At 42.2% G+C, this 122,797-nt stretch overlaps 21 protein-coding genes across 47 annotated transcripts; 8 read left to right on the top strand and 13 right to left on the bottom strand.

Moving 5' to 3' along the window:
- The first annotated feature begins 462 nt into the window (after positions 1-462).
- LOC105701471 (COP9 signalosome complex subunit 9) lies at positions 463-2,197 on the top strand. Its single transcript, XM_012428238.2, has 3 exons — positions 463-691; positions 821-893; positions 1,036-2,197. The coding sequence occupies exons 1-3, from the start codon at positions 623-625 to the stop codon at positions 1,071-1,073; spliced, it is 180 nt and encodes a 59-aa protein (XP_012283661.1). The 5' UTR covers positions 463-622; the 3' UTR covers positions 1,074-2,197.
- LOC105701440 (transcription factor Dp-1) lies at positions 1,342-15,840 on the bottom strand. 6 transcript variants are annotated; one of them, XM_012428183.2, is made up of 13 exons: positions 15,683-15,840; positions 12,008-12,296; positions 10,923-11,102; positions 10,495-10,596; positions 6,062-6,177; positions 5,647-5,713; positions 5,414-5,511; positions 5,183-5,343; positions 4,945-5,125; positions 4,477-4,838; positions 4,321-4,403; positions 4,158-4,241; positions 1,342-4,022 (listed from the first exon to the last, which is right to left on the bottom strand). In XM_012428183.2, exons 3-13 carry the CDS (start codon positions 10,996-10,998, stop codon positions 3,787-3,789), a joined length of 1,566 nt encoding a protein of 521 aa, XP_012283606.1. In that variant the 5' UTR covers positions 10,999-11,102; positions 12,008-12,296; positions 15,683-15,840; the 3' UTR covers positions 1,342-3,786. The 6 variants fall into 6 exon arrangements, with proteins under 6 accessions (XP_012283606.1, XP_012283621.1, XP_012283613.1 ...); XM_012428198.2 differs by having other exon boundaries at positions 4,945-5,107; positions 15,683-15,838; XM_012428190.2 differs by lacking the exon at positions 15,683-15,840 and adding an exon at positions 13,255-13,311.
- A 266-nt stretch (positions 15,841-16,106) lies between these two features.
- LOC105701848 lies at positions 16,107-27,501 on the top strand. The gene is made up of 3 exons (XM_012428971.2): positions 16,107-16,358; positions 24,582-24,965; positions 26,042-27,501. Exons 1-3 carry the CDS (start codon positions 16,324-16,326, stop codon positions 26,331-26,333), a joined length of 711 nt encoding a protein of 236 aa, XP_012284394.1. The 5' UTR covers positions 16,107-16,323; the 3' UTR covers positions 26,334-27,501.
- Positions 27,502-30,401: 2,900 nt separating this feature from the next.
- LOC105701572 (tyrosine-protein kinase shark) lies at positions 30,402-35,549 on the bottom strand. Its single transcript, XM_012428425.2, has 14 exons — positions 35,157-35,549; positions 34,923-35,060; positions 34,676-34,839; positions 34,390-34,575; positions 34,074-34,158; positions 33,848-34,006; positions 33,562-33,767; positions 33,306-33,470; positions 33,035-33,233; positions 32,709-32,956; positions 32,386-32,494; positions 32,146-32,314; positions 31,953-32,079; positions 30,402-31,769 (listed from the first exon to the last, which is right to left on the bottom strand). The coding sequence occupies exons 1-14, from the start codon at positions 35,230-35,232 to the stop codon at positions 31,572-31,574; spliced, it is 2,229 nt and encodes a 742-aa protein (XP_012283848.1). The 5' UTR covers positions 35,233-35,549; the 3' UTR covers positions 30,402-31,571.
- Positions 35,550-35,748: 199 nt separating this feature from the next.
- LOC105702274 (probable low affinity copper uptake protein 2) lies at positions 35,749-37,474 on the top strand. Of its 4 annotated transcripts, none has more exons than XM_012429738.1 (4): positions 35,749-36,383; positions 36,462-36,724; positions 36,803-37,029; positions 37,098-37,474. In XM_012429738.1, the coding sequence occupies exons 2-4, from the start codon at positions 36,462-36,464 to the stop codon at positions 37,196-37,198; spliced, it is 591 nt and encodes a 196-aa protein (XP_012285161.1). In that variant the 5' UTR covers positions 35,749-36,383; the 3' UTR covers positions 37,199-37,474. The 4 variants fall into 4 exon arrangements, with proteins under 4 accessions (XP_012285161.1, XP_023289560.1, XP_012285169.1 ...); XM_023433792.1 differs by having other exon boundaries at positions 36,806-37,029; XM_012429746.1 differs by having other exon boundaries at positions 36,462-36,721.
- On the bottom strand, positions 37,343-39,343 carry LOC105702269 (E3 ubiquitin-protein ligase RNF14). The gene is made up of 4 exons (XM_012429727.1): positions 39,163-39,343; positions 38,044-39,021; positions 37,752-37,919; positions 37,343-37,675 (listed from the first exon to the last, which is right to left on the bottom strand). The coding sequence occupies exons 1-4, from the start codon at positions 39,163-39,165 to the stop codon at positions 37,487-37,489; spliced, it is 1,338 nt and encodes a 445-aa protein (XP_012285150.1). The 5' UTR covers positions 39,166-39,343; the 3' UTR covers positions 37,343-37,486.
- A 193-nt stretch (positions 39,344-39,536) lies between these two features.
- Positions 39,537-49,022, top strand: LOC105701418 (mediator of RNA polymerase II transcription subunit 12). Of its 2 annotated transcripts, none has more exons than XM_012428159.1 (11): positions 39,537-41,296; positions 41,953-42,751; positions 42,967-43,292; positions 43,442-43,973; positions 44,197-44,790; positions 44,962-46,655; positions 46,742-47,125; positions 47,299-47,776; positions 47,839-48,110; positions 48,197-48,349; positions 48,615-49,022. In XM_012428159.1, exons 1-11 carry the CDS (start codon positions 40,088-40,090, stop codon positions 48,801-48,803), a joined length of 6,630 nt encoding a protein of 2,209 aa, XP_012283582.1. In that variant the 5' UTR covers positions 39,537-40,087; the 3' UTR covers positions 48,804-49,022. The 2 variants fall into 2 exon arrangements, with proteins under 2 accessions (XP_012283582.1, XP_012283575.1); XM_012428152.1 differs by having other exon boundaries at positions 40,088-41,296; positions 47,287-47,776.
- Positions 49,023-49,167: 145 nt separating this feature from the next.
- LOC105701432 (replication factor C subunit 4) lies at positions 49,168-52,231 on the bottom strand. Its single transcript, XM_023433806.1, has 7 exons — positions 52,046-52,231; positions 51,183-51,326; positions 50,804-51,079; positions 49,965-50,358; positions 49,781-49,894; positions 49,615-49,698; positions 49,168-49,509 (listed from the first exon to the last, which is right to left on the bottom strand). The coding sequence occupies exons 2-7, from the start codon at positions 51,296-51,298 to the stop codon at positions 49,417-49,419; spliced, it is 1,077 nt and encodes a 358-aa protein (XP_023289574.1). The 5' UTR covers positions 51,299-51,326; positions 52,046-52,231; the 3' UTR covers positions 49,168-49,416.
- A 374-nt stretch (positions 52,232-52,605) lies between these two features.
- Positions 52,606-54,721, top strand: LOC105701814 (alpha-methylacyl-CoA racemase). Its single transcript, XM_023433807.1, has 5 exons — positions 52,606-53,165; positions 53,235-53,376; positions 53,445-53,588; positions 53,684-53,930; positions 54,027-54,721. The coding sequence occupies exons 1-5, from the start codon at positions 53,058-53,060 to the stop codon at positions 54,532-54,534; spliced, it is 1,149 nt and encodes a 382-aa protein (XP_023289575.1). The 5' UTR covers positions 52,606-53,057; the 3' UTR covers positions 54,535-54,721.
- Positions 54,722-55,112: 391 nt separating this feature from the next.
- On the bottom strand, positions 55,113-57,745 carry LOC105701824. The gene is made up of 3 exons (XM_012428928.2): positions 57,086-57,745; positions 56,756-56,872; positions 55,113-56,453 (listed from the first exon to the last, which is right to left on the bottom strand). The coding sequence occupies exons 2-3, from the start codon at positions 56,855-56,857 to the stop codon at positions 55,665-55,667; spliced, it is 891 nt and encodes a 296-aa protein (XP_012284351.1). The 5' UTR covers positions 56,858-56,872; positions 57,086-57,745; the 3' UTR covers positions 55,113-55,664.
- A 1,565-nt stretch (positions 57,746-59,310) lies between these two features.
- Positions 59,311-60,862, bottom strand: LOC105702212 (ragulator complex protein LAMTOR3-A). Its single transcript, XM_012429599.2, has 3 exons — positions 60,590-60,862; positions 60,088-60,315; positions 59,311-59,991 (listed from the first exon to the last, which is right to left on the bottom strand). Exons 1-3 carry the CDS (start codon positions 60,596-60,598, stop codon positions 59,854-59,856), a joined length of 375 nt encoding a protein of 124 aa, XP_012285022.1. The 5' UTR covers positions 60,599-60,862; the 3' UTR covers positions 59,311-59,853.
- Positions 60,863-61,024: 162 nt separating this feature from the next.
- LOC105702219 (erlin-2-B) lies at positions 61,025-63,183 on the bottom strand. Of its 2 annotated transcripts, none has more exons than XM_012429611.2 (5): positions 62,989-63,183; positions 62,603-62,712; positions 62,295-62,484; positions 61,948-62,206; positions 61,025-61,861 (listed from the first exon to the last, which is right to left on the bottom strand). In XM_012429611.2, exons 1-5 carry the CDS (start codon positions 63,011-63,013, stop codon positions 61,396-61,398), a joined length of 1,050 nt encoding a protein of 349 aa, XP_012285034.1. In that variant the 5' UTR covers positions 63,014-63,183; the 3' UTR covers positions 61,025-61,395. The 2 variants fall into 2 exon arrangements, with proteins under 2 accessions (XP_012285034.1, XP_012285043.1); XM_012429620.2 differs by having other exon boundaries at positions 62,603-62,728; positions 62,989-63,181.
- Positions 63,184-63,550: 367 nt separating this feature from the next.
- On the bottom strand, positions 63,551-65,167 carry LOC105699164 (THAP domain-containing protein 6). Of its 2 annotated transcripts, XM_012423970.2 has the most exons (5): positions 65,107-65,167; positions 64,861-64,965; positions 64,641-64,803; positions 64,372-64,545; positions 63,551-64,285 (listed from the first exon to the last, which is right to left on the bottom strand). In XM_012423970.2, the coding sequence occupies exons 2-5, from the start codon at positions 64,962-64,964 to the stop codon at positions 63,863-63,865; spliced, it is 864 nt and encodes a 287-aa protein (XP_012279393.1). In that variant the 5' UTR covers position 64,965; positions 65,107-65,167; the 3' UTR covers positions 63,551-63,862. The 2 variants fall into 2 exon arrangements, with proteins under 2 accessions (XP_012279393.1, XP_012279385.1); XM_012423962.2 differs by lacking the exon at positions 65,107-65,167 and having other exon boundaries at positions 64,861-65,063.
- A 68-nt stretch (positions 65,168-65,235) lies between these two features.
- LOC105700265 (probable phospholipid-transporting ATPase VD) lies at positions 65,236-75,175 on the top strand. Of its 5 annotated transcripts, none has more exons than XM_012425972.2 (19): positions 65,236-65,826; positions 66,136-66,198; positions 66,265-66,621; positions 66,805-66,984; positions 67,068-67,328; positions 67,441-67,716; positions 67,836-68,004; positions 68,100-68,456; positions 68,539-68,834; positions 68,950-69,129; positions 69,367-69,562; positions 69,890-70,322; positions 70,707-71,089; positions 71,437-71,724; positions 71,812-72,063; positions 72,141-72,245; positions 72,318-72,505; positions 72,592-72,768; positions 72,933-72,984. In XM_012425972.2, the coding sequence occupies exons 2-19, from the start codon at positions 66,146-66,148 to the stop codon at positions 72,982-72,984; spliced, it is 4,203 nt and encodes a 1,400-aa protein (XP_012281395.1). In that variant the 5' UTR covers positions 65,236-65,826; positions 66,136-66,145. The 5 variants fall into 5 exon arrangements, with proteins under 5 accessions (XP_012281395.1, XP_012281376.1, XP_012281386.1 ...); XM_012425981.1 differs by having other exon boundaries at positions 65,811-65,923; XM_012425953.2 differs by having other exon boundaries at positions 65,237-65,826; positions 66,136-66,621; positions 72,933-75,175.
- A 98-nt stretch (positions 75,176-75,273) lies between these two features.
- Positions 75,274-79,520, bottom strand: LOC105700287 (acyl-CoA synthetase family member 4 homolog). 2 transcript variants are annotated; one of them, XM_012426004.1, is made up of 9 exons: positions 79,423-79,520; positions 78,871-79,129; positions 77,956-78,794; positions 77,742-77,830; positions 76,640-77,652; positions 76,379-76,551; positions 76,122-76,285; positions 75,798-76,061; positions 75,274-75,699 (listed from the first exon to the last, which is right to left on the bottom strand). In XM_012426004.1, the coding sequence occupies exons 2-9, from the start codon at positions 79,122-79,124 to the stop codon at positions 75,304-75,306; spliced, it is 3,192 nt and encodes a 1,063-aa protein (XP_012281427.1). In that variant the 5' UTR covers positions 79,125-79,129; positions 79,423-79,520; the 3' UTR covers positions 75,274-75,303. The 2 variants fall into 2 exon arrangements, with proteins under 2 accessions (XP_012281427.1, XP_012281418.1); XM_012425995.1 differs by having other exon boundaries at positions 79,305-79,432.
- LOC105700299 (probable ATP-dependent RNA helicase DDX49) lies at positions 79,473-83,521 on the bottom strand. Its single transcript, XM_012426016.2, has 6 exons — positions 81,430-83,521; positions 81,157-81,350; positions 80,733-81,077; positions 80,438-80,610; positions 80,004-80,359; positions 79,473-79,920 (listed from the first exon to the last, which is right to left on the bottom strand). Exons 1-6 carry the CDS (start codon positions 81,500-81,502, stop codon positions 79,703-79,705), a joined length of 1,359 nt encoding a protein of 452 aa, XP_012281439.1. The 5' UTR covers positions 81,503-83,521; the 3' UTR covers positions 79,473-79,702.
- A 2,830-nt stretch (positions 83,522-86,351) lies between these two features.
- On the bottom strand, positions 86,352-91,278 carry LOC105700308 (serine/threonine-protein phosphatase alpha-2 isoform). Its single transcript, XM_012426029.2, has 5 exons — positions 90,988-91,278; positions 89,369-89,500; positions 89,004-89,234; positions 88,532-88,860; positions 86,352-88,311 (listed from the first exon to the last, which is right to left on the bottom strand). Exons 1-5 carry the CDS (start codon positions 91,040-91,042, stop codon positions 88,072-88,074), a joined length of 987 nt encoding a protein of 328 aa, XP_012281452.1. The 5' UTR covers positions 91,043-91,278; the 3' UTR covers positions 86,352-88,071.
- A 417-nt stretch (positions 91,279-91,695) lies between these two features.
- LOC105702004 (Krueppel homolog 2) lies at positions 91,696-94,878 on the top strand. Of its 3 annotated transcripts, none has more exons than XM_012429206.2 (6): positions 91,696-91,907; positions 92,289-92,473; positions 92,592-92,773; positions 92,852-92,919; positions 93,200-93,333; positions 93,401-94,878. In XM_012429206.2, exons 2-6 carry the CDS (start codon positions 92,313-92,315, stop codon positions 93,621-93,623), a joined length of 768 nt encoding a protein of 255 aa, XP_012284629.1. In that variant the 5' UTR covers positions 91,696-91,907; positions 92,289-92,312; the 3' UTR covers positions 93,624-94,878. The 3 variants fall into 3 exon arrangements, with proteins under 3 accessions (XP_012284629.1, XP_012284621.1, XP_012284612.1); XM_012429198.2 differs by having other exon boundaries at positions 91,697-91,888; positions 92,283-92,473; XM_012429189.2 differs by having other exon boundaries at positions 91,698-91,907; positions 92,283-92,473.
- Positions 94,879-95,098: 220 nt separating this feature from the next.
- LOC105702016 (40S ribosomal protein S3) lies at positions 95,099-96,545 on the bottom strand. Its single transcript, XM_012429219.2, has 4 exons — positions 96,467-96,545; positions 95,655-95,974; positions 95,391-95,578; positions 95,099-95,318 (listed from the first exon to the last, which is right to left on the bottom strand). The coding sequence occupies exons 1-4, from the start codon at positions 96,497-96,499 to the stop codon at positions 95,134-95,136; spliced, it is 726 nt and encodes a 241-aa protein (XP_012284642.1). The 5' UTR covers positions 96,500-96,545; the 3' UTR covers positions 95,099-95,133.
- A 562-nt stretch (positions 96,546-97,107) lies between these two features.
- LOC105702184 (cathepsin O) lies at positions 97,108-100,909 on the top strand. Of its 3 annotated transcripts, none has more exons than XM_012429574.2 (7): positions 97,108-97,131; positions 97,290-97,575; positions 97,805-98,185; positions 98,377-98,525; positions 99,304-99,354; positions 99,747-100,015; positions 100,088-100,909. In XM_012429574.2, exons 2-7 carry the CDS (start codon positions 97,528-97,530, stop codon positions 100,123-100,125), a joined length of 936 nt encoding a protein of 311 aa, XP_012284997.1. In that variant the 5' UTR covers positions 97,108-97,131; positions 97,290-97,527; the 3' UTR covers positions 100,126-100,909. The 3 variants fall into 3 exon arrangements, 2 of the variants coding, with proteins under 2 accessions (XP_012284997.1, XP_012284985.1); XR_001104279.2 differs by lacking the exon at positions 97,108-97,131 and having other exon boundaries at positions 97,156-97,407; positions 100,088-100,209; positions 100,409-100,909; XM_012429562.2 differs by lacking the exon at positions 97,108-97,131 and having other exon boundaries at positions 97,156-97,407.
- A 729-nt stretch (positions 100,910-101,638) lies between these two features.
- Positions 101,639-109,678, bottom strand: LOC105702303 (tryptophan 2,3-dioxygenase). Of its 7 annotated transcripts, none has more exons than XM_012429817.1 (9): positions 109,540-109,678; positions 108,049-108,211; positions 106,639-106,802; positions 106,409-106,476; positions 106,230-106,295; positions 103,567-103,926; positions 102,549-102,798; positions 102,202-102,295; positions 101,639-101,960 (listed from the first exon to the last, which is right to left on the bottom strand). In XM_012429817.1, the coding sequence occupies exons 2-9, from the start codon at positions 108,072-108,074 to the stop codon at positions 101,786-101,788; spliced, it is 1,203 nt and encodes a 400-aa protein (XP_012285240.1). In that variant the 5' UTR covers positions 108,075-108,211; positions 109,540-109,678; the 3' UTR covers positions 101,639-101,785. The 7 variants fall into 7 exon arrangements, with proteins under 7 accessions (XP_012285240.1, XP_012285215.1, XP_012285232.1 ...); XM_012429792.1 differs by having other exon boundaries at positions 108,049-108,546; positions 109,540-109,615; XM_012429809.1 differs by having other exon boundaries at positions 108,049-108,392; positions 109,540-109,606.
- Between the last annotated feature and the right edge of the window lie 13,119 nt (positions 109,679-122,797).

The raw sequence follows: 122,797 nt of genomic DNA on the forward strand, positions 1-122,797 counted from the left end.
GACTCTACGGGACTCTACGGGACTCTACGGGACTCTACGGGACTCTACGGGACTCTACGGGACTCTACGGGACTCTACGGGACTCTACGGGACTCTACTGCACTTAACAACACTCAACGGCCTGCGATAAGGCTCGGAAACATTTGAAAAACGCGCGAAATCGTTTGAAAAAGCTTGACAAATGCTCGATAACGCTCGGAAACGCGCTGAAAACGCTTGATAACGCTCCAAAACACTCTAAAAACGCTCGAATACACTCTAAAAACATTCGAAAACGGTAGAAAAACGCTCGGTAACGCTCAAAAATGGTCGAAAAACGCTCGATAACGCTTGAAAACGCTCGAAAACGGTCGAAAAACGCTCGAAAACACTCGAAAACGTTCGAAAACTGTCGAAAAACGCTCGATAATGCTTGACAACACTCGAAAAACGCTCGAGAGAAAAACATTGCAAGCCGTTTAGCGAGTTCTCTACTTCATGCGTTGGCAACACTGGTTGTCCAAACTGCAGTTCACTCAGTTGACCATCTTTCGACCGTTTGACGCTTATAAGCATTATAAGTGATAAACGTTTCGCTCGTTAGCACAGTTTTGAAAAATCATTTACTACGGACGCGACCACGATGAAACCTACCCCGGTGGCGGACGAAATGTTCCCCGAAGGTGCAGGTCCGTTTACGGACCTCGAAGAGGTAACGATAACACTACTGTTTAGCAATAATAAGTGAGGTTAACCTCCCACTTTATGTTAGACAATTGTAGATCTCTGACGCTACATGACGTTCATTTGCATACTTTTAATTAAATCCAAATTATAATAGGCAGGTGGATCGAGTGGATTATTAGTGGACCTCCCTTCGACCGAGAAGGCGGTTCATGCTGACTTTTTCAATGGTAATACAAAACATACGTATTCAAAGCTTATTAGAACTTTAAGAATGTTTATTTATTAATATACGTTATCTAGGGCAGTTCTCAACTAGTCCTCTGACAAAGATAGATATTGATTATTACTTGCGTAATTTTTTTTTTCCAGATTTCGATGACTTATTTAACGATGACGATTTCAGCTAATACCTCAGAAGTGTCGTGATCGTTTTCTAAGATCAACGGAGCAGTTGATATTTTTAAGATGTAGTCAGTTATTAGGTATAGTATATACGTTCTTTTTTTTCCATAAAACGTTCCAAGAAATTTGTAGTACACGTGTACTTTCAATAATCATGAAAATCAGAAGAGCATAAGTTTAGTTCCATTACTAATAAGCATGTTTGTAAGTAAATTTAATCGAGTATGTATCATCGCTTTCCCTAATACGTGAATCAGTAACAATCGGACATTATTTCAATGATTAAAAAGTACTTTATTTCATTGGCATTGTAAACTATGTACACTTTGCCACATATCTTATCTAGTTGTAAAAGGTTGAATTTGACTTAAACGTAAATCATGATAAAATCAAAACTCAAGGTTTAAGATAGCGGTATAATGAATTTCATAGGATCGAGCTAAAATAAGCAACCTCGCTAAACAATTATTCCAAATTACAATTAGCGCATTACGTACTAAGTTAAACAAACTGCACTCACCGTGCAGATTGTCACGATAACAGTTCCATTCTTTTACAATCATAATCAAAACAAGGATATTATATCTATAACCGTCTCGTAGAACAGTTTTACAACGTATGCCATGATTAAACGAACCAAAATTACAGATTTCAAATTAAAATCACTACCCGCGTATACATAAAGTAGTTAATTAATTTCAACTTTATATAACAATGCATACAAAAAGAAAATGAATACCATTCAATAAGTCAGTTACGCATCTGCACGATGCACTGCCTAAAACGATTTGTACATGTAAATTTGACGTTAATCGTTAGAAAATCTTTCCGACTTTTAACAGAATACTACCAGTTCCATCGATTACTCTTTAACGCACTTCAACAAATGTTATTAATATCAAGAATCGGGGTGATGTTACAACAAAAATTGCAATTTACATTGGACAGATCGGAGGAATACTTCCGGACGTTTACAAAGCTTTCGCGGTTGGTTTCATTTTCGTGCCTTTGATACAAAGGCAATCCATGTAAAAGGATAATATCCGTATAAAGGATCTCGGTATCATTGCAATGGAGAGTTGCTTTTAAACGTGCGTGATACAGGAGCTCCGGACCAAAAAAAAAAAAAGACAACCAGTGCGTAAACCTCCATCGAAGGAGAAACAAAATGATTTTGTAAACTGTTCGCTAGGTTATCTAGAATCCAGAGAAATCTATATTACCCGGCGACGTGGTTTCCTCTAATGCAATGATTAAAAAAAAGAAAAGAAAAAGAAAACGGAGCGAGCTCGACTTTTCCGACTCCCGCCTCGAGTGTATACATATGTATAAACGAAAACTTTGCAAAGCGTGTTGGGATGGCAAAAGATCTCGGATATCAGGCGTGCCTCTAACAGTCAACTAACAAGCGTTCGTAATAGTATTACAATTTATTTATACTTCCAAATCGAGAGCCGGACCACGAGTCCGTGTCTGCACTTGCTATATCGTATTCCATTGCGTACCAGAGATACAATTATTATAAACGTGCCATAAGAAAATGAGTACTAGTTGTTATATTTTTTTGTTTTTTCTTTTTATACATGTACTGTAGGTAATATTGTAAGATTATAATTTATAATACATACATACTAGGCATTATAAATCGGTGAGACGATGCACGATTAAAATAGCACCGAGTTTCAGTCACTCTACACGATTGCGGGACGAGGTTTGTATACCGTTTCTTGAGCTTCTCAACCAATACTCGATGCAGAAAGAACCGACCTAACTCAAATGACTCATTTCTTATTTTTCTCTCTCTCTCTCTTCTACCCCGTTCGAAGAAATGTCTGCATTTCTCGTTGGCCCCGATCGATGCGGCACCCCCCCGGAAGAAAAAAAAAAAGAAGAAGTAATTACACAAATTAATCCGCCATGGCGCCTCTTCCGGCGTTTCGCCGTATAAAAGTTATCCTCCTCTCTTTTTGTACGCGCGCAGAGGGTCATTCTTTGATAGGCGAGAAGTACGTAATCGACGAGTGGTGGATCAAAATAGAGACGGGAGACTTTAGGGTGACTCTTACTTACCCTAGGCAAAGGTTTTCTTTTTGCGATTTTTCTTCCCGCTACCCCCCAATTTGGTTCCACTTTGTCTCGAAAGTAATTCCCGTAAATTTCAGCTTAATCGGGAGAACGCGAATAAGCATGCCATGACTTGCTTCCCGGAATTCACATTTTTCTCGGAAACAATCAGTCATACGAGAAAAAGTCGTAGGTAATAACATGCGCATCCCTAATAGATCTACAACTTTTGTATAAAGCTTTTTTGCATATAATTAATATTTTGCATGATAAACAAATGTAATTGATTTTCTCCTATATCAGGGGCTTAGAGGTACCCTTTCCTCTTTGTCCGATTAAGCTCTGATTTTGCACGAATTACTTTTTACATAAAATGGAATCGAATTGGGAGGGTAGTGGGAAAAGAAATCGCAAAGAGATTTTTGCCAAGAGTAAATAAGAACCTAGGGAAGCACCCTAGGGAGACTTCCAACTGGTTCAGATTATCGAGAGAGCGTGGAGATGATATACCGAGAAACTCGACCGGACGAGCCAACCCGTTACGACCGTACCGAGTGATCCTTCATTTTTAGGGAATTCATTGCATACCGAGAGACCGGATTCGCATAGAGCGAACGAACCCTGAGTCCAGCCTTGAAGAGGTCCATCGAGGTGCTAGTTAAGCTCGAGATCACTGTCGGCTTGGTCGTCTTGGTCGCTCTCCTCCTCTTCGTCCTCGTCTTCCGAAAAGTATGGCGGCGGTGACAACGCGTCCTCCGACAGAGACGTGTGAGAAGAGGACGGGGGTCTTGAGCCTGTGCTTTCGAGCTTTATCTCCAGCTCGTCCATCGACGTACTGGGACCAGGAATGGTTACGGGGATGAATTTTTCCAAGTCGCCCGTTGCCAGCTCTGCAAAGAGATTAGATTAACGCTTTGCATAGAGACGAGCCTAAGTATTCCTGGAAAGTGGCTGCTGTTATCGAGCACTGTTAAGAACAATGCCTTTTCATTCTTATTTTTCTATGCAGCGTAGGCGACACGTACGTTCAACGTATTTCTCGAGAGACTTGGGGACCATTGTCTTGGCTTTCTGCAGATCCTCCTCGGTGCACTCTCCTTTTTCTAATCCTGGAAAAAGGACCCCGTTGTTTCAGTTGGATCTTTCGAGTTGGTCGATCGAGCAGTAATTGGAAATTTAATTACGTACCAAAGGCTAGTCCCATTCGCTTTAGAACTTCGATGTCGTCGTGAATTTCAAACTTATCATTAAAATTAAACAGGTACTCGGTTCTGAAAGAGATGGAATGTGATAATAGGCACACTTGGAACGACGTTTATAACCTAAAAAGTGATTGGGTCGTACTTGTCGTTTGAAATGCTGCAGTCTATGACAGTCTTTTTACTGGTGTTGACTATGATGAATGGCAGCTGTATGGCAGAATTAGGTTTCGGCGGTCCATTGAAACTCTCGTTGTACCGATTGCGTTCAACTAAATTTTTAAAAGAGATGTGTTGTAGTATCAACTGATGCAATTGCTGTGTCTTCGCCTTGATTCTCTCTATTCTCTTCTTTTTATCCTTCTCCAATGCCATGCACTCTTGCAACGAATTCGTTGGCAAACCTAACCACCTGATTTCCTTCTTTTCCTTAGAAATAATGTTCATAGCCATCAACACGTTCAGTGCATCATAAACGCGTCTCCTTATATTCTTTTGATCATATTGCTGGAAAGGGAAAAGCGTATCAGGAAATATTTTTAAAAATCTACGCTTTGGTTACTTAAGAGACGAGACTGACTTGTTAAGAAAAATGGAGAGCTGCGGTACAAACCTGATCTGTTAACGAGTTTACATGGGCCGGATTTGTGAACTCCCCTACTAACTCATCCGCTACTTCATTGTACGACGTGGTCCCTTTCTTTTTCACTTTCTCACAAACTTTCATAGAGAAGTGTCTCAAACCCTTCCCAACCTTTTCCGTTTTTCTTCTTTTGCTGAAACGAGAAGACGATCTGGTGAAGTCAAATAATGCCACACATTTCCCATGCCGAAAGAGTTGGATATATTACTCTGGGACAAAGTCTCCATTGTCCGGGTCTTGCCGCTTTCGAGATCCACTGTGGTCCAAAATTGAACTTATAAATGTTTTCCCCGATGAATCCTTAACGACTTGTTGCCCACTGCCCTGCTGCTGTACTTGCTGCGACACTATGGCCTGCTTAATGTCGCTCTAAAAATGAAAATTACAATGTGCACTTACATCCTCTCGTTAAATTAATGATCTTCCAATAAAAGATTACCATTTGAGCAGATGTGAGCTGTATTGTTTTCGTCATTACTGATTCACCAGGTTTCACTGTCGACATTTTTGCATTTTGCAAAGGTATGGTTACTAACCCTATAAAAAGTAAATATTTTTCAGTGGAGAAATATACACATATGGCTAATTTCCAAAACTTAATTGGAATTCTATCGGAATCGATTAAACTTAACGTTCATAAAGCATTATCCTATCTTAAATAAGTATGCTTACTTTGACCTGGAGTCGACGGACTTTGCAGACTGATGGTTCTAAGAACTTGCGTTCCGGATGTCAAAACCTAATTACAAAAAATATGTGTCACAGATGATAATGCAAACGGTATATAGCCAATAACGAAGTGAAGAAATATTTAATCAAATCAATAATGCTTAGGCTCGTTATTGTTCAACAATATTATTTTGAAAGCATCATGTGTCAACTCGGACAAGGATTTTCAATTTCATTCAAAACAACGACACTGTATCTTACCAATGAGATTAAAACACTGAATAAACCAAATCTTACTAATACCCTCACGGCATACTGCTTTTCAAACATAATAAACATTAATTTTATTGCCAAATATTGTTGAACAATTTCTTCTATATTTTATAAAATAATTGAAGAAACTTGTTGAAATATGTACCTGTGAATCTTGTCCAGGTGCCTTATAAACTTTAAGGCCACCTGTATTGGTCCCAACAATACCACTTAGTGTTTTGTTGGGAGTACTTTGTACTACCTTAATTACTTGTGGATGTCCTGCAACAAAAAATTCCAAATTTAATCGTTAGTCTATCATCGATTCGGGAATATATTTCTTTACAGGTTAGCTAATTAAAATTAATATTGTAATTATTTATCAAAGAATAAACTAAATCCCCTAAAATAATTATGCTACCGAGAAGAGTACACAAAATGACAATCCTTACATTAAATCACATAACCTCTAGGAAAACACAGGACAAGATTAGTAATAAATTGCCCAAGAATAAAAACACCGATTGCCAATAAAGCGAGAAGAAATAAGTCATTAAACAACCATAATGAACACAATAATGGAAAGACATTCGTTTTCACTTATTGATCACAATTCTGCATTACCAAGTAACCGCCATAACATGTGCTCACATAAAATAAAATGATTTAATGAACAAATAAAAAAAAACTATAACAGAACGTTTATAAATAACACTTTATGCACTTTTCAACAGAGGATGCAGTTTCAATTACATTGAATTGTTTTTTAACTTAATGATCCCAATCATTATACATGATATACAAGTATATATATGATAAAGGTTTATCACATTACTTAAGAACTATTACGTTTATTAAAAAACAAAACAGATGCACTCCATGCATTGGAACATCCTTAGATCCGTTTCAATAACACTAGTGGAAAAGTAGAACTACTTTGCGATCTATGATACTTTACAACGTTCTATGGAAAATTGCTAAATGAAGCGTTTTTAAGTCGGTTGACTTTAAACCAACATGTAAGAATAAAAACTACAAAGTAACTTTCAGGAAAGCAAAGTTTTAACGCATTTCTAAAGAGTACCACGAAAAGGCAGGAAACTCCCTCGAAGCACGGTGTGCCAATTCATCGAACGAACATAGGAACGAAGCGAAAGCCCATGCCCCAGAGGAGTAGAATCTTTCTATCTCATTGCCAGGCTGAAATATTACACCCCCGCGGTACAATGCAAGAAGTATTGTCATTTTTTCCACGATTATGCGAGATCGAATAAAAGCCATGCACGTTTTCACAGGGTCCGATTTGGCGAGGAGTAGGAGGCGTCGCCGGGCAAGTAGAAATAAACCAAGGCAGCCGAATATCTAGAAAAATGAGGCGCTAATTGTAAACCCGATTTCGGGCCGGGAGAAAGCGTGGATGATATTTAATTTAGGGTCTAACATTACGACACGACAGCCATACATGCCGACTATTGGCGCGCACTTGGGCGACTTACCGTTCGCGTCGTGTATCAGGAAATTCATCGTTTTATTTTGTTGAGTCATCACTGATACCGGCCGGCCGTCGGAGCCTTAAAAACGACCCGAAAGATCGTGTTAAATTCCCGGAAAAATAAAAAGATCATAAGTGCGGTCGCTCCTCCGGACCCAACGTATCACCAAAATGGCGACTTCGATAGAGCACCATTTGCGAGGGTATTTCCCGAGTTTGCCGGGGCGCGAATTCGCCCTTAACCGCGGATTATCAAAATTAACCGATCGCACTTTCGGGGATATCAAGGGATACTTTCACAGGGCCTGGTACGGCATGCTAGCACGGCAGGAAAGTGCAGCTTTTTCGTGCAAATACAGGGGAGATGAGCTTGGCGGCAGGACAAAGCTAAACAGCTGATTGGTCGAGCGAAATCACGTGGTCTCTTCCATTCCTTGGCCGAGGGAGTGCGTCGCGAACTTATCAACGGATTCCTCTCGCGGAGTCGACCATGGGGCTACTAACTTTGAGAACGACAAACTCCCCTACTCAACAGCATCCCCTAATCCAGATTGCCAACACGGCGAGGGAATATTTCTAGGGAAAAATTGTCCAAAAGTAAAAACCTCGAATCAGAGTCGCCAAAATGGCGGCGGAATATCTCTAGCCACGAGTTGCCCAAAAATGAAGCTCTTCGCGTGAAAATCTCACGATCGTGATTGGCTTCTTTCCAAAAGAATTTAACAAAACTTCTAGGTTTTTTATTTCGACTAATTAGATATCACCGAGTGACGAGCGTTGCAGTGCGAGCGATACTTGTTGTTTGACTCGTTGCTGTCGTTTTCATGTGGACGACAGAAATTATTTTGAGATCTTGAATTGATGTACATATAAAATATTTAGCCACTAGCATGCCTGGTTCTAACGGAATGTTGAATATCCATAGTTTTTAAATTCTCGATAAATTCGAGTAATGCAACCGGGAATGTTACGGGAATTTAAGAATCCCTAGTATCAGATCTGTTTACCACCAGAGGTCCCCTATTTTTCTAGAAATTTCCCGAAAAGCCTACAGATGGCGCACACAGTTCTCCGCTTAGAAAATTCCCCAGGACAAATTTCCCAACCGGGGACAACGTACCAAAGTATAAACAGTTCTTTAAGTCTCGCATTATACATATTTGAGAAACGAAAACCCATCCTTAAATATGCAAATACCGGCCACGAAATTGGCGACACCGATTCCAAAAGAGCTATAGTCTTAAAAACTATCAGGTAAAATTATATGTATATTTGAGTTCTCACAACGCGCCAAATATATTGCGACCACTGATTTCATATAACGCGATTCTTTGTGCAACGCGCAAAATAACAATACCCATTATGCGCGTACAAGAGAAAAATTCCTGCAGTGCTTAACGTATTAACCGCGTTATACGGAAGTCTCCTGTGTACTAATTTTAAACAAGTATTATCTCCTGAAGAAATTACTTTACCACCTATCAGTAGCAATAACAAATACCGATTAAAATCTTTTCATGTCTGCAGGTAAACCGTCAAGTATCTCCCAGGTATCGCAGTGGACGCGGCGATTACATCCGTTTTGTTGCTCGTTTACCGAGAGGAAAGAAAACCGGAGATTCGTCCGATTAGGAAGCTGGCGGAGCCACGGGTCGAAGGAAACGATTAACGGTGCAAATCTGACGAAATTCGGCGACTCGCTGCGTCATCCCGACCTCTGGGATATCGGCGGCGCGTGCACCGAGGTCTCGCACTTTGTACCTCGAGGCTCGAAATCCTATTAAGTGACTTCCGTCATCGGGAGTCAATGGTATTCAGTCCGAGACCGAAGTGCAAGTTCTTTGACTTTATCCACGGTCGCCGTGTCCCCGGAACCAGTCGTTTCCTTTCCCAAAGGATGCGCACGTGGATGCACCGAGAGACGCAATTCGACGTAACGCATTCTTCATCCCCGGAGTAGGAGATATTTCGCATTCTCAGCCTGTACTCTCGACTTTTTCCGCTTAACGTACGATACTTCTGGACATTTTGGCATGCCTAAAAATACCCTAAGAGTGTGTATCAGGATGATCGAGATGCAACTATCTTGGTACTCGCTCTTATAAAAATAGCCCTTAACCGCGGACTACGCTTCATCCTCTTTTTATACATATACTTGATGTGAATACAACCTCTTCGTCCGCTTAACTCATTTTACTTACAAGGAATGTACTTGAGGTGTCCCCCTCCGATTTTGTTCATTTTTAAATATGTTACAGAGGACTAAAATCTAAGGGACCCGTGTTTTTTTTTTTATCGGCGGATAAACACTTTTAGGGGGTAAAATCAGACTTCAAAGTTGGCCGTGCAAGGGGGTGAGTTGGCTGTTTCATATAGAGGCACTCGACCGATTTTCATGAAACAACCGTCAAAATGTAGGGAATGAAGAATTATGAAACATGCATTTGGAATTCTTCGAAAAAATTCATTTTTAAGGGGTGAGCCACCCCTTTGAATACTTCTTTTACCCCTTGCGCGAGCAGTAATTGCTCTATCCAAATGAAAGTTGGTTAATTTATAGACCAGAACAATACAAAAAAAGTTTCATTAGGATAGAACTATTACTGCTCGCGTAGGGGGTAAAGGAAGTATTCAAAGGGGTGGCTCACCCCTTAAAAATGAATTTTTTCGAAAAATTCCAAATGCATGTTTCATAATTCTTCATTCCCTACATTTTGACGGTTATTTCATGAAAATCGGTCGAGTGCTTCTATATGAAACAGCCAACTCACCTCCTTGCACGGCCAACTTTGTAGACTGATTTAACCCCCTAAAAGTGTTTATCCGCCGATAAAAAAAAAAAAACACGGGTCCTTTAGATTTTAGTCCTCTATAACATATTTAAAAATGAACAAAATCGGAGGGGGACACCTCAGGTACCTTCCTTGTTAGTNTATATATAATATATATAACGACCTTTTCATACGACTTTAACGACTCGCCGCTTCTAGAATTTCCGAGCGTAATGCAACGCTCGTTACGCACGTTCATTCTTCTCCCCCCGACTTTTTCTCCTCTTAGCGGAAGACTTACGTACGTTATCTTCTGGAGCCTAACTTTTTACATACCGACAAGACGCGCGACAGTTGCACAACGTGCCTCGCCTTTTTTCCGGGTCACTGCTTCCGACTTTGCCGAAGACGAAGCCGCTCGACCTGTAACTCCGTCACCTGTAAAAAGTCAAAGATCAGTCGGAAAGTTACGAGAGAGCGATCGCGCCTCTAGGCCCAGAAAGGGGCGAAAATTCTCGAAGACTCGTTGAGAAAAGTAATTCCGCCGTTGCGACTGCGTCAACCGTGCGTCGCCGGTTATTCGGAAAAGTACTTTATTACGCAAGGCCGGAGAACCTGCGGCCGTGAAATAATGCCATGCAAATTCCCACGGGCCCCTCGATCGACGCAGTCGACGTCGCCGTCGGATATTCCGCCGATATCGACCTACGACCTTGCGAGACGCCGCGACGCAGCCGGACGATTTACCTCTTTCGCCTTTTTACCTTCCTCGACATCCACTGCGATGTTCCGGGTTTCCAGAGAGTTCGGACCCCTGGCGAGAAGAAAAAGGATGATCATTCGCTGACCAATGGCGATCCGTTTCGCATCTACGTTCGCCGTGTGACGTCAACCCATGTCCTTCCATAAAATGAGAACTCATTCCAGCGCCGAAATGTTTTATCCTGTGGAAAAGACCGTGGATTAAATTTCTCCCTTCAATCGGGAATTGTAATTTCCTATTTTAAGATCTTTTATTTCTGCTGGGAATTAACATTTCTTAGCCCTTTGGCTACTAAGAGCGCCTAAAGGCGCCTGACGTTTGGTCCAATATTGCCTGCACGGTCATACGAATCTCGCCCTTATGTCGAAAGAGCATTGCATATAAAATCAAATAGTTTACCATATTCCCACGTAGGTAGTTGCAATTAATAATAGTTGGAAAGATAAAGGAAGAACAATACGAGTCCGTTTTTAAAAAATCCTCACATTACATAAACGGATAATTAATATTACACTTTGCTATTCCTTATCTACCTAGCAGTGTAACATTATGCGCCCTGATATCATGAATTTTTCCATAAATCCTGAATTAAAATTTAAGTTAACATTCCTTCTCGTGATTATAAATCAAATTCTCAAGCGACCGAATATTAGATATCTTTATTTGTATATCTCTCTCCGGTTTCTGTCCATTTCTGGTTACACAGTAAATCCGGTTTGGGAGTTAACGGTTAAACGTAGTTTTTAATCCGTTATTCGTAAATCCGCAAGAAAGGAATCACAGCTTAAAGGAGCACTATTTTCTAATAAGTACCTTGACTTTACGAATACAGCATATTAAAAGTAACAAATTATTTTCAGAAATCAATTTAACTACAAATCCTCGGTTCTCTTAAATCCCTTTAAATTCTCCAGGGTATTTGAAGTAACCGTATCATTCTATATTCATCGACCATAAATTATCGATAATTTGGAAGCACTAGTTATGCTTATTATTTAGAAGTCCTTCCTACCTGAAAGCTCATAAAAGATCATAAAATGGCACCGTTAAGCATAAGCTCTTTAGAACCGATTGTAAAATATTTACCTGATTAAGATTTGCGGACGGGGCGGTTAAACGTTTCCAGAAAATCCGGTTAGAAGTTATATGGACTATGGAAAGTACGGGGACAACTTCCACCCGAAATTTCCACTTTGGACGAGCGTCGTTCCCAGGACGATGACGTCGGCGTCCTCTTCTTTCCGTCATTATTCCGCGATAAATATTCCCGTTCGCTGTCGTTGATAATGGCAGTCGCAAAGGTCAACCCGGGACAATGATGATTTCCCATGCGGCATTGAATATCGAAAAGCGTTTCGCCATTTTCCGCCGCTAACTGAAAGAAAGAAAAGAAAGAAAACAAAAAATGAGAAAAGAGATCTTGCAACTTTACCGCGTGACATTTTGCAATGTACTCTCAATTGCTGGATTTCTTCGCCGGAGAGAAATTCCCAGCCGGATAAGATTTCAAACACCAATGTATCGAGTAAAGTTTATAAGGTGATATGAAAGGGTCATTCAATATATGAAACGTCAAATTATTTATAACATTCTTCTCGAAACTGGATGCACAGAATCTGTGAAAACATTAGCATGTGATTATGGAGGCCCTAAGGAAGAATGTGGTGCTCATGAAATTTCATTAAAGAGAAAAAAAACACGTTTTCTTGATTATAGTCTGGGCTAAATAAAAAAATTCTTATGAAAAATGAAATGTCACGAGCACCAGGTTCTTCTATATGGCTTTTATGATAATAAGCTTTAGTTTCCAATGATAGGGTGCATCCAGTTTGGGGAAAAGTTTCATAAATCTTTTGACGTTTCGTATGTAGAATGACCCTTTCTTATCGCCTTAAATTACCGTAATGTGCTCGGTTATATTACCCGAGCTTAAACTCTTGAGCATTTAAAAACATTAGTAAGCCGTCCAATGCGAAGCCGTTTTACCGATTTATTTAACGGTTCATATTGAATAACCTGTATATATAATTGCATTGATAATTGAAAGAACGACGATAAGCAAATGCAATCCGTGCCATCGATCATGCGAGCGTGTTTGCACATTCGGTAACAGATACCGCAGAGATACGCGAGTTAATTCGGGATAAATGCAAGACTTTGTAACGATTCCAAGGCAATAAATATTTTTTACCCGAGCGATAGCATTGGACGCACATCTCTCGTTTGGCAATCTCTTCGGGCCAAATAAAAACACGGCAGATAAAATATTCGAATATTGCGCTAATACAATTGAGTAAACTTACGAGTACTTAGGTAACAATCTAATTACTTACTAATAAGCAGAAACGAGGATACCCCGAAATGACGAAATCTTATCGAAAAAGAAACCAATTTCATTATCCCCACTATTGCTATATGTGCCCATAATTATGAAAGTGGTCTAAGTCATATATTTTTTGTTTCGAAATTACATTGAATTAATTTCGTTTGAAATAATATGGCGTGAAATAACTGATAAACTCATTTTTTTTTAATTTTGACTTAGACCACTTTCATAATTATGGGCACATATATCGCTTAAGTCTATAACTTCCGATAAAAAAATCTCGTAAAATGATAACGGCCTGTATTCTTGGTCCACAGATTTTCCACGCGAGTTTGCAATATTTCCGCTGGATTTTACCCTCTCGAGGCGTGAAGTAACACGCTACGAATTAATATAAAAATTCGTATAAAAAAAAAACTAAAATGAATTTCGTATAAAAAAAAACTAAAATGGGAACCGAAAGAAATTTTCCACTCGAGTTAACGACATTTCCCCTCGAGTTCACACGAGGAGTGAGGTAGGAATTTCCCGAGCCGCCAATTTCTATCTGGGCCGCATCTCCCCCGATCCCCCTTGAAGCGAGTCTCAATCGGTTATCGGCCCGCTGCCGTTACCTTGACCTTCGCAACGCGATTCCCGGTGTCGCGCATTATCTCCAGCGTGGGACTCGCGATCGGGATGAGCGACAACACCTAAATAGACTCGCGAGTGACTCACGTGGTTCTCCGGATGCACGTGAGCGGCCCTCGATCCTTCCATTTGCCTTAAAACATTAAGGTGAACTGAAACACGTCGAGGAACTTGATCGACGTCGATAAAGAAGATTTTTCTAAATGCCTACGTTGCCGACGTTGGTTTTTATATTGACAGCTGGGTCGAATTATATTGTGTATTGTACCAAATGGCATATTCCACCTGTCGTTTTCGTACAATAATTATAAAGAAATCGAAGTAAAACTCCAGAAATCCTCTGGATTCGTGCCTTCTGGGGCCCTAATTGACTGCGGAGGGACCCCCTGCGCCATCTGTGATTTCCAGGTCAATTAAATTTTCACTCCGAGACCTCGTATTCCCATCGTTTTAGCATAGAAGCGCATACAACACTTTTTTTGCCTTTATCCCGTTCAAATGCGAGTTTATCGATTACTAGAGTGTTCTAAATTGTCGTAAAATTGTCCTGACCCTTTCGATTATCATATCAGAGCCTTCGATAATTGTATATTGATCGAAATATGAGAGCGCGACGCCATTTTGGTTCTGGTCTGGAATGAGTTAAAAAATTTGTTTGAAAAAATCCAAATTTTGAATGTGTCAGGACAATTCTTAGATGATCAGGAGTGATGTGTCAAAGTTTCGGACAGTTTGGTCTAATACCCTTAAAAAGAAGTGTTGCATTCGAATCGACTGATTTGAAGGGGGTTTCACTTCACCTTAAAAAATGCAAAGAGGAGCGACAACACCTAAAAAGACTCGCGAGTGACCCACGTGACTCTCCGGATGCACGTGAGCGGCCCTCGATCCTTTCATTTGACTTAAACATTAAAAAATGCAGCGATAACGACTTTAAAATACCCAAGAAATAATATATGACAAAACTGGAATTTTTTTTTTTCCGCGTTATATTACCCTGATAATGCAACACACCCTGCGCTACGATCTCATTTGCTTATGCATCTGTCATTCGTAAATCCCCATGTCTTATCAATCGAGGTATAATTTATGATAACACTAGCACTAATCAGTCATAATAATTGGCAACTCATCGACACGCAGTCGAAGGCGGAAATAAAAACGCTCGTTCCACGTTAGTTTATTCTCCGGGAATATGCGCGTGGATAATTTATTGTAATGGAAAATTAAGTCCCCTTGTTTCCTCGTGAAGTATGCATAGTAATGAGCGTATCGGCGATAAGCTGGCTGTCAAGAGCAAATCGGCATAATCGGTCTTTTTCGATAGTTTATATAACACCGATATGACAATCTTCCTATAATTTCTCCCGATAACAGCAAAAAGAGGGTATATCTCCGTCTTTCTCTAACTTTCTCTATCCAATGGCAAAAGAAACAGCTCCTCAGTTCTCTCTTGCCTTCCTCTCTCTCTCCCTCCTTCTTCACGAGAAGTCAAAGAACTGATCGACTTCATAAAATGTTACGAAAGGGTAACTCTGTATATTAAAATATAAAAATATTCATAAAACACCGTGATGGTCGCGAAATGACATTTTTGGAATATTTTTTATTCTTTCTTTTTCCTTGTAGCCTGCATAATCACGTACTGACATTTCGACCGCTTCGATGCCCCCAGTTAAATTCTCATAAATTTTCAATATCCTCGATAACTTACGGAACGTTTCAGTTATCTTCTCCGATTTAGTTATCGAGAATTTTCGAATTCTACCCTAGACTCGACGCGGGTAGCTAGCGCTCTGCCGTACCTGGTGACCCCAGGGGGCGGGTCGGGGGGTAACGGAAATCGACGGTAGCGGCCTGGCGTGTTCGGGCTCGACCAATGGGCGTCGCGGATTGTGGTCCGATGCGCGCGTGGCCGGCGCACGGCGCAGGACGGGGGGTGCGGCTGCGGCACCACGCGCAGCGATGCGGCGCAAGACGCGACGCCGGCGAGCACGCCGCGTGCTCTGTGCATGTCGCGTCCAATCTGGGCTAATCGCGCCTTATGTCGCGAATCCCGAGGAAAGGGGGGAAAATATTCGCCCGATAGCCGGACCAGGGGAGTTCGACGGTCGGCGCGACGGCCAGATAGAGTTTTTCCTGGCGCCGCCGGTTCGCGCACGCGCCGCGAGGCGGCGCGGCGCGCGCACGCCCCCCACCCCGCGGACAGCGCGGCGCGTTGATATAAGTCAGCCGAGCAGTGGCGCGGCACCTTTCCACGGTTGAGGTAGTCGTGTGTCCGTGTCGCTCGCGCTAGGCCCAGGTCCGTTGTCGTACCCGCCCGTGACTTCGCTCGTTCTAGCGAAATCCGAGCCTCGATCTGCGAGTCTTCTCCTGTCTTCGTCGAGCAGAGTGGACCGAAACGCCCGAATCTCGTTCCTTCGACCTCGGGAGTGTGTCCGCAGCCATGAATTACGGAGATCTAGATGTGGACAGTAGCAGGTTAGTCTCGACCCTGGCGTTTCTCCTACTCTTCCTATGATGGGAAATGGTCGTTAGTCATTAAACGTCCCAACCTGGGAGGAATCGTCTGGCGATGTTTCGGACAACCGAGTCGTAGGAAGCGTTTCTCCTGCCGCGCGTAATGGCCGCGTTCTCACGGCGGGCACCTCCCGGTACTCGGACTTTCCCTTGGACCCTTTTCCCCCATTGGTAGGCGTAGGAGCGTTGACTCGGCCGCCTGGGTACGCTAATCCCGAGTACCGCCGAGTACCTCCGAGTCCTCCCGAACGCGGCTCCCTGCGACTGGGCGTGGGATGTCGGCTCTCCTTCTCGCTCTCCCGCGCGCCCGCATAATTGGCTCTCTCTCTCTCTCGCTCCCTCTCGTTGCCAGGTTGTGTAATGAAAAAAAGAAGACTCCTACTCGAAGCCGTGTATCACTTGCAATTAACGTTAACCCGGGAATTACGACTTTGTTTACGGATATATAAACAATAAACACGCGCGATTACAAGTAATGAGAAATAGACTGCGAGGTTTTTTCAGGCCCCTTCAAGAATCCCTTAAAAAATGTTGAGTACCGGTCGAAGTGCGTTGACATGAACTTCATTTTTAGAGCCTCCTACTTAAACCTTACTTTTTATACTGTAAACAGACGTGTTTTAACGAGTAAAACCGCGGTATGTAAATTCCATTATGAAATGTATCAGCGTATGAGTTAACATTTTACTAAGTCAAAAATGTAGATAATTAGAGGAACACTTCGGTCGATGGGAAACGCGACGTTTCAAGGGACCCTGGCCTAGATACGAAACGGGTATACGGCTTATCGTCGATTCACGTTTTGGGATCGTCTCTTGGAACGAGGTGACAAATCGCTCGACGATTTCTGTCTCCGGAAAATCGACGCACGTTAACGCGAAGACCGCGGGACCTCGGCGAGTCGTAATGGGGGAAGAAATTACATTGGAGTCGATCACCTCGGTTCCCCCGAACGTTCTATGCCTTACGTCAACCAGATGAGGCGACTGCCGAGATAGAGTCGACACGTAATAGGATTTCGCACCGCGTTACTTGGAAAGGCCTCTGACTACTCTACAGTTATTCCGACGCATGACATAACCTGCAAATGCGACCCCTCGGCCGAAGAAAATGCACCGAAAAAACTGCGCAAACTACGCGAGATGCGTAACTGCATTCTCCGATTTCCCCGCGATATTTGAAAATGGGGGATTTTTTAAAGGGGAATGTACTTTAATGTTAACCTCCCTGGGAATTAATTGCCAGATGCCCATCTCGAACGCCTCTTTTCTGGAAAAGATAAAAAATATTTCACGGGGAAATGCAGAGCTTCGTGACCGTCGTTTGGAGTTCCATAATCTGGTATTAGATTTCGGGAAAAGTTTTATAAATATATATCCACGCTTTGGTATGTATGGAAGACACTTTCGTAACACGAGCCTGGAAATATCTCGGAGGAAAATTTGTCGCTGATAGAAATTATCCATGAGGTTCGGGGAAATTAATAGACGGTTCGTCGAAGCCGGAAATCGTGCGAGATATTTCGTCGAGAGTCGCGCCTCGGAAATTCCTCGGCCGCGTAAACATTGCCAAGGTGTGTCGTATATTTACTCGAAACCGGGGATTCGTCGGTTTCCCAATGTAAATCCGTGGAAAAATTAGCCGAATCGGGGGATACGTCTTCGCCGTCCGGGGAAAACGGGGTCGGTGCTGAGGGTAAAGGAGAGAAGAAATCGAACGCGCTCGACGAAGAGGTTCGGGTAGGTCCGCACGCTTTCTAAGCGGCCGCCGAAATAAGCGCGCACTACTTCTACCGGGTGCTCTTAATTGATGAGGAGAGATCTAGTCAGATTTCCCTCTCCCTACTCTAAGAGAAAATTCCAAAATAATTGGGATATTCAGTGACGAGAGATAACAATTCATTTTATCCATGGAATTTTTTTTTTTTCATGAATTCCTGGATTTTTCATTTCTTGTCGTAGATTTGTATGTGGTAGGGAATTTTTTCGTAGATTCTTTTTTTTATTGGATATAATTCCAGGCCGTAAAAGCCGTGAAAAGGAAAGAGAGCGAACAAGACCATCCTTTCTTTGTCGCGTAATGAGAGGAAATACTAGAGTACAAACCCTTTGTTTCCTCTCTTTCATCTCTGCTGTCTCCATGGTCGTGTATACATATATCTCACGTTTGGGTACGGGCGCGTCTAGATCGCGCCGTTTCGCTGTTTCCGATGGATCCCGCGGAGCATTTCCCATGGAGCGCACCTGTGTCCCGTTTTCTCTCGGTCATCCGCACACGTGACCCCCCCGCATACTTCCGACGCGCGCGCAACTCTCGCTTTCTCCGTCTCTCCGGTCGAGCCGGTGCGCGCGCACGCTGTCACGTGACCGACCGATCGGCGGCCGACCAATCAGCGGCCACGGCGCAGTTTCCAGTCGAGCGGGCGACACAGGCCCGCGCGTGAGATGCGGATCTGGGTCGATCGGAGGTTAGGGTGCTTTTCCGCAGGAAAAAAACGGGTTGGGTAATTTCACGGTTTTTTTTTGACGTTTTTGACGTATATTATGTATAGCAGTTTATCGTAGAAGATTTATGATACACATTTATGATACACGGCATCTAGGTTGAACTCTACAAAATCCTGATTGTACTTTGCAGTATACAGGTATAAAGTCACGTATATTGCATGACGAGTATACCTAACTCCGATTCCGCGTGACCTCCGCGCCGGTTCGGCCGCTTCCCCCCTGGACCTTAATTCGCGGCCTCTTTGTCGGAAGTCGACCGTAAGAGGTAGACGTGAGCCACTTTTCCGTCTCACAGGTGGCTCTCCTTTTTTTTTTTCCTTTCTTGCCCCTCTCGGCCATGAAATAGGCCATGGGAGTCGTCAAAGAAACCGATCGGATGATGTCTCGAGATATCCCGTTAGACGCCGACGTCGCTTCATAGGCCAGGCCAGCTTCCGGACTTGCGCGGCCTCGAGGTTATATATACTTTTTTTTATCTCTCTTTTTATCCTTCCACGTGGCGAACCCGTGCCGAATTCCGCAAGGCGCCACGGAATAGGATACGCCCAGGGTTTATAGAGACGAAATGGCGGTCGTTAACAGAACGTGGAACTGGGAACAAGGAGTTAATCTGTTCTTTTTATTTTTTATTGTAACTATCGGTAGTTTTAATTTTTACGAGAAACGGCAAATAGATTCGGAATTATCCGTGCGACCGTGTAGAACAAGGACTAAATATCGAACGTCACGAGGCCTGGCTGTTAAGCCATTCGAGTTAATTCGATGATTGGGACTCTTAACGACTCGAATAAACCGGGGGCAATTAGGTCGCGATGGTCCTAACAAGTAGTTCATAGCTCATGCTCGAATCGATCGATAATGCTGCAAGAATGGTCTAGGCGTTCTCTCCTATTCATAGTTCGCGATGCAAGGGAGACAAGTGCTCTCGTGGAGAAATCCTTTTTTTTTTTCTCTCCTTCGTTCCGTACCTTAAATTTGCCTCATTTTTTTTTAATGTTTCTTTTTTCTCAGTGCAACCTTTTCTTCATTTTATGGCTGGAATTTATTTGGAACGCGGCGCTGCGTTCCCATTGGTCGGTTAACAAACATGGCGGCGGGTTGGTGCGCCGTGATTGGTCCGTCAGAATGGCCAGTGGCACGCCTTGCGTACTCGCGCGTCATGGGCTTTCGCCGCGCGCGAGACCGCGCGGCGCTTCTATCGGCGCGCTTCTTAGTGATTATGGTAATCTCGGGCGGGTAGCGAGTTAAGAAAAAAAATCGGGGAAAAACAAAAGGAAGGGGGGAAAAAGATGGCGCGATTAGCGGCGTCCACGCGCCGACCTTGATCTCCGGAACGGCGAATGCAGCATAGTCGGGGACGGTGATAATCCGAATTTTTTGATAAAAGGACGACCTTGGCGTGCTCGCGGGCCCGCGGATCGCGGTCTATCGACGGGGACGCGTGTCTCGTCGTTATCTGTCAATTAGAGCGACTGGGATCTTCCCGACGATAATTGGGCTAATCATCGAAAGCGATAAGGAAGAGGTAACGCCGATAAAAATAGCGCAATTTCTCCGGTACGCCGAAATACATATCCCTCGAGATAAATACAATAACAATAACCGTCGATTCACGAAGTTTCACCTTTGAGAACCTTGGTAAGGAATTTTTTTTTTTCAATTTCAAATTTCGCGCGCCGACCGTTACGAGTCCTCTTATTCTCGGAATCTCTTGATTCAAATTTCGCGCGCCGACCGTTACGAGTTACGAACCGTGAAGGATCGATCGATTCGCGATCGAAACCGTGGGGTTTCGATTTTTGTCAGTGGTCGATTGCACGAAAAGTGGAGGCAATTTGCCGGTATTAATTATTATGTTGACACGGGACGTTTGATGGATGCCGATAAACCGATGGCCTAGTCACGGGGCGATAAGTCCCGGGGATAAACATGGAAGTTTTTCGGTCGGCCGTCTATCTCTCGGCCGCGATTAACCTCCCGCGACCTCGGGGCGATTCGAAATCCGGAGTGCAGTTTCGTCAACCGCTCGCCGGTGCAGCGCGTTGCGCAACCGCCGCCATCTTGGAGCGACCTTGTCGCGCACGCGCGTCCCGTTTTCCCATTAGCGGCTCGTGACTCGAGTATGGGGTCTCTAAGTTTTTTCTTCGCGCCGTGACCGCCATGCCGATCGATCGACGGGTCGATCCTGTCGGCCGAGGATCGATTACTAACCAAGTGGACATCGAGATAATCGCCAGCTGTTTGCAAACAATCCCGCCAGGTCGCGGGAGTGTCGGCTTCCGGGCAACCTCGCGACTCGCGGTTTAAACGCGATTAACGAGCGTCGCTTTAGGCCTTCCAGAAACATCTCGACTGTCCTCCGACGATCGATAACGGTAAAAACCCTTTCTAGGCGTCATCTCGGACATACGATGTTCATCCCCGTCTTACGATAAGTTTTTAGGTTATAATAGTGCCGCGTCGGTGTCCGACGGTCTTAAAAAATCCCGCCTCAAATCTCCGCCTTGCGATCAGTTTTTAGGTTATGATGTTGCCGCGTCGAAGTGGCACAGCCTCGAAAATCAAAATGCGTCGATATATTTTTTTTTTTTATAAAACAAAACTCGAGAAGGACGTTCAGCGGGACGGCTCGACACCTTTGGAAAGAGAAAAGAGCATTATACTCGACGAAGCGGTAACCTTCCCTTGGCGACTCCTTTTTAACGTCTAAGGAGCTACATAAGGCCCGCGTGGAGAGTTTAAAACCGGCAGTAAAAAAGAAAAAAGAATCAAAGTGTTTACACGTTGACGTGTGCCCCGCGGTCTTGCCTTAAAAAAACAAAAAAAAAACGAAAAAAACTTCGAGGTGAGGCGAGTGCTCTCAGGAATTCGCATTTACGTCGCCTTCCGTGGAGCTCAAAGAAGGCGTTAGAACCAAAGTCCAAGTGCCTCTCCTCTTTGCCGCGGATTTCCGCGAAGCTCGATATTATCGGCCGCCTTTTTTGCACGGTAGAGAAGTACTTTCGCGAGGTTTGCTCTCGCCCCCTCTTTTTCGTTCATTTTTTTCTTTTCAAGCTAGACAATGTTTGGCGACGTGCTCTCTTCGAAGAATCAGGAATTTTTGCGAGATGACGCGAGCGACCGAAAAACAAAAAACGCGAGGATGAGGTCACGCGAAAACAAAGCCGGTTAAGAACCAATTTGCATGGACGTCTTTATTGGCGGTACGTTGTAAACCAGAAATGAAATACGTCCCACTTCTCTGTGTCGAGCTCCAAGTGTGCATGAATTTTCGTGTCGATTTTTTTATACCTATTATTATTATACACGATTTTTTTCATGTTGACTTCTTATATTAATCATTATTACTTGACTTTGTTGCGCAGAAAGTGTCTCCCCGGTGAAAGTAACATTAAAATCGAACCCCCCCCCCCAGCCGTGCTTAACCTTTAAACGGAATTTGGGTCATTCGACTTTATTTTTTTTATTCTACAGTTATTAATTGTATCTACACGAGAATACAGTGAAGTGCTAGATCACATGTATATAGACTGCAGACTTTTAAAATGGCGTGGGTCAAAGTGACCGAAAAGTTAGAAGGCTCGATTGGAAGCGTTCCATTTTCCTTTTGGCCATTGTTCTCGGCGACCTGGCGATAAACCGCGGTGTCTCATCCTTTGGCCTCAGAAAAACGGCGGATTCGTTTTGGCCTTTGCGAGGCACGCATTTAATGTATAGCGCGATAAGCGTGACACGTGGTCTGATTCCGGTCGGCGTTGTGCACTTCGGACCGTGGGCCCGACATCCGGCCCGATCCGGTTCGTCGGGCCGACGGGGGCGGACTGAGCGCCGAGCGTTGACACGGGCGATTCCGGAGTACCGGGAGATGAGGTGAGCCATGCGGGCGCACGGCGCGCGCACGCGGCGATCACGCCGCGTCACGTGACTCGGGCCACTCGGGCCCGACGGCCCCGCCCCTCTCCCGGTTAGTTCGCCGGCGAGGGGCAACCCGCGCGCACGTCCCGAGGGGAGAGGGGTGCTATCGTCCAGACGGTGACAAAAACGACGGATGGGAAATTGAGGGAGTCGAAGGTGCACGGATGAGAGTCTACGCGATTATCTCGAAGCTCGGAAAGATAGAGACTCGCTATAAATAACAGCCCCGGCGGTACGTTTCCGCCATGTAGATCTCCCCCTTTTGTTATCGGAGACCTATCTCGGGCCGGACCACCGGGGCTGCTTTTGACCGGACTTTTCCGCCTCGAGAGAAATGACTCGGCGCCCGACGACCGGCTGCGCGATTCCGCATATCCAGGGTCAACGAGAGGGCAGGAGTCGCGACTGGGAAAGAAAAAAAAAAAGAGTTGAGGAACCGGACCTTCGATATAACCCGCCGGACTTTGGAAGCGAGTCGCGACTTGCGAGTCATCGTGTTTGCAAACATCCGCGAGGGGATCGGGCGGACTCGGGGGAGCTCGGGCGGACTCGGCCGCGCGGACCAATCACGGCCCTCGGCGCGTCAGCGCGGACCAATCACAGCCCTCGGCGACCAGTCGCGAGAATTTCGAACATGGCGCGTCTCCTCGTTGAGAAATCTCGATGAAACTCGAGCTTTGTCGGGAAAAGAGAGAGGCTAAACGCGAGCCGAGGTAATGGAGCAAACCCGGCCGGCCTGAAAGGCCCTCGGGAGGAGGTCGAGGTTAGAAAGAGGCGCCTCTTTCTTCGCGCCCTGACACCCCGCTCGGGGCCGCTCGATGAAGAGCCCTCGCGTAAACCTCGGCGTCTAATTTTAACCTCCCGCTTTCCCGTGGGCGGATTAAAATTAACTCCGCTCTGAATTTCACACGGACAGAGGACGAAGACGGTGCCGAGTCATTCCTCTCGATTACCTCCAACGACGATGACGGTTTTTCTGGAACCTTCCCACCTCTTCCCATCCGATCATTGGCATTGATTTCCCGCGTGCGTCAATAATCCGGTCAGTGTGGACAGGTTAGGTTTCCTCCTCGGAAAAGTATGCGGTGACCGACTCGCGTGGAAGGTAAAAAGCCGCGACGAGACGAAAACAAGACGAGACGGTATTACGGTGCGGAAACGAGCGTCATTACTCGCGATCGTTTTCATTGAGTCATTTTAATACGCATAGGAAGGCTTCACTTACGAGCGCGCGCCTCTTAAAGAAAATATCGTAATTAAATAACCGTTTTTTTTTTTCCAAGTCTCATTCAGACTTGATGTACTCATTTTTTTTTGCTCATTTTGTTCATTTTAATACACATAGGAAGGATTCACTTACGAGCGCGCGCCTCTTAAAGAAAATATCGTAATTAAATAACCGTTTTTTTTCTCAAGTCTTATTTAGACTTGTACTCATTTTTTTTTTGCACATTTTGTTCATTTTAATACACATAGGAAGGATTCACTTACGAGCGCGCGCCTCTTAAAGAAAATATCGTAATTAAATAATCGTTTTTTTTTTCCAAGTCTCATTCAGACCTGATGTACTCATTTTTTTTTTTCATTTTTTTTGCACATTTTGTTCATACATTGACCTCTTTCCTATATATTTATTAACCATAAAATGTCGATATTAACGTATATGTCGACCAAGTCGATAATAATTCCCTCGCGACCTTGCGTTAACAAATGCGTCTACATAACCTAATCACGTGTACTAATTTTTTTATCCTTATTCCAGGACGAGCCTGCGGCGGATCGCCCGGCACGAGGAGTCGGAGTTCAGCAACGCGTCGATCTTGAACACCATGGAGAAGTTCGTGCGGACGGTGAACGAGATGGAGGAGACGATTTTAGTGCCGAGCCGACTCCTGGACCTGGCGGTGGGCGACTCGAGAGACACGGTCGGCGCAAAGGGGAAGCGCGGCGCCTCGATCCGCAGCTCCCTGGTCAACACTGACCTGTACCGCCTCTACGACATGGTGAACAAGGTGAAGGTCGAGCTTCTTTGGTCCCAGAAATCGGACGAGTCGCAGGACGAGGAGGAGGAGGAGGAGCAACAGTACAGGGACGAGATGCGCAGGAAGGGCGCCACCCAGACAGGTGTTCGACTTGGCCACGCCAGGTAACATTTTATTTTCTATGGACACCAAAAGTTCTCTACAGTCCGTGTTCGAGTAACATGTAACATGTGTATGGAATTTGGCACGAAACTCCCCAAAATTGAAAGGCATTTCTTTTAAAAAATGAGCTCTCGCGATTTTTTCAAGACCTTCGTTACAGGACTTCCGTTGAAGTTTCAAATTATACGGCGCACTCGGATTGGAGAAAATTTTCATCAATATTTTGACGTTTAGATATATATTATAAGGGACCCTTTTGTGTGGCCTTAAGCTTTCAGAAATTCTTATAAATTCGTAGAGGATTTAAGGTGAAGTGAAACACGTCGAGGAACTTGATCGACGTCGATAAAGAAGATTTTTCTAAATACCTACGTTGCTGACGTTAGTTTTCATATTGACAGCTGTGTCGAATTACATTGAATATTGTACCAAATGGCATACTACACCTGTCGTTTTCGTACAATAAATATAAAGAAATCGAAGTAAAACTCCAGAAATCCTCTGGATTCAAGCTTTCTGGGGCCCTAATTGACTGCAGAGGGAACACCCTGCGCCATCTGTATATTTCCAGGTCAATTAAATTTTCACTCCGAGACCTCGTATTACCATCGTTTTAGCAAAGAAGCGCATACAACACTTTTTTTGCCTTTATCCCGTTCAAATGCGAGTTTATCGATTACCAGAGTGTTCTAAATTCTCGTAAAATTGTCCTGACCCTTTCGTTTCTCATATCAGAGCCTTCGATAATTGTATATCGATCGAAATATGAGAGCGCGACGCCATTTTGGTTCTGGTCTGGGCTGAGTTAAAAAATTGATTTGTAAAATCCAAATTTTTAATGTGTCAGGACAATTCTTAGATGATCAGGAGTGATGTGTCAAAGTTTCGGACAGTTTGGTCTGATACCCTTTAAAAAAAGTGTTGTATTCGAATCGACTGATTTGAAGGGTGTTTCACTTCACCTTAAGCTTTCAGAAATTCTTATAAATTCGTAGAGGATTTAATCGTCCTTATTGCACGTTGTCCTGGTAAATACGACCCGGGGAAAAAAAAAATGATGTGTATCTTTTAACCCCAGATGTCCCAGCACGGCGTCCATGCAGAGCGTGCAAAGCGCGTCCTCGATCACGAGCGCGAACAGCATCAGCGCGAGCAGCTCCGGGTCCAGCGCCTCTGACTCCGACTCCGACATCGGCCTGGAGAACGACTCCGGCCTGGAGAACGAGGACACCCCCTCGGCAGGGGCGCACCTGGCCGCGGAGAACTTTCGACGTCACCTGCGGGGCCTGCACCGCAGCATCACGCAGATGACGGACGCTGCGGCTTACCTGACCATGCGTTACCAGGCCGACGTGGGGGGCCAGGTCTGATCGGCCCCCCAGGACGAGGCCCGTCCTCTGGCCACCGTCTCGTTCCCGGAGGCACCCTCTACCTGGATCCAGGGACTCTCCTCGGGCACCCTCCCCAGGCCGGCGTCGCCTCCGAGGGGAAGAATTCCGGAGGAACGCTCGCGGGACGGGGCGATCTTCCTCGAGAGGAGGGGAACCTGGGGATGGCGACCGAGAACGGGACCCGTGGCCCTTACCTTGGCCGTGTTCGAACAGAGAGGTCGTAAACGCGCGTTAGGTCTTGTTATGTAGATGTAGGACGTCGCGAGAATTAACGCGCGTTGGATAATATAAGCGGGGTGAACCGACCCTTAAGGTGTTGTTAACGTCTCGTGTATATATACCCCAAAATGTCTAAATGTAACACTTCTCCAAATTCGGCGCACCGAATAATTTGTAACTCTGACGCGTGATCGTGTAGGTCCTAACGAACGTGTTCCTGATCCTCGGGAGATTTCAATTTTCGGAGGAATATTTCTTGCGTCTAAGAATCGAGATATGAAATCTTTGTTTATAAGAAGTAATGTGATTTCCCAGTTTTCGAGACCCTCGTCGGAACCTCACCAATCACGTGGTACGAGTTTCAAGTTACTCGGTGCACCCTGTTTAATTAACAGTTTTATATTTTCACGTTTTGATGTGTATAGAGAATGACAATTTTTGTGTCACCTTAAGGGGGCGGGAGAGCAGGCGATGGGGACCTTTCGCGAGTTTTCTGTAAACCGGAGGTATCGAACTTAGAAATGCTTTAAGGCTAGTCTGATGCCCGTGGAATTTATAGAGCAAGCTTGTAAGAAATGGAGTTCCACGGGCGTGGAGACCTACGATAGGGTCTTCAAGTTCTAGGTATAAAGTCTCAGAGGATTCGGTTAATTCGGTTTGGAGAAGCTTCGCGAGAGGAACTCCGAAGCCGCTTTCGTCCCGCCTTAAGGGGTTCCCGAGCGGAGCGCTTTCCGCGTTTGCATTTGAGGCGCCGTCGACGCTCGGCCAGGCTCTAGATTTTGTATGTTAAATTCAACAGCCATCGATATTGGACCGACGCGGTTAACAATGTCGGTGGCTATCGAATGTGGCGTTCAGAGCATCGGTTTCTGGAGCGGGTCCTCGAGGTTAAATGTGCCCATAATTATGAAAGTGGTCCAAGTCAAAATTTAAAAAAAAAAATGAGTTTATCAGTTATTTCACGCCATATTATTTCAAACGAAATTAATTCAATGTAATTTTCAATGACATTAATTCAATGTAATTTTCAATGAAATTAATTCAATGTAATTTTCAATGAAATTAATTCAATGTAATTTTCAGTGAAATTAATTCAATGTAATTTTCAATGAAATTAATTCAATGTAATTTTCAATGAAATTAATTCAATGTAATTTTCAATGAAATTAACTCAATGTAAATTTCAATGTAAAAACAAAAAATATATGACTTAGACCACTTTCATAATTATGGGCACAGATTAGGTCGGCCAGGGTTTGTCGAAAGACGCGCGTTGTGACATTGGCCTTAAAAGCCCGACACAAAGACACCCCGCGGGTCCGGATCGCAATTTTGCAAGCGATAGGACGTGTTTTTGTTTTCCGCACATGAAGACTCGCGGGGGGTCCGTCGCGTTTCACCATCCGAGGTCGTTTACGCAATGGCGCCCCGGAGAGGCCGGCTATCGAGGAGCAAGAGCACTCGAAATTTCTTTATCTTCTTTTAATACGAATTTTAAAGGCGATTCTTTCGACATCGATATCCCAGTGGCCGAAATCTCGCTTCTAGAAGGAGCTCTCTTACATATCGCCGTTGCTCATCGATAGCCGGGCTCGACAGGGCGATCTAAGTTGGTCCATTGATATACTAAAGTTCATAGAAAGGGTCATTCTATGTATACGTTACAGTGAAACACCGAAATCTTGAGAATGTCGAGTTTCACCGGTGAATGTCAACATTCACATAGTCGCTTAGTGTATGTCCGAAATATTTCCTAAATACCCTTATTTCTGACTTACACCGGTAAATGTTGACATTCACCGGTGTGTGATTGTCGACACACACTGGAGAGGGTCCGAATGTACAGCAATGTAATGAAATATTCGATCTTTCACCGACGTATTTGGTGTCTGTTGACATTCACCGGTGAAAGTCGACATTCTCCAATTTCGGTCATTCACGGTAACAGTGGAGGCCTTGAGGAATAACCCGGTGCTCGTTTATATGTGTAGAGTGACCCTTTCGTGTACTCGTTCATGTCCATCAATGCGCAGTACTGATACGAAACGGATCTGTGAAAATCGACATTTATCCCTCGAACACTCTTCAGGGCCGACGTCGACGCGGTATGCGTCAGGGTCGAACGTTCTGTACATACGTAAGCCCGCTAGAACGTTACGATTATTTATTTTTTATTACTTGCTGGTAATCTTAGACTCGATGTATATTTATATATGAACGCCGCGTCTCGTCGGGACTCGCGGGGTCCTTGGCGCAAGTTTCGTAAGGTGTCATGGTGGAGCGGTATCGCGGACCCTCGCGTTAAGACTTTCTTTTTTTTTTTTTATAGACACCTTGTGATAGCGATAACCGTAAGCGTAACGGTAATCATGAAAAATATCTATGGAGAGTCTTAAGCCTCCTTATCCACCTCGCATTGCGGTAACCGTTAACGTTAAATATCAGTTTTAAAGAATTCTGGAGAATCTGTGTTTCGTCCCAACTTGGCGATTTTTCTTCTTTCTATATATATATTTTTTTATTATTATTTTTTTTTTTTTTATTGACAGGTCTTACCGCCATGCTTACGACTAATGTTACGCTGAGGTATACTTGAAGGTCTTAACGAGAGTGCGTCGACTCTGCTCTCCCGCCCCGCATCTCCCTGTATATATAGTCTGTACATAACGAGCGTTTAATGTATATCGTAAGCCTTAAGTCTAGGTAAACGTTACGTATATATGTATCACCGAGTTTTTGTACGCGCGTCCAGCTCCGAGCGAGTCGTCGCGGCGATGTCGGCATCATCCTCTTCGGCTTTTATCGGGAGGGTCCAGTGTTAAAGAAGGCTTGGCAATGTTCGTGCATGTCCCCTGGGTAATGTCGACGTCGTCCCCTTGCGTAACACGTCGTCGGGGCGGGCGAGAAAGAGATTGTCGAGCGTCGCCGCGCGGAATTCGAGGCATTCCTTTGGAATGCGCGGCTTCTTTCGCAAGCATTTCCTCGCCGTTGAGGAGGCGGGTCTCTCTTAAGGCCCTATTTCATTCGACCTACAATTATTGTACGACAGGTGTGCTCGCGAGAAAAAAATAATGTCTCTGTACATGCGAAAGATGCCCATCAATGGTCCTATAAGCATTGCTGAACTTCTGTACAATAGAAATTGTCTTACGATGGAAATACTTCAGTCGATGGTCTTCGACTACTGTTCAGTGCTTGCGACAGACATTTCATCGGATACCTTAAATATGCCCTGCGATGGTTCAGTATCGATGAACTTCGAAGAGCAGAAATTGTTGTACGATTGGAATATTAATGACAGCGGTGGCTTTCATTTTTCTGTCGTAAGATATGCCTTCGACAAAAGTCTCATCGTATACTTTAAATATGCCCTGCGAAGTTCAACAGTACTGTTCCGTAGTGGCTTTTAGCCAGTCGATTGGAATCTTTCTTTTTATTTTCTCTCGTGAGACCCACATGAGTCGACATTACTAATCTTCTGTAGAAGAGAAATTGTTGTACAACGAAAATACCGTTACGGCTGGCTTTGAGCAGCCTTCGTTGTCGGAGGAATGAAATGGAGCTTTTAAATTGCTTTTAAGATATCTGGGATAATTAGAGCCGCCTCGTATTATCATCTCGCTCGCCCTGCGTCGAATCGAAGCGATTCTCGTTAACGAAATGTACACCCTGCTCGTTTTAGAGACCTTCGAGGGGCTCAAAGATCCTCTTCGTCGGCTGGTCAGCCTCGAGAGATTTCCCGAAAACGAGAGCTGCATAAATCCACACGGGCCCTCTTTCGAGTCCCTCGATCTAGACCCTACCGTGAGATGCGTGTGGTTTGTTTATTTGTCTTTTTTTTTTTTTTTAAATCCACATCCTGTATATGTACATACACGCACTCGTCGCAAAGCGAGGTCCTCGTAAACTCGGAGAGGCAGCGGTCTTCGTCGTTAAGGGAACTCGACTACAGATAGAAATAAAGAGAGAGAGAACTTGAATGGCAGTAGATTTGTGTTGCATGTCATGGCGCTCGGTGGTCCCTTTTCTTTATTTCTATTCTTTTTTTTTTCCCCCTTTTATTTCGCTTCGTCCTCGACGGCAAGTATTTACAAGAGAGCGTCTCGCATGGCTTTGGAAGTTCCCACGCCCCGAGGCTTTTAATTACATATATGTATGGTACACGGTGTTTAATTCTATGTATATATACACCTTAAAAAAAAAAATGGCACGCGGTAGACCCGGGTACTTTGATACGCAACGTTGCTTATCTCGGCACGATACGTGTCGTGTCGTCCTCGTCTTACTACAACGTGCTGTAACGCGACGGTGGAATGCGCGCGGCCGTTTGCGCAATAACAAAACTCCGTCACGTTAATAAAATGTACCGTGCTCGATATGCCCCCGATTAAGGGGCGCCGATACGCTGAATATGCTAAATATGCTAAATGCCGCGACTCCTCCATTGTTCGCGTACGCCTTTGTCCCCCGTCAGCGATACGGTCGCTCGGAAGAAATTAATATACGGCACGCGCGAGAAAATCTACCCCGAAGAACGCGGATAATGGTCCCGACAGATCGTAAGTCGCATTAAGGCGACATGAAAGCGAGACAGGTCCATCGATTTTTGAAACTTTTCCCTCATCTGGATTCACCGAATCGCTTGAAATCTTGCCACGTGAACGTGGAAGCCCTAAGGAAGGTCCGACGACCCATGAAAATGTTTACAAATTTATTTAAAATAAAAAAAATGAATTTCTTAGGATTGACCGTGCCGAATATTTCCAAGATTTGCCTCGTGAACGCGGAGGCCTTAATGAAGGTCCTGACGCCCATGAAATTTCATTATGTATTTTTTTTTTTAAATGGAAAATTCAAGGGTTCATGAATGTAAAATAGGGATTAAGAACGACAGTAGCGCCGCGTGTTCACGCGGGAAGATTTCAAACGATTCGGTACCCAGTTAAAGTTTCACAAACGAGGCCTTAAAATGGGAAGGCGTTCGTTTAAGCTGATGTATCAGCTGATGTCGACCGCCGTAACGAGTTCCTTGATGTTCGCGTACTCGGGGTCGCTGCTGAAGATCTCCAGCAGGTCCTTGAAGGTCGGCCGGTCGGTCGGAAGATAGGACCAGCAGCTTCGCATCACGAGATACACATGCTCGGGGCATTTCTCCGGCTTCTCCAGGCGCTCGCCCTTTTCCACCAGCTGTATGACCTGTTACGAGGGGGAAGGCAGGTTTTTATTTTGCTCTCTCTTAACGGGTTTACCTGCTAAGTCTATTACCTGCCGCCATCTGGTAACCATGTTACCAGGGGTCGAATGACAGCGGACGGTCTTTTAGGAAATTCCGTTTTAATATTAAAAAAAAAAAGGAAAAAGAGAGAAATGAAGACTCACATCGACCCCGCGTCGATCGCCGTACGGTTGCTGTCCGTAAGAGAACATTTCCCACAGCGTGACTCCAAAACTCCACACGTCGCTGGCGTGGGAAAATGTCCCGAAATTGTAGGACTCCGGGGCGTACCTGGAAGAAAATGCCAAATGACTCTTAGCGTCATAAATGAATCGTGATTCAACTTATAGGATGTACCATTTGATGGGCCATTTTCCACCCTGAGTGGCCCTGTAGTAATCGTTGGACCCGAATGTTCGGGACAGACCAAAATCGCTGATCTTTGCTTGGTGTCTGGACGCCAATAAAATGTTCCGGGCCGCCAGGTCCCTGTGTACCAGTCTCAGCTCCTCCAGGTATTTCATGCCTGTAGGGTTCGGGTACGGAGGGTATATTAACAATGTTAGGAGCGGAATTAATGTTAACGTCGTTACGAACCGCAAGCTATCTGCGAGGCCCAGATCTTGAGCTCGTAGTTGATGCTGACCCTGTCGGGGAACTCGTGGAGGTAAGCCAACATCGAGCCCAGAGGAACCAACTCCTGGACCTTGAATTTTATGACATGGATTAAGGTGTTATGAAAGTGTCATATACATAAGTGAGTATGGGGGCTATAAGAATGGACCTGACACCCATGAATTTTTTTACTTTCATACAAAATTTAAAAAATATATATAAACAATTGACATTTCGTGGTTGTCAGGATCTTCCTTATAGCCTCCATAATCACGTATAATCACGATCACCTTCGTAGACATTACCATTAACAAAGGTGGGCCTTCGGAAAACCCTATCAGCTTCACGATACAATGGTGATTGAGAGTCATCATGAGTCGAGCTTCTCTCAGGAACTCCTCTCGAGTCGCCGTAGTATGAGATTCGCGTAATGTCTTAATGGCGACGGGCTCTTGGATACCCGTAGGCGCGTCATAAACTCCTTCGTACACTGCACCGAACTCTCCTTCGCCGAGGACCTCGCCAAGGATTAAATTCTCCCCGGGAATGAATTCTGAAAAATCATCGCGCCTTCATTTTGGCCCCTTTATTTCACCCGGGTCAGACGTGACACGTTGCGCAACTCGGTAACCTTGTCTGATGTAATCGCCGACGACTCTCGACTCCGCGTCGGAAGGTCTTCGCGAATCCACTGTTCTGTTGTGCGGTAAATCGCAGAAGTCGTTGGCTCGAAAAATGTTCGTCTCGAATTGAATGGGTGGCAAGGCGTCCAGTTGCTGCTCCACCGATGTGCTCTTCTGGGGGAGAGGTTTCCTCTTCGTCAGGGTGTTCTGCAAGGGAAGATCGGATCTTGTAAATTTCTCCTGGATTCCAACGTTCCAAGGTATAGGTAGAATTTTTACCCCGTTGAATATTGACGATGGCATTTCAGGAACTGGTGGTCTTGGCCCTGGAGCTATCGGATGGAGCAATGGACCAGGGAGACCATCGGGCATACATCGATAGTGCTCTACGATGTGCTCCAGAGACGGGAGATAGGGACCGTTGTCAATGTATAGGAATTCCCCCTGCGCTGATCAAATTTAGTTATTGCTAAATGGACCACCGATGTGTATATTCATCTTGACTAGAGAATGTTACGTCTCAAGAGTGTCTGACCTTTTTTTGTATTTGAAAGTGGAATGCTTGTCTGTGGTACATGACTGTGAGTACATAGCTACCAGCATGCCTGTCGCTGAAACGGACCAAGAAGGAACCGTCCATGTCTCCATTTTTGTGCAAAAGGGTAACAGCCTCTCCTCGGTCTAGTGTTCCATGGTACCAGTCACTGCGCTTTTCTTTCGGAACTGGTCCTTGGTAATTGGCTGAAAGTATTAGATTAATACTCTCTTGAACTTAATGATTTTGAAACTGACGGGTTAGTGGTGGGAATGTGTAGTTTTACCTAACAATTTGGCACATTCTTGGTGACCGTTTCGTCTAGCAAGATCTGCAGGGACGTCATCGGCTAGTGTTCGAGGATTCACTGGTGCATCTACTGACAGCAGGGCTTGAATAACCTCTTTCTGGCCTCTGGTGGCTGCTTCATGCAAAGGAACCATGCCTGAAACAAGAAAATACTCGTTCAATTATTTAATTTATTACATTAGACTTCTCTTTTCATTACTTGCCTGTTTCTGTATGCCGGGCTTGCACGTTGGCACCACCCGAGATTAATATCCTCACCGTACTGGGTAAATTACTTTGGCACGCGTACTAAAAATGATAATTTTCTTTTGTAAAAGTGAACACGTATGATGTTCTTTATTTATACTCATCTAACAGCATGTGTCACTTAAGACAGAATTATTCGCTTTACCTGGATCCCGCGATATAGACACCTCCCAAAAGCAGCTTCAAAGATATTCATTGTAACAGTCATACCGGAGCAAAGGACATACTGCTTGTCGTATTTTTTTTTTGCAATTTTGTTTAACAAGTACTTACATGTAATGGAGTATAGCCAGCGGAATCTCGACAGTTAACGCTGGCTTTGTTCTGAATAAGTTTCTTAAGAATTTCGTCTGCTCCATCCTTTGCTGCTAAATGCACCGCTGTCTGTCCCAGTTGATTCTTGGCCTCTAGACTTCTATAGCCACATTTCAGTAATTCCGAAACAATCGTATAATTCCTCTAAAATTTGTAACGATCAATGAGAAACTTTGAACCTGTTTCTAAAATCATATTTGAGTGATCCTAAAAAACCATGCTGTTACAAAAGTTGGACTATTACCTGAATCGTTGCTCTATGCAGTAAATTTGTCCGACCATGTCTTCTGGTATCATGAGGTGGTGGACCACCCTTGCACGGTGTTCGTAATTTAGTCTCTAAGCCATGATTTCCTTCCTGATAATATTCAATAAGCGTATCCAAGCCGTGTATCGTTGTCTCGTCATCTATTAAAATTTTTAAATTCAAATGCTTAATACCACCGTGTCAATTGAGTTATTAACATAGCCGTAACAAAGCAAGGCCTAACCTATCGAGAAGAAAGCATCCTCTCCATGTTTTCTTATTTGATAGTGGACAACTTCTCCTTCGTGCGAAACCGATAATACAAAATCTCCGGAAGATGTGCTGCTTTCTCGGACAAGGAAAGTCCCATCTTCTTTGCTCTCTGTAATTACACCTTCAGCTATTTATTCACGCCAATCGGTAAGAATTAACCTTGTACATCTTTGTTCGATAGTACACCAATGAAGCAAATTTCTACCTTTTTGGAGTAATTTTTCCGCAGCATCCCTTGACAGCTTCCCATGATACCAGCAGATATCATCCTCCGAACTCATAACTGAGTGCACCGATCGCTTTACTTCTTGTGCGAGCAACAATGCGAGGAATTAATTTTCATTTCGTTCACCAAATGTCAGAGCATAGAGAACCAGATACGACACTGGCACGTTAACAGAACTCGCATTGCCCGTTCTTTAGAAAGCTGCCGTCACCTCTTCAATTGTCACCGACTCGTATTATCTTTACATACATAACGGCACCATAAAAAGCGTCGAACAATAAATGATAAAAGCAGACCCCCAAGGGCCTAACAATTTAAATATCAATTAATAGAAAGACGGAGATGGCACAGTTCACGTCGGTTAAAGGCGGTTTAACCTCGCCGAGTAAATGTAGATTCACATACATTCGTTTGACGCGCAAACGTGATTGGACGCGCTCAATTTGCGATCACGTGATTGGTCAACGATTCAAACATGGCGGACATTCCGTTGAAGCCAACCAATGGCGACACTCCTGTAAATTATACTATGGAACGACCTTTACGATCGACGGTCATCGCTCGATTGTTTAATATAAAAAAATGTTCAAGTTAAATAATTCACTGGCTTTTTAGGTTAGGTTAATCGATAAGCATTTGATTGTTTCTTCCAGAAAGATTGTATGTAAATGGAACTACATTTTCGTAATATCTAGAGAAACTGGATCACGGGTGTGTAGAGCGCTATTAAATCAGTGGGAAGTTTGCGCTATGTATTCGCTGCAATCCATGCTTTACTGGTCAATTAGTTGGCTGTACATTCACTCGTAAATCTGATAAAAAATTAGAGAAAGGAACGGTTACAGTGAATCATGTTAAACTATTGGAACAGAGCAATTTTCAGAAACACGTGTTCAAGTTGATCTTGAAAAAGTGTTAACGTAGATGGACAATGTGATGGAAAAAGTGCATACTCAAGTGATTAAATAAATATTTTGTACGTTTTTTGTGCACCAGGCGTAATGTTTTCGAACATACTCTCTGGTATGCTTGCCAATGTTACCAAAATGAGCCTGGCATTATTTGTACACATGTCCAAGCGTTATCTCGATCGAGATTCTTGATACGAGAATGACTGCAATTAGATTCTGTTACCATTGACTCGTATATACATCTTTGAGAAACAAGACTTTTCAAGTTGTAATTTTCTCCCACTACGTAGTAGAGGTTCGAAGATGCATTTTACATAGTTTAAAAATAAGTACGTTCGTTGAATTTATAATAGTTTAGTCATTCTTTTTTCAGATGCATATGTGGTATTGGTTCGGGAAAGACCTGGGAGTATTTTTATTCCCAGGATATGTTGTTACGACAACTTGGGGCATGATAGCTACATGCTTCGGCATAGCTGCCTTAGCTGTACTTTACGAGGGTACGAAGGTGCTGCAATACAAACTGCGACAAATGACACTCGATTCTTTAGCCAAGACTTCGCCATCTACTGAAAATTCAACATTAATATCCAGAATATCATCAAGATCCTTTAACGCATCTTTCTTCGTACAGTGGTAGCATCTTTTTAATTTTAACATAGGTTTGCAAGAATTGTGTATTAATTTAATATGCAAATGAAATCAATTTCTCAGCAGTTCATATTGGAGCAGATGGCTTTTAGAAGTATTTCACTGGTCCTTTCACACTTTGATGGGCTATATAATTATGATGGCTGCCATGACGTATAATGGATACATAACTATTGCCTTGGTATGCGGAGCAGCTATCGGTTATTGGATATTTAGCCCTGCTCTTATGAGTTTCAGCATAAAACAATTTCCTCAACAAAAATCAGTACAATGTGAAGTGGAATGTGCAGGTGGTAATATTTATAACGTCTTATAAATGACGGCAAGTACGACATTGAGTAATTCCCTTACATTTCAGATGCTATTGTTAATTCAGAAAGGCGACAATCTACAGTATCATTTGTAGCAGAGCAAATAGCAACAGAAGTTGTTGCAGACATTCATGCTACGCAGACTTGAATAATGTTTTAATTCTAAACTTAACTCATATTGGTTAAACCAATCTGATTACAACTTTTTTAAGATGAGACTTAAATGTATAAAGAAATAATTTTTACATTTACATATTACATGTACTCGGAGGATATTTTTGTATATACGCTGTTTTTATAAATTTATAAAAAAACGTTTATTCAATGAATTAATTATAAGGATTAGATTTATGATATCACAACGTGTGTATAGAAGAATTCTTGATTCTTTGTACAAACAGGAATTAAAATATTCTTTTGCAAATAGTCTCTTAATCTAAGTCTCAAACAAACGTTTGTAGCAACCTCCATTGTTTCCCCAGAAATGGGAGTACGGGTTAATGGCAGTAATTTCCTTTCCACATAGCCAACAGAAAGAAACATTACAATGAATACATTTCATCTTATTACAGCCCATACTTTTTACTATCGGCGTATGGCAACTTGGACAAGGTTTCGTTTCTTTCTGAAACAAAAAATGAACATAATGCATTGTAATAGGAAAGCTTATGCTTGACCCAAACATAGTGAATTGATCTCACTTTGATATATTCCCGCGATAAATGGTTTTCTACTACGATTTGCAACTGTTTTCTTCCGTGCTTTTTTTCCAGAACTTTCTTCTCTTCAGAACTTGCTTTTAAATAGTTTTCAATCAAAGAGACCTTAGCTTCATCGCTCATACTACAAGGCATGATACCGTGATATACCTATCATTTAAATTAAAACAATTATTTAAAATGCTACACGAGCCACTTTTTCATAGTGCTTACATCTATAAAAACAAAATAACGTCATTAAGATATACTGGATATACAATTTAGAAATGCGTACTTTACGGCAATATATGCAGAAGCAGTAATCACAATATGCACAAATAGCTGAATCTCGTCCCTCTTCGATAGTGACAGGTTTCTGACAAAGAAGTCGGGGGCAAAATACTATATCACTCATATTACCTAAAGTAATATCTAATAATAACTTTTCGTACTTCTCAAATAATTGTGGACATAGATCCTTTACGAGATTTGGACTAATCTCGGATTTACAGTCAGGCTCGGGGCATAAAATATTCTTAACGTTTGCTTCCTCAATTTTGACCGAAACATAAGATTGTAGACAATTTCTACAATATACATGATAGCAATCTTGGAATCCAATGCACTTTTTCCCTGACTCATCGTCAAAGCAAATGCCACAAACAAAAATGTTATTGTTAAATTCATCTTTATATTGCTTCTTCGAGTACTCTGTCAAGTATTCCCGAGGATTCAGAAATATTGCAAAATTGACAGCCCTGCTGTCACTCATATCTAAAATTGTTAACATGGCAATGTCATAAGGCTCTTTGTAAGCAGAAAATAAGAACGAAACATCCAGACAATCGTGTATGTTCAGATATTTCAGGGAATCATTTTTCAGGAATTCCAGCCACAAAAATAAAATCTCGTTTCCTTCGTTCTCTTGCCACAGTTCATCCAGCCTGAGACAAACCAATGAAGTCTCCCAAGGCGGAAGCCATGTAATCGACAATTGAAAACGTGGTGGTTTCTGCGAGGGATACATCGCAGGCAGTTCAACAAACAACTTAATAGGAGGTAAATATTTTACTTGAAACTTTCGATAAAGTGGCTTGCTCCGATATCCTCCATCGTAAACCATATAGCGAACATTAATGCTACCCTCTATAAGTTCAGGTGCAGTGGTCAAGACACAACGAAAGTTTATGCCTCTCTGATATGAAAACTCATGCGGAGCACAAATGTTTGAGATTGCAGTGATCTCGTCTTCCTGTCTCTCCTGATCTGTGAACTTTGAGTGAAGTATATGAATTTTTAGAATACATGACGATATAATCTAACGAAACGACAAACGCAACTTTAGCCGGGTCGAATATATCGATTCCTTATCACCTAGACCGCGTATCTGCTGAAAGAACAGATTTTAAATTACCATTTTTCCAGACGTCTTCAAGCAAAGCTCACGTTCTGCAAAAACTTGTCAAGGACTCTTTTGAGTACGTGCTCAACCTCTAAATTACGACTAATTACGACTAACTGGTCGGTCTTTGTTTATAAGTTTTTAAATCGCCGACATTTAAATGAAACATTAGACTAATGCAGTGAATAACCGTATTCAACATCATGCGATATTTCAAACAAGGTGACCAACGGCGCCACCACGAGAGCCAATCACAGCGAAGGATCCATTGGAATCGACCAATCCGAGAGCGCGACGTGACGTCACACGAGTCTCGAACGTAACCTGTAAGTTGGTAAACATGACGGAGAACAGCAAACCGTGTCAAGACGCAGAGGGACGCAGAATGGCAGAGTGTCAAACGCAGTCAAACAAGTCGTCAAGTCCAAGTTGAGGCAGAAAGTTGGGCGAGCGTAGGAGAGTGCAAGAGAGCAGGAGCGAGCGGGGGAGTGCAGGAGAGAGTGAGCACACGCGAGGCAGCGTCAGGTGTATAACTAATTGATTGGTTACGATGGAGGCTCTGAAAATTCTTGGTCCGTTCTTCGATTAAAGATGCGCGTACGCTCGCCGTATGCTCGTCGCAATGTCGTCTTGGAAAAGCTCGATATCCCTGAAACTAAGGACAGCATAGGTGCAGGCGCAATCGGTAATTTCGGCACTTCTTCCACTACTTATTCGTGTCTAACGTCGTGTCCAGTGTACTTTGCCGAATGATCGTTCCTTCCAGTTTTGCTCGAACTAATGATCGAGATGCTTTTAAAGGGGTCGTGACAAGAGGTCGTACCAGTGTATACCGCTCGCGGTAATCACGGTCGTACGTTAGAAATAATTTTAGCAAGAATCTTCCGAGTCGTCGGTGAGTCTCGAGGCCCTTCGAGTTGAACTGCCAGCTCGTATCATGATGGGAATATTGTATGAGAAGAGGCCACTGAAGAGGCCTAGAATCGGTCCTCCGGATGTCTATCCTCAGGAACCGAAGCAGAAAGAAGACGAGCTGACCTCGATTAACGTCAAGCATGGCTTTGCCACCATGCCCCAGCTCTCCGATGAATTTGGTACTGCGAGGCATTGCAATGTTACTGCGGCTAAGGTCGGGGCTTATTTTAATGCAATTCTTGCCAAAAAGGAAGAGTTCGCAACCATGCCGGACACTGGTCGAAAGAGACAGCAGATTAATCCAAAGGACAACTTCTGGCCCGTTACAGCTAGGACCAAAAATGGAATAGAGGCTTGGTTCAAAGACCTTTCGGGCTGTAAGCCATTGATTGCTCTTGCTAAGAAGGCTCCAAATTTTAATAAGAAGGAGGAACTCTTTATGATGCTCTGTGAATACCAAGTGCCAATGTTAAGGGCGGCATGGTTTATTAAACTAAGTTCTGCTTTTACGGTTGCAGTGTCCGAGATAAAAATTAAAAAGAGGCAGTTACCAGATCCCACTACGGAATGGACTGGAACACTTATTAAATTCCTGAAAGATCAGTTATCCAAATTGCAAGAGTATTATCATTTAGGCAGTGTATCGTTGAATGCCACAAACGGCACTGTGAATGTGATTCCCCTGACAAGCAATGGCTGCGCGAGTACACCTAACAGTCAAACTACGATTCCAAATCCTCCCAATGCCGTGTTGTCAGGATCCGTCATGAACGAGGACCATAAACTAGCGTTGAAACAGTGGCACTATTGCGTTCAATTAGCTAAGTACATGTTCGAAGAGGGCCTGTTGGACAGGCAGGAGTTGTTACAATGGATCTTAGAGTTATTAGATAAAATACGTTCCACTCCTTCCGAGGATGGTATATTGAAACTTCTACTGCCACTAGCTCTCCAATACCTGGAGGAGTTTGTTAAGTCCGAGCTACTGGCCAGGAGATTGGCATACCTGTGCTGTCGAAAGATAGCTCATATGTGCAACAATATTGACGCGTCCAGCAATCCACAAAGTCCTACAATCCTTGGGCCACCGGTGAAGATTGAAGGCAACGGCCAAGGAAAAGATGGTCCAGTTGATCGTTCGATACCCAACCCTTTAACGGCCGTCTTCAATGACTACCTCAATTGTCCGCACCACAGGGACGTCATTTATCCCCTCTCAACGATAATTCAGGCAAGTTTAACTGTATTATACAACCAAAGATACAACTCTATAGTCCAAACCTCTGCATGATATTAAATCGCCCAAGAAGTTATTGCAATTTTTCACGTTTAAGATTGGACGCTTTGTTTTCAAATGAAATTGCTTTTTCATTACATCCATATAATGTATAACCTTAAAGTGCAGACTAAGCTCTACATTTGGTAACAGCAATTATGTTTTAAATATTAATTTCTTTTTTATTTAGACCATTTAATTAAAAATGGGAAAGAAGCAAATTCATGGGATTCTCTCGTACGAGTTCAAACGGTGAGCCGTGACTCACAATGTCAACGATGCCTTTGACCCAGGAACCGCTAACAAACACACAGTGCAATTGTGGTTTAAAAAGTACCCTGAGGGAGATGAGAGCTTTAAAGATCGATAGTGTTCTCCACAAGCTGCAACCATTGATGCAATGGGAAAAAAATTGAAATTAATACATAAAACAAAATTATTCTTATCGAAACGTAGATGTCAAAGAAGCAAAGTCTGTGCTCCATATTTTCTCTTTGCGTGAATAACAATTTTATTCAATTTTATTTGAGGACAACGCGTCAAATCAGAAACAAAACCGTGACAGCTAACCTGACCTAACCTAGTAGATCTTCATCAATGACTCATTATAGGTGATAGCGTTGGAATGTCCAACAGCCCTGGTGTGGAACAGTGTCGGAGAGGGCAAGGCACCTTCCGTTCTGAATGGCTCCCCACTGGACTATCTTCCTTGTCCTCCAACAGCTCTGCCAACACCTCCCAGTGGTGCGACGGACGCAACCTTGAGGCAGCTAAGGATCGCCCAGGAAAGCATTCGAGCAAGGTCTCAGGCTGCGGAGAGCAGGTGGTCCTGCGACAAGTGGCAGCAAAGCAGTGCTGGCATGACCACCACTAAAGTGCTGGCAGCTCTCGATGCTCTGGATCGACACAGCTTCGACAGAACCGACGCCACCAACTCGCTGGACACTCTTTATGCAAAGATCTTTGTAGCTGCCCCGAAGGAGGCGGCAACGGCGACGTCGAGCTCCGGTGAACGCGACTCCAAGACGGAGTACGACCCTCGACAGGACTCCGCAGTTATAGAAATACTCTGCGAATGGGCTGTCAGTGCCGAAAGATGGGGCGAGCACAGGGCGATGGCAGTAGCAAAACTCCTGGAAAAGAGGCAAGCCGAGGCCACCGGCGAGACAAACGACAACGACGACAAGGACAGCGTCTGCAGCAACGGCACACCCCCAGGTCTGCCTATTTTCCAGCCTCTGCTTATGAAGTTCCTCGACTTCGACGCACCGGTCCTCGACAGCAATTCTGCGCAGTCCAGGGTGCAGTTCACCAACCTGGTGCACCTCTTCTCGGAGTTGATTCGGCACGATGTCTTCTCCCATGACGCCTACATGTGCACCCTGATATCCAGGGGCGATCTTGTTCAAGGTAAATGTTATAAATTATTAAAAAATCCTGTCTAAAAGACACGCGATTCTTAGTCATTTTATAACTTTATTGAAAAATAGCTTTAGTTGATAATATGTTCACCAGGTTATTGATAATATTTGTTTATCGATTGGGAAAATTGTTGATGCTTTCCGATGAAACTGATGAAATGAACTATGAATTGACATGAAATTATGTAGTAATTTGTTTTTTAGGCCCTGCTGCGAGTAAACCGAGCACACCGAGTAACCGCGAGCCCCTCGACGAAGACAGTCTCTTCCAGGGGATAGACCTGAAGCCGGCGAAGCTGGAGGTTCCCGACCATACGAGGACGATGGACTATGACGACAGCAAGATTGACGATGACCTGGACAAGCTGTTGCAGCATATCAAGGAGGATCAGCAGAATAGCATGGACGCTCCGGATAGCCCCAAGGATGACACCCTGGCGAACCCTCACAGTACTCACGATGGGGTTGACAACAAATCCTCCAGTCCTAGCAGACATTTGTTGTATACGACGCACTTTCCTCTTCCTCAGGTATGCTTAGACTTAGTTTTGTTAAAATCACACTTAAAATCTCGATTTTTTTTTCCCAATATGTTAATCATTTAAATAGAATAAATCAGATAAATAAAAATTAGTTGATTAAAGTCGATCGATTTTGTTCATTTTTATTCTTTCTTCAGGATGAAACGTGCAGCCAGCACGACTGCAACCAGCGACACGTTTTGCTCTATGGGGTGGGCCGTGTTCGCGACGAAGCTCGCCATGTCGTGAAGAAGATGACGAAGGAGATCTGCAAGCTCTTCGGGAAGAAGTTCAGCATCGACGTGGCCGAGGGAGGGAAGGTGAAGAAGCACTCGCGTAGCGAGTTCAGCTTCGAGGCAGTGACGCAGAAATTCCAAAACCTGAGCTACTTCGATCAGCACGTTGTCACCTGGCAGTGCGCCACCCAGGTCGTCGAGATGCTGAACGCCTTCGCCCTGGCTGGCTCTTCCTATCTGCCAGTGCAGGAGCACGTGGCCTTCCTGTTCGACCTGACCGAGCTCGCGCTTAATATCTACGGATTGATCGACGTTTGTATACAGATACTGAAGGAGCTGCCCGAGGTCGAGGCCCAGCTGGCCGCGAGGAACAGCCAACTAGTCAGGAGCTACACCACGAGCTTGAGCCTCTACGTCGTCGGGGTGCTGAGGAGATACCACTGTTGCTTGCTATGTAAGTCATCACTCTCGTCCAGTCCCTAGAAGTGGAATATCCGGACTAAAGTGATACGAAAGTGGCGTCGCAAAAGGTCTCATTTGTGAAACTCTTCTCCGAAGTGGGTGTACCGAATCGTTTGGAATTTCACCAGGTGTTCGGTACACCGAGATTGGAGAAAATGCTTTATAAACGAGACCCCTCAGATAGCCATCTTCAACCTTCGATCTCTCTTTCTCAGTGTCTCCCGAGCAGACGACGGCGGTCTTCGACCTCCTCTGCAAGGTCGTCAAGCACGTCTCCAACCCCAGCGACTGCAGCTCGGCCGAGAGATGCGTCCTGGCCCATCTCTACGACCTTTACTCCAGTTGCTCGCTCTTGAAAACCAAATCCCACGGGGTGGAGGCCTTCAGCAACGCGTATCCGAAGATCCGCACGGCGCTTTACAGCGCCCTTCAGCCCGCACCCTCGAACCACGTCTACAATTCGCAGTTCATGGTCGACGTCTTCAACAGTCCCAGGAGAGGAGGCAAAATCGAGCCCCAATGGGCCAGGCAACTCAACGAGACTCCGGCTAATCGTTATAGTTTTGTCTGCAACGCGATCGTTGCAGTTTGCAGCGAGATCGATAACGACAAGCTCAACGATTTCGCCATTACGTGTGCCGAGCTGACCGCCTGCTGCAACGCCCTCAGCGCCGAATGGCTCGGCGTCCTGATGGCACTCTGCTGCTCCTCCAACAGCTCCGCTTTCTACATCGACGTCCTCAACCAGGTCGACGTCCAAGATCTCAGCATCCACAACTCCCTCGCCGTCTTCACTTCAATCTTGATCGGTAAAGAGTCGTTCCTTCCCGTTCATTCTTCATTTCAATGCGAAAAGTCTAATGTCACGGCTGTGTAAGCTCGCATGTTGGGAAATGGAAGAAAGACAAGTCTCATCCAACACGCGTGACGACCACACATCTTAATTAAGTATCGACATCACGTTCTAATTTTATCCGTAGCTCGCCATTGTTTCTCCCTGGAGGACTTCGTCGTCCACGTGGCCTTGCCTTCCCTGGTGAAGGCGTGCAACGAGGGGCGGGGCGACGCCGACACGGAAGCGGAGGCTGGGGGACGATTAACCTGCCACCTGCTGTTGCGCCTCTTCAAGACGGTGGAATGTCCTCAGCCAGGTCTCTACTCGGTAGGCACGAGTCCACATCCTCTGCCAACCGGGAACCAGAGAGGATACGGCATCAAGTTGAGCTGCGACCGGCACTTGCTAGCCGCAGCACACGACAACATCCGAGTAGGGCCCGTCCTGGCAGTTCTCAAGGCCATCCTCGTGGTCGGGGACGCCACCGCCGGGAAACAACCCACGAAGAAGTCGGACACGCCTCTATCCCACCCAGGTAAATCTGCAGGACCCGGGAGCGTGGGAGGAACCGGGGAACTGTCGATCAGCCACATCCTGGGGACCAGCGACATCCTGGGGGGCGGCGACGAGCTGGGTCCCGGCATGTCCATGCCGGGAGCCGGGGCAGGATCCGCGGCTGCGTCCACGGAGGCCGTCAAGGGCCTCTCGGACTTTGCCCAGCACGTGCTACGCCAGATCTGCGGCCAGGAGTGGGTCCTCGAGAGGTGTCTGCAGAACCCTGAAGAGCTCTGCCATCCGGACCTTCTCCTGGACAACATGCTGACCCCTAGACAGGCCCAGAGGCTGCTGCACATGATCTGCTACCCGGAGGCCTCGGCCGACGTCTTCCTTGACCAGAGGAGCCACATCGCCGAGATCCTGGAGAACCTTGAACAGTGGAGCCTCAGGATGTCCTGGCTGGACCTGCAGCTGATGTACAAGCAGTTCCCTCCGAACTCGGCCGAACTCACCCAGTGGTTGGACACGGTGGCCAAGGCGGCGATCGACGTCTTCCAGCTGAACGCCTCCTCGGCGAAGCCGGAACGGAGGACCGGGTCCATCTGGCTGGTGGCTCCTCTGGTTTCTAAGCTACCTAGTGCGGTTCAGGGTCGCGTCCTCAAGGTGGCCGGCCAGGTCTTGGAGTCCGGGAACTGGTCCAAAGCTGCCGCGAGCAGAGAGCGAAGTCGCGCCAAGTCGCCCTCGCTCTTCAACCACCAGCCCTTCCTCTCGTTGGTTCTAACCTGCCTGAAGGGCCAGGACGACCAGAGAGAGGGTCTCCTGACTTCTCTTCACTCTCAGCTCTCCCAGTTCCTGAACACCAGCAAAGAGGAGAGGAACGTCGCCGCCGAGGACCCCAAGGCAAGGGAGGTTCTGCAGGACGCGTTGCAGCTGCGCTTCAGCCTCGTCGGAGGCGTCTTTGACACCATCCAGAGGAACACCACCGTTACCACCGACTGGGCGATCCTCCTCGTCCAACTCGTCAGCTATGGCGTTATCGATCTGAACGATAACTCGGAGCTCTTCACCACGGTCATCGACATGCTTGCTACCCTTGTGCACTCCACCCTCGTCTCGGACTCCCAGTCCGAGAAGGACGAGAACAAGAAGCACTATCAGAACCTGATGAAGAAGTTGAAGAAGGAGCTGGGGGACAGGAACAACCGCAGCATCCAGTTCGTCAGGCAGCTCCTTCCTTTGCCGAAAGTTACCATGGAGGTAATCGCCTGCGAACCGGTCGGATGTTTGACGGACACCAAAGGGAACAAGATCGCCGGCTTCGACAGCATCGACAAGAAGCAGGTAGATCATCTCCGTCAGCGGCATTTTATGCATCTCTCTCGGCTGTTTGCGATCGTTTATCCATTGTTATTTTTTTTTTTTTATAGGGCCTTCAAGTCTGCGACTCGCAGAGGGTGTCCGCCTGGGAGCTCCTCGAGGGTCACAAGAACCCTGCTCCGTTGTCCTGGGCCTGGTTCAGAGCCGTCAGGATCGAACGCAAACCCCTCACCTATCATGCTGCGCATAAACTGTTGAGGTATCATACTCACAGCCAGGTGAGACCGGCTAATCACTACCTGGAGCCCCCGCCGTTACCTCCGGAAGACCTGGAGCCGGATAAGAAGGAAGGGTTGGAGCCTGGGAAGGCAGACACCCCGATGAGTTTGGACTCCCCCAGCAGAAGCGGCAAGGGGAAGGCCATGAAGGCCAGACGACAACGAAGGAACAAAGGAGCTGCAACCCCCACCGTGCCCTTGGCTCAGCCCATGCAGGTCTTGATCCACTATTTTTATCTCATAGTGCATAAGTTTGTGGGATGAATTTTTAAGGTGGTGGACACGCGATGAAAATTTGTCCTTTTACTTATCGAGCAACCTTGCCATGTTCTCTTCAAGGTCCTCATTATTCTCTAAAAGGAAACTCTCCCAAATAGAACCCCTCGCAGATGCAGCAGATGCCGTACGGCCAGCAACAACAGGTCGCCCAGCCCGCAGGGATGTTCGCCGGTCAGCCTCCACAGCCGCAGCAACAACCTCAGCAACAACAACAGCCACCTCAACAATCGCAGCAACAGTGGTATCCGAACCAGCAAGGCCACACTCCACCTCAGCAATATGGCTACGGTCAACAATTACCGCCAACACCGGTCGGCGGACCTAGATACGAACGTCCAGGCATGAACAACCAGTCGAAGCAAGCCCTTTCGAACATGCTGAGACTCCGGTTACCCTCGAACCAGTTCATCGGTTCTCAGCAACCAGCAGGAGCGCCTCCCGTTGCTGCTCCAGGCGCCTTCCAGGGACTGCACCGACAGCAGTTCATCAGGCAGCAACTCAGGGCTCAGCATGGCGCCTCGGGGATTGGGCCCCAGCAAGGCATGTTCCCGACCCAGCAACAGCAGATTTACGCAGGAATGCAGCAAGGTAGATCGACGAGAGCACGTTGTCTCTGACGAGGGAGCTGTAATGTCTTCTTGGTGATTCAGGAATGAACCAGAATTATGCCGGTTACGGCGGGCAGCAGATGATACCTCAGCAGCAACAGCAGCAGCAGCAGCAGCAACAGCAGCAGCAGCAACAGCAGATGCTACAGCAGCAGCAGCAGCAGCAGCAGCAGCAACAACAGCAAGGCATGATGACTCAGCAGCAGAACGTCATGTTCCAGAATCAGCAACAGATGATGGGTGCGCAGAGGAACCAGGAGTATATGCAGCAGCAGAGGATGCAGCCTGCTGCCTCCAGGCCGCCGTATTTGCAGGTGGAGTTTTTAGGAGTTGAAAGAAATTTCAGGTTTATTTGGCGTGACTCTATTGGGATACTGTTTTTTTTTTTTTTTCGTTTTAGGCACCGAATGTTACCATGAATACTATGGGACCAATGAGTGGTGCGGTGCAGAATCAACCTGCTCCACCTTACAGACAAGCTGGGGGGAAACCTGGAGCTGTTGGGGTGTCGACGGCTGGGGTTGGCTTGCAGTCGAATCAGCAATTCCAACAGGTATGTCGGTTTTTTTTTTTTTTTCATGTTTTGTGGGAGGCACTTTCATGTCCCCTTAATGATGTACGTGCCTGAAATAGGCGTGAAGGTGGACACGTGGTTGAGAAGAGACCACCTTAATTTTGTCACTTTAAAGCGAAGGGGGAATAATACTAATAAGGATTAAGGAAATTAAATTCATTAGGAGAAGGGAATAAAATTAAGATTAAGGATGTCAACAAGGAGAGTTTTTGTAGATACTTCAGTATCTCTTATTAATTTTCAGCAAACGATCAACCAACAACGCATGAGGCAGCAGATGCTTGCTATTCATCAGCAGCAGCAGCAACAGCAACAACAGCAGCAAGGAGCTACTGGTGGACAGCAACCTACACCTCAACTGGTCGCTCATCTCCAAAGACACTTGAATCAACCTCCTCAACATTCTTATCAACACCAACCTCCGCCTTATTAATGTTGAAGTCTTAACACGTTCGCAGTAGCAAAGTATCGAGAGGATTCGAGAAGACGGTATTAATTTTGCGTTTCTAGCGATTACGTTGAATTAATTTCTAGGCAGATATTCCTTGAAGTATTTGCAGTAATTACCTTGAAACTCCTACGAATCAGTTTGCAGGAGAAATCCGCGCTGGCAGTTGTAATGCGTCGATAATTTAAAACGCAGTACTTGCCTTTTTTTCCTATGGACTTCCGGCATGAAAGCTCCAGTGTACAGATAGTAACTTATAAACGTAATTGTAGGAAAATTTACACGTGTGCACAATAATTGTAATTTTATTATAATCGTTGTAGTTATGAAAATCGTAAAATAAAAGCCGTTTGATAAAAATAGTTTTATTTGTGGAGGTTATGTACACCTATTGCTTTCGGTGATGTGTGAATCGAGAGATATCGGTGGTATAAATTTTAAGGAACGACATTCAGGTATTTCAACTAATAGTTAATTTTGTTTGTTGAAAATGTACAATATATTTATGACAATCATGTGCAACATCAATAAATAGGTGATGAGAGTCGAATGTGATAAAGTAATTGTTCGTAATGTGGGCTTTGATGTTCTAAAGGATCTATCTTATCTCGTAAGCTCTCATAATACCACAGCAGAGGCTTATCAATTGCAGGTATTCGCTGCCACCTTCCAATAATCTGTAATTGCATTCCTGAAAGATTTTTGTTTGTTAAATTTGAATTTAAAAAGGTACATACGACTTGACTATATTACTTTCTTTTTGAAATCTAGTACGATGTTAAATATATTTCCTTACCCCAAGAATTTCACCGATAATTGTCTTTTGCTCATCCGTTAAGATGCTGGAATAAACCACTTTCTTGTTTAGTTGCTCTACAACCTGAAAAATTTAATCACGTTTACATTCTTTGCGGATTATACTTTGGCTGTTATGTACAATTCATTTTAATAGATTCGCATACCTGAGAAGCTGCGTAAGCTTCCATCATAAATTCGTCGACGAAGGTCTCGACTTTGCTATAATCTTTGGTTTTACATACATTCATTATATCATCCAACCATTTATCAGGAACGATCTAAAAACGAAAGTATTTATTTTTCTAGTTTTCAAGCAGATGTCATGTACAACTTGTGACTTCTACTTACGCCAGTGGTTTCTACAACGTCATCGATGGTAAGTTCAGCACCCTTTCCTTTAAGTCTGGTGACTGACTGCAAACAGGTAATTGCTCGTCGCAAGTCTCCTCCAGAAGCTTCTACTATTTTTAAAAGAACATCCCTCTCAGCCTTTAAATTCTCATTCTGACAAATTAGCTGCAACCTTTCTATTATCTTTTCCTGGCCCAAAGGCTTAAATCTGAATTTTGTACATCGAGACGTTAGTGGGTCAATAATTCGAGACACGTAATTACAAATAAGACAGAAACGTGTACTCTGAGATTCTTTTTCCATAGTTCGGCGAAGCGCAGATTGTGCAGCGGTTGTCATACTGTCAGCTTCATCTAATATTATAATCTTGAATGGAGGACATGGTTTTCCACTGTAACAAAGAAATATCACAACTTTTTACGTAATAAAATAATTAAGTATTGCTTACGTTAACACATAACAGTGCCTTCAGTACAGGTTTTACATCAGTGACGTATTAGAACGGTTCAAAAATCTGACAAATGTAACATTTACCATTCAATGTATCCTAATAAATAAACCAGAAATGTGCGTGCTTCAGAAATCAAAAGGCATTTCTCCTTTAATGCTTCTGATTATATTTTGAGAGCACAAATATATTGCTGTCTAGATGGTAATAAGAGCGTTTAAAAAACTAATTTAAAGCCCCTGAAGCCAACGAGTGGAACATCACAAAAGCAGATTCATGTTCCGTTTGACAATAGTCTCAAACCTTTTACTAATTCATCATTGGTACCACAATTGCCCATCGACAATTTATAAATTATCAGTGAATTCAAGCTGAAGGATTATCTTACTCATTCCTAACGCTGCCCGCTGTAAGCTGAGCAAACAACTTGACTTTATCTCGTACAACTTGAATCCCTCGCTCGTCAGATGCATTCAGCTCCAATATTCTCTCCTTATACATATCACCGAATAATTGTCTGGCAGCTGCCAAGATTGTACTCGTTTTGCCAGTACCAGGAGGTCCATAGAATAGCAAGTTCGGGAAATCACCACCATGCAGACATTGCCGCAGAACTTCAACAACTTCGCCTTGTTCGACGACATCTTCTACGGTTCGTGGTCGACTGCAAAATTAAACTATATGCACTTGTGGCTTACCATTTTCCTAAGGAACGATTTAAATAAATAATACTAACGTTCTGAAATATCAGAATATAATTGACTTACTATTTTTCTACCCAAGGAACTGCAGGTGCGCTACGACGACTTTCATTCTCACCGGACGTGGAAGCTTCTTTCTCATCAATGGATCCAAGCTTCCCAGTTTTCAAAAATGCTTGCATTCTTCTATTATTATTTATGAGGTCTAACCTATTACATACGCAGTTTTAGTTGATCCTACACACGTGTTGGCATGAAAACACATGAAAAATTGGCGGCAAATGCCGCCGACAGAGATGAGTTGGGAGATTGCTCACGGGCAGGGACGCGCGATCGCATTCTGTGCTGCCCTCTCGTTTCGTACGTCAGCTTTCACCGTTTTTTGCTCCCAAGAGCAATTGCTCTTGTCCGCTAATAGCTGCGCGAGTGGTTCCACTTAGTGTTTTTTTTCTTGTATGATAGTAGTTTAATGTAGTTAAAAGTGGAAGCACTCATTGCGTGCGTGCGAGATTGTAAATTGCGGACAGGACGTTGTCGGGTACCTTTCCATGCAGCTAGTAATTTCGGATTTGCGTGCTAACCGAAGTAGATTTTTGCAGGTACGGCATTGCCGTACCTTTAGTGTATCCGGCAGCTTCCGTCGGCACCTAGTACGTCGTAGCTAAGCTACGGCGTGCAAGGCTACCTGGCTCAGGTTGTCGGTTGCGCGATACGTTGTTTCGCTCTGGCGGCATCCCGCGGGGGCTCTGCCTGCTGTAAGCCGGGACAAGCCCGTCGACTGAAACTCGTATTCGCGGGCCGACAGCCGAGCCGGGTTAGTCGTCGGTGACGGTGGAAGCTGCTGGATTGTTCGCGTTAGAAGTAGTATGCCCTTCCGGCAAATTATATCCGTAATTCAATGCTAACTGGCAAGGTACTCGGCGACTTACCCTGTACTCTGCGGCGAGCGTTGTATGGACGGATGAGTATGGTATGCGAGTGGTGTGTTGTATGGACGGATGCGTATGGTATGCGAGTGGTGTGCTGTATGGGTTATGAAATCCTGGTTCTGTGAGTTCCTGGGACGCCGGGAACTCAACGGAACCAGGTGCCTATGCTTAGGCGGGTCCCTATCGCAGCGGCCTCCTCGTGGCGGGACCTGCGGGATCGGTACCATCCTTATGGGATGATACCGATCCGCGAACTAGCTGTGAAGTAGAATTTAATTAAGGTAAAATTTCACTTTCTCGTACAATAAGTAAGGTAAGTGAAGGGTAAAGTCAAAGTGGGTGCCACGAATGTTCTTCCCTTACCATCAAAAGCGAGCAGTGTCGGTAAGCGTTGGTAAGCCACTACCGTCAACAGCCGTAAGGTATTACCATCACGAGTACGTGAGCCGTCAACGACTACTGGTAGATGGCACCGCCATCGCGAGTGCGCAAGCATCTTCGAGAAATTCGTTGCGGCGCATGTAGTTCTACAAAAATAGCGCTACTCTTCAAAACTTGAAATTGCACTTTGCATTTGCAAGGTTTATTTATTATTTTTACATTTTGCTTGCTTCAAGCAGTGCCGCTCATGTTCCTGATTTGTTCCTCATATTTTCTCAGACCTCTAACGAGTATTTGTAACAGGAGAGAATGATAATATACGATAAAAATAAATATCATGCAAGTGCCCTGTCAGTGAATTCAACATTTTACAGTAAGAGTGAATTTTCAAGTATCATTGTATTTTTTTTGCATATCAGGTTAGCAGAGTTTGGTATCAAATAGATGCATACTTGCATACCTAACAATCAACGTCACATATAGGGAACAAAGTACGAGGTTACCAGAATTTCTGTATGCGAATGGATAATTTTAAAGGAGGCACGATCGCTACCAATTGTCATATGGAAGGTGCCTTTAGAACCTGGGTCACGTAACTTTGTAATTTTTATTTTAAACTACCGAATTCGCAATGCCACTACGAGGAATTAAGGTTCTGGAATTGGCTGGTCTGGCGCCAGCTCCATTCTGCGGAATGGTTCTCTCTGATTTTGGAGCATCCGTTGTCAGAGTTGATAAAGTGAGACCTTTTAAAAATATTGAATAAAAAATTAGTATTATACAAAGATATTAAATGTATATTTTTTAGCCAAATGCTGGGCCGTATACAATGGATTGCTTAGCCCATGGCAAAAGGAGCATTATCATAAACTTGAAGACTAAAGAAGGCTGTAATGTATTGAGGAAATTAAGCGATCAGAGTGACGTGGTGATAGAACCATTTAGGAAAGGTTTGTATTCTTACTCGACGTAATAAGAAGGCACTGTACGAGGTACGCTTTAATTCAATATTTAACAGGCGTCATGGAAAGTTTAAGTTTGGGTCCCAACGATCTGATGGCAGCAAACAGAAGATTGATATATGCCAGGTTAACTGGATTTGGTCAAAGCGGCCCCTACGCTAATATGGCTGGTCATGATATCAATTTTCTAAGTGTTTCTGGTAAGTAATAATCGTAAAAAATGAAAGTGCTATTTAATAAAAATGTAAATAAGTTTATGTACAAGAAACGTAACTTGGAAAACTATACTCTACAGGTCTTTTATCAATGTTTGGTCGTTATAATCAGAAGCCGACACCCCCTGTGAATTTTGCAGCAGACTTTGGTGGTGGTGGGTTAACCTGTGCTTTGGGAATCGTACTAGCTCTCTTCGAGCGCAATAAGAGTAATTTGGGACAAGTAATAGATGCATCCATGGTTGAAGGGACTGCATATTTGGGCAGTTGGCTTTTCAGATCAAAACAAATTCAAGGACTTTGGGGACAACCACGTGGTAAAAATCTGTAAGCAGTATTTTTCTACAACATTAACTTCTCTTCCACAATATGTTGTTTAGAGTATGCTATCGTATAATTTTTATAAATGGTTCATTTTTTTAGTTTGGATTCTGGTGCGCATTTCTATGACACATATGAGACTAAAGACCATAAATTCATGGCTGTTGGTGCAATTGAGCCGCAGTTTTATGCCATACTCCTGGAGAAACTTAATATTACCGAAGATGACTTGTCGCAATACGGTGACTTTGAATCTAACCAGAACAAATTGTCAGAGATATTTAAAACCAAAACTCAGAAAGAATGGACCGATATATTTGACAGATCCGATGCCTGCGTTACTCCTGTTCTAACACCAGAGGATGTGGCTAATAATAAGCACAATAAATTTAGGCAAAGTTTTGCAGAAAATCTAGATACAGTTGTACCGAATCCTGCACCGAAGTTGTCACGGACACCTGGGGTTTCAGGTGCAACCCGTAGTTCTAATCCAACTCCTGGTGAACACACTACCGAAGTCCTGACTGAATATGGCTTTAATTCAGAAGAAATACATAGTCTAATTTCAAACAGTGCTGTCAAACAGGCTCGGAAAGCAGCAAAACTGTGAAAAAAATCTATTTAATAGACCAAGGGATACCGTGCATCACAGTACTACACGATAGGCAAGAAATATATTTTTAAGCACTATTTTACGATAAACTTTTGATGTCATCTTGCATTTAAATACATAAATGATGAGAAACTGTGAGAAATAAATGTGAAGGGCTCTGACCCTGAGGGAAAATGTTATTTAATTACGATACATATTAATGAAAGGGATATTTCTACTCCTTTTAACACCTTCCTAGTTTGTAGATATTAGAGATACTAAATACTTCATACAGTTTCTTTTTTTTTCTATACGGATATGTGCCTCGAAACATCGCTCAACGTTTGTTATGCTCTCCTACTAGTGTCAAGTCGTCTCCACATACATGTTGTCTACTCTCTTGAATATTTCTACGTATACCTGTTCTCCGTTTCTTATTTGTGAAACACGACTAGTACAAAGCTCTAATTGAAATTCAATTTTAGGAGGAGGAAAATAAAGAACTATTACATTTGTATTAATCGGAGATGCTTAGAATTGCCAATTAAATAGCACCCTGACATAACAATGGAAAGAATAATCGAGACACAGATAAATCATTTTCCCAAGGAACGATACTTTATTTCAAGAATTGTAGAGATCTCATAATCATAATCAGTCAAGAAATGAGTGAACATTTTTCTTTGGAAAGGACACTGCTTAAAATACTTTTCTACATCTTCTTCTTGCACGGTGATATTCCCTTTGCATCCTTATTCGAAAAATATTACAGTTCTTAACCTAACATTAGTCCGAGGAATTCACATTATCCATTGTCCATTTACATTATAGCAGTGTCACTGATAAAGTATGTTAAAATGTCTCATGTACTTATAAGACTCTGTAAGTTGACTAATGTTTATAATTACTGGCGAATACTTAACTTTTGAACACGGTACTCCATGTTCAGATTTTAGACATTAAGGAATGATTCGATATCCAAGCCAAGTCTAGTTTAATTATGGCAATGTTCTTCCAAACATATTCCCAACTTTTAACGTTAAAAGACGTATTTAACTTTAAAAGTCAGGTATAGGTACGAGCCAAAGGAACAAGCGAATGGATAAATGCGCATATTTGGTCTAATACCTTTTCTCAACAGTTCCATGTTACACTTCCACAGCTGGGACATCTTCAAAGACTTCATCAGCACCCTCGAGTTCCTCCACGACTTCGTTACCCTCTGCATCACGACGGAAACGGAAGGATCCTTGGAGTCCAACATTTCCCTGAGGTCTCTGGCCCGGATTTTTCTGGACTCCAGCACCAGCACTGATGTGACCATGCTTGTTTTCAAAAATCTTGTGTTGGTATCCAGCACCAATGGATGGGCGACGATCAGGTCCACTCATGGGTTTTTGAACATCGACATAGATGGATCCCTTCTTCTGCGGTTCAGGTTCAGGAGATCTGCGGAAACGGAAAGATCCTTGGAGTCCAACATTTCCTTGAGGTCTCTGGCCCGGATTCTTCTGGACTCCAGCACCAGCACTGATGTGACCACGTTTGTTCTCAAAGATCTTATGTTGGTATCCAGCACCAATGGATGGGCGCCGATCAGGTCCGCTCATGGGTTTTTGAACATCAACGTAGACGGATCCCTTCTTCTGCGGTTCAGGTTCAGGTTCAGGGGACCTGCGGAAACGGAAGGATCCCGTGATGCCAACGTTCGACTGCGGTTTCTGGCCAGGGTACTTCTGGAATCCTCCACCAGCACTGATGTGACCATGCTTGTTCTCAAAAATCTTGTGTTGGTATCCAGCACCAATGGATGGGCGCCGATCAGGTCCACTCATAGGCTTTTGAACATCGACATAGACGGATCCCTTCTTCCGCGGTTCAGGTTCAGGTTCAGGAGACCTGCGGAACCGTGGCTGTGTCGGAGGACGTGGACGATTCTAAAATTGAAAATTAAAACGTACATGAATTAATCCATCTCATATATCCCTACTTGCATAGAATACTCTCAAGGTGTCTACATCGTCGGAAATGGAATAACTATAAATTTAAGAATTATAAACAAATCTATCCCTTATCTTACAGCACGCATTTACTATTCTCAAAGCGTCTACATAATTAAACATCGAATAATAATATATTCAACACGCGAATGAAACATTATTTCTGCTGGGTCATAAGTGCCATTCAACCAAAAGTTCCATTCATATGTTTACCAGATAAATTAACAATTGTTGCTTACAATCAAAGGTCCAGGTCCAGGTCTATGCCTAGGCAAACTGGGCTCAGCATTCGCCAGGAAAGTGACGGCGAAAACCAAAAGAACCGCAACAAAGGTCTTCATTGTGCCGGGTGCCGTCTGAAACATCGTGAACAATTAATATTAAATAATTCACCCCGCAGAATAAAATAAATTTTTGTAATTAATGCACCAGTTGAAACAAAACAATAATCGTATTATACAAAATAAAAGAAGCTAGACTGTTAGCTTCTTTTTCAGCATTGGAATATTAACGTGGAATTATAAATTGTTCAAGAACATGTATTAGAAAATTGGGGGTATCTCACTTACCAAACAGTGCAGCTGATGAGGCTTTCGATTGAATGTGCCGTCATTCCAGCATCCAGCAATTTATATACTTAGAACGAGGAAAATTGTGCTCCGGCCGGGGAAGCACTCTTTCGGAAATGTAAAGAGAGAGAAGTGAGCAAAGCACATGGAGCAGATGGCAGGAATCCCCTTGTCTCTCGATATCGACATTCATGCATGTGTAAGCCATGCTCGTGTACATTCCTACATACATCATTCGTCGGTGACCTAAGAGATGGAATAAAAGGAGTAAAACACCCGATACGTTAATCTCAGGGTTCCCCAAGGTACACATAGAGCGATCGCAATTGCCACACACAATTATCTGTTTGAGATTACATTTGCATATTCCAAACCCTCGGAGAGACGATAGGGCCTGCTATTATTTACATTTCAGAACGATAATCTCTATTAATAAATCCTTATTAAGGAAAAATCCGAGAAATTGCGAGGGGGGACACGATAAACGGGGGAGAGATAGTGAACGAAAATGTCGACATTTCTCATTTCTCTTCGATATTCCGCCAATATTGACTCGGAGTGAATAAACTAGAGAAACGTCACTCGAGGAAAGACCAGCCTGACTTAGATATATTGTTTTATACTTTTGGCAAATCCACGCTGAGAAAAGAAATTCAGTGAACCAAAGAAATATTTTTCTAGTTCTAAGAATATATGTTTTACTCAAATAAATTGTCATAATTCCGAATAAATGTGGCATCCGATTTATTCCAGCTTGAGTTAAATAATTTATCTTTAAATTAACAGAATATTTCTTTCGTTCGATGACATGTTTTTTTCTCTCGGTGCAGATAAAATTGTACGCAGTTACAGTTTATACTTAATTTGTAGAACGCTTTAACTTAGTAATAATTAGTTTAGCTTAATAAGTTTTTGTTTAAAAATTACTGAAAAGAAAAACAAATCAAAGGTGTCTAAACAAATGAATTAAATACTATCATAAGACAGGACTAATGCAAGAGTTCGTAAAAACTGTTGGAGTAAAAGGATATTCATATAACGCGGTTAATAACCTAAGTAGACGGCGCGCCTGTATAAGAACGTAAATATTTCTTTTCAGGGTCGCTTAAAGTACATATGAGATAGATTACAAGGAAGGACGCAATGCAACGGCTTTATGACCCATTCGCTTGCAGAACTATCTAATCGATCTAAACCTGCTTGCAACCGGTCAATGTCGCGACGCCGTCCGTTCAACCGCTTAACCTGTCTCGCCGCCATGTTGTCCTGATACCACGGCTTCCGAATTGCCTCAAAGAGATGTCATTTTCCCGAAACCGCTCGAGCACCGGCGAATAATGGCACCCTCGTGCCACCTCCAGGTCCATCCTAACTGCCGGGTATGAAAAAGTAGAATTGTCGTCAGTTTAAGCAGGCGCGGTGTATGAATTAAGCTCCGCCGGGCAGACGTCAAATCTCCGAGTAATGGCGGCTCGCAGGACAAGGGCGCGTCACGTGACTCGAGAGGTCACGTGACGCGGCCTAATAAGAACTCGATTCTCGAATTCTCGAACGGCGATTTGCATTATCGAATCGGGGGCAAACACGGCGAGTGGAGGAAAAACTCTAGCACGCGGATAACGGGAACGTTTGCCGCCAAACATTGCGCGTGCCGTCTCGAGTAAACGCGAGATTGACGGAAATTATTCCGTCCGTCGAAGTGAACGAACGTCAAGCGCCATCAACGCGCAGGGTCGTGCTCGGACGGGTGGACGTAAGCTCGTCCATCACTCACAGAAAAGTAGCGTCTCCGGGGAGCAGAGCAGCATGCACGAGAGGAAGTGATCGAGAGGTTATGCGGCTCTTGCTCTCTCGCTCGCGCGCCCTCTAGTGTCTATCGCTCTGTCTTTCTCGCTCGAGGCAGCTGTTCTCTAATCGTTCCCATTTGACCGGTGACCCTACGTATCCCAATTTTTGTCCAAGTCAAGAAGAACCGATATGACATGAATTTTTTAAATGTTAACCTTTCGATATTAACTGTTTATAAATGTATGATTATACACATTTTTATAAATTTACAATTTATGTGTAAAGCAAAAGTATATGTCTCACACCGATTTCTTAACTTGCGAGTTTAAATTATTTTTACGTAAGAAGTTTTACTTTAAAGTCCTTCGGAATGGGAGTAGAGGATGGGATAGGGCATAGAGTTTAGCCAGAGGAATTTAAAAGTAAGGAAGTAAAGATAAGTATGATAATCGTGTATATTCACACATGTAAATTGTAAGTTTCGTAACATAGTTCCATAATAATTGATAATCTCTGTTACATAACTACTTAAAAATGTCACCTATGTATAATACATTACTTAATAAAATATGTATATATGCGGTTGTTTTGTACATCTGTCACTGTTTAAATAAAGCTCAGTGAGCGCAATTGAAAAGTAAGACCTAATTAATCTGAAACTTATGCACTGATAATGTAGGAAGATATAAAGATTATCTATTACATGTAAAGTTTGTAAATATCCAAGAGTAGCTTCTTAGTGACATCCCATGGTGATGCTCCACTGTTCCCAGAATTTCTGTCTCTTTTTATAAACATCAGATAGAACGAAGCAGAAATAATGTGGAACGGCGCATGAAAAACAGTGTAAGTATGAACTCTTGTAAGAAAGTTCATCGAAAGTCTCTTGATGATTCTTTCGTGTACATTTTCAAATCACATTTCGGTATGTCAGTCCAGAATTTCCTAATTTATCACCCATAATGTACGATGGGTAACCATCAAGCTTCCACAACAGCGTTTTTCAAGTTGCTCAAAATTGGATCGATTTTCTCTTCCAAAGACAAAATATGACCCGTATTGCAGCTGTGGGTTGCGATAAAACTGAGCACCAGCGGTAGTTTGTTTATCTGAACAACCTGAAAGCACATATTCTCATAGATATAGATTATTAAGAATACATGTAATTTCTACGCTACTTCTAAAATAAAATGCAAAAATAACACATGTCTTACCTGATAACTACTGTACATGCAAATGAGAGTCTTATTTTTCCCAAGACCTAATTTACTGCCTTGATCCGTCGCCATTCCAAACGTGGAAAGAAAACTTGCTCGCATTGCCAATTCGGGAGCTTTCTCATGGGCCACCGATACCACTGGAACTCCATCTCGATCAGTAATTAGTATACAATGTAAGCCTTCAATGTTATTTAAAAGGTCGTACAAAAACTTATTTAACTCCTGAAACAAAGATTACAATGTAAATGTCAGATCGTTCAGAAGATTCCGTTTAAAGTTTATGGAAGGCCTAAAATGATGATTAATAAAAATTAAAATTAAATTCCGTAGAAAAGTGTCACACCCCATTGTTATATGCTAGTGTCAAAAGTTGTTGACAATCAGTTAAGACAAAATTCAGATGTGACTTCACATAACCTAAATGATTTTATCTGTGAGTTGGTATTCATTATGATTACACTGTTAATAATAACACGAAATCAAACATTGGACTTACTACGGTCATTTTAAATGATTTTTGATACAGCAGGCTGATCAAAACAAATTTCGTCAAAAATTTGACAGCACCTTCCTACATTAACGACTTCTTGACAACTGTGAATATCGTGTTATCACTACATACTTTTACAGCTAACAGACAGAGGGCAGCATGTGGTCAAATTTGGAAAATACTAAAAATTATACATACGAGATATTTGCCAGTCCATTAATTCTCTTTTTCATATACATAAACAAAATTATTCATCAAAAGTTTATGCTAACAATGATCTATAACCTGAACAATTAAATCGTAACAAATGAACTAGACATGTACAGAATTACTTAGTTAATATTGTTTAATCACTTACAAAATAATGTACACATCAATAGGGAATTACGCTTTAATTTGCATTGATTTTTCTCTAGTTGAAAAGTAAGAAATAACTCGATGTTAAGTTTTCCTCGTTGCTGACGCAATGAGTACGATGTTCATATATTATGTAACAATAAATTACATTAAAGTACATGCTTCAAATAGTGACGCACAATATACTTATATTTACGTAACAACGATAATATGAATAAATCTTCATTTGTAGCAAAATATCTGTCTTTTGAGATCTGCCGACTGTTTTACACATCGGTGGATAGAACGATACAATTTAGGAGAAAGTAGCAAAAATTAATGCTTTATAAAATGCAGTGGCTTCCTGACATTTACTAATGGTGTACATAAGTTCGGACATTTTACACTGATTTACACCGATTATGTTCTCTTGAATGAATTATCGATGGATGACATGATATTGTAATACAAAAGTGTTATTGATTCACTTCTGCTGCAATGGAAGGAGAATCGTGTGTGCGACTGTTGTCTACAGATTTTACATTTAAACCTAGAGAATCAACGTGTGCACAGCCACCATACGTAAACATTTTTGGAATATCTTGCCCGAAGTACACCTTAGCATTTTGAGCTAATGACTCGTATTTCTTCAATTCCAAAAATTCTTTAGAGAGCAGTAACATGTTTGCTTCGGCTTGTTTTTTCATTTGATAATAATCAGCATCGGAGCGACTTTTCTCGCGCGCTAAGTGCATTTCGTCCTCGATGGCTGCTATTCGTTGCAACGACTCCTTTTCCATGATTTTCTGATTATACTGGATTTTAGCGACTAGCGCTTCTTTTTCAGCTTCAATAATGGCTTTCTTGCGCTCGGTTTCTGCATCCTTTTCTACCACCTTCTGATGCTGTGTGGAAATCAACAGTTTTGTTTTTTCAGCTTCCCTGTAATATTTAATGTAATAGTTTATTTCATTATACCGGTTGGAATTCTTTATCACTACTATTTATACAAATATAAAGAAACTTACATTAGCTCATAATTTTTTCTAATCGTTTCTGGTATTTTAGGCTTTGTAACTCTTACTGCTTGAATATTTAAACCAGGTGCTAATTCATTCAGGTCTTGTTGTAATGCATTTTTCAAATTTTCATCTATCTGATCGAACAGATCTATGTATACCTCGTGTAACGAGTGTACCGAACAAAATTGATTTAGTTCATGATGAACTTTGTTGAAAATCAAAGTTCGATCATAATCTGCGGTATAGTTTCTTACCATATTATACACTGGAAAGAATTAATATAAATAACCTCAATATACTATACTAAATGTGCAATACATGACTAAAGTCATTTGATTTGTTAATAATCTTACCACTATTGGCATCTAATATATTGACAACTTCTATACGATCAAAGTAGATCATAACTCCACCGCTTGTACCGCAAGGAACATTTTTCACTTCATCCGTTTGTAAAGTGACTTGAACGGAACGAAAAGTTGTTAACAGCGGAATCATCATATGAAATCCTGGATTACTGACCTGAGGTAACAGGGCGCCACCCTACGATTAAAATCACTTGTTACGATTACTTATCCATTTTGTTTTATAGAGATATTACATGACCCTCAATTATAAAATAAGTACAAACTGCATTTAATTCAAGACATGTATTACTCACTCGGAAATAAACTCCAACATGTCCCTCTTCGATACGATGCAATGAAAAATGAAATACTATAGCCAAGCAGGCCGTGAAACACATTGCGATTACTCCTTGATCTATCATATCTGTGTATATAGTTTTCTGTTAAACCAGTGAGAAACAAAAAGTTTGGTTATAAATTACGCATTATAATGAAGTATTCCTGTACACGTGTTTATAATAATGTATCAAATATAAAATCTACTAATCGCTCTTTCAATAATTATCAGTGCTCCTTTACAACAAAGTTTATTAAACCACTTTTTATGGAGTCTTGTAAACATATTGCATTTGAATTTCAATCTTGAATAACTGTGAAAATTCTCTTGACAAGGTTAAGTTGTTAGACTCTCGATTTTTACCTTTTTCTACGCGAAGAACTTGCATATATTATTTATATAACTTATTGGAGTTTAGTTAAATATACTGTAGTGGTAAATATAATCGGTTAATAACTGTAACGATTACATTTTCAGAGACGTATCGAATTTTCATAATCACACCCAGCCATCATTTTGTAAACTATAAACTTCGATGCAGTAATAGTTGGTAATAGTCATGAAGAAAACCTAAATATGCTCACTTTGCGAACGCGTTTTCGTCTCGTTCTACAGATACAATGTCGGCCATTTTGAATACAATGTCACGTGACAACCGCAAACATTTGAAACTAGTCGTAATTTGTTTAAAAAATATCTAACATTATATAGAAATATAGAATCGTATATGTGGAAAAAGGAGTATTGATGAAAAGCGTTTACTTCCTATATTGCCCATTTTACACAAGTTATACATAGAATTACATTCCACATGTATAAATATATACAATTTTATGGTATAATGTATGTACATAGATTTCACTCATCGTAACATAAATACCGCAATAAATTACTATGTATTGTAAAAAATTTCAATATTTTTAACAAGGCAGTAAATCAGTATTATCATTTTAGCTTTATATGATACTTTCTTATTAATATTATTTTTCTACCGTTTCCTATTATTCGAAACAGATTGAAACTCTCATCCTGCTACTCCATGAACGGTAACACCGAACGCAGCGACAGTAAAATTTCAGTGATAGGTCAATTTCTTTAACGTATCTATGAATTCCTGCATTCTACTGTTCATGAGTAAGTTTTTCGTCTATTAAATGACATTACATTCAACATAATTGTATTTGACATCGTTGTGTGTGCAGTTTACTTCAATATATTCTACACAGACAGTCTGACTTTATGTCCCATCCCTTTGCTCCAATGTTTGCATTTTAGATAAAAGTAAATTCTGTTGCTTCACGGACTGCAGAATATCCATCAACTTTGCTATCCGCTTTTCACGACGCCTCTGGTTTTGGTGTAGCATTTTTATTTTATGACGATAAAACTTCCGTAGATTAACTAGTGACTTTTCCAGATGTACATTTGCAGCTGATGAATTAACTCGTTCGGGAGATACAGATGTGGAGCGACTTACATAATGTTTCTGTACCTTTTCTTGTTTTAATTCAGAAGTACTAGACTCTACTCTTACATTATTGCTCGAAATTGTATCTTCTTTTATCTTTATTGTCTCTGGTGGAGGTATACGAGGCATGGTATCGGTTACTTCTATTTTCACTTTATGAGTATCCTCTCTTGAAGGCACTGCTTCGGAGTTCTTAAATACAATGCATACACTATATATTACTTAATCAATAAACTATATTCAGTATTAGCAACCAGTTGCATCTTGAATGCATATACCTGGAAATGATCTAGCTGTTTGTCATCCTTAATATCGATGGCTTCCTGGTTTTCCTCTTTAATGAACTTTAATGTCGATGAGTAAACATCCACATGTGTCACTTTGTTTATTTCCACATTATTATTTTTAACTGAACATAAATGTTTCTTTGCCGGCTCATCATGCCATGCTATCTGCAATAATAAAATATATTTACACACGACGTTAATTTATATATAAATAATTCGTTCTTTCAACATAATGAACAATTTATCTATAGGAAACATACACTGGGTATTGCATCCTCTCGTAATCTCACACAGGATAAAGAAGTTCTGTCAAATGACACTTCGGAAAAGTGTTTGGAGCATATCATAGCACATTTCGACTGTGGCTCCGACATCTGCAAACTCTCTAGCCAAAGCTTCCGTTTCGTGGGGTTCAACGGTAACCTGTAAAATTAACAAATTGATCACCAACATTCCATTAAAAAACAATTTCCAGCTTACCTGTGAAATGTAATTTTTTCATTTAGCTCCATTTTTTTCTGCCTCAGACTTTTTCGTTGCGCCCCAGATCGATTACAGCAACCACGCACCATACAATCAGGCATCCTGTTATTATAAATTATTTATAAACAAAATCTCGATTGTTTATATCCGATCATAACCTCAAAGTAACGAGGGACGCCAATCGATACGTCAACGATAAAAGCGAGAAGATGCTACACAATCCAAGATGGCCGCTCCTAGTACCTTTTAGGGTATTACGCTGATACATCAGGTTCTCGTGTAAATGCGCTGGGGTCGCACTCAAATTTCCCCCTGTTTTCAACAAACTGGCAATTCTCAATAACTAAACCTTGAGGCACCACATTCCTCGATAAAGTGTTTATCGCGATATTATCGCGCTGAGGAGGTTACGTCGATTTGCGAGCGTATCAGTTTTGCTTCGCTTTGAGACACACACGGTTCCCTCTCTATCATTCCCGAAGTCTTGATTGAAGTTTCGCGTTGTTAGGAAGGTCGAGCTCGACTTTTTTCGAGGGAAATCTCCGAGGAAGTTTGCGGCGTTTTCTGTACACCTGTTTCGTGCCTCCGTACCGAATTCCAGAGTACCGTAAAGTGCATTCAATCAGATTCTGGCATAAAAAAGCGGATCGAGCGACGGCGTCACCGACGACTGTCACCCTTGGTATCGAGTAGTTGCAATTAGGTGGAAAGAGATAATTTTGGAGGACGCTAGGAGGGACTTCTACGAAACGCGTAAAGCCCAGTTTTATCAAAATGCCAGGTGCGAGGAAAGCCGTGAAAACGCGCAGGGTTCCTCGAATTTCGTGGAGGGCCATCTGGGCCGATCTTTAGGACCGTAATCGCGATGACGTCAACCCGATGAGGATCGGAGCGGTCGGAAGATCGAAGGCCACGTGGATCGGACAGGCGTCGAAAGATCACTGGAAAAAGAAAAAGAAAAATGTAGGTCGAGTATACGTTACACCTACATGGTATCTAGGCTCTACGTTTACTGGTTCACCTCGGCGTAACGTGCTGATGTCATTTGCTATGTGTAGCGGTACTTATTATCATTTTGAATACATTTATCTAATCATAATTGTCGGTTAAGGAAGCTATGTAATTAACATATTGGAACGCTTTTAGGGGGATTTGATGATAAGCCATGAAAATTATGGATAAATTATGATTTCATTCTGTTTGTGATTGAAAATAATATACGAAGGAATTTTTTCACAGTGTAAGTTAAAGTATATCAAATTGTTGTTTTAGATGTATCAGCATGTCGGAAGGCGGAACGCAAGTAGCAAGCGAGGACGAGAAGAGAATATCCCTGTATGTTTTTCCGGGCCCTTTATCGTCGCCGACCGTAGCACAAAAATCACAAATGAGTGTCAGCAGGCCACCGAATCAACGGAGCCATGCTCGCTCTGCCAGTCATGGAGGTATTCTGGGCTCGACTACGACGAGCTTACAGAGTGCACTCGACGGAGGAGGAGGAGGAGGAGCAGGAGGTGGAACGATGATGGCCAGCGGGATAGGTGCAACCGGTCGACCGTCGGCTTTGAAGAAACCTGGTCACCAGAGAGCCTTTAGTCAAGGTCAGGCTGTCGATGTTCAGGGTCGACCGGTCCTAGGTCATAGTCGAGTTGGTTCTAGAACGGACTTTATCTTGCCTCCTGGACATCGTGAAGAGTCACGACAAATCAGCAGTAGCAAGGCGCCTGCGTCTCGAGGCCACTCGAGACAAGCCTCAAGGTCAGTGCCATGGTTAGATATGTTTCTTATAATCTGTAGAGATAACTCCTACGAATGAGTCAAATACTTAGAACCATTATCAGATACGGGTATCTACGAAGTACTACTAAACGTATTTACACACACATTATTTGTTTTACTTAATGGTTTTTAATATTTAATATTTATATTAATTTCTATTAGATCCGAATCAATTTACACAATACGCCGCAATGTTATGCCACCCTGGTGGAGGAGAGCGTGGGCTCGTTGCGTCGGATCGGTTCCAGAAGAGCCTCCGTTAAGAACCGTCGTGCCAAACCATTTGATTCCTCCGAACACCTCTTCGAGTAAACACCCAAATGGTATTAGGATTGACAACAGGTGGGTTTGTATCTTTGCAGTTTCAATCACTTTTGGAGTACTTTAACTATTTTTAATTAACACTGTAAATTATACCATTATAGGGTGTGCACGACGAAGTATACAGCGCTGAGCTTCCTGCCACGTAACTTGTTAGAACAGTTTCACCGTGTAGCAAATTTATACTTTATCTTCATAGTGTTATTGAATTGGGTGCCAGCGATTAACGCCTTTGGGAAGGAAATCGCGATTATACCAGTAGCCTTTGTCCTCGGAGTAACTGCAATAAAAGACTTCTTTGAAGATAGGAGACGCCTTGCAAGTGACCGTCGTATTAACAACTTGACCTGTCGGGTGTATTTTGGGTGGGTTAATCATTTTTATATACCTTATCATATGACTCATAGAGTATCTTACTTTTACGAAAGTTGTCAGCATAATATAATCGATGTTACAATGATCATCGATCATTTGCAGAGAAGGGGATCGGTACAAAAAGATACCCTGGAAAGACGTCAAAGTTGGAGATTTAGTCCATCTGTCGAACAACGAATTGGTTCCTGCTGATCTCCTACTACTAAGAAGCAGCAATCCTCAAGGCTTGGCTTACCTGGATACTTGCAACCTTGATGGTGAGACGAATTTAAAGCAACGTCAAGTAGTCAGAGGTTTCCTTGAGCTGTGGAAAACGTTTCAACCATCAAAGTTTTGTTCGGTCGTTGAAGTTGACCGACCCAGCACCAGGATCTACAGGTAATAATTTTCCCCCTTCTGAATCAAGTGTTCGATTCCAAATATCCAGAGTATTTTCAAGCCTCCATTTATTAAATCATCTGTAATTATAATGTACCGTTAAAAATTTAATTATCTAGGTTTCATGGTGCAGTGGTCCATCCTAATGGAGCCAGAGTACCTGTCACTACAGAGAATCTACTGTTACGGGACTGTCTGTTAAAGAACACCGACTTCATTGAAGGCATAGTAGTCTACGCTGGCCATGAAACCAAAGCCATGTTGAACAATGGAGGTCCCAGGTACAAGGTTCGTCTTTGAAACAAATTTGTTTATACAATTTAAGAAGTACAAATCCATCTTGGATGAACAATAAGAGTGATAGTTTTGGACCGAATTTCCAGCGTTCTCGTCTGGAGAAACAAATGAATCTGGACGTGATCTGGTGCGTCGTCATCCTGGTGGTTCTGTGCATAGTCGGTGCAATTGGAAGCAGACTCTGGTTGTCTGCGTACTCATCGACAACGGGTCCGGTGCCTTTTCTCCCGTACATGCAGGATCCTACGGTCGAGGGAATGCTGACTTTCTGGACGTTCGTTGTCATTCTGCAAGTGATGATCCCTCTGAGTCTTTACGTAACTCTGGAGATGGCGAAGGTCGGTCAGGTCTACCACATAGGACTCGACAGGACACTCTACGATCCTGAAACCGACCGTAGAGCAGAATGTCGAGCTCTCAATATCACCGAGGAACTTGGCCAGGTAATTTATACGAGGAATTTAACAATCAGTAAGTACAATTATTCGTCTATCCTGCACGAACAACCACTTAACCTCTTTGCAGGTGCAGTACGTGTTCTCCGACAAGACTGGAACACTTACAGAGAACAAAATGATCTTCAGAAGATGTGCAATCGGTGGACACGACTACGTTCACACCGGAGAAGGAGAAAATTTGATGGCGAATAAGAGACTCAAGGAGGATTTGCTTATCGGCATGTCCAGGCATCGGCTGCAGGAATTCTTGATACTCCTAGCTGTTTGTAACACAGTTGTAGTCAATACACACTCACATCGAGATATCATGAACGCCAGCGGTATCGTGGAGGAATCCTCTAATGATGACATTACTCCTGCAAGGTATTGTAAGGCATCGTTGATTATCACTCTGCGTTACACTTTTTTGTAGGTTATGTACGAAATTCTTTAACCTCTTTATCTGGTATGTAGGGAAATTAATGCGTTATTCTTCAAGGTACACGAGACTGTCCGAATCAAGAAGTACTACTCCTAGTCCTAGTCCTACGGTGCCTCCTGCTTTAGCTGAACTTCCTTCGACTACTGATACCGTAACTGCAACGACCACGATTACCTCATCGCTTGTACGCAACTCACTAGCCAACATAGCAGAATCACTGGACACAACAAGTTTCAGGTAAACCAAGCCACTTTGGCTCATTTTTATACTTCGCAGCTTTAAAATATGTCCTTTTATCCTCCTTCTATTGAAAATTTAATTTTCAGTGCCTGTCGAGCATGGCGAAAGTTTACTATTACGTGCTATATTAGGTTTTACCTCCCAAGGAAGGAAAGCAATTACTTTCTGCCCGCAAACCTTGGCGTAAATTCTATAAAAATGGTGTATAAAGATGCCTTAATATCGACGTTCCAGGTTTAAGGAGCCATCAAACGAGAGCGGAAATGGAGCACCCGTGGAATCGGTGCGAATTTACGAAGCTGAGAGCCCGGACGAGTTGGCCCTGGTCTACGCCGCCAGAATTTATGGGGTAAAACTCCTGGAGCGGACTCCACGAAGCGCGGTGATCTCTCTACCGGATGGCAAGATCATGAGCTTCGAAATCCTCCAAGTAAGCTCATGTCTACGATAGCATTTATCGCATTGTTAAGTTTCTCGAGAGTTAAGGTGATATGGTTTACTTTTTTTTTTTTTATTTATCCCAGACTAGAATTAAGAGCACATCTTTTTTTTTTTCTGGTTGGAAGAATGAAATTCCACGTGCACCCAGTTTGGAGGAAAGTTTTATGAATATTTTGATTTTTTTTTGTATATATATAGAATAACCCTTTCATATCACCTTAAGTCCCTAGGTCCCCAGTCGTCACGAGACCTGATAGGTTCTAGAACCACGGCTTGAATTAGAAATCGATGCAATTTGTTGAATGTCACATCGTAGGTGCTGCCGTTCGATTCGAATAGAAAGTGCATGTCGGTAGTAGTACGTTATCCGCGTACTGGTGACATAGTCTTGTACAGCAAGGGAGCGGACACGACGGTACTGGCCTCGTTGAAGTACAACGACGAGGACTCGCTACCGACCTCGAAGGTCAGGCAGTACCTGCACACGTACGCCAGGCAAGGCTTGAGGACCCTGGCGATGGCGCGCAGGTCGCTCACGCCCCAGGAGTATGAGACCTGGAGGGCGAGGCACGTCGAGGCGGAAATGGCCGCTGAAAATCGCGAACGCCGAATTCGGGAGTCCTATTCCGTCCTCGAGTCGCATCTCACTTTGCTCGGCGCCACGGGAATCGAGGACAGACTGCAACCTGGGGTCCCCGAGGCCATTGCTGCTCTCGTCGCAGCTGGCATCGTCGTCTGGGTCTTGACAGGTTTGACGCCTTTATCGTGACTATTCGTACTTTACAGAATTTTCTTTTCTTTTTAGAGGACGCTTCTTGGCGACACCAAAGCATTGCTCTCGAGGTTACAGGCTTTATTTTTGGATTACTAGATTATTGGTCTTGTCTCAGCTTCGGTGACTATAATTACACCTTGAGGAATGCGAGATTTGATGTCATTACCGTGATCATGAGCGCGAATCAGTAATAGACGGCACATGTGAAGTCGCATTCTATATTTTATGCTAATTTTATCTACTAATTTTATTTTATGCTAATTTTATCTACTAATTTTATTTTATGCTAATTTTATGCTAATTTGTCTACGTTTTGGTCTTCACGCTTCGGATGTTAAATGCTTTGTGATCATTTCAGGCGACAAACCGGAGACTGCAGTCAACGTCGCCTACTCGGCGAAGCTGTTCTCGCCGGCGATGCAGCTGCTGCATCTGCAGGCCAGGTCGAAAACCGTCGCGGAAACTTTGATCCTCGGCCACCTGGAGGCGATTCAGAGGGAAATGGTGGCGACCGGGATTGCCGGGCATCATAATGAAAGCAATTCGATTACCAACGACTCTAGTTATAGGCCCGATCAGGCTCCTCGTAGGATCGGATCCTGGAGGCAGAGAGCTCTCGTCGTTGATGGAAAGACCCTGACGGTGATCCTCGATCCGAGATCGGGCCTCACCGCTCCCTTTCTTGAATTGACCAGGAGGTGCGCCAGCGTTCTGGCCTGTAGAGCTACGCCTCTTCAGAAGGTTTGTAATTAAATAACGTTAAGGTGACATGATAGCGGCATTCGTAAAGTGAAATTTCATGAGTGGCAGGACTTTTCTTAGAGCTTTCATGTTCCCGTTGTAAAGTTTGAAACGGTTCGGTCCACCCAGTTCGGAGAAAAGTTTCACGAATGATTGCCTCCTTCGATGCCACTTTCACATCCCTTTAAGACACCCAAGAACCAGGTGAATCTAATCCAAGTACTCCACCGTTAGAATGTGACTTTGAATTTCTTGTTACCTGAGTAATAACTCGCTAGATTCACCTGGTGCTTTATTCACAAAAATAATATTTGTGAACATCACTTGAGAATTTATATGCTTTGCAGGCATACATCGTCAAAGTAGTCAAGGAGAAATTGGGCATGAGGACGCTGGCCATAGGGGACGGTGCAAACGACGTCAGCATGATTCAAACAGCCGATGTTGGAGTCGGAGTCTGTGGACGAGAAGGCACTCAGGCTATTATGGCAGCTGATTTCGTGATAGCTCGATTTCCAATGCTTGCCAGGCTTCTCCTTTTGCACGGCCATTGGTGCTACGATCGTCTCTCTAGAATGATACTTTACTTTTTCTATAAGAACGCCACCTTCGTCTTCCTCATATTTTGGTATCAGGTAAGACATCGAATATATTTTTGAGGTTAAAGTTTCGGGGTTAGGGTTGAGCAGAGGTTATGTCCTTTCTCTGTATGTCTTCCACAGCTGTATTGCGGATTTTCTGGGGCGGTGATGATCGACCAGATTTACCTGATGCTCTACAATTTGCTTTTTACCTCGCTGCCACCTCTTGCCCTTGGAGTCTACGATCGTGTTGCAGCTGCGGGAGTGCTTCTCTCCAATCCTCGACTTTACGAGCGAAGTAGGTTAGCTCTCGTTTACCAGCCCCACTCTTTTTGGATCACCATGGCCGATGCTCTCTATCAAAGCATCGTCATCTTCTTCCTCACAGAAGCGGTTCGTAGTGGTTTCTTAACATGCCTTTTAACATTTAAGAGAAAGGGTATGCGACATCTTCATTTTTTCTATAACAGGTTTACCATGACTCGGAGGTGGACATCTGGGAGTTTGGAAACACCATTACGACTAGTTGTATCGTCGTGATGTCAATCCATGTAGCCATAGAGACGAAGTCATGGGTAAGGGGTACAGAGCACATCGGTTTGTCTTTCGAACCGATGGCAACAAACTGACCGTTCTATGTGTTGCAGACCTTGATTCACATTGGGGCCATAATGGCATCGCTGGGCATATTTTTTGGATTTTCCTTGCTGTACAATGCCGTTTGTGTAAATTGTATGGGACTGCCAGGTTCCTATTGGGTGATGCAAGTAGCCATTGGAAGGTACACGTACTGGTTAACTGTTTTATTAGCATCCGTTCTCGCCGTGTTGCCTAGGTAAGTCGCAGTGAAGTTATGTCTTTGTTATCCTTCGATTAGAATAAAAATCTAAGAGGTTATATTTTGGGATTCTGTTGTTGCAGACTTATTTATAATACGGTAAAATCTACCATAGCACCGGATGTGGTGCAGCGAGCTGTCATGGAATATCAGTCGAAAGATATGCAAGTTATCGAGGAACAACACAGAAGGTCCGCTGCCAGCGGAGGGCCCAGTTTTGTGGCAGACTGGTCGCGAGCTACGCAGGATGCTACTATCAGGTGAGTTTCCATTTTTTAACCATCCCTCTCCCAATAAAACTGGGTAGAACATTATAAATTACATTCAAGACAGTCAAATAGTTTTAACCATGGATTTTTGTCATCGATGCTAGATGACATCATAGGCCAGAACAAGACGATACATGTTCCGATGACTGTTGCAGGCCTAGAAGTGGTTCGAAGAAGATCAGCGTCCTGACGACTGTTGTAGCATAACGTGTTAATATTTATTATACCATAGACCACGGAGTCTGATGAATCACACGTTGCTGCTGGATGTGCACCGATGGAGCAAATCCTGTCTGTCAGAATTTGCATCTTCGATGCATCCCCCTTGCCTTGTTGCAGTGACCGCAGGGGTCACCCTCATTTAACAAGAAACTGACAACTTTGACGGTTAAACTGAGACTTGTACAGCATTGATTCCTACTCACCTACTAATTTAATTGCGTGTATTTTTATATAGATAGTCTTTGGAAGAGCCCGCATCGAATTCCCTCAGACTCTGCCTTCTCGAGGTGGTCCGGAATTGATCTTTTTACCTCGTGAACGTCGTTTCACCTTATCAACCGTTCCTCGAGATAACTGCGAGGAGCTGCCTGGAACTGATTGCACGTTGAACAGACACCTTATGTTAGCTAAGAATTTCCTCGGATTCGATGCGGCGGCTTCCACGACGCGGTGGACTTTTGTCCTCGTAAAAAGAACCGCGGTGTCGGTGGTTGTTTCCTCGCGTGAACAAGTGCAATGTCAAATGTATTATGTAGGTGACAGGGATAAATTATTGTTAATCTTACTGCTACTACTGCTACCATTGCTACTACGGCACTCTGTAGAGTTAGTAACTAGTGTTTACATAGCTAAGTACCGCCGTTATTGTTACGATAGTCGGGTGGCCTTAAATTCAGACTGTTCGTCGCATTTTTGGCTGTGACGTCTAGGGACCAATAAGTAGCTCAATTAGTTATTCAATTATTAATGTTGATAAGCGGTCACGACGGTACTCGAGTTACGAGTCGGGACGAGGGTGCCGAGCACGCAGTCGCGGGCTTACTTTCAGCCGCACTGATTTCTTCGTTTATACAAATGATATGAGCGTTTAAGATGCAGTATTTCAGAGGCCGTTTCTTGCGGGGGAAATTATTACACGTTTTCCTCACGCTATGTGAATGGTGGTCGTAATTAACGTAATGAATGGTCGTATGATTATCCGAATGGGGTTGTTGCATGTAAATAGAGGAACGTTCGTCTTCGACACCGCGATCAGGTGCTGTAGATCAAACGAAGGGCTTCTACTTTTAATTTCATACTTCATTTAACTTAAGAACGGCTGGCTCCTCGTTTAGAGAATGCTTCTTATTGGCTACCCAACGTTGACGTCGCATATTTTTCTCGCTCATCTTTTCGTTCGTAAGAAATATGCACTCGCATATTTTTTATATGACCATTACAGTCTTGGCTGCAACTACTAAATTATTGGTCTTTATCTCAGCATCGGTGGTTTTATAATTATACATGTGAAAATCAGAAGGATCGGAATACTTATCGTTGGAAGCTGGTCTATCGACTCTCATGCAGCAGAGATCTTCTCGTATCTTTTGTTCATTGTCTGCGACGGATGTAATTAAAGAATATATTTCCTCTTTTGACGTCTCTTAGCACTTTGCGTTGCTTGATAGTTTCAGTCTATTGTCCGATGTTGATTTTAATGTCTTGTCTCTAACCTACGAGGTCTATTACATCGTAGGGAGAAATGGGTTTTTTACTCAGATTGTGCAACAACCTCATTAAAAATTACTTTACCGAGAACCTGTTTAAAAGAATTCTATACTGGTTTCATCGATGCTTAAGAAATGCTTTATCGAGTGTTGAAATTGATCGCACGAATGAATAAAAAAAATCTTTAGGATTGGATTTCTTAAATTTGTTTGGAAAAATTCTATTTCTTCCGAGAATTCGAGTGATCTTTTAATTTATTTCACGCACGTTTTGGGGTTTTTATAGAAGTGGATCATTGCAGTATTTATTGAAGGCGATCAGCTGTTTGGGGCTGATCGATGATGGATCTATTTTATCGAAAGTGTATGCGAACTATTTTAAATAGGTGTCTCTCGCCTTGTGGATTTTCGGGTAGATTGAGAATTGTGAATGCAAAGAGGAGGCCAATACCTGTTTACGATAAGAAATTATTAATAAAAGTGACAGTACTATGCACGTGTCGCTCGCACGATGGCACAAAAGAATAGGATGGCTTTTTGTTTTGATGTTAGGGTCGTCAGACGTTTGCCAGTTGTAGGCGATTTAATAGTTGATATACAAAAGATGTTGCAAGTTTTATTAAATCGATTGTATTTTGGTAATCGCGAGACGCTATTGTGTGTGATAATACAGGCGGAGTATGGTGGAATTTTCGTAGTTTTTTCTCCTTCCCTACTTTCTCAAATTCGAAAGCTCGACAAAGCTTGAGTGATCTTAGTTTCTTAACATTTACCTTAACCACTATTTTTACAGATTTAGTATCTAATTATCAAATATTCAGTTTTGGGATTTAAGCGTCAGAATGTAAAGATTGTCATCTCGACATCCAAGAATCAGTTCATCGGCATGAACAGCTGGCGAAGAGAAAACATCTCCATCGAGGCGAAAAGTTTTTAATATCTCGCCATTGGAGTAATTTAAAATATACAGTAAACCATCTGTACCAGCGACGACTATAATACCTTTTGAATCATCGCAATATGGTGTTGCAAATATTGGCGAATTTAAATGTACTTCGTATTTTAACAATGGACTTTTAATGGACTCGTTAACTTCCCATCGATAGAATGAATTTCCTTTCGTTGCTAAAATAATGTTGCTAAGCCTCTTAATTGGATCGGTATGGACAACGACGTCAACAAACACAGTTCCATTTACCTTTAATGACCACATCTGTAAATTATTTATGTATATTTAGTTGCTAAGACAATGTCGGTATTTTTATTAGAATTATGCCACTACTCATTCAAAGGATTAAAAAATCGATTTACCTTGTGACCAATTTCAACGTCGAAGCAAGTCAGCTCACCAGAGACTGTGCAAAATAGAACACACTTATCGGGTAGGACAGCAGGAGATGAAAATATGGGATTCCCAAGATTTTTTAGCCAAATAATTTTCCCTGTGTTTTTCTTCACCGCTGCACAAGTGCCATCCAAGGTTCCGAAGAGTATTAAATCTGATCCGTCATGCAAATGAGGCGTCGAGTAAATACTTCCTTTTCCAACATTGACTCGCCAAAGATTCTCTCCAGTCTACAAACGTAACTGAAGAAATTATCCCTATTTCGGTAACCGAATTTTAATTATAATTACCTGTGCACAAAGGCAGTACATATATTTATCGTAAGATCCCACAAAAATTCTTTTCCGTTCTTTACAAGCTATTGCTGTGCACTTGACCATCTCTCCTGTCTTGAATTTCCAAATAATGTGACTTAGTTTTAAGTGCACACAGTAGACATATCCATCGTAACATCCTAAAAAATGAGCACCGATAACCTTCACTTCGGAACAGTGTTATCGGAAGGTTGCTACATAGTTGCACCATTATTTATACAATTTTTACATACCAACGACTCCTTTGAAATCGTCAAGGACTAAAATCGAGGCTTCAATTCTGTCTGGTAGGGTAACTTTGTATTCGATTGGTTCAAATAAGTCCGATTTTGACTCCTTCTCTGGTCCCAATCGGGTAGTCAAAATTATACCAGAGTGGGATCCAACAGTAACAAAAGTGTCTCCGCTTGAGCAAAAGAATTTGTCTTAAATTTTAACGTGCAATAAAAGGAATATCATTCATTGTTATTAAGACAAAAAGGAACATAGTGTACCTAAAATTGTGGAAAATTGTCGGTGAAGCATCCACACATTTGAAGAGATTATGACGTCTCTTCACTTCAATGCAAAATTTCTGCTTCGTTAAATCATATTTACTTGAAGATTTATTTATACTTCCATATGTCCTGCCCTTTCGTTTCTGCCATTCACAGGCATTTAATAAAACTTGAGAATGTTCCATTTTCTGTGACGAATCATTCGTTCTTTCGTCCGATACAGAATAATTAGCTTGAATGTTTGTTACGTTAGAGCTGTTTGCCGATAAGTACTGTTTGCTTTCATGTTTAATTTTCTTGTCTTTAATACTTTGATGTGTTACATTAGAAAATTCTCCTTCTTGAAAATCTTCAAAATTACGTTTTTGTATCATTGATTCTTGCTGCGTCAAAGATGGACCCGATAAGACCACCACATTCTTTACATACTCATAGCACTCATCCAAAGTTTTATCCTTCAGTAACATGCCTATTAATTCTGGAAATTCCGTGCCAGTTTCAGAGGAAAAATTTCTAGCCATTTGAAGCGCTATCACAGAAGTACCTCCTAAGGTAACGAACCCACCGTTGCGAGAACTCAGTAGATCGAGCCACAAATTTTTAAAAATCCCTTTTATATCAATTATTTCAGCTTCTGCTTTTCCTCCCTGCTTCGTCTTTGAGTCTTGAATCAATTTTACTATGGACTCTTTACAAACTTTCCCATTTGTCGTTAGTTGTAACTCGTTGACTATTTTAATTTTGTCAGGCCATGATTGCGTTGGAAGTTTTCGAACATGCACTGATATGTCATTAATGCAATTTGAAGTACTTTGCTTTGGTAAATCACTCATTAACGACACACAAAGAATTAATGCATGAGCATCTTCGTTCCAGTATGCTACGCAGCGCTGCACAAAATTTAATTCCTCAGCCGTCTTTTCTAAGGCATTAAGGTCCACTTTATGTCCATATCTCTTGACTACTCTGTCAATTCTTCCATTGTAAAAGATATCACCTTGTTCATTAATCTTTAAATTTAAAACATTGAGATGAATAACCTATTGATTTTTTTTTCTTCTTGATTACTATAATTTCTAAAATAAATATGCTTACATACTGTAACGAGGTCTCCGGACAACCTGAAGACAGGCCTTTGTAAATTCTCTACTTCTTCATTTTCCAACACGCAGATTCTAGAATTACTTCCTGCGATGATAGAAGAAAAATTATAAATGGTATCGAGGCATGAGCATTAGATTTAAATATATTATTAACAATTAAATTAAAAGATATAAGAATGCATTTGCAATTATTTTGAACAGAAACGTTACCTATATACAGGTGACCTTGTCCTTTATTCACAGCTTCTCCGCTAGCAGTTCTGACTTCATAGATTGTCTCCGTTAGTGGTTTTCCCAAGTACGATACATTTACTTTATCACCATTCGTCTCTAATTCTATTTCATTTATACTTGACCAACAGGATACTTCCGTTATACCATAAATATTAAACAGTTTTGTTTCATTGCAATTGTCTTTGGCATTTGTCAGAATTTCCAATTTTGGAAAAGGTTCTCCACCGAGCAACAAGACTCTTAAGTGACTCTCTTTTCCAAGAATTGTCTTTTTCAGATCATTTAGTGACCATCTACTTAATAAAACTGATGGCGTGCATTGCAGAATGGTCACATTATTTTTGAAAATCACATCTAGAAGTCTACTACTGTCATTTTTCAGATTCTGGGAAACTGTTGCAAGCGTAGCCCCAGAAGATAGGCTTAAGAAAATTTCAATGATACTTGGATCAAAGGTCAGGATCGTAAGTTGTGCAATTTTGTCCATTTTTGATATTTTTAGATGTTTCTTCAAATCTAAGATATTCGGTACTATCGATGCATGCAGTACTTTGACCAATTTAGGCACTCCTGACGATCCTGATGTCGTCACAGCATAAGCGTATCGAATGTCATTCTCATTTTTTGCTGTCTTAAATATCCTTTTATTCAATCGTAGGAGGAATACCTCTACTCCATGTAGTTCTTGCTTTGCTTCGATTTCAGTTTCCGGTAGAAGAATTGAAGAAAATAAATACTGTATTTCCAACTGCTCACACAGAGTCATATATCCTACCTCTGGTAAATTAATAAATCCCCGTCCACATGATAGGATTCTGTTAAAAGACCACCGATATATATTTCATGTTTGCTTTTCTCACGTAAAAACTGAAATCATTTAATATCACTTACCCCAGTATAAGAGACGGTATGCAAAATCCTTCAATAGAAGGACATATACCAATAAAGTTTGATTTATCGATCGTTTGCAACAGGAACGAAACATTATCTCGGACATCATTTACTTCTTTAAAATTAATTTTAATAACTTTTTCCTCGTCGTAATGTTCAACAGCTACATCATTAGAATTTACTAAATGACATATGTCAATTAGTGACGGTGAATGCAAAATAGATGCTGTTGATAATTCTTCCTTTGCATTCATTAGTCCTAAAAATGAAAAACATATAAATAAATAAACGTGGGCTAACGGAAAATCTGTCGTTAAATTATATTCTAAACAATTCAATCATTCGAAAGTGAAAAGATAAGAAGAATTTATAAGTGAAATTTTGAGGTTATATCAAGTTGAAGATGTAATTTAAACCTATAGGTCATAATTTACCTGTCATATGAATATGTAGCGATTAAATTTTACAAATGTGTAACTTATGTAATAATTACAAACGAAAATATTATTGAAATTCTTTCATTTCAGTAGATTTAAGAATAACAAGACTTACTCTCTTCTTGTGTGGAACATAACCTTGTTTACATGCACGTATGTTAAGAATTCGGTGATTTTCTTTATTTTATTAAACCATCTTCAACTGGTTTGCGATCATAAATTACATTGTAGTTGCTTACACTAAGTCTTTATTTAATATAACAGTTCATTAAAAAAATTCAGTGACTTCAAATCACAAATTTTATGTACCAATTCTACTTTAGAATAGAATGGCGTCGGTTCAACTTTCTTCAGTTTTATCTAGTTTTCTGGATAATCACTCAAATGTATCGGTTTCATCCCAGTGATCGTACTATCACTGCTTCACTCTTTTTCTTTTTTCTTTTCTTTTTACTAAGTAGAATTTCCACTTCATCAGGATCCTTTCCTTCCATAATTAGTTTCTTTCGTTTATACATAATTTTCTTCTCAAAGTAATCGGTCTCGTCAAGATGTAGTTCAGCCTCTCGCTTGGCAATTGAGACTTGAGTGAAAATTTTAACAACTTCGTTATCTGTAACATAGAAAAAAATTTGCATTTATAAACTGCTCGTGCAACAAAACAGAAATTGTAGTTATCAAAGGATGACATCGTACCATTTACTTTGTACTCAGTTAGTTTTGTTCCGATAGTATTTTCTATCTCTTGCAACAGCTTGACATCGCATGGTGTAATTATACTAATTGCCATTCCTTCTCTTCCAGATCTGGCAGTTCTGCCGACTCTGTGAATATACTCCTTTGGAATATTCGGTAATACATGATTAATAATTAACTTGACCGTAGGAATATCAAGACCTCTAGCCGCTACATTTGTTGCGATCAAAATCTTGACAAGGTTAGACTTGAACTTTGCAAGAGCTGCTGTACGTTCTTTTTGCTTTAATATCGAATGCAATGCTACATTTGTAAATCCTATTTCAGTCAGCATCATCGATAATAATTGGCAACGTCTGTTGAATTAAAATTACATTCTATTCAGTGTTTTATTATGTAATTATTTCAGAGTATACAAGTGCTGGCAGACTTACTTGCACGTATCAGTGAATATGACAATCGACCCATCATTATTGTTGTCTCTGTATGTTCTAACAGTTTCTACTAACGTCGCATCACGTGCATCTGCTGAACTCAGTACATATCGTTGATCCAGTTGTTTGACCGTCGCTAATCCTGTGTCATCTTGAGCTTCCCATGTAAAAACCTATGTTAAATATGGTTATAATATATTATTACATACTTTGTACGTCACAAGACTTAAATGTTCTATCATGTAGATTATTACAAAAGATAATACTTATCATTAATATTTATTAATAACTCTACCTTTTTAGATGCTATCCGCTTCAGTTCATTCAATGTATCTGTGATCGTTGCACTGAAAAACAAGGACTGTTTATTCTTTGGTAGTGCTTGAAATATCGTTTGCATCTGCCCATCAAATTCTCCTCCCAGTAATCTGTCAGCTTCGTCAACTACTAAGAATTTAATTCTTTTCAGGGAGAAACTATCGGAGCTCTCCAAATGATCTGCAAGGCGTCCCGGTGTAGCGACAACGATGTGAGGGCTTTTGGCTAGCTCTTGAGCTTGAGCCACCATGTCCATGCCTCCAACGATGACACATTTCTTAAGATTAATTGGTTTACCAATTGCAGCGAATTGATCGCCGATCTGAAAAATGTAATTGCAATTATATTTACACCTTTGTTTAAGGAACGCATTAAAAATATTTAACGCAAAGCTTCTTTACTTGAAATGCTAATTCTCTCGATGGAGTCAATACGAGAGCAAAAATTCCGTAAGGATCATCGCATAATACTTGTAGAATGGGCAGAGCAAATGCAAGCGTCTTTCCACTGCCAGTCTTCGCACACCCGATACAATCGTCACCAGCCAAAATGCGTGGAATGCAATTTTTCTGAATCGGAGTAGGTGTTGATATACCTGAAAAAAAATGAAACAAGTAGTATCAAAGAAAAATAATCTATTTAAGTGTTATCAAAACAATCTGTCTAAAACTAACCTATAGACTTGCACTGTGCCACGATCCATGAATTCAATTGAAGCTGAGCAAAAGTATCGTCGGAATTACTCATTTTATTTCGAAAATTAGTTACACTTTTATTCCAGTCTCGTTGTTTCAAGATAAAATCCTTTCCAAAATACTGGAAGGAGATTGTATCCTATTCCATGCTGTACGCACGCACGATCCTAGGAACTTCAGCTTAGGGTTCGGTAAGTAAAATATCCCAGGTAATTTACATACTCCTACATAGTTTTTTCGGTAAATTACTAGGTATTTTGTATTACAAGTTTTGTACGCGATATAAATGACTTGAAAACGAGACTACACGTTTCTGCATGTTTTGTATCTGTTTTTACCGAACGTACACGCGCTAATAAGCATAAATCACTTCACACCACAATTTAATGTGACAATGAATATGAATATCATCACATCGCTGTATTAATATATTTCAAATTTATTAGTAACACGTGGACTCAGCGTAAAACTAGGTGAATGTCCATACTAAACGTGGATAAGTTTCCCTAAGCAGCCGCCAGATGGCGCCAACTCCTCAAAAATCTCATTTCCAATTTTACGTTTCCCAGACGATTCCAGACAATTCAATCGATTAGATTCCGCCCACGACGATACGAAGCGCATTTCCACAATGAATACATTTCCCCCAAGAAAAAGAAAAAAAAAAGAAAAATGTAGCGTGAAGAGAAGAAAAATCGTTGCATAAAAGCGAGTTCCAGCGAGACACAAGATTGAGAATTTTACCGGTCGGCCGTAGATGGTTTTATTTATATATATATATATATATAAAAAAAAAATAATATACAATAGTAGCGTACGGGGATACGTGATCAGGTCACGAGGGGATCTATCGTTCTACTCGAAGGTGTAGTCAAAAACTCCGTGTACTACGGTATGCTCGGCATTTACTCGTTATATTTAACTGTAAAAGAGTTATCGGGCCACCCGGGCGGTGCGCCCTGAGGTTAGGAATCGAAAAAGAGGGGCGACTACGACGACGACGAGGACGAGACGATCGTCTCGAAGGAGCCAAGGAGCGTATCAATTCTTTCTCTCTCTCTCTTTTTTTTTTTTAATAAAGATCTTAGCCAAGGAAACGGGGAAATACGAGCAATGCCCACTCTGGCGGGTCGCTGGAAAACTCTCCCCGTTGTTCTCACGCCGTGTAACCCCGTGAACGTAGCAAGTAGACCGATTAATTCGACGAGGGGTGCTTAATTCACGCAATGGCGCCGCTATTTCGTTAAATCTGAACCCGAGGTCGAGGGTAAGCCCACCGAGCAGTCCACATAAATGTACAATCAAGCCCTTCCTGGAAAATCTCGGCATTAACGCCCTGAGAAAGAAAAGCGAAAAAAGCAAGAAATTCATCGAACCAAAGAATTATTCGACTCAAGCTCAAACAGATATTCATTACCCCGAAGAGACGTTGCGAGTGATTTATTATAATTTACCCGAATCAAATATAATGACCCCCTGAATGAAGAAAATATCTCCTCCGGTTAGTCGACACGATTTTCATTCCCAGGGAATACATTTTAAAACAGTGCCACTGATTTATATCGTACTCCTCTGTCCTAATTTTCCCTCTTTTTCTTTATTAAGACCTCGCATAGCTGTTAATATTTTCATAACAGGCCTGATTTAATACTCTAATACTTTTTCTTTTCTCTCGTCAAAATTTCACATCGATTCGGTTAATATCTTTAAAACACTGCCTTAATACTCTCTCTTTTTTTTTTTCTTTTCGTCTAAATCTCGCATCGCCGTTAACATTTTAAAAACAGTGCCACGGATTTGATTAAAATTCCTTACATATCTCCATCCCCGGTCTTAATCGCCGTTAATATTTTTTAAAACAGTATCACCGATTAAGTCTCGTGAAAATCTCTCGTCGGCAGTTTAAATCTCAACGAAGGAAGGAAAGAAGAAAAGCAACTTAATCATGACAGCGTCTCGCGACTTAACGTAAAAAAAAAAAAGATGGCGCCACTGATTAGATTAAGGTGAAGTGAAACACGTCGAGGAACTTGATCAACGTCGATAGAGAAGATTTTTCTAAATGCCTACGTTGCCGGACGTCNTTTCGGACAGTTTGGTCTAATACCCTTAAAAAAAAGTGTTGTATTCGAATCAACTGATTTGAAGGATGTTTCACTTCACCTTAACGCTCCCTTTTAATCCCTCCCCAAAATTTCTCGCATCGCAGTTAACACTTAACCGGCGAATTTTGAAAAAAAATGGCGATGACGGGTATCGCAAAAATTGTTCGTTAAAGTGTTAAGCCGATATGAAAGGGTCGTTCTATATACCAAACCGCCTATATATATGTTACCGTGAATGACCGAAATTGTAGAATGTCAACTTTCACCGGTGAATGTCAACAGATACCAAACACGTCGGTGAAAGATCGAATATTTCATTACATGGTTGTACATTCGGACCCTCTCCAGTGTGTGTCGACAATCACACACCGGTGAATGTCAACATTTACCGGTGTAAGTCAGAAATAAGGGTATTTAGCAAATATTTCGGACATACACTAAGCGACTATGTGAATGTCGACATTCTCCAGATTTCGGTGTTTCACCGTAACATATATAAAACTTTTTTCCAAACCGGGTGCACGAGATAACCTAAAACTTCCACACGTGATTACGAAGGCCCAAATATCTCTTTATTCAGCTCTAGACTCAAGATCCCATTTTTTTTTCTCCCCCTGAAAAATGAAATCTCACGTTCTTCCTTAGGGTCCCGAAATCACGAGTTAAAGTTTCAAATGCATCCAGTTTGTAGAATAGTTAAATTACATTTTCTCGTAATATACAGAATGACCCTTTCAAATCGCCTTAACATCTCTAAAACACTATCATCGATTTAATCCCTCTATAAGTTCGTCAGAATTCTCCACGGGCATTAATATAATCTAAAAAATGGCGCCACGGATTAAACCAACCATTAATCCTTTCATCTCGCGTAGGCATATCTTTAAACCAGTGCCACTGATTTAATTACAGAACAGGACACATCAACCCTCAGAACATAGCAGCGGGTTTTACATAACTCTGTCGACCCGGGGACAATTCGGCTCGATAATCTCGACGAGGATTGGTCTAGAATAGGTACCGAGTTTTATCAACTAAAGCACATCCAAGATAATCCTCCCTCTTCCTTGTATATATATCTATTCCCGCAGAATGCCGCAGTAAGGATAGAGTTCTAAATCCAGTAAGTTACGTCAGAAACGAAGAGAAATTCCCGGTAATTTATCGGTAATTTCTCCAAAGCCTTTTTAATCGAGAAATTATGAGAATTTGAATTTTCTCAACAGAGCGAACGAGAGGTTTCGATTAGCTATAGAGAGACATCGTAGAGGGGAATTTCCGTAGTACGTTCTCCGTAGCCAATGAAAACCTCCCATTCGCTTCGTCGCAGAATGAAATATCAATTCATTTGTAACAAATCGCATGGAATTTTCCGTGAAGTTGTACATACGTGAATATTTTCAGCTGGAGGTAAATACGACCCTACAATCAATATTTTCTAATAGTAATTATTACTCTTTAGCTTGAACTTCGAAGTTGATTGAAAAAAAAAAAAGTTATTTAAAAGAAGAAACCTAAAGTATAGATAACAAAATTAACGTTCTCTTAAATTCTCAATGTTCCCGGTAACTTACGGTATGTTTCACAGTTACCTTCTCGAATTTAATGTCACCGAGAATTTTCGAACTCTAAGAAAGGACGATGTCCCTCCGCCGCGACAAGATGGCGGCGGCCGAGTCCTCAAGCAAGATGCGAGATGAGTCATCGTGGATATATCTCGCCGTTTTCGTCCCCGTCTCGTAATAACGATCGAAATAATAAAATCGCCGGAGTAGCGTTATGGGTTTTTCCCCACTCTCCCAGGGGCGGGGTGCCAGGAACGAATTAAAAAGAGAGACAATCCCCAACCTAAAGGACACCCCCCACCAGGCACCATTCGTATTAAGGCGACACGAAAGGAGGAATAATTTTTCTACCGCCTGGAAGACGAGACTAGTCGCGGTCAGGACGTGGACCTTTAATCGAAACACGTTCCAGAAGCCGCGGTTACTCTCGTATCCCATCTCCGTGCGTTTACGTGCACATTTCTCAAGCACCTCGCATCCGGTGCCGCAATCACCGCACTGACACTAGAAAATGATTAGACGAGTCGAATACTTCATCGGTCGAGATAATGAAATGAACAATCAAATAATGGAAACTTGCTCCAGGTGCCGCGGTTACTCTCGTTTCCCACATCCCTGCGTTCATGTGCGCAATCCTTAAGCACCTCGCGCCCGGTGCCGCAATCACCGCAGTGACACTAGAAAGTAATTAGACGAGTGGATTACTTCTTCAACTCGAGCAACTCAAATAAAAAAATATTGCCTACTCGAGTTTGGACTCTAATCGATGTGGCATACAATCGAGGTAACGCACAATTAACCGGGGAATTTCGGAATAAATGACGGGTATCGCGAAACCGATTAACGAGCAGACAATCCATTAAGTTACAAGTTGCCGAGTAACATTACAAACGAACGTGTAATTGGTATCACCACAAGAGTACAGTTTCGCATTAGCCCTCGTAACTCGCACCCCTCCATGTGAACTGAAGTTACATTAAACCCGGGAATAAAAAATTCGAGTGGACTCGAATCTGCAAGTACGATTACAAGTATTCGACTCGCCGCACCTCTCCCAGACCCGAGTCTCAGCCTCGGCCGTTCGCCAAGCTCTTAAAATCGAAAGGTAAACATACCTCCGCTCGCTCTCTCTTTCTCGAGTACCCGAAGACGATACGAAAATAGGAAAAAAAAGAAGAGAAAAAAAAAAAGGAGAAGAGTGCAGAAGCGCAAATCAAGCAACACAGCATCGTCCGTTACAAGTCACTTTAGTATATTATGCCTCTTGGTATCCGTATCCTTGCTCGTTTCTTCATGATCTCTCTCTCTCTCTGGGATGAAGAGGTGACGCGTTCCGAGTGCGACGCGAGGTCCTTGCAGCGCGTCTTGAGGTCCTTGCAACGCATGTCAAGGCCCTTGTAACACGTCCCGAGAGACGCGAGGGTCTTACAATGTGTCTTGAGCGCAATACGAGGTCCTTGCAGCGCGTCTCGAGGTCCTTGCAACACGTCTCGATTGCAATGCGAGGCCCTTGTAACACGTCTCGAGAGACGTGAGGTTCTTGCAATTGTCTTGAGCGCAATACGAGGTCCTTGTCACACGTCTCGAGAGACGCGAGAGTCTTGCAACGTGTCTTGAGCGCAATACGAGGTCCTTGCAGTGCGTCTCGAGGTCCTTGCAAAACGTCTCGATTGTAACGCGAGGCCCTTGTAACACGTCTCGAGAGACGCGAGGGTCTTGCAATGTCTTGAGCGCAATACGAGGTCCTTGCAGTGCGTTTTGAGGTCCTTGCAAAACGTCTCGATTGCAACGCGAGGCCCTTGTAACGCGTCTCGAGAGACGCGAAGGTCTTGCAATGTGTCTTGAGCGCAATGCGAGGTCCTTGCAGCGCGTCTCGAGGTCCTTGCAAAACGTTTCGACTGCAACGCGAGGCCCTTGTAACGCGTCTCGAGAGACGCGAAGGTCTTGCAATGTGTCTTGAGCGCAATGCGAGGTCCTTGCAAAACGTTTCGACTGCAACGCGAGGCCCTTGTAACACGTCTCGAGAGACGCGAGGGTCTTGCAATGTGTCTTGAGTGCAATACGAGGTCCTTGCAACACATCTCGAGGTCCTTGCAACGCGTCTCGAGGTCCTTGCAGCGCGTCTCGAGGTCCTCGCAAAACGTCTCGACTGCAACGCGAGGCCCTTGTAACACGTCTCGAGAGACGCGAGGCTCTTGCAATATCTTGAGCGCAATGCGAGGTCCTTGCAACGCATCTCAACAGCGACACGAGGCCCTCGCAACGCGTCTCGATAGCGACGCAAGGCCCTCGCCACGCGTCGGCCCCAGGTCGGCCAATCCAGATCGACGTTATCGGCCGCCGCGGCACGTCGAGAGGTATCATCATATCAAAACGCGTTATGTACAAATAACTAAATCTTTTCATTCATGGACGCGAAGCGAAAGAGGGGTCGGCCGTGGACCGGGCGTCTCCCAGGAGCCTGTCGCACCGTAAGGTCTTCGTGTCCCGTCGTTGTCCAGGTGCACCGTTATCCACCGCAGTCGGGCGCCAGGGTCAGGTTCCGTTGCCGGAAAGAATCCTGGTGCTCTTCCAGCTCGACGGAGACGACGCGCTCCGCGGTCCTCCTCCTCTTCTCGTGTGTATGTATGTATGTGTGTCAGGGTGCACGGCGTAATTATTACGATATATCCGAAGTCCGACCGACCTCGTGGATGGATCCGCATAGCTCGTACGACGTGGCGACGTCATAATGCTTTCTCTTGAAGAGGTTGGGGGGCGATTGCTTCTTTTTTTTTTTTTCTTTCCCTTTCGGGAGAGGTCGCAGGACCGATGGCTCGGCGGAGGGAAGGACGAAGGATGGAACCGGGGCCTTTCGGGGAGCGATGGGGGTTTGGAGGATTGTTCCGGCGACGGAGAGCGAAGGGAAGGTCTTACGGTCCTATGTGTCACTCGAACGGACTTCGAGGCCTTCACTTCTTCTTGTTCTTGTTGTTCGCTCCCCGGGGTGGCGTGACCGGCCTCCCGGCGTTCAGGCCACCGTAGATGAACTTCTTCTTTTCGGCCGGCTTCAGGATCTGGAAACTACACATGAGCGTGTCGTCGACCGACATCATCGCCCCGGCGTTGTCGAACTCCCCGCAGTAGTTCGGCGCGGAGAAGAGCGTCACCAGCTGCCGCTTCGCGAAGAACTCGTAACCGTCCTCTACCACCTGGAAAGTTCACCGAAAAAGTTGCACCACGTGGATATACCTCTTTGCAGGTCGTTTATAGACACGGAGTGCATTTTAGGGAATTAAAAAATTTATCTCTATATTGTACACCATTTCAGAGCGTTAAATTTTGATAATTGTCTTGAACGATACTCTTTAATTTCTTTTTTAGAATTCACTTAAGGAGACAATGAAATGAGTGTGAATTGTGTTAACTTACTTGATGAGCGCGGCATATGAGATCAAAGTCGTGCTTGTGTAAGAACTTGGCGACAACTTCCGCGCCGAAGGTGAAGGAGACTCCACGATCGTTCTCACCCCAACCCATCGTGTCCTTGTCTGGGTCTGACCAGAGTAGATCGCAAAGTAATCCTTGGTCTGGTACATCGGTGGGTCTCATGATACGCCTGATTTGCTCCATGCTTTGTAAGTCCGGACTCAGACCACCGTGGCAACAAAAGATCTTTTCATCGACGATCGCTGCGACCGGTAGGCAATTGAAACAGTCGGTAAAGGTTTTCCACAGCTTGATGTTATATCGACGTTTGCCTGAGACATAAACATTCCAAAAGTTATAATCGATTTAAATATTCAGATCGCATGCTGTAGTGTTAATACACCGGATGTCAGTAGTCGAGGGATCTATCTGGATTTTTAGGTTAGAAGTTCAAATTACAATTCGAGACACTTACACTCATCGTAGAACCCATATATCCTGTTTATAGATGCACACTCGTGATTCCCTCTGAGCAGAAAGAAGTTCTCAGGGTACTTAATCTTGTAGGTAAGAAGTAAACAAATCGTTTCTAAAGACTGTTTTCCTCTGTCGACGTAGTCACCTAAAAAGAGGTAATTGCTGTCTGGAGGGAATCCACCGTACTCGAAGAGTCTCAGCAAATCATAGTATTGTCCGTGAATATCACCTGCCGAGGGAAAATAATATGCGACCATCAATTATAACTGTCGTATAAATTCACTTTTGTCCAAGAGTTATTTCATAAAATGTCACGACACCAAAAGGCATCCTTTGAACAAACAAATTGGAAGTAATGCGTACCGCATATTTTTAATGGTGCCTCCAACTCCAAGAGAATTGGCTGTGACAGAAAAATCTCACGAGACTTCAAGCAAAGTCCTCGAATTTCTCCCTCGGTTAGCTGAACATTTTTGCCTGGTCGGGCTCCTCGAACTGTAAACGATAAATATAAAAGGTTAGAATAACAAATAAATCACTGGAAATATAAGAACAATTCGCCAATTAATATCGCTTGGCTCACATTCATTTTATGACAAGCAATATTACTTCTTGAATAAAAATGCAATTACCGAAAGTCAAGGTAACAATAACATTGCACAAATTGAATCGTAATCATTTGGAATATTTTTGGCTAAGGTCATCTTTGCATCTATAGTATGAAAATATCTTTGTATAAAGTAATAAAATATTTTTATTTTTCACATGAAATCTGAATATAAGTAACAAGATAGATGCGTTTCAGGTCAGATAATTACAGTTTGCAAACGTAGCATAAAAAGGAACTAAACTACTTTATGAATCTGTGGCTGCACGTGTGATTCTGACATTACATTATAGCCAGTTATATAAAGACATTCAAACACAAGCGAGCCTACTTATTTTTGTTCTACACGGATGTTCCCTCAGACGCACACGTGTTCATCGAATTAATCACGAATCGTGTCAAATGTCTACGGACATTTTTATCATGCCTCTTCGACGTTCCCTTCTCGACGTGTTATTAAAAACGTAACGATGAACGCTTAATAAATCCTAACGACGCTGTACACTAAAATAAAATAACCTCTCCTAACTAGACATAAAATTTTTGGTATTCACTAAAAAGCAGTACTTTTCAATGACGATACTTGTAAAGCCAGCGTTTAGCAGCGAGCTTCGAATGAGATCAAGCAGAAATAACCGTCGCATCATCCTAACTCACGGTCTTATTCCGTTCGAAGACGTAAACAAACAATCCAAGCCTCGGCGAAGAGAAACGAGAGATTCATCATAAGTTCCCGGAATGAAAAGGATTTCACTCGACAAGTTGACGGTTAGCCGTTTGAAAAAAAGAAACAAGTAAACCAGATATATAGCAAAAGTGTTGGGGCAGCAAAATGCAATCGGAGTCTCCGAAGCATCCTCAAGGTCATCGATCATTATCGGTATCACTCCTCGGACATCCATCGAAGAGCGTACTCTTTCTAAATGCAACCTCTCTGGCCAGAAATGAAATATAAAAAATGACAAAGTATGGGCGAGGTCGCCGAGAGCCGCGTCTTAACTGGTCACTGCTAGGTTTCGGCTAACGACGTAAACAAACCGTCCAAGCTCGGACGAATAGGCGCGAAGGAAGGATCATACTTTCGTGAGATAAAAAAAGATCTGATCCAACGGGGTGAAGGTTAGTCGCATAGAAGGAAATAAAGAAAGCTACCCGACATCTAGGTAAAGCGGTCGGCGCGAGAAACGCGCTCGGGCGCGTCTCTGGGCCTAAACGGTCGTGACGGTGAAAATAACGAAAAGGAGCAAACTCGCTCGTGGTGGAAATAACGAAAATGAGTAAAATGGTCAGAACGATGAAACGGCGGCGGCGCTGCGCAGCGGCGATCGCGTGCACACGTCGGACGCAACACACGTAGCCCGACGAAGGGCATTACCTTCCAAGAGCCGAGTTATAATGTTGTCAATGTTCAATTTGTCGGTCTCAGCCATTGGGTCGGGAGTTCGGGCGCTTCCCGGGTCTCACAGAGTGCAGGCTGCTGCGGAATCGGCCCTCGGTTTCCCCGGACTCGAGCGACGGCGACTGCTCGCAGGGCGCCTACTCTCCTCGACGAAACTCGCCAATGTACTCCGATTTACTCGCAAGTCGCAATGGCCGCCCGGAACCGCGAGAACCAAGCTCCGCGCACCGCGCTGCCAGCCTATCGGATCGCAGCCCCCCTTCGTCCCCCGAGCCCGGACGAACCGGGGCTGGCGTTTCCAGTCCCTCTCCCTTTGCCTTCCTCTCCTCCCCCAAGGTCCGCCGACTCGGGAGGTTAACTCGAACCACTACTCGTATGCCGCGCAAGATGGCGCCGTGATCTCTCAATCTAGTTTTTTAATCCTCCTCACGTAATAGTTTCTTTTTTCAAGTCATCGTGGGTAGCTCATCGTCGCAGATCTTGCTGGACTTGTTGGTAAGGGATGTTAAAAGATGTTTGTCATCACAGAGATGAGTTGGGAGCAGAATAGGAGGATTTTTTAATTGGGCCGCCATTGGGGGGTATCAGGTGGCAAGTGTTGTCCACATCCTCCACCAGGGGGCAGCACAGAACGCGATCGCGCGACCCTGTCCGTCAGTAATATCCCAACTCATCTCTGACAAAACTCGTAACGTAAAATACCTAGTAAAGTACTGTAAAAAGTGACTTAAAATACCTGGGGTATTTTATTTATCCAAACCATGTACAATGGAGAAGGTAGTGGAGCATAGTGGAGTACAGTGGAGTACGCGTGATTTCACGAGTCACTCAGTGTATGTACACTCGTGAATGCTGAGATCTCAGGACTTGTGCTGAGGTAATTGCGGGAATTTAACGTAAGATATCTTTCATTATCTAGTGCACGTACTTTGGTAAGGGATGGAAATTTCGAGTATGTTTGTTTTAGTTTTCGGAGCCCGATAGTCGAAAACGAGGTTAAGTTCTTTGCAAAGATGCATTGTAGATTCCTCACTGTGAAATTTCGAGATTTCGTTATCTACGTTAGTGATAATGGCTCTTCCTCTCGTTTTGAGTTCGGTGATGAGTTCTTGATTCCACGGTTTCAGTACCCCAAAATTGGGAACCATTATTTCAGTTCGGGGTTTTCTCTAAGTAGGTGAAAGTGCTACTTTCTCCAGATTTGATTTTGACACGTTGAGGGGAATATATTGTTTGGGTGAGAGTCGGAGTTGATTAATGAACATCTTCAGTTACAGGTATTCAGACAATCTTTCACCGTGATGGATGTTACGTCTGGAGAGTCGGGTAATTCGTCGCCACAAGAGAATGGCTGGAACGCCCTTAAGGATCATGTACTCCGGGATAAGATTCAAGTCGGATTGTGGTGTACAAGGGTCTTAACAATTGTTTTGACACAGTTTTATATGTTTCCCATTGTTGGGTACGAATTTGCCATGTATTCTTGTACTCGTGCGATTCGCTTGATTTCGGAATCGCACGTGAACAAATTGTTCCTCTAATTTTATATCAAAGGTTTATACTTTGTATATTTGTTTTAGGAATGCAAATCATACGTATTACAAAATTTTGTTAAGTAATGGAGCTTCCAGTGCCTTGCGCCTTTATCAGAGAGTACCACGTGTTCAATTAAACATGGAGTTTCTGCAGACTTTGATGTTGGAAGACTCGTTCCATTATTTATTTTATACACTGATATTTTTATTCGTCTCTCCATCGCTACGTATCCTTTTCCTTCGATGGCATTTGTTTCTGATTATTCAATTAACGATGCTACGAATCTTTCCTATATAAAACACAGTGGTGCTTTGCCCAGTCTTCTTCTTCGCCCTTCTGCACTCGGCCAGCTATTCGTTAACCCTGCTCGATGTGAGTGAAACAAAAAGTTCATTTAAGTTTAGTCTAATTTAGAATACTTTAACGTATCTCTAGTATATATTATTTAATAGCACGTAACGTAGAAGTGCTTTTTTCATTAATAGTAAATACTCAGTCATTCTGTCCACAATAATTGCCTTTGATTAGAGGTCTGCCAATGACGATTAGGAAATTTAATTATAGAGAACGGTAACCAGTTATAATGAAAAGCTGTTTCTGTATCAGAGAAGTGGAAGGTGCTATTTATTAATTAATGTTTGTCGTTTGACAGTGTCTAGGACAGAACAGCTGGTGGCCTCTTCGGTTTGGAATATCGGTGCTGGAGGCTAACACATCGAATATCCTACGCATATGTGGTCTGTGGGAGATACTGTTAATGCCAATCACGATCCTTTTCGTCCTGGCGTAAGTAAAAGTTAATTATTGACATGACGTGATGAGTCTAGGAAAAACATGACCTTCTTTTTTTCAGTGGCCATGCCGGGATTCTGACTCCTATTATATACTATCAATTCCTTCACTTCCGGTTAGTGTCACGAAGAAATCCGACCACAAGGAACGTTTTCCATGAAATTAGGAGATATCTCCATTCACTCGCCATGAAGCCCAGTATGCCTGAAATTTTTCGGCGCATAATTTTAGGATTTGTGGCTTTCACTCAACATATATCACCGGCACCTCCTACGACTCAATAATGTATAAAATTGCACACTTGAGTTTGTTAGTAACGAATATTATCAAAACTCCGATAAGTTTCACGAGGATTTACCAACAATGCCGGCACGAAATTACTGATAAAGCTAAAAGGAAGTCGTTGACGTTATGTAAAGATGTGGAGATGTTTTCGATTTCTCGATGATCTGTACTGTTAGTTAAACTAATAATTCAACTGTCGGGAGTATTAAAAAAGACAGTACGTTTCAATAATGATGGATTCTTGTATAGAGGCTCGCGGGATCATGAAATAGTTGTTTTGGATTTGGGGCCCATTCCGATTTAATGTACAATTAATGAAAGCACACACCTTTGTATTTTCATTTAGCAAAGTACAGCGTGTGTCATGTATCAAGAATTTCGCACGGCCTGTGTAATGCATTGTGTACGTAAGATGAGTACTTTGAGTGTCAGCATGATTATAAGCAATTCGGAATACCTGATCATTACCATTTTGCCAATTTATTGCACGTTTTACTTTTTACGATGGTGTTGTATTTATTTAAGTCTTTCTTTCTGGCTCAAACTGGTTGTCTACTTTCTACGATGTGGTCACTTAATTTCACCGTTGATTAATCACTGGTGTCCAATGTGCATTTTTAAATGTTTCCGTAGATCCTTTTCTTTTCATACGAATTTCAATTAAGTTTAGTATATTGTTACTCTGAAAGCAACGGATATGTTCTTGTGATTATAATCATCAGAAGTAATGTGTAGGGCAGTTTTAATTAATATTGTACCGTGTTGTACAGATCGGTGGTACAATTGCATTCCTGTCTAGTAAATTATACATTTTACATAACGTTTTTAAATACATTACAAAGCGTTGTTTGATACGATTAATCATCCAGATGCATATGAGGGTTCACAAAAGTTGTTTTCGAAAAAGAGACGAATGTACACCGGAAACAAAGTTTGATCGATAGTCCATATGTTACGAGCTGTGTAAATGTCTTTACACATACATAATGACATGCTCTCTGTCATTTTACGTATATAAAATATACTGTAATTCTTCTATCGGTGAACTATATTTTTGAAAATCACATGTCCAATAATAGAGAAGAACTTTAAAATTATAGGGCATTCTAGGCTGTCAAAAATATTAAACACTTCTAAACTGATCTGTTTAATTTAACTGTACTTTTTTCTACACATTCAGTCCAAAATATTGGGCAGCGAACGATTTTGTTGTGGTTTAAGGTTTCATAAATAAAGTACGTGGAAATGTTTGCACTTTTTGATGTTTCCTTAGAATTAAGTACATAAATTTGAAAACGAGTGTTGAAGATTCAGTGGCAATAACTTGGCTACTTTTTCCAAGAGAAGTCACCGTTATTGAAAGAATGAAAGTTAAAAGGGAATGTATATTTTAGATGATACGGTCCCAAAGACCAATTCATGTGGTACTGTAATATATTTTTAGAGAATGGGATATAATAAATTTAGTAAGGTATATTAATATCAAGATATTTTATTAGACATCTTCAATTACACAGGAATTGGAGCTGGTTGGACAGTTTCCTTTAGTGCTTTGTTATCGGACGAAGGCTGCATATGAATTGTCTCTTCTTTTGGTTCGATAACGGTAACTTGATCGGGTAATGGATCTTTCGGTCCTGACTTGCCACTGGCATCCCAAGGAAGCATGATTTTCACTTTGATTCCCAACACACCTGAGAAAAAATAATAATTAGAAATATTTTCAAGTTTTACATGATTTTTACATCACAATAATAAAAACATACCCTGCCTGAGGAGAACGTGTCTCGTCGCAGTGTTAACGTACTCATTCGTGGGTTCTCCGGAATGAATCATAAGTCCATCTACGAACTTCATCGACTTTGCTCTCTGTCCTCGAAGTTTACCACTGACAACTACTTCGCAGCCTTTCGCACCAGATTCCATAATAAATCGAAGAACACCGTAGCATGCTCTAATAAACGATTGAAATGGTTAATATTTTGACATTGTTGAAACTTAACCAATCAAAGCTGATATAAAAGTATTACCTTCTTACTGCAAGACCTCCGATCAGTTTATAACGCAGAGACTCAGCCTGTGCAATGGCGCATAGACCTCGTGTCGCTACTTTCTCGGCGTACAGGTCGACCGTGTGTTCTTTAAAGTTGAACCTCTTTTGGACGACAGATGTCAACTCTCTGATTCTGCGCCCTTTCTCTCCAAGAACGCTCTGCGTGTGCGTTGCCATCAGGATGATTTCCGTACGGGTTGGAGTGACTCGCACTTCAACACCCGAATATCCATCCTCCGCCAGTTCTCGCGTGAGGAACTCGTTGAGCTCGGCCTTAAAGACTCCATCTCCTACAAACTGTGATTAAATCATAAGTAATGTGTAAACAAGAACAAATACACCACAATTAGCGTATAAATTACATTAAACTTAGATTCGAAATTAACTGGTACCGCTTTATTAAAACGTCACGAATCAGAAATTTTTACTATTGTAACTGGGTAACTCTACGAGTTGTTCAAAACATAACCTATCACCGTAACTCAGAAAAGTTGACATTACTGTAATTTACTAAAGACAGAAATGAAAGAACTTCTTGGCATTGTTAAATGCTTGTTTTAAGGGTGTTAATTGTGTGCAATTTATAAAGCTTTTAGGAAAATCATGTCAACAAGAGCATGTCGAATTCGTGGCTGCAAAGGGACAGCTAAACGGATCCGTGACATCCGCCATTGTCCCGAGAATTTTCTCCACATCTTTCGCCGGAATATCACAGAGGAACGTTCGCGCTTTATGCGAAAGGTTTATTTCGACGATCGATCGAAAGGAAAACGTGAGAAAGACACCAACCTTCCTCTTCTTCGAGATCGACCGGTTCGCCATATTTAACACAGCGTCGAAAGAGGCGTAGAGAGCAGCGCTTGAAGAAAGGGCGACTGGAAACGGAAGCGCAACCGTTAACCTAAAATATACTCAGAACTCCACAACGACATAGCAAAGTGAAGCTTTAGCGGGAATTATCCCAGATTTAAAACACCGATACCTACACACCTGGTGGTAGCACAAAGAACCGTTCTTAGAACTTCACTACTATCAAAAATCCGTTCACCGTGTAAACTTATACCCCAGCGCAAGTAAGCGTCTAAAATGACGGATCAAATCAATAATCACTTATTAAAGCTGTATTTAAAATTAAAAGTAGGAATTTTCCTGCCTAGGAAGTGCATTAAAGATAGATAATCGGGGATTAAAGTATCAGGGTTGATCCGAGGTACGCCGGCTTTTTCCAAGATGGCCGCTCGAATTTTTGAAAGTTCAAACCTGCGCTCGGAGCCACGCTCGCGTTCGAGATAAATTAATGCTGGATATCGATCTCCAGTACAGCCGGTAAGTAAATTACATTGTCGTGCAAGTTTGCTGAACGTATTCACGTTTTTAGGTGCCGCCGGAAACCTGTCGCGGTAGAAAGGATTACTCGGTGCCTCGATTGCACGCTCCTGAGTCCATCGTGCACGGTGAGTCACGCGGTGAGGATTTATTTTATCCCCGGCAGCATGTGCGTATACTCGAGCTATCGGGAGCTCTACTAGAGATCATGAATTACGCTAACCATGGAGTGGCGGACTATGGTTATTTTAATATCGTGCCTCTGTTTCTTCGCGATACCCATCAGAGTGGGCCGCGACACAACGGAAGACGACATCAAGTTGTTCGAGGGTTACATCCGGCGTTACAATAAATCATACAAGCACGACCCCTTGGAGTATGACAAGAGACTCGAGAGATTCCAGGTATGCGGTTCATTCATCCATATTTATCACTAAATTCAGTAATATTTTCGAGTTGGAGAATCGCCGAGTTAACCGATAACGCAACACGAGTTATCTGGACTGTTCGGTGTTGGAGCAGGGATGCATTGCCTGGATATGTGTAATTACGTCGACTGTATTGTTTCAATGGTATTGTATTCGTCTTAAATAAAGAAGAGTCCGATTGCGGTTGTTATTATTATTCAGATCGAAGGCCGTTCCCTTGTACTGCTCTGTGCATGTCTTAATCGGGCTGAGATCTTGGGAAATAATAGAAACCGGTTTATGATACGAAGTGCCTAGTGATATAAGACCAATAACTCATGCAGAGTGAGAAGATTAAAAGTTTTTAATTTTTGCTTAACTGCGGATTTTTTAGAGATCTTTGCGGCACATTGAGCGCATGAATTCTGAACGGATTTCCAAGGACAGTGCCTTGTATGGACCCACGGAATTTTCCGACTTGTCCGAAGAGGAGTTTCTCCAGTTGACTTTGCAGCCGGACTTATCGGCCAGAAGCGAGAGGCATCACAATCGTTATCATACGCGGGAAAATACTCGACGGCTTGGCGCCGATGTTAAAAGATTAAAAAGGGCTGCCGGCATTCCTTTGAAATTCGACTGGCGGGATAAAAAAGTGATAACCCCGGTCAGGAACCAAGGAACATGCGGAGCTTGTTGGGCGTTCAGCACCGTAGAAGTAGCTGAGTCGATGTTCGCCATAAAAAATGGATCCCTTCAGCAACTCAGCGTGCAAGAGGTAAAACTAGAGAATATTTCACTTCTTCACTACACCACACGCATATTAATATATGGCTAAGTGAATGGAATTTCTGTTTGTTCAACACCAAAGAATTTTTCAGATCAGATTGTTAACGGGAACTTCTTCTTACACTACATTTCTTTGGTTAATTACTTTCGATATTTGGGAATAAATGAATTTAAATGCAGATGATCGACTGCGCCAAGAACAGCAATTTCGGCTGCGAGGGCGGAGACATCTGCAGTCTCTTAACATGGCTCATGGGCTCGAAGATCTCCATTGTCCCTGAATCTAACTATCCTTTGACTTGGAAAACGGACGCCTGTAAGCTGGGAAAGTATGCGGTTCATATGCGGTTTATATGCGGTTCGCAAGCACGTTTTTCGCGGCTCGGAAGGATGTTAAGGTGAAGTGAAACACGTCGAGGAACTTGATCAACGTCGATAAAGAATATTTTTCTAAATGCTTACGTTGCCGACGTTGGTTTTTATATTGACAGCTGGGTCGAATTATATTGGGTATTGTACCAAATGGCATATTCCACCCGTCGTTTTCGTACAATAATTATAAAGAAATCGAAGTAAAACTCCAGAAATCCTCTGGATTCGTGCCTTCTGGGGCCCTAATTGACTGCGGAGGGACCCCCTGCGCCATCTGTGATTTCCAGGTCAATTAAATTTTCACTCCGAGACCTCGTATTACCATCGTTTTAGCAAAGAAGCGCATATAACACTTTTTTGTCTTTATCCCGTTCAAATGTGAGTTTATCGATTACCAGAGTGTTCTAAATTCTCGTAAAATTGTCCTGACGCTTTCGATTCTCATATCAGAGCCTTCGATAATTGTATATTGATCGAAATATGAGAGCTCGACGCCATTTTGGTTCTGGTCTGGAATGAGTTAAAAAATTTTGTTGAAAAATCCAAATTTTCAATGTGTCAGGACAATTCTTGGATGATCAGGATGTGTCAAAGTTTCGGACAGTTTGGTCTAATACCCTTAAAAAAAAGTGTTGTATTCGAATCGACTGATTTGAAGGGGGTTTCACTTCACCTTAAGTGACCACGGGTTTACCTTCCTTTTTCTTTTTCTCTTTTTCCTTCTTTTCTTTTCAGAACCGCATCGAAGACCCCGGGGCTGCGAGTTTCGGATTTCACCTGCGACAGGTGAGTGCGGATTGCGCCTTCGCACACGAGAAAGGCCGGCTAATGTTCCCCGAGTTCTTGTAAACCAGCCGCGAGTAGCGAGTTTAATTTAGTTACGTAAAGATGTGTCAGAATTTTTCAACAAAGGCGTTCGCCTTCGCGGGTGAACGTCGTGGGACTAATTACAGGTTATTGCTGGCAAGTCGATAAACAGTTTCGTAACGGATTGCCGCGTTTAGATTTTCGATTCCTTTAAAATTCTACCCCAGATAAAATGACGAGGACGAAGAAGATAGCGAAAATTATCGCCGATAGCGCCGAAAAGAGAAGAGAGACGTTTTTAATATCCGAATGTATGAGCTTATAAATGTTTACTTTCTGATTCAGCTGACTTTTTAATTACGAATTTCTAGTTTCGTCGATTCGGAGGACGAGCTTTTGGCCACTCTTGCGGGACATGGACCTGTGGCTGCGGCAGTAAACGCACTTACTTGGCAGAATTATTTGGGAGGAGTTATCCACTTCCACTGTGACGGTTCTTTCTTAAACCTGAATCACGCTGTACAGATCGTGGGATACGACACAACAGGGCCGATACCGTTCTACATAATTAAGAATTCCTGGGGCACCTTGTTCGGCGACAAAGGTTACCTGTACATCGGAATCGGGAGCAATTTATGCGGTAAATAGTTTGGCCAATTATACTTATTCACATGTTAATCAGGGGAATTAACCCACTTTTACTCGCCAACAGGGATCGCGAACCAGGTGTCTTCCCTGAACGTGATTTAAGGAGAAGAACGGCATCGCCATCCCCACTGTATACATACATTGACGTATAGAACCTCGGTCGGTCGCCAAGAGAGTCTGCGCTTGGTGCGAAACTCAGCCGAGTTTCCTTAACCTCGAGAAGCTTCCCTCAAATCCAGCACAGCGTTTCATTAACAGATTCCAATGCTCTATATTTATGACCGTGTCGATTAACGAATACATACATGCTTCGTATTAAGAAGTGCTCGTATAACATGCATTGACGTATAGAACCTCGGTCGGTCGCCAAGAGAGTCTGCGCTTGGTGCGAAACTCAGCCGAGTTTCCTTAACCTCGAGCAGCTTCCTTCAAATTCAGCACAGCGTTTGATTAACAGATTCCAATGCTCTATATTTATGACCGTGTCGATTAACAAATACATACATGCTTCGTATTAAGAAGTGCTCGTATAACATACATTGACGTATAGAACCTCGGTCGGTCGCCAAGAGAGTCTGCGCTTGGTGCGAAACTCAGCCGAGTTTCCTTTACCTCAATCAGCTTCCCTCAAATCCAACACAGCGTTTCAATAACAGATTCCAATGCTCTATATTTATGACCGTGTCGATTAACAAATACATACATGCTTCGTATTAAGAAGTGCTCGGAAGGAGCGAGACTTCCAGGAGTTAGTTGTAATTAGTAATAGTACAGTGAATCGGATAGTATTTTTTTATGCAGACGGTCCACGTGCGAGGAAAATGGACCCCGTGCTCCGAATGGTGGAAAGTAGACTATATATTCAAATAAAAATTAATATGTGAAACTTGTTTTATGGCGTCTTACTTTTAGGCGTGACCCTTTTCGAATTTCGGGCACGTAGCAAGGCTTGGAGTTCCTCTTTCTTTCCCTTTCTTTTTAATTAACGTTGCTTTGTGTTTCGACATCCCATTCCGCGGGGTCTCTTCCATCGTTGCGCCTCCCGAGTCTTAAGGTGAAGTGAAACATCCTTCAAATCAGTCGATTCGAATACAACACTTTTTTTTAAGGGTATTAGACCAAACTGTCCGAAACTTTGACACATCACTCCTGATCATCCAAGAATTGTCCTGACACATTGAAAATTTGGATTTTTCAAAAAAAATTTTTAACTCATTCCAGACCAGAACCAAAATGGCGTCGAGCTCTCATATTTCGATCAATATACTATTATCGAAGGCTCTGATATGAGAATCGAAAGGGTCAGAACAATTTTACGAGAATTTAGAACACTCTGGTAATCGATAAACTCGCATTTGAACGGGATAAAGGCAAAAAAAGTGTTGTATGCGCTTCTTTGCTAAAACGATGGTAATACGAGGTCTCGGAGTGAAAATTTAATTGACCTGGAAATCACAGATGGCGCAGGGGGTCCCTCCGCAGTCAATTAGGGCCCCAGAAGGCACGAATCCAGAGGATTTCTGGAGTTTTACTTCGATTTCTTTATAATTATTGTACGAAAACGACAGTTGGAATATGCCATTTGGTACAATACCCAATATAATTCGACCCAGCTGTCAATATAAAAACCAACGTCGGCAACGTAGGCATTTAGAAAAATCTTCTTTATCCACGTTGATCAAGTTCCTCGACGTGTTTCACTTCACCTTAACTTATTTCGCGTCTGTACACTCTAAGCGTCCTTAACACAAGTTTTGGCATTTCACAGGGATCCCTCTACCGAACTTTCCGAATTGTTACTCTCGTCTTCTGGTCCCCAACAGCCCCAAGCGACTGAGAGTTTCGTCTTCATCTGTTTGTTCAGCGGTGGGATCATGTGACGAGGGATCAGGAACGTGGAGAGATTGAAGAGGTCCAAGAACACCTTGTACCTGTCGCTGAGTGGTAAAAAAAGAAAAACAATGTCGTATCACCCCGAAGAGAAAACGTAAATTAAGAAATCAGATCGAGGGGCCATTCACTCGGAGATCAGTGAGAACGATTTGCTTCGATTTTAATATGATAAGCAACAATGCCATACCGTCTTAAAATTGTGTTTCAGTGGTTTACAACGACTTCCACGTAGTCTATTAAAATCCATGATTTCCTGAATGAATGACCCCTGTAATCAGACTGTACCTCAAGGTGGATTTCAGGTACTGATAACCCGAAGAGCCACCGGTGCCCAGCTGCTGAGACCCGATCATCCTCTGCACCATTATGACGTGGTTATCTAAAAAGAAAAGGGAAAACCGTAAGTTCTAAAGTCAGGAGATAAGCCATACTTTCCCTGATTACTTTCGATAACACAGAAATATTTATATTTCCGAATGGAAAGAAATGTCCAGGTAGGAATAATTTAGTTATTTCAAACCTTATTTGATCTTGTCTACTCTTAGATGCTTCTTAGCTAGGGAGGCCAATTTATTTTTTCCCTAATTTAGAGATTTACTGTAAAGCTTCTTGGCGTTTTCGTTTTTTCTTACACCTCCATTTGGTGATCAGCGAGTCGATGTCCATGAGAGCTGTCAGGATCTGATGGGGTTGACTAAAACGTGGCTCGTCCCTGTACAAGGTGATCATTACGGCACCCTGGAGAGCGGCATGAGAGAATCTTCTTTCCCCCCTGGACACCAAGGCATTATGCAAATTCTCGTTGAAGATCGTCTCGAAAACCGCCCGACGTGACGCCAGGTTCGCCAGCAAGTACTTCTTCATCTGCTCCGTGGTTTGCTTCTGCAAAGGGAAAAACGTCTTTTGCGGTAAAGATTGAGTATAAGAAGTTAAGATGATATGAAAGGCACTGAGAAATTTGATCCAGGTCGATAAATTAAAATTCATCTATTCCCTTTTGGTGGTAATGCCGTTTTGAATACTCAAGTGGTAACATGACGCTGGCGCGTCCCGTTACCGACATTTATATTTATGGCGAAGTATTTAACAGTCCACGTTGAGAATTATACAAACTGAAGGGTTCTGTATGTCATTTCGGTAAAGCAATGATAAAAAGATCGATGTAAAACTGCCGAAATCCCATGAATTCATGACTGTTCATGTTTGGCGCACCAGCGTCGCCATCTGTGACGTTAAGTTGCAATTAAATTTTTTCTCTAAAAACGCGTGTTAGCCGCAAGACAAGCCAGCGTTCTCTTGCAGTCGTTGGTGGAAGTATTTTCCATATTTCTCATCTGACTCTCGTAACATTCCATTTCTACGGTATTCTAAATTGTTCTAGCTGGGTCCTGAAACTCTTCATTTTCGATCCTAAGCTCCGAAGAAGCGTAAAACACCGAAAACGTCCACGGACCACGTCATGTTGGTTCTAGTCCATGATAAATAAATATATTTTGGATGAAAAATGAAAGTCCCTGAGTTTAGGGCCTACCTTAGGACCTCTATATTCACGTGGTAAAATTTCAACCGAATCGGGATTTGACTTCTTTAATATATATATAGATTGACCCTTTCATATCACCTTAAAGAATCCATTTATTAACAGGTCACCTGGGCAGCTGTATCCTGCTCGGCTAGCATGCATTCTACGGATGTCCTGTATTTTAACCAGAAATCGAAACCATGGGTTTCCAACCCTGGCGTCCTGGCCAGCCATCTTTGCACGAGACTGCTCAAGCTGGGTTCCTCTTCGGACCTCCTTATGGCGTCTATCGCTTCAGGGTCTTGGCCGAAAACTCTTGTATAGCTTTGGTTGTACTTCACTCTGTGTTCTTGTTTAACCCCCAGCTTGTTTTCCAGGAGCCGAAATTGCAGAGACTGGAAGCCGGAAGCTGGGCACAGGTAGTCCCGAAACGCCATAAAGTCCAGAGGGGTCATGGTCTCCAGGATCATCACCTGGTCCACCAGCAACTGAAAAGATATTTCGATAATCCTCACAATGGTCATCAACATATTGTTTCTTCACATGAACTTAGCCGAGAGTCTTCGTGTAATCCCTCTGCAAATTTGATTACACGATTTATACGCTTGTCATTGGCTGGACATGCACCAGTGGTAAATCCATTTCTTCAGAGGTGCTGAGGTTTTTAATCCTTTTAACCATCACTTCCACGAGGATGAGCCAAGCGTGTAGCAACTATCGATTGACAGTGGCTGAACAGCCAACTTGTACGGTTGCCATAATTCTCTGTTTATTAATCGTCAAGAGATAATCAGGTCCACGAGTGGCGTATTAATTACTACCTGTTGTTACAGCCACCATTTCTTTTTTTCTCGCGTTTATTGAACCGACTTGTTAAGGATGTCATTTGATATAAAACAAGGAAAAGTCATAGTTTGGTATTAATTATGGAATGGTAATGAGATATATGTGTGGGGTATTAATTACGTCTCATTACAGCATGTTTATTGTGCTCCCGTGTCAAGGTCGCCATTTCATGTGAAGTAAGGGCAAGCCATCTCATTTTGCTATTATCAATTACGAAGTGGTAATTAGATCTATGCTATGTATTAATTAGAACCTGTAATTACAGCTTATGTATTGATCCCTCGTGTCAAGGACGTCAAGGGTGTCAGGAGTCTCAAGTGTTAAGTGGATTGTGAAAGCTGCAGAATACAAGATGGCGGCCTCGGTAGCCTAGAAGCGAGGAGGAGAGATTCCGATTAAAAGAACTGGATATTTCGCCCTTTTTCTCATTTTCTTTCCCGCTCCTAGTTTGTGGTATTGCAAAGGACTACATAACGGGATAGTTATCCAACCTAACCTCACCTGGCGGCACTTCCGAGGTGTCGCATGTCATCCGAAGATATTACCTTACACCTTCACCGACAACCCAAGATGGTTCCCACAATATCGTCTGTCAGTGTCAAGAGTTTGTCTTACACAGATTGCGAAAGCGACGTCCATCAAAATGCAGCGACATAAATGATTGAACTCCCCAGCGGTACTTCATAAAAAATTCTCAATTCAAGATGGCCGAAAGTTCAATTCAACTCGTAAATGAAAATTTGTTCGTTTCCACCCGACGTCGTCGTATTTTAAATATATCTAAGAAATATAAGCATCTCTCCTCAAAAGTTAGAATCATATATTTTTTGTTTAATTCTTCTTGACTATTATCAGTCACAACTACCTACGTCAGAGATTAATAAAGTACCGGATTGGACAGGCAAAGTGCACATTTTTTTATATGACGATATCGGGGCAAAATGATTTTCGTTAAAGGGTTAAATTTGAAAAAGCTGAGAAAAGCTGTAATGTCACCCAACTGATCCCGTGAAAACTCAGTTTCTAAATTCTCGAAGAAATTAACTATGCTCGTAAAAGCCTCGATTTAGTTGTCGCCGCCATTTTGGAATTTCGTTCTATCAATGATAATGAGGATACATCTACTGGGTGCATTAATGAGTTAAATTAAAGGAATCTAGAGATACCGTAATTCCAGGAAGCTAATCCTATGAAAAGTCAGTTTTTAAATCCTCGAGAGATTTAACGATGCCCGTAAAAGCCTCGATTTAGTTGTCGCCGCCATTTTGGAATTTCGTTCTATCAATGATAATGAGGATACAAGCGATCTACTGGGTGAATTAATGAGTTAAATTAAAGGAATCTAGAGAAACATTAATTCCAGGAAGCTAATCCTATGAAAAGTCAGTCTCTAAATCCTCTTGAGATTTAACGATGCCCGTAAAAGCCTCGATTTAGTTGCCGCCGCCATTTTGGAATTTCGTTCTATCAATGCTCACGGATGTGCACGCGATCTCATGGATGTACTCCCATACGACGTGGAAATTCAATTAGAGCCCCCAGTAACGAAACACCAGGTACAGACGAGATTCTACGTGGCTAATCGGATTTTTGTTAGGAGGCATTCACCCCGGCATGCCATCATTGTCACTGTCACCGTTCAGGTCGGCAACCTAGACATAATCCTAGATAGAACTACATTCTCCAGTAATATACAGGGTGTCCCAGAATAAATAGCAAACATGACATGCAGCTAAAACGATGCTACAAAATTAATCCAAGCTTCTACAAAATGCGCAGTTCTCACGATACAATTTTATCTAATGGACCAATGCCCATGTTAATATTAATGTTATAATTTACCGCGTAAATTGAGGAAGGGGTGTGTTTCTTTCGAGGGGGTTTAAAACTGCCTTTTCATATGGTGAGCTTATCGACGTATCAGATTTGTACTTGTCGTACGTACTTTTAAAATAAGCACGATGCGGTTGAGCCTCTTCAGGATCTCCAGCGTCCTCGACTCGTCCAGACCCTGAAGAACGAATAATTTATACATATTTATATATATATATAAACTCTCGAAAGAACAATCAGTCATATGATTATACCTTGAATTTGTAATTTGAATTTTTTGTTTATAATTACCTGGGTGTCGAAGAGTGCTCGCACAGAGTCCAGCTCGTAGATGATTTGCTTGAACCATAATTCATAAGCTGAAAATGAATTGTAAAGAAGAGAAGAGAGAATGTATTAATGACGAATTAAAAAAATTATTAAAATCGTGTCGTTAGCCACAAAACCTCGTGGGGTACAAAATTGGGTGGTGCCACGAAACTTCTTAGCCATCCCAATAAAAAACAATGAATTTTTCTCACCTTGATGAGTGACGATGAAGAGGTGTTCGTCGTGCACAGCTTCTTCATTATATTCTGCACTGAGGAGTCTTTGGGCAGATAGGATCTTATCAAGGCGAAGATATTCTGCATAAAGAAGCCCTGGTCCCTCGGTCAATTGAACTCCTTCCTGACTGGAGTCATCTCTTAAAAAGAAAATTTTAATATGATTATGAGAGTGCAGCAAATCAAAGAAAAGTAAAGATTGCCGTAGAAATCGAAATAAGAGATAAGTTGGTGACCCAAGGCTGAAAATGTAAGGCCAGGATATCAAATATCGGATGATAAGAACAATTCCTTTGCATTATTCAAGAATACAGATAGCGTAGAAAAAAAAAATAAAAAATAAAAAACAAAAGAAAATGGAATTTTAAAACGCTTCGAGGAGGTCGTTTAATGTTTGCGAAGCGACGAAGATTAGCTTCACGGATTAGCAGATGATGTAAAGGCTGCGATATGGCCAAAAACTCAAGGTCACGGTATCAGTGGGCCAGGGATGTCTAATCGATGACGATATCGCATGTTCTGCAACGCCTAGGGATATATAACTGACCTAATGACACATTCGGCAAGAGACAACAACTGCTAGAAGATAACAGCGCCATGTTACGTAAATTCGAGATTTGCTCGAGCATGGTTTAAAAAGTTTGCCTTCCACCTTATAACTTAAGGTGAAGTGAAACATCCTTCAAATCAGTCGATTCGAATACAACACTTTTTTTTTAAGGGTATTAGACCAAACCGTCCGAAATTTTGACACATCACTCCTGATCATCTAAGAATTGTCCTGACACATTGAAAATTAGGATTTTTCAACAAAATTTTGTAACTCATTCCAGACCAGAACCAAAATGGCGTCGAGCTCTCATATTTCGATCAATATACAATTATCGAAGGCTCTGATATGAGAATCGAAAGCGTCAGGACAATTTTACGAGAATTTAGAACACTCTGGTAATCGATAAACTCGCATTTGAACGGGATAAAGGCAAAAAAAGTGTTGTATGCGCTTCTTTGCTAAAACGATGGTAATACGAGGTCTCGGAGTAAAAATTTAATTGACCTGGAAATCACAGATGGCGCAGGGGGTCCCTCCGCAGTCAATTAGGGCCCCAGAAGGCACGAATCCAGAGGATTTCTGGAGTTTTACTTCGATTTCTTTATAATTATTGCACGAAAACGACAGGTGGAATATGCCATTTGGTACGATACCCAATATAATTCGACCCAGCTGTCAATATAAAAACCAACGTCGGCAACGTAGGCATTTAGAAAAATCTTCTCTATCGACGTTGATCAAGTTCCTCGACGTGTTTCACTTCACCTTAATGTGGAATTTTTCTTTCCCGTGGAATCAGCCTCGAAATCGATCACTGGAGAGGTTTTACTCACGTCCCATTTCCCATTGGACAAGACATCCTTCCGATGAATGATGCCGATCAGCTGACGAGGTGGCGCTCTGAGGTTCCCGAATTTCCCGCCGAAAAAGACTCCTTTTTCAATGTAATTTCCACTTCCCTCGTAAATCAACTCCACCAGAACTCAGAAATCACATCTAGGAGAGGAATTATGCACCGTTTAGTGAGCCCGCAACGACATTTCCCTCTTTAAGTTTGATTTTCGAAAGTGGAACCCTCGGGGTTAAAGTTCCACTTTTTTCAGAGGTCCTCTCAGATTCGCGACGGTAAACCACTGTCCCTGGGTTTGATATCTGGAAAGAGGAATTCCACGACGGTCTGTCGTTGATTTTTTTAGTGTTTTAGGTGCTTAGTACCGGAAATAGTTCTTGGGAGGACCGAATCACGGCAGCTTGGGCCAAAGTCTGCAGATAGTCAGGAGAGATCGCCTCTTTTAAGCTGGCGTCGCTTCGTACTCATTGCTCAATAATTGCTATAAAAGCCGAAAAAAACATGAAGCCGGCCACTGTTACCAAGTATGATATCTGGGAAGATACGATTATTCTTACGAGCTCCGGTTTCCGAGCCGAATAATCCCGTGCACCGGAAGCACTGGGTCACGTGGTCGGCGAAGAGAAACGGCAATTAACGGAATCCACGGAAAAGCCAGAAATTTCAGCAATTTATCCGGAAATAAATCCTCCGATGAAATTAAGACAACTCGTTACTAAAACCGCTACGTAAACAATTGTATAAAAAAAATCCGACAATTTCCCACGCCCTCCGATTGGAGGGATCGAAGTCGCTCGTCTAATTCACCGGAGGAAAATCCCGCCAGATACAAAACGCCGTCCAGACGTTTCAAACACTAGAAGAATGAATCAGATATCCCACAATGTTCCAAAATAACCTAAAGAATCCCTTAACCCTCACATATTTTATCGTCCATAACCTAAAACCATGGCCTCATAGAGCGCCTTAATTTCCTCATTGTAAATTGATGAGGTAACGTTAAAACAGTCCGAAAGCAAACTTTTTAGGAGAGGTTATGCATTGTAGGATAGAAATATATTAATAAAGAGGGAGGTGTTAATGTATTAATACAAAATGTGGAGGGGAAACAGGGTGAGGTGTGAAGCCGCGTCTGAGACCTATCTCTGCGGTTAAGGGTTAATATATTAATCAATAAATATGTAGAGGCTGTCTAATGTGTTTTGGCACGTTTATATGCTCGACAGGTATTGCTCCGAAATGTAGGAACGGTTTTGCGCGGTTAACTCCCGATTTTTATGTACCCTTTGATGGTTTAAACCCTTCTTTGGGCGGGAAACACTTTCTCCGGTGCGGAGCGGTTAAGGGTTAATATATATTAATCAATAAATATGTAGAGGCTGTCTAATGTGTTTCGGCAAGTTTATATGCTCGACAGGTATTGCTCCGAAATGTAGGAACGATTTTGCGCGGTTAACTCCCGATTTTTATGTACCCTTTGATGGTTTAAACCCTTCTTTGGGCGGGAAACACTTTCTCCAGTGCGGAGGGTCGGTCAGCGGTTTGCAAACTGTCCGGCTGTGGACTCTTTATAAGCAAAAGCTCACGCGTTCTGCCTTAGTGATAGTGTCGCGTCCTCGGTAACGACTGACGTATGTTTCTTACTCGTCTAAGTACACGATGTACGTAGGGGCCGGTTCGACGGGGTCGCCATGGCCATTCATTCCCATTGCGAGAAATTTCTCCCTTCTTCCTCCCACCTCGCATCATCTTAGACAATGAAATACCAACGAAATTCATTTCCTTCCTCTGACAATCGTATTTACACCAAAACCGTTTTTTTTTACTCATTCCATTGTCATCGTGGATATCAGTTCTCCACGATTATTTTCAAGGTGATTTTCATACGGGTTTATTTTGAGAAAAATTCCCTCCTGGAAATTTGTTGGCTAGAAAAAAGGATGGTATTTATTTAGAACTGAAAATTTGGAAAACTTATATGTGAGGTAATTAAGGAAAGGGTATTTTTATAAGCGCTTCTAAATCTATGGCATATGTGCCCATAATTATGAAAGTGGTCTAAGTCATATATTTTTTGTTTCGAAATTACATTGAATTAATTTTGCTTGAAATAATATGGCGTGAAATAACTGATAAACTCATTTTTTTTTTTAATTTTGACGTAGACCACTTTCATAATTATGGGCACATATGGTTGCGATTGGTAGGCGTTATAAAATTATATTTCTGGGGGTGACTTTACCGACTGAGGGTTCAGTTTGAAATATCAGCTGATTAAAGTCGGTAGAGGGTTCGACTTATGCGAAAGTTTTGCTCGTTGTTACCACCTGAGGCTGGGATCTGCATTATCGAGGATTGATAATGTACTGTCGACGAATAAGTACACTGGCGCAATATTTTTCGGCAGCTGGTACCAACTTCCGGCTGCTTTGTGGGTAACTGGGGCAAATTCATGGTAATGGCGTTTTAATATGCCACGGTATTTTATATATATGTATAATTGATGTAATTTGTAGATTTAAGATATCGAATGTTAAGACATTTCGCGTCCGCCATTTTCTTTTCTTTTCGTCCTGCTTAAATGTTTTACGTATTTTTATTCACGCTTGGCTTGACGTCCTCGTGGATTAATATCCACATTAATGCATTTTCTATTTTTAATTACTAAGACCAATAATATTTAAACGGTTAAGGGGTCTTTTACGTTTCTATTTCGACTCGGCATTGAAATCGCTTTTCTTTTTCAGAACAGCAGTTGTTGGAACGACTTTAAGAGCTTCGAGAAGTTTACCCATTTTACTCTCAATAGCCCGAGAGTTCATTTAGGTTAAGCTCGACATAATGGATACGATTTCTTTGTGGCGATTGACGCCGTGGATGAAGAAGTGCACTATTAAAAAGAGTACTGCATGACTGGTGAATATTGGGAAAAACGTGTATGCATTTTATGAATATATTTAACGCTGTGCGTAATCGAGTAGGTAGCGTTGAGTCATAATTCGACGTGGGAAATAGTGATACACGTGTGAATGGGTTCATAGAGTGAATGCAAGTGGTTACAAAGATGATGGAATATGGTAAAAAGTGTGATGTTAAAGATGTGTGATGCAAATCTGCGATAATTTAATTTAAATCACGCCGATTTCCCGCGCAGGAACTCCGGAGGCGTCGGCCGTGGCAGATAAGACTAAACATTTTTCGTAGAAAATAAATGATAAGACAAAAAGAAGCGAATATTGAAAAATTATACGTATATTATAAGAAAAGTCCTGAAGTTTAAGGTGGTGAAATTACGTTACATGTAGGAAATTCTCGTCGAAATTTTAATAACGGCCATTTGACCGGCCTTGGTGGGTTTAGTGTTAAGTTAACTCGATCCAAGGATTAAAAGTGCTTTGTCAATAATCGTTAGATAAGCCGTGATCTCATTGACCGCGTTTTATTGCGTCTCGGAAGGAATCGCGAATGAAATCTTGAACCGCAGTTCCATTTATAACGGTGGGTCAAATCGTTAGGTTGACTGATTTAATATTCCAATATATATTACCCATCTGGTACACATATCAGCCCCGTATTTCCCATAATCTCGGCTACTTTTAACAGTAATTTCCAATGCTTCGAGTCTGGTTGGAATTTTTTTTCTTATTCTCGGAGTTAAGGAAGAACCGAATTTCGAGTTTTTTTTTCCAGCGCGTTCCGGCCGCCATCTTTGATGCGCGTCGGACCATTTATAACGGTGGGTCAAATCGTTAGGTTGACTGATTTAATATTCCAATATATATTACCCATCTGGTACACATATCAGCCCCGTATTTCCCATAATCTCGGCTACTTTTAACAGTAATTTCCAATGCTTCGAGTCTGGTTGGAATTTTTTTTCTTATTCTCGGAGTTAAGGAAGAACCGAATTTCGAGTTTTTTTTTCCAGCGCGTTCCGGCCGCCATCTTTGATGCGCGTCGGACAAAGAATGTCTAAAAGGTCGAAAGCGCGATTAATCTCCTGTGTCCTTCGCAGTCTTTCCAGATATTCCCGTCACGTGCGCACAGTGGACCGGCGAAAAATGTATCGCAATTGTATGCAAGAGGAGACAAAGTGGAAAGTACCTCGGCCCGTACCAGTCTCGTGAAGAAAGAACTTAAGCGGAATTACGAGATGCATTTATTCCGCCATTTGTTTGGGCAAATCGATAAATGTTGTCGCAACAGGTGGAGGGCTCACGAACGCGTCTCTGCATTCTCTTCGTCGTTTGGGGTAGATTTGCGTTAATTGAATGAAATTACCGATCTTCTCCCGCCCCTTGTAATTCAGCTCGACTGTTATTAAGTATTGTTACCTTGTAATAAATTTAAAAACGGGGTTCTTAGTGTCGCAGGACTTTTTAGCCGACCCAATGTCGGCGGGAAAATTGTATGTCTAGAGTCTGGCTTCTGTTCTCTAATTTGTTAATTTAAAAAAACGGTGCCTGCAAATCCATCGACAATTTTATAGTCAGTGGACACAACCTTCGCTAAAATGGCGGCCTCCACGGGAACTTTTTCGCAGGCAACCAGGAAGTATTTGAATTCATGCAATTACAATTCCCCCCTCTTCCGTGAATAATTTTCTTTGCTTCCTCGGGAGTACATTGTGTTCGGGATAACCAGGAAGCCATTTTATGGGCCTTTTGTATCTATCGGACACATTCGGATGGTCGCTGATGAGTTCATTAACCTATAAAGTCGACCAAATTCCGTTTCTCCTCAGCATCGATCCTCTGACAATTAGACATAAACGCACTAATTGTGCCCATAATTATGAAAGTGGTCTAAGTAAAAATTAAAAAAAAAAATGAGTTTATCAGTTATTTCACGCCATATTATTTCAAACGAAATTAATTCAATGTAATTTCGAAAGAAAAAATATATGACTTAGCACACTTTCATAATTATGGGCACAATTGTCAATCGATGGAAGCAGAAGTCGATCGGCTTGAAATAAATTCCTCTTATAGCGTAAAAAATGTATAAAAATCTCCTCTAAAGTCTAAACCGTGTATCTTGGCAATGTCGGCCCAACTCGAACTTTTAGCCATCCAATATTCAAAATGGTGGAACGTTTTCTGTCCCATCTTTCGCCGGACTTTTAATATTTGCCCGCAGCAAACTGCAAAGGCCAACAAGGTGGAGTTCCATAATCTGTTCCGCCCTTGTAAAACAAATGAAAATGTCGAATTGACACACCGTTCGAAATGGAAGGTCCTAGTTCGTTTTATCGGGTTACAAGCTGGGGGGACAAGAACACCTTGTCCTCTTGGAGGTCAATCAAGGTAACGTGCCAAATTGATTGGTTTCAGAATCGAGTAAATCGACTTCCCTCCTTTCCTTCATCTTCGCACCGGGGGAAATAAATCCGAACTCAGAAGCGAACGAATCACTTTTTATTCAATGTTTACAAGAATTACATGTACAGCTTGTCAATTTGCAGAGGTGACCAGTTGTCCCAGAGGATTCATCGGAAATTCAGGAAACACTCCAAGTTCTCGCTGAAGGCTAAAACCGATTTCTCTACTCACCCTTGAAGTGCTAGGAATTTAACAATTCCCGGGAACGAAGTGCACACCCTTGAGGTACAATTAGTACTCGACGACACGTGACGCACCTCCTAGAACTTACCTTCAATTGCTCAGGAATATCCATTGTTGGATCCATGTCGCTAACCTACAAATTGAAGATTAAATCCCGACTAAAAGATTCGAAGTCGTTCTTTGAAGTAGTATAAGGAGACATGAGCCGCTCAGTGCACACATTGATTAACTCTATAAAAGAAAAAGTTGAGAAATGCGATGAAGTAATGTAGATTCTTTTTTAAAATTGCTATTATAATATAACTTGAAATATATAATGTAGAATACATAAATACAGTTATAGTTTTCATCTAACGGTATGTAAAATTAATAAGAAAGAATAGCCAAAAAATAATCCTCTGCATTTTATATCGACAAATGTTTTTGCAGGTATTCAATTTCCTCCCCTATTCCTGTATGCCAAACCTTTTGTTCCGTTATGCTTTTGTAAATTTCGTGCCCATTTATCAGGATTAGGACTTCTTTTCCTCCCAATCGATGTGTTTTTTGGGGAATTTGTACCGTTGCAATCGGATGAATCCGAGAAACACGATAAACGTCTTCTTGCACCAGACATTCTGCTGATAAACCGTATTGAAGAACCATCACTGCTTTCCACATCCACATTGTTATTAGTTTCACTCATCTTGATTATAACGGTATAATATTTAGTTCTTTAAAAACAATCAGGGAGTAATGTTGAAAAGACCAAAAAATATGTATTCCGTGTAATATTGGTGAAGTATACAGTAACATTCAGCGTGAGAGATCACTGTTATACCAACTACCGTCTGCATTGCGCTTCATTCTATCGGTTTGCTGATGGGATTTTATTACTCATATTGTTGAAAGGGGGAAAGCATCTTCGGCTGTTTAAAAAAAAAAGCGTCGATGTACGGCCGCAACAGATAATCCAATAATACTATACTGCCAGGTATTCGTCTACGATTTACATTAGAGTATGGAGTTAATCAAAATGGCTTCTGAAATAAATGACTTATTATTCAATGCCCAAAAAAATGTTGCCGTTTAATGGTGTTAATCTCTATTAATCAGGAAAGATATTATAAATATAAAAAGTTATGACTATACCAAGTGCGTTGACACCTAAATTTAAGATTTCTCAAAAAGTGGAGATAGTCGATGTGTGCACTGAGCGGCTCACATAACGCTAGGTCGGTTCCACAGAAAGTGGTCCCATAGTAGGGACCCAGGTTTTCAGATTTTCGCTGATCCAACGACGCGAGCGCCACTGGCGGAGAACGAGGGAACTCCAACCCCAGGTGAGCAAAACATTTCCCATCGACATAAATCATCCAACACGGCTTTAATTTTGCAATTAAGGTAAATCAATTCGCTTTAAAGGCATTGTTTACTTTCCGTGCAATTTTCCCAATTTTCGGAAATTATCTCCTTGTACTATTTCATGGTTCTACTATCACATGCAATGGAGCCTTGTTTGTAAAATTGACCGTAACAGGTACTCGGAAAAATGGGATTGATATATGTGCCCATAATTATGAAAGTGGTCTAAGTAAAAATTAAAAAAAAAAAAATGAGTTTATCAGTTATTCCACGCCATATTATTTCAAACGAAATCAATTCAATGTAATTTCGAAAGAAAAAATATATGACTTAGACCACTTTCATAATTATGGGCACATATGTATTTTTTTTTATTTTCTGGAAAATGTTTCGACGATGTCGAGTAATTCGGACCGTTCTGAAGTTGTTCGGCAGGAACGATTAGCGGTGCACGATCTTTAACAAATTCGGACACGGTCGATCGAGCCTTCATTGGGAAAACTTTCGACAATCGATGCGTCCGTTGAACTTTCGGTTTTGCTGGGCTTTCCGCGGGAAATTCGACTACGCTGCGAAATTAATCGCCCACTCTCCATCCCGGAGCAGCTCCTGCCAGTAATGACCGAAGTTTCGAACTTTCCCTGGCATTCGGTACATATTACATTTAAATCACATTATCGTGCCTCCTCACCCTCGGTGGCCTCTATTACGGCCCTCTATTACCGGTAATCAGAGTATTTGCTGAAATCCTCGCGGCGTCCCTTTGTCTCGGAACAAAGAAAGTGATTTTTCATTACCCCAGAGAAGCTCTTTCAATATTCTCGAGGAATGTTACCGCGAGAGAAAAGAATTCCTCGAACCGAAGAAATGCTTAATAAATTCATAGAATAATTATTTCACTGAAGTAAACTCTGAAATGTCATAATTCCGAAGGAATTTTGCATCCAATTCATTCCAGAATTCATTCGAGTGAAATAATTGTTTCTTTGAATTTAAAGTATATTTCTTCGGCACTATTCATTGAAATATATCTGTGATTCGATGAAATTCTCATCTTAGTGTATGAGACATTTTATTGAAAAAGTTTCAGGTGGAGTGCAGCTGCATTTGCAGGTACTCGGTGGCAGTACAAATGCATCCAGGACGTCGTTCACAGGATATTCCAGTGAAATAATTATTTCATTGAATTTACAGTATATTTCTTCGGCACTATTCACTGAAATATATCTGTGATTCGATGAAATTCTCATCTTAGTGCATGAGACATTTTATTTCTTTGCGCTGAATTTTATTTAAAAAGTCTCAGATGGAGTGCAACTGCATTTGCAGGTACTTGGTGGCAGTGCAAATGCATCCAGGACTCCGTTCTCAGGATATTCAGTCGTTAGGATTCTTTCTTCCCTTCCCTGAGAGGCAGAGGAATTATTGCACGTCGCCTTTTATCATAAAAATCCCAGATGGAGTGCAGAATCACAAGTGCAGTCTCGGAGTCCCAAGTACTTGCAATAAATCCAAATGCAGTGCGTGGCCAGAACTTGTAAGCTCGCGGGCCTCGTTGAATGGATATCCCAGGACACCACCTCGCATTTCCCATCTGGGACATGCAGTTAGAATTCAATCGAACTATGCACTTTCGTTGTGCATTGCGGAGACCGCCTACCGGACATTCCGTTTCCCGGAAGGCGAGATAATTTGCAGCGTACGATTAGCTTGCTCTCGAGAATTCTCCTCACTGCCATGCAGTCCAATTCCGGAATATTTCTCGGAATATAATCAGAGAAAGGACGCGTGATAAAAAAAAAATTACCAAGCGAAAATGTCAAATTTATGTTTAATTTAAGTTCTTGCAGATTGTAATCCACGAGTATCCTTCGAAGGGAAAAGTGAAGAGGTTAGTTTGTTTAATTACATATTTAATTTAAGTTCTCGTATGCACAAACTGTAATCATGACTCCATGATTACGGAATATAATTAGAGAAAGGACGCGTGATAAAAAAAAATTATCAAGCGAAAGTGTCCAATTTATGTTTAATTTAAGTTCTTGCAGATTGTAATCCACGAGTATCCTTCGAAGGGAAAAGTGAAGAATTTAGTTTGTTTAATTACATATTTAATTTAAGTTCTCGTATGCACAAACTGTAATCATGACTCCATGATTACGGAATTTAATCCGAGAAAGGACGCATGATTAAAAATGTATATTAATATTAAGCGAAAAGGGGTGAACTTAGTTTCTTTAATTTATATTTCATTTAAGTTTATTTTAAGTTCCCGTACGCACGGACTGAACTCGATGACAGCAATCATCGGAAGTCTAGTACTGTTCAAGGGGAAAATTGTCCACCGCTAATTACACCCTGAAGAGGTTCCAATTGACGGTGATTTCTTGGTCTGATGACACGTTGAGGTCCTGTGGGACAATACAAGACATCGAAGATCCTGAAGTTATTTAACAATTTCCTGAATGACCGGCATCCTCTCGTTTAATGACCGTTGTGGACCTTCTTAGCGAAACGCAATTAATGGCCGACGAGGGCTCTTATAAAAAGTACATGAACAGTGCATTCGCATTGAAACTGTGTTCCGAGAAATTCAGGATAACGCGAATGATTAAATAATGCTATAAGTTTATCCTGATTAGACTCGGCGACTAGATTACTGCAATGGAGGGTTTCGTTTCCTACGTGGATAGATACTACTTATCATTAAACATCATGTAACACTTACATCACGACTGACAGAGAACTTGAAGAGGTGCACAGTGATCTTTCACAATACACGAAGTGATTTGCATAAATTAACTCTACAATTTAAGTAAATAATGTTAACGAAATATTGATATGAATATGCTGAAATAATGTATTTGGCTCGCAACGCAACCGAGTTCCTCAGTCTTCCTCCACTTCGTTATGTCATTAGCGTCCCTCGATTTCATAGCAGATTTCATTCACGACAATATACACCGTCACATGGTAACTAATACATTTTTCGATAAGAATATACCGAGACAATGTATTTGCATAAATTAACTCTATAATTTAACTAAATAATGTTAACTAAATATTGATAAGAATATGCTGAAATAATGTATTTGGCTCGCAACGCAACCGAGTTTTTCAGTCTTCCTCCACATCGTCATGTCATTAGCGTCCCTCGATTTCATAGCAGATTTCATTCACGACAATATACACCGTCACATGGTAACTAATACATTTTTCGATAAGAATATACTGAGACAATGTATTTGCCACGAAACGCAACCGAGTTTCTGAACCCGAAAGGAGTTCTTTTCGACGATCCTCGATTTTCGCAGGCATCGAGAGCGGTTATTCCGTGCAGTCTGGCGATCAATATCGACACAGGCATCTTATTATCTTCTTATCAGAATCAAGTGAACCGTCCACGTAACGAAACACCGGCGGTTGCACCTTGTGTTAACGTTCGGCCTCATGCGAAGCCGATCCTGACGGCAGAGCCGTTGAACGGGTTTTTGCTTTCGGGCTCTTTTTTTAAATTCCACCGGCATCGTATTTTTAGACCGAGCTGGGCAAAAAGGACCTAAAGGGTTGCGTCGGGATTTTCTGGCTGCGTCGTTTCTCTTAGAGGCACGGTGGTATTAAAAGTGTCCCACCCTATAACACCAAACTTAAGGTGAAGTGAAACACGTCGAGGAACTTGATCGACAAATGCATCTAGGACTCCGTTCTCAGGATATTTCAGTGAAATATGATTCAANCAAAGTTTCGGACAGTTTGGGCTAACACCCTTAAAAAAAAGTGTTGTATTCGTATCGACAGATTGGAAGGGGGTTTCACTTCACCTTAATTGAATTATTTTTTTTTTGTCACGTGTTTCTATTATGTCATTCCTTTATTGATAATAAATAAACCAACTTTGTTCAGTTTAAAAGGGAAGAAAATTTGTGTGCCACATGGGCCTTTTTTTTTTATAAAATCCCGTGCCTCAAAGGGTTGTATGGCGGCGAGTTGGTCCTCATTTGCATGCCTCTTCTGCAGTCTGGAAGTGGGTGAGAGGACAAATTGGTCGTCCGATCGCACGGGAGCCTAACTCGATTGGCTTTTATTTCTGCGTTTATCGGTTCTGTGGGAAAATGAATGCGATTCGGGGCTGGGAAATGGTAACTTTCCTCGTCGTCTGGCGCGGCATGAGAGTCGATATCCGAGCAAACTGCACCCTTTTGCGCCAGAGTGCCAAGGACGATTCCCTGCAGAAGTGCAACGAGCTTCGCGATAATTACATCCGTAACGATAACGTACCGAAGCGGGTAAGTGGAATGCAATCGGCTGTGAGATCGCGAGAGAACAACGGAGGAGCACGACCGCTCCTTCCGAAAGCAAGACCTATCCCAAGCAATGCGAAGCTGCGCTGTTTGCTGCAATTACCTGCATCGAGATGTCTGGCATTTGCCATCCGGCAAAACGTCGAGTCGTCTCACCATAAATGCAACAATGACGTACCTACCTTTTTGTTATTTAAAACAATGGTACTCGTTCTGGCGAAAGGCAGGCTCCGATTAACTCTATCGTTCTCGTAAAGAAACCCGACAGAGTTCCGCGCCAAGTCGAGAAAACATGACTCCTTATATTTTAATANGTTTCACTTCACCTTAATATTTGCAACAATGGTATTCGAAATAAGGGAACTCGACCGAGTTTCGCGGCAAGTTGCAAAAATCAGATTATTCATCAGTTTATTTTTAACATTTGGAAAAATATTGGAAATAAAGGAACTCGATCGAGTTCAGCGGCAAATACATTTCCAAGTCGACGAAGGTCTTAGAGTAAATTTCTCTAAAATAATTCCACCGATGTATGGTCATTTTATACATAAATTTATGTCCTTTTGTACTATATTTTCAATGTTTTAGACCTATTTACGTAAATGTACTTGTAGCTTGGTTTCCGGAGGCAAAACGTGACCCCGAATTTCCGACTCAGCGAGCCCATTGCGCATCCATTATGTGGTTATTGTACGATTATGTACACTTCCGTCCTACAAACAAGGATTTAGCCACCAGATAGGCGATCTATACGTCTGGATACACGATTCATTTATATTCAAATTTATTCCGATGATTCGTGTTAATCTTGCAAGGTCTTTCGTGAACGTGTCGGCGTCTATCCGTACATCCACATACTCATCCGGTATTCTAGGAACACTCGTCACAGAGAAATTTTACTTTGTTTGCGATTCCATTGAACAGCCTTCGATTCCTTTTTCTTTGCAAAGAAAACGGATCTTAATTATACGAATCGCTTCTGTTTACGCGGCTCGGCCGGGGCAGGGATCAACACAATCCAAGATGGCGGCGGAGATGTTTGAGAAAGCTTCCGTAAAACAGCCGAAAATACGGGAAAATACTGGAATATACTATAAAACACAAGAAAATATTGGAAAACACGCGAAAACCAGGGAGAATACCAGCAAGGTACACGAATTATACTTAAAATACAAGATTTCAGGGAAGAAGAGGAAGAAGAGGGTTCAACATAATCCAAGATGGCGGCGGAGATTTTCGGAAAAGCTTCCGTAAAATAGCCGAAAACACGTTAAAATACTGGAAAACACGGGAAAACCTGGTAGAATACGAACAAGGTAAAGGAATTACACGTGAAAGAGAAGATTTCAGGGAAGAAGAGAAGCAGGTTTTGAAGGAAAATTCCGTATCGCGAGAGACGCCCGTCTCTTCGCGGCGCGTTATTTGCATGGAAATCTATTCTCCTAATTCGTGCTAATCTTGCCTCGTCTACAGTCCGTGTTCGTGAATATACTTAGATTTGCCTTTACTAGGGGTAAACCCACGAAGATGAAGGCACCAATGGGTGTTCGGCATTTCTGGAATGGCTTTCGAGGAACTCTAGTTTGTTTACGTTTCCTTCACCTCTGCGTGGTTTACCCTCTCCTTCTTTCCCCTGCAAGAAAAACCGAGTCCCCATTGTAAGAAAACATTTAGACTTACTAGGCTCTCGACCAGGCCATTATTCAATGTCACTCGTAAGGTGGAAGTCGATCTTTCGTGAGCGCTAACGAAGTGCGCTGTTAAAAAATTTTTCCTTAACAATTCCAACTGACAATTCCAACAATTTCGCGAGTGCAGAATCATCGCAAAGAATGAAGTGCTTGAAGAATGAAAAATTTGCGGAAAGTGGCGGGAAAGTCGACTGAGAGGTTAGCGATGCATGGAAATTCGCCTTCAGATATGTATATGGATATTGAAATGTGAAATATAATGAATAGAGATGAACCAACAGGAATATTAAAAGGGGAATTCATGGAGAGTAATTAAGAGCAATTCGTAACGTTTATTAATTCTTTTCAGCTTAGAAGTTTGATTTTTAAGAGTGGCGGCCATGTCCGGATTTTTCTCCATTTTTCCGCTTTCTTTGCGTTTCTTTTCTCGTTATTCTCGATTTTCTGCCTGGTCCCTCTTCCGGCATTTTCTCCGAGGAAATTGCACACTTGCGAGTTCATTTCTTTTCCTAGTTATTTTCAGGTAAGCAGATTTTAGGGCGGTCTTTGTTCCTCAGGGGAGAACTTTGTTGGCGTTTTCAGACTCGGTCGCCATTGTAAAAAAGCCTCTCGACTTACGTAGTTCTCGATCAAGTTACGATTCAATGTCAGTCGTGGCAGTCGATGGTTGTGTTTTAACGAAGAGTATGTGCGATTCTCTGGAACCGGTTACAAGGTTACGATCGACCGATCGGTGGTGATCGTAACATAATGTAGAAGTTTCCACGTTTAAGATCCTCTCTCCCATGTTCAAAAAATCAAATATCTTCATTTTGCGTAAAAAGTGACATTTTCAGTAACAACGTTTTATTTTAATTTATATTAACAACGCAATCAGTTACAAGGTTACGATCAGCTGATCGGTGGAGATTAACATAATGTAGAAGTTTCCAAGATCCTCTCTCCCATGTCTAAGATCAAATATCTTCATTTTCCGTAAAAAGTGACATTTTCAGTAACAACGTTTTATTTTAATTTATATTAACAATACAACCGGTTACAAGGTTACGATCAGCTGATCGGTGGAAATTAACATAATGTATAAGTTTCCAAGATCCTCTCTCGCATGTTCAAAAAATCAAATATCTTCATTTTGCGTAAAAAGTGACATTTTCAGTAGCAACGTTTTAGTTACCTTTATAGAACACATGAAATGGAGCCACTCTAGCGTGCAAAGCTCCAAACTCGCTTTCAGTCATGATCAAAGTTAGGCCAACAATGACTACGGATAAAATGGTTCAAGTTTGCCTTGACCCAACCTTGGTTATACCAAACCTCCTTCAATAATTCGTATTAAAGCCGCGTGGAAAGGTGCAAACTTGTTTTCGCCAGAACAGTCATGACCAAGGTTAGTCCAACAATCAATGAATTAATTAGATCATCAATTGGATCAATTAATTCCACCGTGTAGAATTCCAAATTTGATTTTACTAAATACCCAGAACCAAGGTTTGACCAACAATGGCTACGGGTAAAATGGTGCCCAAGTGTGCCTTGACCAAACTCGCTTTCATCAAATCAGTCACGATCAAAGTTAGGCCAACAATCAATGAATTAATCAGATCATCAATAAGATCAATTAATTCCACCGTGTAGAATTCCAAATTTGATTTTACTAAATCGCCAGAACCAAGGTTTGACCAAAAATGGCTACGGGTAAAATGGTCCAAGTGTGCCTTGACCAAACTCGCTTTCCTGCAATCAGTCATGATCAAAGTTAGGCCAACAATGACTACGGATAAAATGGTTCAAGTTTGCCTTGACCCAACCTCCTTCAATAATTCGTATTAAAG

This window comes from Orussus abietinus, unplaced genomic scaffold (assembly GCF_000612105.2).
Source record: "Orussus abietinus isolate OABI.00-Male unplaced genomic scaffold, Oabi_2.0 scaffold29, whole genome shotgun sequence".
NCBI lineage: Eukaryota > Metazoa > Arthropoda > Insecta > Hymenoptera > Orussidae > Orussus > Orussus abietinus.

Coding starts and splice junctions, on each gene's coding strand:
- LOC105700265 (XM_012425953.2), top strand. CDS start 66,146: ATGTCGGAAGGCGGAACGCAAGTAGCAAGCGAGGACGAGAAGAGAATA. Junction 66,622..66,804: donor CACTCGAGACAAGCCTCAAG/GTCAGTGCCATG, acceptor AATTTCTATTAG/ATCCGAATCAATTTACACAA. Junction 68,457..68,538: donor TCACCGAGGAACTTGGCCAG/GTAATTTATACG, acceptor ACCTCTTTGCAG/GTGCAGTACGTGTTCTCCGA.
- LOC105701432 (XM_023433806.1), bottom strand. CDS start 51,298: ATGCAAGCATTTTTGAAAACTGGGAAGCTTGGATCCATTGATGAGAAA. Junction 51,080..51,182: donor GTTCCTTGGGTAGAAAAATA/GTAAGTCAATTA, acceptor TTAATTTTGCAG/TCGACCACGAACCGTAGAAG. Junction 49,510..49,614: donor TTATCGGTGAAATTCTTGGG/GTAAGGAAATAT, acceptor AAAATCTTTCAG/GAATGCAATTACAGATTATT.
- LOC105701848 (XM_012428971.2), top strand. CDS start 16,324: ATGAATTACGGAGATCTAGATGTGGACAGTAGCAG. Junction 16,359..24,581: donor CTAGATGTGGACAGTAGCAG/GTTAGTCTCGAC, acceptor TCCTTATTCCAG/GACGAGCCTGCGGCGGATCG. Junction 24,966..26,041: donor GTTCGACTTGGCCACGCCAG/GTAACATTTTAT, acceptor TTTTAACCCCAG/ATGTCCCAGCACGGCGTCCA.
- LOC105701572 (XM_012428425.2), bottom strand. CDS start 35,232: ATGAGTTCGGAGGATGATATCTGCTGGTATCATGGGAAGCTGTCAAGG. Junction 32,080..32,145: donor GGAAAATGGCCCATCAAATG/GTACATCCTATA, acceptor ATTTTCTTCCAG/GTACGCCCCGGAGTCCTACA. Junction 31,770..31,952: donor GCGATCGACGCGGGGTCGAT/GTGAGTCTTCAT, acceptor CCCTCGTAACAG/GTCATACAGCTGGTGGAAAA.
- LOC105702016 (XM_012429219.2), bottom strand. CDS start 96,499: ATGGCGAACCGGTCGATCTCGAAGAAGAGGAAG. Junction 95,975..96,466: donor CGATCTCGAAGAAGAGGAAG/GTTGGTGTCTTT, acceptor ATTTAATCACAG/TTTGTAGGAGATGGAGTCTT. Junction 95,319..95,390: donor ACACGTTCTCCTCAGGCAGG/GTATGTTTTTAT, acceptor ATTTTTTCTCAG/GTGTGTTGGGAATCAAAGTG.
- LOC105702274 (XM_012429738.1), top strand. CDS start 36,462: ATGCATATGTGGTATTGGTTCGGGAAAGACCTGGGAGTATTTTTATTC. Junction 36,725..36,802: donor GCATCTTTCTTCGTACAGTG/GTAGCATCTTTT, acceptor TCAATTTCTCAG/CAGTTCATATTGGAGCAGAT. Junction 37,030..37,097: donor ATGTGAAGTGGAATGTGCAG/GTGGTAATATTT, acceptor CTTACATTTCAG/ATGCTATTGTTAATTCAGAA.
- LOC105702219 (XM_012429611.2), bottom strand. CDS start 63,013: ATGCAAGTTCTTCGCGTAGAAAAAG. Junction 62,207..62,294: donor TATATTAGATGCCAATAGTG/GTAAGATTATTA, acceptor AATTCTTTCCAG/TGTATAATATGGTAAGAAAC. Junction 61,862..61,947: donor AGAAAAAATTATGAGCTAAT/GTAAGTTTCTTT, acceptor TAAATATTACAG/GGAAGCTGAAAAAACAAAAC.
- LOC105699164 (XM_012423970.2), bottom strand. CDS start 64,964: ATGCCTGATTGTATGGTGCGTGGTTGCTGTAATCGATCTGGGGCGCAA. Junction 64,804..64,860: donor GAAAAAATTACATTTCACAG/GTAAGCTGGAAA, acceptor TTAATTTTACAG/GTTACCGTTGAACCCCACGA. Junction 64,546..64,640: donor GAGAGGATGCAATACCCAGT/GTATGTTTCCTA, acceptor TTATTATTGCAG/ATAGCATGGCATGATGAGCC.
- LOC105701471 (XM_012428238.2), top strand. CDS start 623: ATGAAACCTACCCCGGTGGCGGACGAAATGTTCCCCGAAGGTGCAGGT. Junction 692..820: donor CGTTTACGGACCTCGAAGAG/GTAACGATAACA, acceptor AAATTATAATAG/GCAGGTGGATCGAGTGGATT. Junction 894..1,035: donor TCATGCTGACTTTTTCAATG/GTAATACAAAAC, acceptor TTTTTTTTCCAG/ATTTCGATGACTTATTTAAC.
- LOC105702212 (XM_012429599.2), bottom strand. Junction 59,992..60,087: donor GCATGTACAGTAGTTATCAG/GTAAGACATGTG, acceptor ATGTGCTTTCAG/GTTGTTCAGATAAACAAACT.
- LOC105700299 (XM_012426016.2), bottom strand. CDS start 81,502: ATGAGTAATTCCGACGATACTTTTGCTCAGCTTCAATTGAATTCATGG. Junction 80,611..80,732: donor AGCGGATAGCATCTAAAAAG/GTAGAGTTATTA, acceptor TATTTAACATAG/GTTTTTACATGGGAAGCTCA. Junction 80,360..80,437: donor ATATTCACTGATACGTGCAA/GTAAGTCTGCCA, acceptor TTAATTCAACAG/ACGTTGCCAATTATTATCGA.
- LOC105702303 (XM_012429783.2), bottom strand. CDS start 107,178: ATGCGATATCGTCATCGATTAGACATCCCTGGCCCACTGATACC. Junction 106,803..107,134: donor ATCCCTGGCCCACTGATACC/GTGACCTTGAGT, acceptor TTTCTTTTTAAG/AGATGACTCCAGTCAGGAAG. Junction 101,961..102,201: donor TACCTGAAATCCACCTTGAG/GTACAGTCTGAT, acceptor TTTACCACTCAG/CGACAGGTACAAGGTGTTCT.
- LOC105702184 (XM_012429562.2), top strand. CDS start 97,228: ATGGAGTGGCGGACTATGGTTATTTTAATATCGTGCCTCTGTTTCTTC. Junction 97,408..97,804: donor AGAGACTCGAGAGATTCCAG/GTATGCGGTTCA, acceptor CGGATTTTTTAG/AGATCTTTGCGGCACATTGA. Junction 98,186..98,376: donor AGCAACTCAGCGTGCAAGAG/GTAAAACTAGAG, acceptor ATTTAAATGCAG/ATGATCGACTGCGCCAAGAA.
- LOC105700287 (XM_012425995.1), bottom strand. Junction 78,795..78,870: donor ATACCGTCTCTTATACTGGG/GTAAGTGATATT, acceptor GTCTTTTAACAG/AATCCTATCATGTGGACGGG. Junction 77,653..77,741: donor TGTCCGGAGACCTCGTTACA/GTATGTAAGCAT, acceptor TTAAATTTAAAG/ATTAATGAACAAGGTGATAT.
- LOC105701814 (XM_023433807.1), top strand. CDS start 53,058: ATGCCACTACGAGGAATTAAGGTTCTGGAATTGGCTGGTCTGGCGCCA. Junction 53,589..53,683: donor CAATTTTCTAAGTGTTTCTG/GTAAGTAATAAT, acceptor TATACTCTACAG/GTCTTTTATCAATGTTTGGT. Junction 53,931..54,026: donor CAACCACGTGGTAAAAATCT/GTAAGCAGTATT, acceptor TCATTTTTTTAG/TTTGGATTCTGGTGCGCATT.
- LOC105701824 (XM_012428928.2), bottom strand. CDS start 56,857: ATGAAGACCTTTGTTGCGGTTCTTTTGGTTTTCGCCGTCACTTTCCTG. Junction 56,454..56,755: donor CTGGACCTGGACCTTTGATT/GTAAGCAACAAT, acceptor TTTCAATTTTAG/AATCGTCCACGTCCTCCGAC.
- LOC105700308 (XM_012426029.2), bottom strand. CDS start 91,042: ATGGCTGAGACCGACAAATTGAACATTGACAACATTATAACTCGGCTC. Junction 88,861..89,003: donor ATATGGGTTCTACGATGAGT/GTAAGTGTCTCG, acceptor TTTATGTCTCAG/GCAAACGTCGATATAACATC. Junction 88,312..88,531: donor TCATATGCCGCGCTCATCAA/GTAAGTTAACAC, acceptor TGAACTTTCCAG/GTGGTAGAGGACGGTTACGA.
- LOC105701418 (XM_012428152.1), top strand. CDS start 40,088: ATGATGGGAATATTGTATGAGAAGAGGCCACTGAAGAGGCCTAGAATC. Junction 43,974..44,196: donor ATACCACTGTTGCTTGCTAT/GTAAGTCATCAC, acceptor TCTCTTTCTCAG/TGTCTCCCGAGCAGACGACG. Junction 48,350..48,614: donor CGAATCAGCAATTCCAACAG/GTATGTCGGTTT, acceptor ATTAATTTTCAG/CAAACGATCAACCAACAACG.
- LOC105701440 (XM_012428183.2), bottom strand. CDS start 10,998: ATGATCATCCTTTTTCTTCTCGCCAGGGGTCCGAACTCTCTGGAAACC. Junction 5,344..5,413: donor AGCTCACATCTGCTCAAATG/GTAATCTTTTAT, acceptor TTTCATTTTTAG/AGCGACATTAAGCAGGCCAT. Junction 4,242..4,320: donor GCGAATGGGACTAGCCTTTG/GTACGTAATTAA, acceptor TCCTTTTTCCAG/GATTAGAAAAAGGAGAGTGC.
- LOC105702269 (XM_012429727.1), bottom strand. Junction 37,920..38,043: donor TCTGCATATATTGCCGTAAA/GTACGCATTTCT, acceptor TTTAAATGATAG/GTATATCACGGTATCATGCC. Junction 37,676..37,751: donor TATCGCGGGAATATATCAAA/GTGAGATCAATT, acceptor TTTTTGTTTCAG/AAAGAAACGAAACCTTGTCC.
- LOC105702004 (XM_012429206.2), top strand. CDS start 92,313: ATGGATGTTACGTCTGGAGAGTCGGGTAATTCGTCGCCACAAGAGAAT. Junction 92,474..92,591: donor TATATGTTTCCCATTGTTGG/GTACGAATTTGC, acceptor TATTTGTTTTAG/GAATGCAAATCATACGTATT. Junction 93,334..93,400: donor ACGATCCTTTTCGTCCTGGC/GTAAGTAAAAGT, acceptor TCTTTTTTTCAG/TGGCCATGCCGGGATTCTGA.